Consider the following 144,179-nt stretch of genomic DNA (forward strand, 5'->3'; position numbering starts at 1 on the left):
TGATCCCGACCTGCGTCCATTTATGCATGTCCTCCCCCACTCTCTCTCTCTCTCTGTCCCCCATTCACAGCTTACTCCCTGTCCTGTCCATTCAAGGCAATAAAACCCCCCCAAAAAAGATTATGAAAAACTACAGAGCTGGTTTCCATGGAATTTTGTGGAGGGGTGGGTCAAGGGGACCCAATGCATGTTGAAGGGGATTGGGAATAAACAAGCAGATCTTTAAGATGGCATGTTGGCGATCCCGTTTTCACTCTGTATGCTCGTCTAGTCTGTTTTTTTTGCATCAAGGACACTGTTGTATTTGACATTTTGCTGCTTCTTTTAGAATGCAATGTTTTTCATTCTTTAAGCACAATTCAATTTGCCTGTGTTGCATTGGGTTGACAGAAAAAGGTTTCAGAATATCAGCCAAACTATCAGTGGCCCCTAAAAAATCTTTACATTATGCATGGCCTTTTTATTACTTTATTCAGCTTGATGTTCCAAAATATTACAAGGGTTTGTTGTTTAAAGAAACCAAAATAGTCAGCTTTCTCAAATCAGTGGTTTAGGAGTGAAAACAGCTACAGTGCCATAAGAATGCATGGACGAACTGAGAGGGGGCTGGAAAAAACAAACACGTCAGCTGGTCCCCATTTATAAAATGTGAATGTTTATTAAATGTTGACGAGAACATTAAAACACATTATCAAGATTCAGCAAAAACAATCTATAGTACTTCACCAAAGATGAAAAGAAAAGGAAAACAGAGTTAGTTCTGCGCTGGGACGGAAATGGGAGGACTGAGGGCTGGGGAGGTGGGCCACGAGTGGAGGGTGTGGGGGGGAGGGGGCAAACAACGGGGCAATAAAGATGCTGGGGGTCTGCAGAGAGGCGAGGAGAAAATTTAGAGGGATGGAGTGAGCGGGAATTGGCAGCGGAGGCTAAGGCAATTAAGGAGGTACAGAGTAAGAAAGATAGAAGGTTTGGGGGGACCTCAGGGATCGATCAGGATGGTGCTGATGCACTGTAACGAGCGGGATAACTCGGAATCATTAGAGCCTCAGATTTCACTCTTTTATCATTTCTTCCGTCTGAGACTCAGCAAGCTGCAGAGGCCTTCCCTCCACGAGAACACAGAGAGGGGCATGGCAAATAAAACTCTACAGTTAAATTACGAGGAGCATTAACATGTACAATGATACAATGAGCACAACGTCGTGTCGAGGTGAAAGGATAAACACTTTGGGGGAGGGGGTTCTCTGGGGGGGGGGGGGCGCAGTTCAACACAGTACCAGAAGTTGGTGTATCCACTCTAATGGGTTCACAATCACAATAAGTAATAGTTCTTTATAATTTTCTCTCTGTTATCAACACAAATAGCAGGGGGAGGCAAGATGTACATAAGCATCACGTTACTTCAAAGTTCTGCAGAGAGACTCAGCCTCCCGCTCCCTCCTCTGGCTCATGCACAGGGGCATGTACAAACCGAAGCATGTGCATATATGTGTACACACAGAGACACTGTTGACGCACACGTGTGCACACACACACACACTTATGCTCTGTTCAGTGCAGAGACACACACACACACACACATTTGCATACGTTCCCACGCTCAGTCCGATTCCGTTTCCTTAAGAGGCTTCATACATTTTCCATCTCATCTTAAATCTTCTGACACGATGCCACCTCGACACTCTGTGCCATGACATCAGCAGGTGTCTGTCACATGTCTGTGCTTGGATGTCGAAGACTTTTGAGTCACACAGCCGAGGCGCTGCGGAGACAGCGACGGGAGATCGTTCTGAGCACCGGCGATGACAGAAAAAGTCACAGCTGTTCCAGTGTCTAGAGGTATTCGGCGCAACCCTGCTCATGTGCTACACATTTAATTCACCGTCAGCTGGGGTGACACCCTTCAGCACACAATTTCGAAAAACCCCGCTGTTTGCCACAGGACTCTCGGAAGCCAAGATGTCAGAGAGGTCGCAAAACATCCAGCGAGGCAGCTCTTTGTGCCAAGAGGTTCCAAATCCCCCACATATTGTGCCTCTGTAATATTTGTGCTGTAGATTTGAATGGGTATGTGCTTGAGGCGTATTCGCATTCCTCCATTTTCGCTCGTATTCAGAGCATCGCAGGTGCTGCTCCCACCTGTCGTTCAGCTGGAGGAAGGAAAAAAGTTCTGTAAATACATTTCTTTTCTTTATTTATTTACTCTTTTTTTCTTATAACCGGTGGATTTTGTTTAAGTCCATGTGCTTCAGTTCTCTTTGTGTTTTAGCATAGTAAGAAAACAGATTCACATGCTCTAAAAGTCATACACACTGTACAATAAAATCTACAGATATTTTTAAAGCTTTCAGTACATCCAAAAGAAAATCGATGAAGCTGCAAAAAAGTGGATTCACCGATTTAAAAAATAAATGAACGAGAGGGACGGAACATTTCTGGATTTCACTTTTCCGCCAAAGTGTGTTTTTTTTTCATAACATATTTTCTTTTACTGTCATTCTTTTTTTTTTTTGGTTTGCTTTAGGCAATTTTTGTTTTTGCAACACTAGAATTCCTACTCAACAGAAAGAAAAAATTGATTGAGAGCGACAGATCTTATTTTACAGCAACTTATTCTCTTTGCATGACGAGCCAAACTGTTCACACAAACAAATCCCATAATAATCCCCTGAAGGGGAGAAAAAAAAAGAACCAGGACAAACAACAGATTTGGGAATGAAAGCTTCAACGCAAAGTACCATTATGTCAACATGTCTGATGTGGGGGCAAAAATGTGACGACTTTTTTAATTAAACATTCAACCTGTGGTCCCGAGGTCTTGTTCTTACTGCTGCCAGTCTTACATGTACATACATTAGAGGCTTTGTTATTTTATGTTAACTGGTTCATGGAGAGAGTGAAGGTATGCCAGCCGTGCTTCATGTTTTCATGTTTAGTCTAAACATTGTAGTCATTCGAGACGCTCCACTGAACCCCTGACAGCAAACCAATAGTTGGGAAAACTCTCTGTCTATCTCCTTCATACACACACGCAAAGTGCTGGGTTACCATCTGTGAGTGCTGCATCACTTGGCCAGTCCTCAGCTGGCAGGCAGATCAGACAGTGCCCAATATGCTCCCTAATGGCTCAAGTCAGATGAACAAGATCCTCATTCCTCTTTTTCATCCGCATCTTCCACTTCCACCCTCCCCTTTGATTCACCCGGCCCTCCTTCTCTTCGACTAATTTAACCATCTTTAAATTGTGTCCTCGTTCTCTCTGCCTCTCATTATCCGAGACCCGGCTATTCCTCTTCGCCACCGCCACGCTGCTGGATAGATGTGACATGTCGCACTCTGCACTGTCCCCTCCTCGCTGCTGAAACACCACACTTCCTTCTCCTTCCCTTCTCGTCTTCCTGTTTTTTTTTTTTTTTATGTCATATTTGGAGGCAGCCCTCTTCACTCACAGATTGCAACGGGCAGCGAGACTGAACGACAGTCTAAGTGCCATGTCAGCACAGATGGGAGGTCAGAGTTACATGCCAGGAGGAATCACTGGTGTGTGATTCTGTGGGGGATGTTTGGACCACCATGTCAAACTGAGTAAAGCTTGGGCAGTGGACTGTGGGGCGCTCAGGGCTCTGGTCTAACATTTTTGTGAACGGAACGATCTAAAAATGAGAGCGTCACAAATACATTATTTTCTTTTAAAGAAAGGGAGCAGGGGGAAGGATTGAGGCAGCCAGCATGACTTGTATAGCTGAGTGATGGAGGAAGAAGAGCAGGAGGGTTGAGAGACATCAGGAGCAAAAAACAGCAACTAAACTTAAGGGGTATGTTTTAGTGACGAAACAATATCAAGACAAATATTCTGCCTGTAGCTGTCTGGTTTGTAATGTTTTCAAAAATGTATTCTTTTTCCTCTTTCTTCTCTTTTGTCAGTTTCATTTATTTTCAGCGTCGCGGGTGGGCCGTATCTTCATCTCAGAGAATTTGAGTGAGTACTGCCAGCCCGTCCAGGAGGACCATTCGATGCCGTCTGCGTAGGACGTGTGCTGGCCGCGCAGGTACTGGCCGTTAAGGTTGGAGGTGTGGCAGTTGCGGTACCACCAGGCACCGTGGTAGAAGGAGGCGCAGTTGTTCTCCGAGTGGTCGTTGTCCCTGTCTTTGGTGGTGAACTTCATCCCGTTGTGCTTCAGTAGAGAGTCACCTAGGGCGGGAACAAAGATGCACAACTAAATTTTAATATGTAAAAAGAAGGATATTAAAGTTTTTATCAGCTATTAAGACCAAAGGCGCTGGATAGAAACTTACTCAAGCACCTATGCTTAGTCCTAAACCATATTTAATCTAAAGGGTATTGAAAGGCTTATGTTGCACCTAGTCTTATAGTTATATACACGGTTATCTTGCGCCTGGTGTAAATGGGTGGAAGACTGCATTAGAAGATTGAAACGAGATGTCATGAAAAAAATCTGCTGAGGGATTTGACTTTTTAAGCATCTTTGCATCCTCTCACTTACCAATACACACTCTTGGATACCAGGAACCAGTAATTAAACATATCCACAAATTGATTAAGGTCACAATGGCATAGGTCTTTTCAATTTATCATTCCCATAAAGAGAGGGCGGAGGACGGAAGAAATAAAATAAAACTCTGCAGTTCTGCGGAGTATCGAGTCTCATTATCTAAAGCAGGAGGTCAGAAAGCCATGTAGCCAATTTATCAAAGGTTCTGCTGTGACCTTTTTATCTTCCGCTTTTTGATAATTCGCACCCCCACATCCCCATCCATGACTTCTTCAGAATGTGTGTCCGTCAGTGAGCGGACAGAAATCTAATAAGAGGACAGAAAACAAATATATAATCACGTGTGTCGACTTCATTCTTGCATCTTTTTACATATTTTCAGAAACAAATTATGCATATAAGCCAATGAGGGGGGCCGTCGTGCCTGCAACCTGTAATTGTGATTATGACAGTGATGTAAGACCACTGCAGGAATGCGGCTTACACGCAAGTTGCATCCCCTAAAGTGTCTTTAATCACAGTCTGCATGGCGAGACTGATCTGCACAATCAAATAGCCAAGCCAAAAAGATCACTTAATAAGGATTTGTCGCCGGCAAGTTCTCTACGTCGATAAGTGATTTACAAGCCGGGGCTCCGAGATGCTCACAGGTACAATGAAAGCTGCGGTGGACAGACACTGCGGTAAAGTTTTCAGCAAATGGATGTTGAGAGGGCTCATAATGTTCAATAAACTCCCCATACCTCCCCTCCGCTCTCCGTACTCTCCTTTAAAGTCGGCCTCACACTGTGACCAGAAGTGGATAGAAGGATAAAGCTGAGAGCAGAATGAGAGACGGCTCACCAGCTATCAGGTGCTGGCTAACAGCTTGTCAGGGCATCAAACAACCCTTAATTGCCCAGGATGTGGCCGGCCAGCGCCTTACCCTCTCTCTCTGTCCTACTCTGCTCTCCATTTGGCATTACCATGGCAACCAAACAGCAGGAAAGAATAATCTGACAGACGTGTCTGATATTCATGTTGTGTGCTGCTCGACATTAGAAGAGAAAAGAGATAGTGGGCGAAGAAAGGAGAAGAGGAAGAAAATGGAACGGCTCAAGGATTTAGAAAAGAGGAAACAATAAAAAGGGAAACACTTAAAGGCTCATTTGCAAGGCTCCGGATGTCAACATAGTGGCCGGGGGCTGGCAGCCTCCTCTGATGCCCATTAAGATCCAGCTGATCCCAGCCCAAATGAGCACCTGTCAGCTGATCGGAGAACGGCCACAGCAGAGTTCTACTAATAATAATAATACCGGGATCCGAGGGAGCTGAGGTGAGCATCCTGAGAGAGTTTGAGTGCCCTTAATTTGATTGCATCAAACGCAACAAGCGGATGAGTTCAAGGTCTGGCCAAAGACAAGGCTGGGAAGACTTTTTAGCAGAAACCGAGGCAAAAAAAAAAAGCTGAAAACACACACAACACATTTTCTCTTCCCCCTCTGGTTTCCGTTATTCCTTTTGTCTGCCTCCTCTCCTCTCACACCTGTCCCCTTCATTCCTCCATCCTAGCTACTTCCAGCTCTCCCTCCTTCCTCACCTTTACCATCGCCGCTCCATATCTCATATCTGTCCCCATTCTCTCTCACATCAGAGCTCCCCAAAGATCCTCTAAATTGCTTCCTCATTTACAACCGCATGTTTTTTTTGTTTACGCTGCAGGTCAAGCAGTGAAATTAATTGGCTGTAATTGAATCAAGGTGACAGGGAGCTGGCGTGGATCCGATGGTTTTGGGGGGCAGAGACGCAGACGCTAGTGGTCCCTCTGTCTCCGCGCTTTAACAAGTGAACACAGCTAGTGCACTGTAAAAATAACATTCTATCATTTTAGTGGGTGGCAGCATGTTGTGACTTGGGTGTTCACAATTGGGTTAAATGAAAAAAAGCAGACTAATAAGAGCAAAAATCAGCAAAAAATAAAAATCCTTGCAAGCAAAGCTGAACTAGTTCACTGAGTGTGCCCATACCGGCATTTCCAGAATAGTCTCCCACAGTCAATGGGTATCCGTCATCATCAGGGTCCACCGAGAAGAGGCCCACTCCAAAGGTGGCGTACTGGGCGTATGCGGTGCTATTTTCAAAGTCCTCCAAGTCGATACGCAGCTCATAGTTGCCCTGGATGGACAGGGCATGGATCTGCTTCAGGCCTGCAGGGAAAAACAAGACACAGACTAAAAACAATCCTTCGCAAAGTACTACAATTGTTCTCGGCAAACAATATAAAGCTATTTCAGAAGCCTCTCAGCACCGCACATTTTCTGGAAATAAGGCGTAATATGGTTTTTGTTCCATTTAGAGTCTCTCCTTGCGTGTGTAGGGTTTCTTGCCAAAACAAGATTAGAGTTTTGAAAAATGTGCCGAGTGTCTACAGTTCACACTGGACTTTGCAATGAAGATGGAGAGACCAGTTGAATGCTCTAAATATGTGAAATGAATAATGACATTAAAAAAAAAGTTTCTTTCACACAGACACATAGTTGGAACCAGGAATCTACAGTTTACTGTATAAATGTTTTTTATTAATCTCCCACTTCTATTAAAGTCCTGGGCCTAGTCTGTACAGGCAGATAAAACTGGATGACGCTTCTCCAGTCCACCCATTATCCAGAGATGAAGGCAGCCATCTTCCTCATTTGGAGGAACGAGTCTGCACAGTAGCGATCGGGGGATGCAGCCTTGGTAGCATGCCTGTTATATCTCATAACTTGCTAAAACTTAAAAATTGGCACTTGGACTTACATCAGTGTGATAACAACTACCTAAAATGACAGAAACCATCTTTAAGAACATTTCTGTTTGAGATATTTAACTTTTTCGTTTGCTCCATGTCCCATCCAACATGGAGGAGGGGAGATCCCATACTGCATCCTGCCACTAAGTGTCGCTGAAGATTCTGTGGCTTCACTTGTCGTCTATCTTTATATACAGTCCTGGATCTTGTTCATACTAAATAAGAATATGTAGCCTACTTATTGCATTCTGTTTAAATAAACACAATAACAAAATTAAATGATGATTTAAGATTGTTGATGTTTGGTGCTTTCAGATTTCTATGTCAAGGTTAAGAGGAGATGCCACAAAACTGAAGCTGCATGAGATGCCAGTAAAATTATTCATAAAAAATATGTTTTATTGTGAAGTTAAAATCAATCAAAATGATTAATTCTAAAGAGAAAAACAAATATAAAGGTTGAATGGATTCATGGACTAGCAGGGCTTCACAGATTCACCCAGAGGAGAAGCTACTTATTCTCATGTCTGGATTTTTCCCCTTGGTGCCCGTGAACATTGAAGACTGTGACCTGACTGGATATCAAAGTTACCGTTTTTAATATTGAAGAGAGAATTTTAAAATTTAACAGCTGGGTCAACAACATCCGTGGCCTCCTGATAATGACCATAAGCAGAACTTCACTCAGTCACGTTTTTCTGGAGTAATGTGAGAGTTTTCATTTTCCTTCAGGTCAGTTTATGAGAGAGAGAGAGAAAAAACTGCAGTGTTTTCATAAACCAGTGAGGTCAAGACTCAGAAGGCTGATATAATGCACTGTATTAAAAGGGAGGCTAATGGGGTTGGAGTCATCATTACTACAATTTCTCTAAGGCAGGAGTGGATGCAATAATTGTGGGAATTAATTTTATGGTTTTGCAGGTAAAACTTATTTGTTCAGTCACACATCTGAAAATCCCTATTGACCTCTGATTGTATGCTCCTTGCACATCATGTCTCAGCTCATTAATAGCCACAGTTAGAAAAGTAGAAGAATTACCTCTGACACATTCTTTTTGTTTAAGGAAAAGAGTCTCTTTTCTTTTTCAAATCCCTGATTGTGTGTTTCTGATTGGGGTAATCACTTCTGGAGCCCATTTTGTAAATGATACACTTTTTTCCCTCTATCTTTATTCAAGAGTGTGGTCTTTAGTTTGAGAGGAAGGCATTCTGATTTCACATCAGGAGTTTGTAATGCTTTCACTCAAAACCCTGCACTCGCACTCAAATAGCCCTTCTTTTTACTTAGATTTCCTGCGCTCCAGCTCCTCAAGGAGCCTATAAATAAAATGTATCATTATATCATCATTATTGTCAGTTTAATGCCTTGAAAAATTAAGGATCTTGAGTCTTGATGCAGTTAAAAGGCCCAAATATCAATGATTTATTTGTTTTTACATTTTGGGAACACTGTTGCGAACAACTATAAAAACTAAATCAATAAGCCATGCTCTCAAACTGAAAGACCATGCACTTGAATAAAGAGAAACAAATACCCTGTAGACACTCGCACAGTTTCCATCCACCTGTCTCAACTCTGAAAGATTCGAGCTTGCCGTCGCAATGCCCCCGAACCGATCCTCTAATTGTTCCTCAAACCTTTAGAGTGAGCATACGAGACAGAAAGCACCAGAGGGAAAGGGGCTTCCATCCCATCTTCCTTGCCTCCTCCTGCTCTGTGTTTGCCCCTGCTGTGTTCGGAGTGATGGCTCTTCCCAGGGCAACTTTTCCTCTACTGGCTTGATCAAAGCTACAAAGAGGAATAAGCGTGTCAGGCAGAGAGGAGCAGGGGAGGAACTCCTCAACCTAGCCCTGCCTTAAAACACAAAAAACCAACGCAGGAAGACAAACAAAAGTAAAACTTCGCTTCAAGACTCTGTTACCAGTCTTTCTCCCGTGCTTACAAGTGCACTCTATGTGTCTGCAGCGTTTGTTTGGGAGACAAAAAAAGCTACGGCATTTGAAAGCGCCTATTGATGGAGAAGCTTCAAAGGCTTCCTGGTTAAAAACCAGACTGGGTTTCTTCGATGCATGTAGAGGGACCTGCAGGCTGCAGTTGCTGGCTGAAGGGTTTGTTTCACTCTCCTTTAATGTGACTCAGAATCAAGCATGAAAGTGTCTGCACCATAAGAAGGCAGGTGTTTTTATGGACCTGTACTCTCAGTCAGTTTACCACCAACCACATTCATCAGCAAATGAACGTGTTTAAAGCTCGCAAACCTTTAACTTCTTAATGTGAATTCTGTCGCCGTCGAGAGCGGGCGGCACTGGGAGAGCACATTGTCTGAAGTTAAGGGCTAATTTGACGTAAAGCACAGCTGAAAGAAACCATTACTGTTCGGCCGAGCCTGGGCACTTAGTTTGGGCTTAATCTCGCCCGATGGGAGGTCGATCAGTTATTTTCAAGAAGAGTCTCAGGTAAGTTCAGTCATGAATAGGCAGGTAACTCCGGCCAGTGTGCAGCTAATTCCGACACACGAACAGAAATACTCCTGTGCATCTTATTTTCATGTGCATTCAGAGAAACAGAGGCGCGTCAGTCGCAGAAATAGTTGCGGTGTCATAGGCCTTTGAGAGAAAGTATCAATCCACACAAACACCTCAGGGAAAAGTGCCCTGGAGTGATTTGACAAACTTCAAACGACAGACTTGTTTTCTCTTTCAGGAGGAAAAAAAAAAAATGCAACACAACTCTATTTAAAGAGTCTGTGGCTTCAAACTGTATTTACATAACTTTAATTCACTCCCTAATTAAAGCCCAGGAGAATCTCAGTGAGACTCTAACTCCGAATAATTAAAGAGGAAGATAAGTAAAATAACAACAGAGACTACTCGGGTAAAAATCTAAATGCTCAGGTGTAACTCTCTGTTAATTAAATGCTATTGTTAGGTTATTTATAATTGGAGCCCTAATACAAGGAAATTTTGAGGTGTTTTGCTGCAGTATTAACATGCTGATTTCTCCGCTGGGGAAAGACTCTTCCCTCTTCTCGCTGATTTGCCGTTAAATAGGAGCTTAGCAGAAAGCCACAAAAAAACCGTCTCTCCTCCTACATACTTCAGATGAGCAATTAGGGTGCGCTTTCTTCACTTCACACTTCAATCTGACTATAAGTTCATTTCAAAGGCCATTTTTTAATAACAACTTGTTTGTTTCGTATTCAAATCTCTAGCAGGTCATTATTATCGTGTTATATTCATGTATATTTTCATACTTTCACCAGATGCTTTTTCCACCTGCCATACAGACGCAATAAATATTGGTTCATGCATGTTGTAAATGTACCTATTTGTGCCTTTAGTGAGAAAAATATTTATTGGAGGCACTTGAGCAAAAGCTGCGCCCTCTACCAAATCCCCCTGGCCTCTAGGTGGTGATTCATTGTTTTGGGCGACATGTTCGAGCAATCGGTTTTTATGTACAGAAAATACACAGTCTATTTATCTCATGACCTGAGGTGGATATTACCCATGATCCCTGGCTTTCTGAACCAGAGGTGCTGCAATCTGTAACAAATATACCAAACTCCTTTTAGATTTCTTCATATTTAAAAAGATTCCTTTTGTGACTTCTAAAACATTTTGAACTGATCGACAGTTGAACTTGCTGGGCTTCAGTTTTACATTTCTCAGATCCAAAGATACATAGGGCAAGACGTTCGGAGTGAGGAGTGGATAAAAAAAGAGTGGCGCCATTTTCCTTATTCTAAGGCAGTGAAACATCACACAACACATTTTGAAGCTGTTATTTTCAGGTAAAGAAGTTGCTTTTAAAATATGTATTGCCATTATACTCCTGCAGATAACAAACTTGCAATGGCAGTCCCTGAGATTTAGAAAATGGCTTGAAAATGTTAGAAAAAGAATTAAGGAGCAGCTATAGAAACATCGAATCCATCCATTATCTATGCTGCGTATCCTTTGAGGATTGACACAAACTGTGATTTGTGAATATGGGCGATACAAACAAAAATTTAAAAACAGATTGATTGACCTGGTTCAACAGTAACCATCTGTAACATTGGTCAGTGTCGTACCTGCCATTCACTTGGTTGGGAAATATAAACAGGGTAATTCAACACGCATCCAAGAATGAGAGCAAAAATATGAGAAGTGTTTGCGAGTGCACAGAATCAGCCGATGTGCACGAGGGAGTCAAACTGAAGCACGGGACATTTGTGCTGCAACAGTATATCTGAGTGCAGTAAAAACAGGTTAGAGCAGAGGCAAAGCAAATTTGCACGCAAGCTGGGCATATTTGAGAGAGAGGGCAGGGTCTGGAGGGACAGGGCTGCAGACATCTGAATGTGAAATGAGGAAATAATGCTCTCAAAATGAAAAGCTTGAATAAAGATAGGAAAAGAAACTAAATGTGCCGCCCCGAGGATGTGTATTTACACACTGAGAGTTTGAACTGTGATGTTGTGTAACAAATTGTGAAATAAAATGGCTGCTGCTTGTTTTTAAGTTACAGTTACAGTGGGGAAATAATTGAAGGATACTTTTAGTTACAAATAACAAGCTGTTTGGTGTAAACTCTAATAGTGTTATCTTTAAATAGAGAATCACAGATGGGATGCAAAACAATTCAATGATAATTAGTCAATGTCATCACCGGGAGAAGATAAATAATACGGGCTAAATCAGCATCTCATTATGAGCGATCGATGTGTTTACTGGTAAAAAAAATCGTATTTAGCGTGAACTTGATTAACAAGCACCCTGATAGGAAGAAAATCTTTACCCATTTCTTTTCCATTAAATCATCGGTGTTGTTACAGTCTCCTTCACCGTGTTTGCTTTAACACCGGAGCTACAAGGCTGACGTGTGCCGTTGCCTTCCAGAAGCATAACCTTCATCATGTCCATTCTTAAGGATATAAGCATTCCGGGAGCCACAAAGGAAAAGCAGACTGTAATATTAAGAAAACACTGAAGCATGTGGGAGCAAAGTGTTGCTTCTCTCTGGTGATAGATCTGTGAAACGGGACAACAAAAAAGATATATATCTGCAATTACCTCATTAAAACTAGGTTATGGTGATCCATAACTCATTTTCACTGGTGTACAGGAAGGAGGGCAAATCCAACATGTTTAGAACATGAAGATGGTAATTTGTCACTTTTATCTCTCATTCCTTCTGAGAAGGCATGTTGCGTCCTCCAGAATTATAAAGAAACAAAGGCCGTGCCCCCCTGACATTGATTTAAGGATTACCACCAGAGATTCCATCTCTTTAAATGTGATTTTACGGCTAATGAGACTGACATCAATGACTTGATTAAAAATGTAGGGGTCCTCTGTGAGATGTCTCTGTGATGCTGCTAAAAGGCCCAGATATTAATGATTTATTTGCTTTTATTTGAAAAGTATGTGTGGGGGGAGGGGAATGTATTGGATGCTTTTAGGGGACAGGTTGCAGTCCTGTCTCAGCTAGGCTCTAAGGGGCATAAAGGAAAAGAATAAAAAAACAGATCTTTAAACCCAACACAGAAATGATTACACTTCTCTCTGCCGCTTGTGACATTTCTCCAAGTTAATTATTCATCATGCTTTTCTCCCTCTGTTGCTGGGGGGCAGCTCCTGAGACTGTTTCCAATGAAAAGAGGGGAAAAGCAGCAGCACTCTTCTTTCTCCTCCTCCCAACATAACTCATCCCCTTTTCTTCGTTTTGTATGTTTTTTTTCTCCTCTCGCTTTATCTTCCTGTCAAGCAGTTTTACTGAACAGAGATTGTGGACAGGGAGGGAATTAGAACAGTGACGGACTATTTCCGTAGCCGCGGGGACGGCCGCCGTGCCCTTTGCCACTGGGTGCCGGGCTGGTTGAGTGGGTCCGCGAACATGCGACCGCTGAAACGCTCGCTGTCGTCTGCTCTCAGGATATGGAAGAGGCTTGCTATAGTCGGCTCGCCTCTTGTCATCAAAAGATAGGTGCACAGGGAGAAAAACAGAGACAGGTGTGTGCTGAACTCTCTGGCTTGCTGTTCCCCCGGAGCCATCTGTGACATTTCGCGGGACAAAAAGCAAAAGAATTTTAAGATTAACTGTCACAACTCTGACGTGTCTGTGCCTGTTTGTGAGATTCCTCCTCCAAATTCACATTCAAGATTTTTCCAAGGAGCAGTAACGATATGTTTTTCAGCATGTGGATAGCGAAACATTCTTAATGTTGGCATAGATGTTAAAAGTGCACTACTCCAGTAGAAGTACAGATACTTGAAAACGACTCAAGTAAAAGTACAGGTTCTGAGATATACCCAAAGTATAAAAGTTTAAATATTTTCTTCTGGTTGTATCTGTGCAAAGGCTATTTCAGTTGAACCACTCTAACGTCAAATAAAATATAAAATACTGTTTTAAAAACAGGGGTTAAAGAAAGAGATTTTTGAGCATGTAAAACTGAAAAAAGTTTTTTTAATTTGAATGAGACTAGGGATGAAAAATGTGCTACTCTGCTCCGTTGTAGAGGTTATAAACACTATCAGTAATGTTTTTTCATTACGAATACTACGAATATATTTCCCCTAGAATGCATCAAGACAAAAGTAACGAACCCTATTTTGAAAATACAAGGACGAAAGTACAGATACCTGTGTTAAAATGTAGGGAGTAAAAGTTGTACCTTAAAAATCTACTGTAACAAAGTATTTGTAACAAAGTACTGCTCACCTCTGGCTATAGGGAGGGATATACTTGTCTTTTAAATACATGTTTTGCTGTACACTTTGCAGAAGAAGCTCCTGATCCCTTATGTATGAATACACACAACTCACTATGAATGGTGACTGTGTCAAATGTGACATTGTCAGATACTGGCACTGCACTGCACTGCACAACATGGTCCCAGTTCCCAGTTTCCCGAGAAACGAAAGTAAGACGTTTCATTTTTTTTTCAGGTAACACTGACGCTCTCAAGTAACCTGTTTGACTGAACAAAGTGGCTGATTCTACAATACTCAAGACTGAGCACAGAATATTCTTAAAGTGAAAGAACATTTCAGCTCAACTATTTATTCAGCGGCAAACACACGGCGCCGCTCCCCAGGCTGAGTCTACCTTGGGAATAATGATCTCAGGGATGTTTGTTCACTTTGCCCACAGCACCCTCATTACTGCTCTGAGGAGTCACTCGCTTCATCTTTGAAGATAGAGACATTTACGATATATTATTAATACATATTGTTTCCTTTGAATCCTTATGGGTTTCTGAGCAGACAAAAGATCGCCGTGCCTCACATTTCAAACCTCCGGTGTTTTTTCACTGAATTAAATCCAGCGGCTTCAGGAGTCGTCTCACAGTGCCGCAGACGGAGCATGACTGCAGGTGTGGATGTGATGAATGGCGTGTAGGATGACAGGGCGAGGAAGGAATTATACAACTAATCTGTGATTCTTTCATTTTGCAACCTCACCGCACACAGAGATTACAGCTATAATTGTGGCATTATCTGAGTCAAAGTCTAGATTTGGGCTTGTGTGCATTATTATTTCATGGTCAAGGGTCATGTTTAAGTGCAGAGTGTGACAGAGTTCTGCAGGATCACAAAGCCAGACGGCAACTGAAAGCACAGCTGCGTCTGTGGCAGTCCAACAGAGCTATTAAAGTGATGGAGAGGGACAGCCAGCAGAGACAAAGTTATTATGGTGGTGTTCTAATGTAAGCTATAATTAAATGTTAATCCTCCATGAAACCTGTGTATACTCTGTACTCTTACAATTCTGCAGGGACAATGTCTGTCTGCAATAAAAGTCTTTTAAAGGGAAATTCGTTTTTTTTTTCTTTCAGAATAGAATATTGAAGCTGTTTTTGTGCATAAGAAAGAAGAATTAAAGCACATTGGTTGTTTTGTTGCTGCTGTGCTTGATTTGCAGTCGATTACAGAGCTTTTACTTTGAAAAGTGGTGAACTTGGGTCTAAACATTGTGTTGACTACTCAACAAACCTCTGGAATGTTGTTAAACTGGCCTCCATGAATTCTCAATGACAACATGTGAAATTCATGTGTTGCAGCCAGCTCAGTATGCTGATATACATTTCATTAAAAGAAAATCATGATTTCAAATATGTCGAGCTGCTCCACAGTCTTTTCCTGTAGCCTCTGGCATCCGCAGAATTAAGTTCCCCCAGGGTGTGAGTCCTCCTGGTTGACTATCACTGCTCTAAGGCACAAGCATAAACTATTTTCTTGGCTTCATATCTGCAATGCTGAGCTATTTAACATTCAATATGTGTAAAATTTAAACTCAAAGTCCTGGGAGCTATTTAGTTAGTTAGTTACTCTCATATCAGCCAGTCAGATACAGGTCACCGTAAACCTCAATCCTGTGGAACAGATGTAGCTGTGGGCTGTGGGTAACCATGCACTTATTGGGCCAGCACTGATTCCGTGGGTTTATCGCAATGACGCTGCTATTCCACTAGTAACTGCTGTCCGCAGAGTGCAATATTTAGGGAAGTACGTGAACCATAGCCAGATAAGTTCGACTAAATTAGAAAGAATCTATAGACGTGTCAATGTTTTTTTTCTCTCTGATCTTTCCAAATGATGAGGTGTTTGTGAATACACCACGTCTGTGCTCTGAGTTCTCCCGTTGCCAACTCGCTGAAATCTCCCCGCCAGCTGTCACTCTCCTCTCTGGCGTATCACATCCCCCACCAGCTACTCATCTGAAATAAATGAGTACCAGTTGCTTAGTGTCTCGTTGCTGCTGCCAAAGTGAGCTCAAAATGAGACATGGAGGAAGTCGCAAGCTTGCTCATGTTGCCTATAATGATGTTTGAGCGACGGGATCTCATGTTTGTATGTTAAACCTGCAGCTTGTTCTCCCCATATTCCTATTTATATTCTTATATTTATAAACGAATAGACAGAGAGAGGCCGGGGTGTGATGTGCAAGATGCTAAGCTTTTCGGCAGGTCACAGTGAGTCTTTTATTTTGAAAAAGGCGTTTTCTTCAAGTAAGATTTCTGCCAGGCATGTAATGTAGAACACACACAGGTTTCCTTAGCTATCTATGGGTTGACTTCCATTCATTGTGAACAGCCTAACCCAAACACATCCCTTAACCATGACCAACTAGTGCCTAACCATAACCTAAACCTAACCAACACATCCATCTTAGCTCTAGCTTGAGCTCAGACATAATTTACTTCATTGGAACTAGGCTTTGATCCCCATGAGGTCTACTGCTCATGACAAGGCCAGTGTTTATACTGGAAAAGGTCCTAAAGAAGTATCAAAACTACCTCAACTTAATGCATTCGCCACTTACCCTAACCTTAACAATCACATGTAAATGCCCAACCCTATAATAAACCTAATTCTAACCCTATAGTTTAGTCTTAATGGTTAAAAAGTGAGGAGCGGTCAAAATCTCCTCCCGTTCCCAAAATGTCCACACACCATAAGCTCTATAGCCAAATTGGTCCTTACAAACATATAAGTACAAGTACACAAACACACATTGACACTTAAACTGAAAATGTGTCATAATTATGTAACTTCATCACCCACGTCCTCTGTATTTTCTTCCCTCTCACAATGAGATGCATTGTTTCACTGTTAAGATCCAAAGAAATTCCTCATGTATTGAGGTCCCGTTATAATAAACTATGCATAAAACATTGCTTTAGCTCTAAGAATAATTCATGCAGACATAATTGAGCACAGAAGAGGAAGTCAAAGTGTCTGCTATCACTATGCAGTTGACAGTGATTACTGATGGTAATAATACTGGAGTTACGTGTTCAAAATTGTTTAGCTAAGTTAATTATGCATTTTGAAGGCACAAGTGTATAATGATGGGATACTCGTGGATACAAAAATAAATAAAAAAGATTTTTGTTTTCATATTTTCCAGGTGCAAATATGTAGTTAGATCTTTTCTAATGATATTATTCTGAGTGGGTGATTTTGAAAGGAGAGTTGCTCAAATGAGCGCTGCATTTGTTGGCACTTGGTGTTGTCATAGAGCATGTTTAAACACTTCCTCCAAGCTTTGATTTCTCCAAGCACTTCACTAGTGCACCTCATAATTAGAGTCTTTTTGAACATGCTTCAATGACAGCATGTGTGTGTGTAAGTGTGTTGAATATTATGTTATTGTTCTACTTCAGATGCTCTTCAAAAGCAGTGACATGACAGGAAGAAACTGCTGCTCAACTCTCAGGCAAGTTATAGCTTGTTTGTCCCACTCCAACTAAATTCATTTGATAATGATAAGAAGAGCAGGTGAGACACGGGTGACACAACAAATGTGAACCTTGGAAGATGTGCAGATTTCAATTTCGGTTAGCGTCACATAAGATTAATGAATCTAATGCTAGATGGATCAGAGAGATGTCAATATAAGATGTCAGGTTTGCTTTCAACTTCACGTCTCTATGGAACTGCAGTATAATACTTCCAAATATCATCCACCACGCAAAATAAAGGAGGGGATTTAGCTCAAGTGGCAGGATTAGAGTCATAAAAGGCACGAGAGAGGAGAATGAGAGCCAACAAGCCATCACATCCGATATCATCAGAAATTAACCTTTGGGGTGGAAAGACTGAGTGAAGTGCGGCGATCGAGACACAAGGTAAGAAAGTGGAAGAGCGAAAGAGAGCCAGGTAGATAAATGCTGAGAGAGTTGGCAGGCCTGGGAGGCTGTAATTCATGGAGAAGACCATATTAATATTTAGAGGTGCTCTCAGGTAAAACAAAATGAGCGGAGCGGCCCCATCTTGATGGGAAGGACTGGCAAGAGACACTAGGTATGCAGCAGTCCCTCAGTCACAAGGCTTTAGGTTTATGCAGTAGATGACAGAATTATTTTAGAGATTAAATAAATTAGCATGAAAAATTATCAACTCAGTATTAACAAAGGGCCTCAGTAAAGGTATGGCTCAGGAGGTAGAGCGGGTTGTCCTCTAACCAGGTTAGGTTTTTCATTCCTTGTGCTGAAGTGTCCTTGGGCAAGATACTGGGCCAAATTGCCTCTGACGGCTGCGCCAGCAGTGCATGAATGATGTGTGATAGAAAAAGTGCTGCACATAGATGTACTGTATGAATGTGTGTGTATGTGTGTGAATAAGGGGATAGCAAAAATGTAGTGTAAAGCAGTATGGGTGGTCACCAAGACTAGAAAACTGCTATTTCAATACAGAGCCTTTACCATTTAGCACATACAGTGTACAACTTGGACCTGACCAGAAACCCAACATGCATCAATACGGTCACTAATCTTAAAGGGAACCAAGAACTCCAGGAGATGAACTATACGGACTTGCCCTTTCCTCTAGTCCCACCATGAGGTTGACATTTGTGGTGTAACAAATGTCTTCCCAACTATTGGATGGATCATCAGCTCCAGTACTAATCAGCTAGTGACTTTCCTTTAGCTCCACTTCATAGTTAATAGTGTCTTTCCTGGGATATTCACTTTTGCCCCTTTCACTCATTATGATGCAGAGCATGAACCAGGCTGATAGCGAACTTGGATCCACTTGGGCATCAGACATTTTACCACACAGATCTGACATCCGCTGCAGTAGAACTACACCCAGCCCAAGCCTGACTAGACTGAACTGAATTTGTTGCCGGGCTGAGTCCTGGGAGAAATCAAGAGAGCCTGTAAAGGCCTCTGCCATGGACCTCCTAATCTGTCCAGATGGGTTGAGTCCTAGGGGGTAAAATGGTAAAAATGTGAAATGCATAAAAAAGGAATGCTGAGCAGCAAATCTACCTGTGCAGAGAGAATGTGTGAGATGAGCAGGAAAGACACTGACAGTGAGGTGAAACATGGGGAGCGAGTCAGCGTGGAGCGCATGGCACGATGAGCATGTAATAGAAAACTGAGATGCCATGAGGACTTTGATCATGGGCACATGACAACATTAAAGCTGGGCAAGGGCAGTGCGATGGTCTTGTTAAGCCCCCCCTTTCTGATTCCAGGGTCAAAGTAATGAGGAGCTTGGATTGCATCCAATGGGGCCATGAATCCTCAGACCCTCCAGTGGTATTTTCTTGTAATGAGGTTGCTAAGAGTTCAGGGCTAATTGAGCAACTGACATCATAAGAATTTTATGATTTTTAAAAAGTCATCACACTCTCCTTCAAATATTGATATTGTCATACCACCTTTTACTCTCCTAAAGATATCCACCAAAGCACTGACAGATCTAGTATGTTTCTAAATCAGGGGCCATAAAGGGGCCACTATTTACACAGAGGGGACGATAAAACCGAAACACAATTCCTGATTCAATGAAGTGAACATTAAAGTCATTCCTTGTTTAGCTCTACACAGCTTTGAGAAAAATCCACATATCCCTGAATATACTGTATTTCTAAAAATGTACAGCACATTGTGTACTTAAACAAAGTCTGGAAAATACAAATTCTTAATAAAGTGCCACATTTGCCATTAGTATTGTTTAAATTGTTGCTAAGTGACGACTTTATCCGCCCCGCTCCCCTGGACCTGCCCCTGGATCCGCCACTGCACAAAAGCCCTGACCTATGGAGAAAAATTAGGCTGAATAAGAAGATTACAGTAATTAAACAAATAGGCAAAAGTAATTATGTTACCTATGGGTGCATGATTGTTGCCAAGCCTGAACTGAAGAGCTGAATGAGGAGAAAATGTCTGTGGAGAGCTTTCCAGAGAGGTAATAACCCATACAAACTGTAAAGTAGCATCAGACATATGTTTAATTCAGTGAGAGGAACACGCTGCCTTACCCCCTTAGTTACAGTCTAATTCTCAATGCAGCAGCAGTTCAGCAGCGGATGTCATCGAGCAGAAACGCGTCCTTATCTTAGCTCAGAGGAGTTGAGGCGGCTATAAAATTATGAATAGTTAAACTATGTGTTGTTCTGTTGTCTGATGTCTGACCAGGCATGAACAATGAACAATGTGGCACTTTTATGTACAGTGTAATGGAAATGTGTTGTGTATTTTTGAATTAAAAATCCCTTCAGAATGATGAAATGAATTATTGCATGAAACAAAATAGAAAGGGTATAATGTGGTGAGGTCCGTGGCTTAAAAGATGTTCTGTTGCTGTCGCAAGTTGATCCATTCAATCATTCTTTAATCAAATTTTCAATCACCCCATCTGTACTCATTCAACATTCCTGTAAGAGAAGACTCCGCTCATTAATTTTTACATCTCCTGGACAATAAAATCACCCTTTTTTTTCCCTTTTTCTGCAGCAGGAGCCAAACCGTACTTCATCACCAGCACCGAGAAGGGAGAGGGAGGAATACACCTGTGGGCTTGTGATGAGAGGCATCAAATGAAGCACCTGGGCCTTGTGGAGAGGGCTATGAATTGCTCTAGTCCTCATACATATCGAAATTACCGACAGAATTGCTGCAAATTGCACCTATCTCCACTCCAGCGGTGCAATCTAGTGCAGATGAAGTGTCTGCCAGGGTACAGTCGCACCAATCAGAGGCAGCATACCCTCCTGAATAAAGCAGAGGCAGAACATGGAGGCTGAGGCATCATTGTGTCAGCACTGGGGCTGATTGGCAAAGCCTCAGCTGGCCAGCTGACTGCATCCCTGGACAGTCAACAACTGTGTGTCGGACCCACTGAGAAGGAATCACACTCCTGAATAATTAATTGGATATGAATGGAGCATTGGAGGAGCTTTAACTGAAAACACTTACATGGGCTCTAAATAATAGATTGCTGGGGATTGTAGTTTATATTTCTTTTTTCATCATGTGATATGGAATCATGTCATGTATTTCTGTAAATCTGCTCCACACGTGACTCCATCAGTTCCCCTCGCACCCTGTGGCTTGCACTGGCACTTTATTTAACATATTTAATTCACTTAAATGCACATGTTCTCACACTTCAAATGCCATATACCATAAGGAGTCTTTAAGTGAGCAGTATAAAGCAGGAGGTTGTGGCGCTCTAGCCAGTTGGGCACGTATTTACTCTGCACTTGTGGTCAAAGTATCAGTAGGCAGTATGTATCTTATATATTTAGAGGGCAAATCTATGACAGTAATTGAAAGGAAATGATTCATTGTGTGACAAAGATATTGAAGCAAGTCATTTCAGTGAGCACACAGTAAATCTGGCCCAATGAGCCATTGTAAAGCACCCACACACCCACAACAAGGAACACTTGTCACTGACCTCAGACCAACATCATTTACAGCATGTACATCTCTGCTGCATTGTATCGTCCCTTCCCAAGGTGTCTGACAGCATTAAGTGAAGTCAGGGACCAATACAATGCGTAAGCTCCATAAAGGCCTTTTCATGTGGAGCCAGTTATTATGGCAGCAATTAAATGAAACACTCTGTACACTGTCTCATAGTGAAGAATTACACATAGCTGTAGCAAATTACTGTGGTTGTTCTATCTCGTGAAATGGTTTTCTCGATGATAATTATCAGGCAGTACGACTGGAGGGAGGACATCTGCAGGGTACAAAGCCAACAGGCAGGATGAGCCACATGGGCACAATATGTGGGCAGATACCAACTGTAAAGAGACGCACGAGACATAAAAAACAACTGTTTTCCTGATGTCAGGGTCATTTCTAGTTGATCACAATAGGCAGTTTTATCTTTACTCCAACATGAAGCAACTGGGTTGTAAAAGGTTTACACATATGGAATTCCAGTATTTCTGAAAACACATTGTTCTCAGTGAATAAGTCGTCCTAAGTGGTTTACAGACACAAACAACTATATATACACACATATATATATAATTATATATACATATATATGTGTATATATATACACACACATATATCCGACCACATGCAACTCTAGACTGCATTTCAAACTCTTTTAGCCGTGCATTATTCATTGCTTTCTCTGCAATTCAATTAATGTGCAATTAGTCTCACTGTATTTATTCTCACATTGTAAATCCTCTGTTTACAATCTATACATTATTTCTATTATATTTTGATTTTTATGTTTTTTTATCTTGGATATATATTAAATTGTAACTTCTTATCACTTAACCGATGTCTATATTTTGACTGTCCTCTTTGCTGTTGTAACCTATGGTTGTAACATGGCAAATTTGCCATTGTGGCACTTAAAAAGAATGATTATATCATATCATATCTTATCCTTTCTTATCTTAAGTTATTCAAAAAAGAAAGAAAGACCTTCGGGTTATTTCTTATATTATGTCTTATATGTATGAATGAGTTCAATAGAAGAATAATCGTTGGTTGTTTAACAATGTCTGGAAGTCACATCAGGCTTATAAGATAATATTCTGAGCATCAAGAGCAGTTCTATCACCGCATTGCAAATACAGTGTTGACATGAAGATGTGATTGGTTAATGGGTTGTAAAAAAAGGAGACCAGCTAGCTACCTCCCAGTTGTGTTAAAAGAGCGCACTGATATGTTGAAGGATATGCAAACTGACAACTTGTTTCTCTGGTAGAGTCTGGGGGCTGTGGTGTCACCTTTGCAAACAGCACACTGACTTGAATGTTCTATTGGCTTCCTCAGGCAGAACAAAGCATCACAAGGACCAGTTCTGTGCTGTACAGTCGACAGGTGGCAAATTATATTGTGCAAACAATTTAAAATGTCCTGTAATTCTTACAATATGGTAGAGTAACCTTTTTTTGTCGAGAAGGAGACAAAACGACAAGTTTTTTGAGAAACAATGGAGGCGACACACAGGGATGTATGGCGAGCGTCTGGCGGAATAATGAGGCTATTTATTCCCTCTAACGGGAACAGAGAGAGTTCAGAGTGGAGACTGTGTTGAGCCTTCTGGAGAGTTTCTCCGAGCTGTGACCTTCCTGCGAGGTAGCAGCCGTTATTGACTCGACACCAAATCTGCCTCTTATGCGAGTTTGTGGCTGTGCATGTTTATAAGCTTGTGCTCACTTAGGCTTGCACTCACATGTACCAGTGCATCAAATACAATACTCTTGGAGAGGATGCGCATTCATACAGTGGTATAAAAATATCAAATGTAACATTTTTTACATTAATTTTTCAGCTTTAGCCCTTCTTTCACTCCATGCTTCCATTTAGGCATCGCTTCCTCTCATAGCAGCTTCCTGGATTTTCTCCCTCCTTGACTTCTTCTCTTTCTCCAGCGTACACTGACTTAATCTCAACAAACCCTGGCTAACGTTGTCTGCACCCTTCACTCCAGTATTTTGAAATGCCCTTCATTTCTATCTCTCTTAAATGCTTGATTATTTAAAAACCAACCCCCCCAACAATTTGGGACTTATTCATGTCGTAAAATTCAGGTGAAACAAACTAAATGAAAAATCCATATAATACGATAAAAGTCTAGTAAAAACTACATCAAGAATAAAAAAGGGGGGTTAGATAGTTAGAAATTATGTTTAATAATGATAAAAAAGAGTGAACTGTTTATAAGTAACAAATAAAAATGCTTCAAATACCAAACGTTTGACTATAGTGTTGTAGTAATGATGTCATAATGTAGTAATGACTCCAGATGTTCATGTAATAATGTAGTAATGAAGACAGAGTGATCATACAATAATTTAGTCTGCTGATTACTCCTGTACGTATTATTGAGTATTACTCACATTTTAAGACCTTTGAACTGGTCTTTAAATGTGAGTAATATTGTTTCAATGTATTTATTGATTTAGAGATGCTCACAGCCAGCAGCTGAAGGAAACTTAACACTGGCAGCTAAGCCTTTATATTAAAGTAAACACACCCACAATATACATTTTTAAATGTTATGATTATTTAAAAACATAATTTTGAATTTTTGGGAAATATGTATTATAACCCCCACACACACACACACACACTCAGCCCCCCCCCCCCCCCCCCCCCCCCCCGCACATCGTTTTGGGTCACATCATAGCATCAAAGACAAAGAGTTACCAGAGAGCTTGCCATGACTATGACTTTGATGTCATCTCTTTACATCAATCCTCATCACACCTCACTTGGTCTATGTGGCTCACTTGGCTTGGTTCACTTTGTTTACTCAACACACATCTTGCTCAGTTTAACTTGTATTTTCGACGCAGCTTGTTGTTAGCATTTACTTAATTCTACACAACAAAAAGATCTTAAAAGAAATAAAAAACATGGCAGATTCCACCAAGAAGTTTCCTCTGTCCCACACAGTGAAGGGAAGTATCCACCAAAGGGATCCTAGGGTTTTTGTGAAGCCCTCAGTCTCCTCAAGGAAGGAGAGCGCCGTGGCTTCATCTAACCTCAGGAGCAAGAAACAGACTCCAAGCAAGCCTGTCAAGGCCACTTTTGGATGTCCCTCTGAGATAGATGAGCAACTCAAGAACAAGGAGCTCATCAGGGCTGTTAAAAGTATCCTGAGCAGCCTGACTCCTGAAACGTTCCACTCCTCAGTGAGGCAGCTGAAGAAACTGTGGCTGAACACAGTGGAGGAATTGCAAGAAGTTGTCAACCTCCTCTTTGAGAGTGCCGTTATGGGTGACTCTGCAAAGCTCTATGCCAGGATGTGCAGCAGCCTCCCAAAGGTAGGTCACGCATCTATGACACTGCAATCATCTTACACTGTATATATTAAAATACAAACAACAATGTTTTCCACCACATGTGAGTTGAATTAGTCTTAACAAGGTTTTCTTATGTTTTCTTCTCCTCAGGTCCAGTTCCAACCCACAGTTGACTCAACAACTTCTGTCAACTTCAATATTTTGCTCGCCAGACGCTGCCGCGCAGAGTACGAAGACATCTTTGGCAAAGGTAACACTGATGAGAAGAGTGAGAGGGGATTGGAGCAGATGAAGAAAGAGCTGGATGACGCCTCACTTCGTCGCTCCATTGGTACAATCAAATTTATCGGGGAGCTCTTTCTCGCTCGCATTTTGAGCGAGGCTGCAATGCACAGCTGCATCACGGATCTCCTGAAGATCCAAGATGAAGAGTCTCTTGAGTGCCTGTGTGAGCTCCTCCAGATTATCGGCATGAATCTGGAGACAGTAACTGCCGAGAAGGTCATGAACTCACACTATGACCAGATGGATGTTATTGCCATGGATGAAAAGACATCCTCCAGGATTTCTCTGATGCTGAAGAAAGCAACAGACCCCAAGACAAAATTCCTCGGGCTGACTGGTGGCAGAGTTCCTAAGACCGAGGATAAAGCATCAGTCTCCACTCCCCAAGAGAAGGAAAAGTTCCACCTAATGCCACAACCAAGGAAGCCCACTGACTATAGGCCTGTTGCGTCCTTGAAAGAGCAGCCACACTGTGAGCCCACTGTGGATGAAGAGCCACAGTTACATTTGGACATAACAGAGGACAGTGAAACCTTTTCAGAGATGGTAATTGTCAATTACCTTACAAATGGCAACTTAGAAGAAGCCATGAGCTGTGTGGCAGAGCAAATGAGCCCCTCACTCCTCCATGTGTTTGTCTGCTCTGCTGTGGACTTGACGTTTGAGAGCAGCAGTGACTCTCGGAGGAAGATGGGCCTGTTGCTGCGCCGGTTGCACGAAGCCGGAGTCCTGCCAGCGGAGCAGATCGTGAAAGGGCTGCAGGACATAGTGGAGACGGCTGTCTACATTGACGCAGAGGTGCCGAACATCTGGCGCTGCCTCGCTGAGGTCATCAACCCTGTGCCACACCTGGCTGAGGTCATCAACCCTGTGTCACACCTGGCTGAGGTCATCGACCCTGTAGCACACCTCGGTGAGGTCATCGACCCTGTGCCACACAAGGGTGAATCTCCACTGATGAGCTGTTTGGAAGCATCCTGTTGCTCCCATCTCCTTAACCGACTGGTGTGCTGAGGATCCACCCCCCAACCAATGCCATTCCTCTGGACCTAACTCAATACTTACCCCAACCTGTTAGTTTAACAATCAAAATGATTGTTTGTTGCGTATTCCTGGATGTATGTTTTGTTCTGTGAAACTTTTAATAAACTTCATCTAGAAATGAATTGGCTGCATATCATGAACATTTTTATTATTATTTATAGTTTTTTCTATTTGTGGACAGATTTGAACACAATAGCATCTTAATTGTGCAAGATGCAGTCATGAAACCCTACAGGTGTGTGGCAAAATGTAGATGTGGTCTGACCCACAACTGCTTACATTGTGGTTATAACTATTCAATCAATCAATGAAACTTTATGTATTCAACACATTTTATATCGACAGTGTGTTGATGAGACAGACATAAGAAAACAACTGCAAGCAAAAGCAAATGAACAATTAAAACAAATAAAAACCTTTGTTTAGCTTCACTGCTAATCGAAGCTCATTTCCAGAGTCTACACCACCATGCCACAAACCTGGGTGGAACGAATGCTCATTCTGGTGGACTACAGTCACCCTCCCATTGATGATGAAGCCCCCTCATGAGGCTGGACAACATCTGATGGGACAAGTGCAAGCACCTACTATTGTGTTGAAGACAGGGTGCTGCTGTGGAGAGAACACCATGACTACTTTCCTCATGGTCTGTTGTGTCATAATCTTAAGTCAAATGCTCGTCTGCACTGTCTTCCTCGCTTTATACTTGTGGAAGTAAGAAGTTTATGTGGAACCCAAGTTACCTGTTCTACCATTAAAAAGTATTCCACTTGGTGTTCAAAAGCAGTACAAATAAAGAAATAAAAACAATTTGGGACTTATTCATGTCATAAAATTCAGGTGAAACAAACTAAATGAAAAATCCATATAATACGATAAAAGTCTAGTAAAAACTACATCAAGAATAAAAAAGGGGGGTTAGATAGTTAGAAATTATGTTTAATAATGATAAAAGAGAGTGAACTGTTTATAAGTAACAAATAAAAATGCTTCAAATACCAAACGTTTGACTATAGTGTTGTAGTAATGATGTCATAATGTAGTAATGACTCCAGATGTTCATGTAATAATGTAGTAATGAAGACAGAGTGATCATACAATAATTTAGTCTGCTGATTACTCCTGTACGTATTATTGAGTATTACTCACATTTTAAGACCTTTGAACTGGTCTTTAAAGGTCAAGTGTGTAAGATTTACGTGAAAGGGAACTATTGGCAGAAATCTTATGTAGAATAATCCTCATGATGTTTTCACTAGTTCGTTTCATCTAAATTGTATGAAAAGTTGTTTTCTTTACCCCAGAGAAGGCCCTTTATATTTAAATACTTTATATTTACATCGAGGGGACCCTCTCTACGGAGGCCGCCATGTTATTTACATTAGTCCAGACTAAACAAACTAAACCCCTTTTGCGTTTTTATGACAATTAAAGCTACCACAGTTTCTTTTTCATGTTTAGAAGGGGAGGGTGAGGTGAGGGGTGTTCAACTGCAACATGAAATTTCAACACTAAATATCACAAAATTCTACACACTGTACCTTTAAGGTATGACAATATACTGTCCTGCCTTTAAATGAGACAGAAGCATCACCTATTTATAACTCAAGAACAGAGTAATAAAGCACAATCAACCAGCACTCCATCCCCCTCTCTCCACTAGTCTCTGAGTGGTGAAAGGTACTGACCCTCGACCCCGCTGCTGTCAGTGGTATTGAGAAGAAGCAGCGACACATGACTGGAGTGTTTGTCAGATTTTTTTTAGATCAACAGGGTCAAAGCACATCTACAGCAATTGTTTAAACTCCATTTTTTCACTCCCGTCTGTTTGAACAGATGCTGCTGTCTGCTTTGGATTTTTTTTTCTTCTCGCAGGTTTGTGTAATTCAATCTCAGTCTTCAGGGTTATGCAAATTATGAAAAAATAATAAAGGTAGGGAAGTGGGGGGAGGTTTATGAATAGCCCTCATGAGTATGATGAATGTTTATTCAAAGTCTCGGCCATTCTTTTCATGGTCAAGCTGACCTTCCCTGGCTTATTTCAATCGCACAAATCTGAGGGCGCACAGACAAAAAAGTAGAAAAAAACCCCCACAATGTGCGGCAAAATGGGCCGTCAATCTCCCAGGAATTGTGATGTTCTTTGATTTGTGCTCTCTTTTGTAGCTACAGTCCTCTTTAGGTTTTCTGCTGTGTGACAAGAATATAAATACAAGCCTCAGGATGCTGCATTGTGGTACAGGCAAGCTGTGGAGGATAAATGTGTGTTACGATGTGTTTGTGCATGGGTCCGTGGGAAAGAGAAAGATTAGGGCAGGAATGAAATGATAAAAAAGAAATAAATAAATAGAGAAATTGTTGCGTAAGGTAAACACATGGAGGAACTGGGTACAATGTGGCTGCTTTGCTAAATGTTTAAAATGTGCGAATGCAGAAAATGGTTTTGATGTTCTTAGATGTCGGTGGCCAGCGGATCTTTGAATACCCTGCTCTGTATGGGTGGTATGTACCCACAAAGCCCTTCAGAGGAGAGAATGAGACTGTGCAGCACACAGTGTTGCAGAAATCCAACAGGAATCGGCCACATTGAAACCTTAAAGTAGTTTCTAACAGCGGCAGGTCAATCACTGTGTTTTTATCATCTTTTTCTCCTCTCAGGCTACAGTTACTTTACTTTTCACATCTACAGACTGAACATAATTTTATTAAAAGAAATAAATGTTCTCTTTTAGCATTTGCGGCCCGCTCCCATCTTTTTCTCTCAGTCCCATTGTATATGTGTCCTTGTGTGTGTGGACAGTGTTCTCTCCAGACCAAAGACGAATGGGCTCACCTTCTGCTTCTCTAAGCTCTGAGTACTTGTACAGACTGGGAGTTAATTGTCAGACTGTGTCGTTTCACAATGATTTGAGACATATGAAGATGCTTGGCAGTAGAAAAAGAGTGAAGGGAATAGAGTAGCAGAAGAAAAACAACAAAAATAGTGGTAGTGGTTGACCCTGTGTATTTGGTGTAACGGACCACGGTTGATCCGTAATCAGTATCGGCCCCAATAGTATGTTATGGTACATATTAGTATAAAATTAAGTTTTGCTGTTGCTGTCACTGTCACTTTTTAAAGTAATAACTGTGCAAATTCAATCAAGAAATGTAGTAAAATCAAAGCCGCTGTTTGTTCACCGTTGACAGGGCAAGCCATGGCTAATAGAGGAGCGGAAAAAATGGATTCAAGTCACATGTATGGTAGACTACCATACATGTGACTTGAATCCATTTTTTCCGCTCCTCTATTAGCCTGTTAGACTTTCAACACAGTAAGCGCTTAAGACCATTGTTTACCAGAGAATTGATTCAGTCTGTGTCAGTAGCGCAGTCACACCTGCGTACTCATGCAATTCACTCTCACTCGTGACAGATTCTAGCGACAGGTACATGGACTAGAAAGTGAAAGTGTTTTTACATATGAGAGAAAGCTGCACTGAATGCCACTTGTGGGTATGCACACAGCTGCAGCTGAAACTATGAGGTCTGACTGTCTGCGTGGATTGTAAAAACTTTATGGATGATATACAGAGAGCATGATAGAGGGTGACGCAGAGCGAGCATGTAATGCAAGTAATCAACAAAGCAAAACAATAACAAATAGATCTATAACGTTATCATAGGAAGTCTAAATTCTTTTTGTTCCTTAAAAATCTGTGGCAGGACAAAATAAAAAAAATGGCGAGCCACCGCAGCCAGGATAATGACAGAGAAACACTAAAGATGAAACGACAGAAACTGTTCTTCAATTTAACAGGTAACTTTGGTTGAAAACTCACACCTTAAATGTTAATTGTTCTTTTAAGTTGTTAAATGAACAGAGAGCAAAGTCATATTTGTCACCCTTTTTTTGCGATGTGTGACTAAATACCATGATAATGCACCCCTACTGTGTATCTGTGGTTGTGTTTGTCACTGTATTTTTTCAGCGTCTCTTGGGGAGCATCTGTGACGTTACTTACAATAGGCCATGGTAACATCATATTTAACTTTGCTTTAATATTTCCACGTTTTTCTCTCGTGAAGTGGCCGCTCACTGGTGAATTACTGACAAAGCCTGTAGTTTGCCCATCTCCAAATTACTGTCATTTCCCCTGCCTGGACCCCATCTGCACACTCAATCGCAAACAAACACACACAAACACGCAAATGTCTTTGTGGTTGAATCCCCCATGTAATCACATGAGCTTACAATACTTTGGGCAGGCAAAGAGCTCAATTATAGCACTCGCATATGCCCCACTTGTTAAAGTTGAGCGGTATGTGAAGTGGTTAACGCAGCTATATTCTGAGGAAATGTGTTCAATTTTGGTGAGAGGCAGGAGAGCAGACAGCAGAGAGCGAAAATAAAGGTTTGCCTTTCTATTTCTTGTCAGTGGCAGCTGTAAGTGTATCTTTAATGAGGCAGTCAGTCGGAGAATGTTGAATCACAACAAGGCACTTTTCAGAGAGAGGACAACTTCAGAGCAGTCAAGACACATGGGTCTTATTACACTGTGGCCCCTTCGCATGCTGCTGGGGACTGTCACAAAAAGTGATGATGAGACATGTCCTGGGCACTTTCAGTGAAAAGAGAATCTCTAAAATCTCTGTTGTCTGTAATTTGGGAAGGCTGAAAGTTAGTAATAGAGATATGATGTCTCTGTTGTTTTGCCTGTTGGGTGTTTCTTTTTCTTTATTAAATCTGTTATGTTGAGTATATTGATCAAGTATGTTTGCATGCTCGGACAAAAGACTCTTATCGTGCCTCTGTATGCCCCGAAAACAATGAGACTGATAATGTGTAATAGCCTGCAGTTTATAACAGATGCTCACAGTCATACAGGGAGCTAAATGTTACTCTGCCTTCAAACTGAGTCCTGTGTACTGTCCATACGAAACTCCACTATCTCTGCAAATGAGAATGTTGCCCAAATGTCACTGCTTTAAAGTCATGGTGCTCCCTTTTACATGAACACATAACATGTGTAATGTTTACAATGCAGATAATTGACTTAAATTCTAGCAATACAAGTAAAGTACAGTTAAACCTCGTCCAAACATGCAAAAAGGAATTGGTAAACGGATTGTTTTTTAGTCTTATTGACAAATCAGAAAAAAGTTATGTTAACCCATTCACACATATTCATATGGTGCTACTATATGCAGTGCTTTTACTATTCTATCGCACATCATTTATACCCTGACTGGAGCTCAGTATCTTGTTCAGGGATGCTCTGGCATGTCGGCCACAGGAGTTGAACCACCGACATTCTGGTGGATAAACCTATTTACCTCCACGGCCACAGCCTCCCAAAATTGGTGGGATGACTATTCATCCATTCTGATCTCAATCTTACCCGATTATATCATTATTTCTGACGTAAACCTAAACCTTCTGATGTAAACCTTCTTCCGCTGTGATCTCCTGCATTACATTCCTGTCTGGTAGCTAAACACTTCTGTGACGTCTAACTAGTGACAATGACGTTAACATAAGCACCAATTTTACTGTTGCTTAGCAGCGGTTTTCTCTAAACACTTGAACAGCAGGAAAACGGTTACTTCCCATGTTGCAACCACAAGTTCACAGGTTCTATTTTAAAGCAAAATCCTGCAACAAGGAGATGACGTAGTTTCAATGCAGCTTTTGTTTGGAGACATGATAGGACCGTGTTATCTTTCTTTGGGAAGAACTGTTTCTACCTGCTTTTTAGGGTGCACAGTGACCTGAATAAAACAAGTTGCTACAGAAATCCAAGCAGATCAATGCAACCGGACAAGTCTATATATGAAAATGAGAGAGACAAGTATATACAAATTAAGTGTTTTTTGTCGTTTACTGATTGCCTCTCCATTTCTGTCTTTCTAAACCAAAGTGCAGTTGAATACATACATAAAGTTTAATAAATATCCATGTTACAGCTGGTTTGCATCCCTTCCTATGAGAAATGACATAAATAGTCCAAAAACAAGGATCTGATGCGTAACATTTTTATACACTTTTCCGACTGCCTCAGGCATTAAAAGAATTTAATAAGGCTTATTTTCAGTTCACGTCTTCTACAGCTGGCTTATTTAACAGTTGAGTAACCTTATTAGCATTTTGTTTGAGATTAAAACAATCCATAAGCTCTACATGTGTCTTATTTCACCCCCCTGCAGGGTGGGGGCACGGAGTTACACTACAAAAAAACGTATTGAAGGTGACAGTGATCAGCAATTTCATGTGATAAGGCAGCAACAGCATGGCACATGTGTGGGAGTGGGCAGTAATGACTGTAAATCTTGCGGGAGACTGTGAACGTTGGGTCCTGAAGAGTCCCGTGTGGACCTTTAATCTGAAGCACCTGCCACAAGCTAGGAGTTAAACAATTCTAGGCCAAGGTTGACGGGGACGGCATCCGTGTTTGCTGATTCAGGCGGCGTACGCATCCCGGAGGGTAGTCAGGCTGGTGCCGGTGATGTAGGCTGCTCCTGTTTTGTGGCCAAACTGAACTCGCTTATAAAAATAGCAGCGAACACACCCAACCATAAGTGTGTAGAAGTCAAGATGAACTTCCTCAGTTGGCACAGGAAGTACACTGCTGCTGCTGGGATTTTTTTTTATGTCTTGGACTAAACCTGAAAGTTTCCATGGCAGTCGCTGAGTTGGTGAAAGAAGTACTACGGGGAGCTCAGTCTCAGAAACTACCATCTCTGTCCCCAGAGGTCTAGTCATATGTGTCGCAGGGAAAAGAGCAGTGAGAGGAATGCACAGTGGGGGGAAACCTGGGGAATACCAGAAATGGATGAAAGTCGCCCCCCTCCCTGTCACTCCTGATGCTTCCTGCCTTTCAGGAAGTTGGTGCTGCACCGGGAGAGGTGGAGAACTGCATGAGTTGACTGTATACTGAGCAGAGAGGTTTCAGGACAAGAACAAAGAAAGTACTCTCCAGGCAGTAGAAATGTTGCAGTATAGAGCGCAGAGCCATAATAAATGCTTCATTAAACAATATGTTTGCCTGGTAGGCAAACTGCAGGGGTCCTGGCAGGGGGTCTGTGATGTGCTTTCGTTCGGCCAACACTCATTTTTCAAATATATTTTTTTGGCGGGGGGGGGACCACAGATGTGAGGGACAATGCATTTGTAGTAATTGCTCCTGTGGTATACGGTTTACGAGGGAGCAGTGTGATTGTGCAACATTTGAAGCAGAAGAGAACCTTCACACGGATGAAATGATCTGTTGAAGATCTGTGTGAAGTCGGGAGCCAGTTGGCCACCACAGGCCTTCAGACTGAAATGTGAGACGCCATCTGGGCCTGGGGCTTTTGTCTGCGTAAGAGTCTCAAGACATTTTCTCCACTGATGCAGGTGAAGGGAAATCGGTTCCAAGTATCAATTGTGTGGTGAGGAATTTTTTTTTCTGCTTTCACCATTACCTGCATTGGGTCACAGGCAATGGTGAAAATTGAATAAACATGAGCGAGCAGCGGGTGGGAACAACTTTTTAACGTCTAAATCAGCTTATATTGTGCAATAATCACTGTGAATTTTCCGGTATCATTGTATATTGTTTAAATTTCTCTTTATATATATATATGTATATTTTTATTTCTATTTTATTTCCATATTTTTATTTGTCTCTATCCTAATGCCCTTCTGCTGCTGTAATGTTGCAATTTCCCCAGTGAGGGATTAATTAAGTTGATCTTATCTTATCTTATATTAATGACACAATCTTTAAGTCCTTCAATTCCGCTCGAATAACTGTCACTACTGACACCAAACCAGCTTCAACTTCAGAAGCGATCACATAAAGACAGAAATAGCCAGTGGTAAACATTCTTTCTGGCTTTTGTTGCCTGTAAAAAGTGCCAAAAAGTATTAGCTTTTGACAGAAGGAAGTACAGGCACGTCGACACCGAGGAAACAGACAGCTGCAGAAGCTCGACAACTGACAGATACTTTTTAAAGAACAAATCTGAGCCAACGAAACAGGAAGACAAGGAGGTCATCACCCATTTGATGTGAATGTATATAGCATGTGTGTTTAATGATGGGTTAGGTCGTGCAGGCCTGAATTTACTCTGAGGTAATAGCAGTGTTCCAAAGCTGCATGGGAGACAGAGCAGTGACCATCCCTTTAATACTCTGTGACAGTGTGTTTCTGTTCCCAGTGGGATTCTTAAAATACTGTCTGTATTTGTGCAGTTCATTGCTGAGCCTTGCTCTTTTTGAAAAAAATCCCCCAGAATAATGAGAGGAGAGCCTGGGTGTCCCAGCTCCATACTGCTTATCTGGTCAACGGAGCGCTGCAATGCACCGCTCCCACAGGCTGGATGCAAACACTGTCCGGAATAAAGGCAGCAAATCCTGTGGTGAATAGAATGGCTTACTGTTTGTGAAAAAAGCTTGAAGGTGAGGGCAACAGATTTTCTTTAACACTGTGGCATCAATACACTAACCTTCACTGATGTAAAAAGCTGATTCTGTCTCCCCTAATCTCGCCCATACACCGGCTCCAACACGCCACGCACTCCTCAGAGTAGAGATCCTGACAGACATAGTGTAATTTCCAACTCACCAGGTTTACGTGAGTTAAATGTAACAGAGTTAAGAGTTCTCTCAGGTTCTCTTTACGCTTTTTTTTCTGTCTAATCGCCCAGAGAGCAAAGACTCATCAGGTAAATACTCATGAGGAGACGCTGAGACGCCCACAGTGGGAGCTTTGTACATTCTCTCTGCTGCTTCTCATGCAGAGGACTCAAACTAGAGGATGATAAAACTGCCTGCGTCTACATTTTCTTTCCTGAAATGCTGTTCCAGCGGCTGTATATAAAGATGGACGACATGACAGCTAGGCTTCGGAGGGAGTAAAAAAAGCTGTTCATACAAACACTGAACCAGATAAGTATATTGAATTTGAACTTTAGGTGTCGTACTTAACTGAGTTGAACATAATTAGACCATAATGATGTAAATAAAGATGGACGACATGACAGCTAGGGTTGGGAGGGAGATAATCTATTTTTATATTCAGCTAAACAGTAAAGTATATTGAATTATAACTTGTTGCACTTCACTGCAGACTTAAACATAATGAGACCGTATATAAAGCTGGATGGTGCTTCTCCATTCATCCCTCTATCTAGAAATGAAACCAAAAATATCCCTGATAAGAACTCTGACGCAATTTGGAGCCACAGTCTGGCAGTAACAACCGGGAAATGGAGCCGTACTGAACAATGGCTGATACACTCGCTCCACCAAACACTAGTCAGTCTCAGCTGTCAATCATGATGCCCCCCCCCCTCCATTTCTACTGCATACAATAACTAATAAAAACCAAATTGGCAGTGACTTCACATGACACAATACAGCACTGCATGTGTTGAATGTGCATTGATTAGAGGAAAGAAGGCTATCCGAGCATGGTGAAACTAATATGAAAAAGAGAGGATGTCAAACTTTCTTTCTTTTAAAAATAAATTTATGGATGATAGAAATCTAATCCAGCATTCGGTATGACAATAAACAAATATTAATTTCTATTACTGGGAGCCACCAGAAGATGAGACTTCCATTTATAGGTATTGATTAAGCTGTTAATGCTCCACTGATTAATAAAATTGAGTACTGCACTGGAATGTTAAGTGTTTCTGTTTTTCCTCCAAAAGAAAAGTTAAAGCAAAGCAAATGTTTCTGCTTCTTTCAAGCAGGATTCAGAACATTAATGTATTTGTTACATATATTTTCTAAATGAATCCATATATCTATTATTATTATTATAATAAATTCCAATGGGCTTTCCTACAATTATCCTTTCATACACCTGACAGTGTGAGCTGAAGTGACCTTCCAAAGTATAAAATAAACTTTCTGATAAATAGTCTTCAACACATTGAAACGTTACTGAATGTCATTCTGATGATGGGTTTCACAGAAGGAGAGAACAAAATGTCACTGTAAATTGGCTGTGTCAACTTCTCACTGATATTCCATAACTCTACAACAGCTAGAAGCTAAAGTGACACCTCTGAGCTTTTGTTACATTATGTTTGCACACAAAAATAAATTATGGCCGCAGTTTACAGTCGACGAAACCGGGGAGAGAGGACGTGAATATGCAGACAATTTCTCCAAGGCTCCCTTGTTTCCTGCTGGATTTAAGTGTCATTTTCAACTACGGCGGACCTAGTTATAGTATAGTAATAGGCCATCTGAAAAACTGGGTTAGCCTCTTTGGGACGGCATTAAACAGTTTCAGGACCTATATTACAGGTAGACAAGTCCACATCAGCCTCGGAGACCAGGTGTCTGAAAGATTTGATGTTGACAATGGAACTGCCTTGACCCAGTTTCATACGCTTTATAAACGTTCCTCTGGGAGAGATTATTCAGCAATATGTTAGTCTTACACACACAATGTTAAAATACAGCTTTCTGTAGAGGCACCGGGCCCAAAGTATATTTGCTCTCTGCTTCCTTGACAGTGAATTTACTGCAGATGAGTGATGCTTGATGACTTGAATATAAAGATGAAAAGAAGACGGCAAAGCAAAAAATGAGATACAGAGACTTGACACTACTATACAGTGCAGTTATACTTGCAGATACACTTATCATAAATAGATGTATAGCAAATCCCTTGCGAGAGTGAAAAAGATTCTTGTGATTACTCTCGGCAGAATTGACCTCCCTATTAAAATCAATTAGCTCTTCATACTAACTAACACCTAAGCTGCAAAAATGATTTCCTTATTTATTTCTCCAGAACTTGATCATTTACAGGTGCAAAATTGAGTTTGTGGAACCAAATGTGCAAGAATGTTCTTATATTCCTGATTGTATTATCCAACACACACACACACATCTCTTTGGAAGCATTACTCCGTACTTGTCTCTTATTTGTAAAATCCTGTGTATTTTTTTCGCTATCATCAATGTAACAAATCAAAAAAAAATCTGAATTTAACAGCATATTAAGATAATGAGAACTGTACAGATGTTTAGGGGTGGTTGATGGCATTAGTGAGCAGTGCTGGTCTGGAGGAGGTAGCTGCAGTGAATTTCTTTGCAGGCTGCAGGCGAGCACAAATCCATTTTTCATTTTTGCCCTGAGGGTAATCGATGATGGGGGTAACGAGACAACAGCACACCCTGAATGAGCAAGGGTACTCTGAATGGTTCAAAGTAGCCGGCTGGCTCATTCAAATTCACTCTGCTAAATCCAGGGCTTTCCATATTCCCACCATGTTCTCGCAGCATACCATAGGGAGATCTGGCTGGCACTCTAACCACGTTTTATATTATGGCCTGCACTCTGTAATGGCCTCGGGTCAGCTGAGAGACCTAGATCTACATTAATTCACCTAAACTCTGAAGTGCTATACAGTACAAGTCTACAGATGTCAAGCAAGGACACAGAGTGTTGGAGATGATGAAGCACCCAAAACCACACAGGCCCAGCTAATACCATATTTACCATTTCAGGGCAGCAGCCCCAAATGTTTCAGACCTGCTGTTCTGGCCCTGTGGAGCGACCTATTTAAGTACGGTGAGAATAATAATGACTGCGACTGATGGACAAGTGCCATGAATACCTTAATGTTGTGTTTAGATAATAGTGAAGACGCTCAACAACACATTTCTTTAGCAGATCAGTGGGAAACAATGGTGCTCTATTTGATGAATGACCTCATTGTGTGCAGGTGAAGGTGCTCTCCCAGCCCCCTCATCTGCACCACAGAGGATCAATCCGTGCAGGTGAGAGCTGTTAGCTGATTGATCCTCAGGTTTAAAAGGCAGCGGCGGAGCTGCCTCACGGAGAACACTCAGAACAGAGACACACCGGACAGACACGCGGAACACTCAGGAGGACTGAGACACAGATCTGGAAAGCTAGTCGCCTTTAAGTTTGTATTTTGGAGAGTTTTGTTTGAACTTTAAAATAAAAATGTTAAAAACTGAAAGGTTGAAATGAATAGAAGTTTCAAGTAAAAAGTATTTGTAAAAGGATGATAAACAGCACAATGTGAAATTAATGGCTGGAGCTGACATTGGGTGAGAGGCATCACATTGCCAAGATAAAACAACCATACATCCAGCAACTGGATTCGAGCCAAGAACCTTCTTGCCATGAGGCAAAAGTACGAGTCACTGCACCACTGTGACGCCCAATAAACAGAAATTATATGCAAAATTAACAAACCCTTTATCATATGCCTTCATTATCGTACAATATTAAACATGCATATGAGCTGCGTTGCACACAAACATCTTCCTCTCAACTGCTCCTGAGGTGCTTGTGTGAGAGAGTGCTTTAAATCCAGAGCACCGACGGGATCAGCTGTGGAATGTCACGACCTTGACCATGATCAAGTGTGCGTTTTTACAGGAATAGAATTCTTCAAGCTCCACTTACTTGACAAGTCTTAACTTGAGTGAACTGTGACGCAAGGTTTTAAGGAGACATGTTTAACATGGTGATAGCAAACACTGAAAACAACACGTCTGCAAATGCTTGGCTTTTTTGGGGGACTGGTCAATATCCTGTCAAATGTCAAATGACAGGTTTTATGAAGTTCATGAGCTGTATTTGTTTTCAAAGCAGTTTTGTTTGATGGGATGTTTCAAAGCTGGTGGGTTCACATATCTGTGTTTATAACTACAAGTAGCCCTGAAGGTTCAGAGAGTGAGAGCTTGAACTGTGGCCAGTGGTTCAGAAATGTGGCATCCGAGTGCAAACCCAGGGTCATGGTTTGTATAACAGTACCCGAGGAACTATCAAAATCCTTCTGAGGTTCTTAGTTTGGTTTCCACTTGTGTGTGTAGTACTGCAAGTGTCTGTGGGGACAAACTGTAATGGAATGGATGTTCAGCAAAAAAGAAAAAAACACTGGAACGCTAAGGCTCGTCACTGGGGATGTTTCTGTACAAAGGGATAACAGTTGAGGTTACGTAGCAATTTGAGACCAAGATCCCAGAGACAAGCAGTTTCTGTCTGTGAAAACAGTGATTAGATATTTCTACAGAGGCCGCTCCAAAAAGCTGCAGCTGACTCCAGTTAAGTCGACATTGTTCAACCTCATCTGTGCCTTTTTTTTGGTTGTCAGTTTTCACTTCCATACCTGTTCTCAGGTTTGGCTCGTGTTCTCCTGCTAAGTGAACAAAGGTCAGGCAAATTAAAAGGAAGCTACAAGGCAACTCTATGATAGAAGAAGAAGAGAACTGGCTGTGTGAGGATTTTTGTCATCAGTCAGAGACCTTTAGGTCGACTGAGATTCTGCAAGTATTCTGGCTTCTGCTTGGAAGTAGAGAACACTTGCCTCGAAGGATCTTCTCTGGGTTTTATTTGACATCTAGTGTCAATGTTGTTGCACTTTTCCGATCCATCATTAGTAAGGATGTTCATCATTAACCATTAACCAACAAATGAGCACTATAACTATATTATTACTACTACAACATGGTGCTCAAAGTTAACAGACCGGGCACCAGACTGAATCCACAGCAGTTGGAGAAAATCTGAGTCTGCTGAGGAGTGAGTAGAACTGGACTGTTAAGGTTGATTATTGTGATTGATCGCTGAAACATGTAACAAGCTTACTCTCATGTGTGCTGGAGTGACATCACGGTCAAAGGAACACGCACAGCTAAAGCTAAGATGCTTAAACATCCTTGTTCAAAAACACTGCATGGGTGTTTTTTAATGATAGATATTAATGACAGATATTCTACTATACAATTTAGTTGGTTAATGGTTAATAATAAGTTAACAAGCATTTGTTGATTAAAAAAAATCTAAATGTACATCCCTGGCCATTAGCGTAATTATCAAGCTTTCACCATGATAGTCACATCAGACATTCATTATTTGAGCAAAGTGTTTTCATCAACTATTTGTATTGAACAGCCAAATCTGATTCAACTGACAAAATTCTTAGTGAGGTACAGCCATTCTCTATTGTGTACCCTTGCAGGCCTTAGGGAGTTTTTATTGTGTTGTTTAAACATGGAGTATGACACAGATTAAAACAAATCCAATATGTCATGAGGAAGTCAACTCTAATTACAATGTCCTCGAGCTCCAACAGATCACTAGCTACATGCTTCAAGAACAACTGCGATGGTGTTGAAGAGTAAAACTCACAAAAAGAAATATGTTTGTTAATTTGAGAAGAGGTGTGGAATTTGAGGGCTTGAGGCTTTTCTCTGTTAGCGTCTCTCTAGCCGTCTCTTTATCTCGATCCATCACTCAATGGAGCTATTTCAGCCTCTGTGAGTGAGTTTCTGTCTTATCTGCACTTGCAGTTTAAGTGCTGCACTTGTGATTTCATGTCATAGTGGCTGTCGATATAATGTTGATGAGATGATGGCTCTATAAAGTCTTGTCTTCAAGACGTAACAGTGCAGCTAGTTAAGCAAAGTTGACAGTGCTGAGTGAAAATCTACTTTCCAAGGTTTGACTTGGCAGCCTGTTCACGAGCACGTTGTCAGAAAACACACAGACACTCATTCACACGGCTGAGACACTTACCAAGCCAGTGTTCACCAGTAATCTTGCCAAATCCCTCACGATAGGACTCCCACCCTCTGAAGAAGTTGACCGAGCCATCCTCCCTGCGCTGGATCACCTAGAGAGAGACAAGGCAAGAGTTCAGGGGTCAGATGAGATTCATCTCATACAGTGTTTCTGTTATGGACTGCCATTGTCCACCTTCCTTGTGATTTTTGTTTGTCAGTTTGTCTCTGTTTTTCTCAGCATGGCAATTAGTCCTTCTGCTGCCATTTGACATGCATACCTGTAACCCATCCTTGGATATACCACAAAGATCTATCACAGGAAGTCCAGAAAATGGTTTGATCCAAGATTCATATCTTTATAACATTGTTAACATTTGATCCAGTGAGTTTTGACTTCACTTTGCAATTTAGAGAGCGCACACAGTCATTTTGTATAAAATATGTACGTCTATACCCGACATTGATTGGTTTGAAGACAAACATGCGTGTAACGTTAGCGTGCTGTCAATTTGGTTTTTATATTTTCTAACTTTTTTGATGCATCAACACAAAGTTGTCTGTCTGAATGAAGAAAATAAATGAACTGGTTGACTTAGCAGATTTCGTTGCCACTGACATATTATCATGGTATTACAACCAGCAAAATGAACGACCTCATTGTTCAAACATTATATGGTTGGAGGCAAAAACAGCCGGCAGTCCTGCAAGTTTCTTTTCTTCTACTATTGTTTAATGCTCTCTCAACTTCCAGCAACAAGCTCAGACTATCCAAAAAAAAGTTTTCAAACTGCAAATGATCCAAACCATGTATGACTGATCCAGATTATAAAACCTGTTATTGTGGTTTGGACCAAACAAGGCACGTGTGAAAGTGGTCTTATTATCTCAGCTCTGTGCTTCACTCTCTTCCAATGGTTCCTGCTCCCTTTGCCTGCCCCTGCTCCATCATCAACACTGACTCAGCTCTCCAAAAACGTCATCATACCAAATCTAAAAAAAAAAAACTGCTTTTGAGCTCTTACAAATCACTATTCTAAAGTCTTGCTTAACACAACAATCTCATCCTCCTGTGAGATGACTCATTCGAAGTCCCAATGTTTGTGGCTGAGATCACCTAGAACTTAACTAGATGAACTCAAAAATGCTGGCTCTCTCACAAATGAATAATGCAGAGGCTCTAGCCACTAAAAAGGCAATTTGTTGGAAGCTAATAAAAGGAATCCATTCAATCTCGACTGTCTTTGAATGAAATGGTGATGGATTTGTCATACTTAATTGAAATCCCACAAAAGAGATGATATTCATAAAACAACAATCCTAAATACACATAGACAAGTTTTCTTTCCTTTTTTCACGTGTATCATGAAACTCAATGGTGTGAGGAGAAATCATTGTATTTCATTCAGTATTAGAAACAAGGCAAATATTAGCAAAAACCACGTTTTTAACAATTTACTGATCACCCGATGAAATGTTCTGTCCAAGTGTCAGACCGAGGATGAACTGGAAATGTGCTCCTAAAGAGCAAATATGTGCAAATGGAAAACAGTGTAGTACAGTCGGAAGGGTGTGTTAATGTGGAACTGACAAGGGAAATTATCTACGACAGTTTGTGTTACCATAAGGTAGCAGATGGCACAGAGAGACATATTTGCCTTTAACATCAGCACAAGCAGAAGAAAATCACAATAATAACTATCATCACTGCTTCATCATCATCACTTAACATTATCTAATGATTTTCTGGATTTTCCTCCCAACTCTCAAAGATGTTAGATTTGTAAGAATTTTCATTTATTACACGATCATAGCCTTTTTAACCAAAACCTAAAAACTGAAATTACACAAACACTCTTGATATGGATTCCTCACATTGTCTTTGCCCTTTTTTCCAGTAAATAAGTTCAAGCAGGACATTTTACAGTGTAAAATTCAACTCGTAATAACTCTTGGCAAACCTATGCAACTGTGAACCTAGTTTGGCATTTCAGCGTTGTCGCATAACAACCAACACATTCAGTTCAATTTTATTCGCATTGCACCAAATCATCATCGGCAACTGTGGAGAGAAAAACTCCCTTTTAACAGCGATAACCCTCTAAAAGAAAAAAGAAAGGAGGGAGAGAAGTGTAAACTGTCATATGTAGGATCAGACGGGTTGTTATAATGGAAATAACAATAGTTATACTTATATCATAATAGCAGTACAAGGTAATAGTATATCCACTGATACTGATCAACAATAGGGTTAATACTGGCAGATGTCAGTGTTTGCAACTTTCTCACAAATGTGTAGATGCACTTCAAGAATAAAAGGCCACAGAATGTCTTATAACAGTTAGGAATGGTTGCCTGTTGTTTGAAGACAACAGTGATCTATAGGAAAGAGGAGAAACCATTATCGTGCTCTGGCTGCACAGACACTAATTGTTTCTAGGATTAGTATATTGTTGTGGTCTTTTCTTGGATTTAGTTGACAACAGAACAACTACAGAATATGACCAGGCTTATCCTTTAATCTCTTTAAATCTGTTTTTCCACTGCAACCTACACAATTGACACTTGCTTTATATGCCTCTGAAAGCCCCTTTTATACAACCCGATGACATCTGTCCAGGCCTGTATGGAGATCATGACATGCTGCAGGAAGCTGTCAATTATACATAAAGCAACAACAGGATTTCTACTTGACTCTGTTGCACGGAACTCTCACAGGCTTTGCCTCAGTCTCAGTGCATTAGACCATCAGAGTAGTGTCCTGGGCATTTATAATGTATAATTTGGGCCGAGCAGTAACAACTTTACAACAAACCTCCTGCCCTGAACCGATCCATTTGATAATATTCAATAATAGTCATAGCGCCCCTACCTGTAACAGGAAATTCATTTTAGGAAGTTATTGTATTGTTCAATCTGACTGAAACTTCACAAGTATGACAAAGGTCCCACTCCAAGACCACATCCAGGCCCGACGTGTGCAGTGCTCCCAGCCCTAGTTGACTTTACTTCCTTATGTTGACATGGAAATCTATGTTGAGAGAGCTGCAGAGTTTGACTCTTTCCATGAAATCTAAACATGAGGTGAGACCAATTAGTGTGATGCTGTGACTGCTATTGACTTATTAACATGATGTGTTACTTATTTACATATTGTTTTACATAAACAGTTCTATAGTCTGTCTCATGAGATATATCACTGTCTGGTTTGAGATTGGACACCAGAGCAGAGCTAGATTTTTTTCCTGTATTTTAGATTATAGATACTCTAGGTGTATATTATTGCTACCAGATTTCAGTATTAATGTATGGTATGCAGGGTATATAAATAATTTCATCAATCATTCATACGCAGGGATGGAGAGGGACTACAGAGCAGCTCGAGACAGTGTGTTGGCAACTACACTGTACTTCAGCTCAGAAAACAGGATTGACACTATGTGTTGTGTCGCAGTGGAGTTAATGACAGGGGTGTTTTACACGTACAAATACACATAAATGTAAAGAAGAAAATCCTTGTAGTATGAAGTAATTCAATCCAACAACATTAGAAAGATTTAATAAATGGGGATTCAATTAAAATTCAGAGAGCTCCAGATAGAGAAAATGTCCTCAAGCCAAGGTCTGCAAACAAACTAGTGATATGATTCTGTGCAATATATATAAAAATATTAGATAAATCAACTTCTTTAGACAACATCTGACTTAAACTAAGTATAATTCAATAATCTTATTATAATATTTATTGTCAGTTTTCACTGCAGGGATTATAAAAAATGAATCCTCTTTCCTCTCGTCAAGATAAAAAATAAAATAGCCAACATAATAGAAAGCAATTTCTTATGTGCATCTTAAAATATACACTGTTTTTAAAGCTGTCCATTGCAAGAATAAACAAGAATGAAGACTTTCATTTTTATTTAATATATGACTGACTTGATGTCAGTAAACAATTTACACTGTAAAGTGTATAAAACCCAGTTTCCTCAATGAAATCGTTTCATTATGAAACTTCCTATAAATCACCAGGGGCAATAACCAGTTAATAAGGCCATTACTGCCATGAATACAATTATCTGTACTTTAAAAGGCCTTCAGGAAAAAAGCTCACGGCCTTTGACAGTGCAAACAATGCACCGTCATTACGTTAGTGATTTGTTTGCCTCAGTTGGAGCTCTCGTTCAGATTTCCTGTGCAAATATGGTGAGATTTAAGCCAAGATTTAGGCAGGAAACTCTGTGGTGGAGGCACTGCAGTCAAGTATGATTGTCTTTAATTTATGAGGCAACGAGGTTGAAAACTCTCCTTGAAATAATAACCTTCCCGCCTCCTTATCTTACTCCCTTCATTCCTCTTCGCCCTCCTTGTCCCCACATTCAAATTAGCCGAAATAGAGAAGACTGCGATAGATTATTCCATGTTAAAAATGAGGTGGAGGTTTTCCTTTTCATCCATCTTTAATTGTTTTTCTCTCTCCCCTGGCACTCGCCGATTTAGCAGCGGGAGGTGAGAAAATTGCATTAAGTACCCCCTCAACCAAATAAATCATAAGAAAACTTCAGAAAAGAAGAAAAAACTCCCTTTAATTTACACCAAAGAGAGTGAAACAGACTCGTCAGTCTTTATAATAACAATTTAGATAATGATAACTCAAGCCTCTAATTTCCATTGAAACCGTCTGTGGCCTTCGAGAACAATGCATCACTCACGTTAATGCAGCTCTGAAAAAGTCAAAGCCTGTCAGGCTGCATATACGCACTGAGGAGCCACAATCACAGATGACAGAGATCTCTGATGGAGCGGAGATTGAAAGAATTACAAGCACTGTTCTCTTACAATTATATTGTGACGCAGATAACGTCTTTTTTCTTTTGTTAGCGCAGGCATTTAAGGTTCAATAGAGGTAATGCACCGGCAGAAGATAACTGCCGCTGTGCGTCAGTGCATGAGTGAGATACCAGCCAGTGGTCACATGAAGCAGAGCTCAACAGCAGCAGGTTAACCAGCAAGCAGTTCACTTCATATTCGGGGTTAACGCTCTCATCTTGCCGGCCGTGCCTCCTCCTGTATCTAGTATTCTTGTGAGACTGGAGAGGCCCTCTGAGGTGTAATTGCATGTTGACCCTGGAGGTTTGCGTGTGTGTCCGTGTGTTTGTGTCCTGGAGAAAGGTTGCTCACATAGTGGCAGTAATCGTTTTCTCACAGGTTTCAAGTGAGAAAAGCAGTGATCAAACCTGGGGTAAGTCATGGGATGTTGGAAGTTGGTGACAACGCCATTGGTGCATCAGTGGCTCACAGGCCATGTGTGCTTGGTTACAACAAACTGTATGGAAAGCCATTAAGGTCAGCATGCAGCTGAAATAAATGTGTGTATTTAATTATTATTACCTCTATGTGTGACTGTGTGTTGAATATATAGTAAACACACTCATGCAGACCAGTACCTGATCTTTGACTGTCACCAACCAGACTCCATTTAGACCTGGCATGAGTAAAAGCAGGTCTGACTGGGAGCTATGATGACCCAACAGAGGCTAAATACCTAAGTCACCAACCATTGGTGACTAAAGTGTTTCAGGTTTTGGGCTCTGATCATACCTTGTATTTTAATAGACCCTGACCCATGTGCATTTTTGGGGGCTGATGCCGATATTAGGAAGTTCAAAAATGTACAATACTGATATAACGGGCAATTTTCATATTTATTTAAAATGTTAATGAAGATGTAGTTATTAAACCCTTATGACAAAGAAACTTAATTGAGGCTTCATATTTTACAATGTAAACATAAGCTTTATAGCATATAAATATAAATAAAGCACAAATGCACTAAAGTATTTACAGGTAAGCATACAGATGAATGCACATTTTTTCTGCATTGCTTATTCTGTAGAATAAGAGTTTTCATATCGGTGCATGTCAGCAAACAAAAATCCTGATATGTCTTAGCTCTTATCATCCGATTATATCAGAAAATCGGCTATCAGTCGGGCTCTAACTCATACCATGTCATACCAGAGATGATTTTAAAAGTCACAAAACTTTTAAACTGATGAAAGTCAAATCTCCTGTTCGTTGTGAATGTGTCTATAAAAGTGCATTATTGCACTTTTGCAGCTATACATGTTTATGCTGCGGCTCAGAATATTTATGTTTTATTGATATTTGTCAGCTAGGTCACCTTGCCACACCCACACAGACACACACACACAGACTCAAACACAGTTTCCACTGGGACGCAGCTTAACATCCCTACTGACAAATCCTTACACACAATTTGTAGCTACAGGGCATAGAGCCTGACATCGAAGCTGTCAAGGTCAGAAGCAGAGAGACTTGTTCTATTTGGGTGTTGAGGCAGGTGATGTTTTAGACACAAACACACACACACACACAGACACAAACACACACACACACAGAGAGCTGCAGTTGTGACACAGCAGTCATTTTATTAACGGATTGAGCGAGGCCTCTGCGTTTCCAAACATAAAGTACGGAACAATCCAAAAACTGAGCTGCAAAATCAATAGTGACCACACACCCTGCAGTCATATATTGGAACACCAGTGGGGAACACAATAATCATAGCTAATGGAACAGTCACATGCTTTGTGTTGTAAATGTTGCTAATGTTGTGTCGACCTACTTCATTATGTAAGGCCCATCTTTATTCTAATGGAAGCAAAATAACTGAAACCATATTATATAATTTAACACATTTGCATTTCTTATTGAGTAAATTTAATTTGATTTGCTATTCATTTAATTGTTATTCATTATAAAACTGAATCAACATCTGAAGCTTCACAAAGGTTTTATTTATTGCAAAATACGTTTTTTTCTATGTTGTGTTGTTTGTTCTATGAAATATTGCGGGACACCTTTTCTGTGAACTCCCTCTCATCTTGTATCTCGCACCCCCCATCATTCTTCCTCCATATTGCAGTGTTTTGACTTCATCCCTTCTTCTTGCAGGTCTTTGGTAATAATTCTTCGAAATCTCTCAAATCTCTCAGAGGAAACCTGTTCAGAATCGCCTGTAAGGTTTCTGCAGCAGCATGTACAGTATCGTCCGTATCAAGGATGAAAAAGAGCCCTGTTCAGACCTGGGATTAACTTCCTTTCCAGGTGGTCGGATCACATGTGGAGAGTTTTTCGTATATCATACTCTGTTGGGTTCCTGTATAAATACCAGGTATGATCAGGGCCTAGATCCTGAGACATTCTATTTCTTCTTTAGTTCCCGACTGACTGTTGCAACTTAGGTATTTAACCTCTGTTGAGTCGTCATGGCTCCAATTCAGACCTGGTATTACTCAGTGATTCTGGTATTACTCATGTCAGGCAAGTCAAAGAGTAGGTACTGGTCCACATGACTGTATTTTCCAATTTGAGTCCCAAAATAATGATCTGCACTTGGCCTAGTGACTCTGACATCTGCCATTGCAATAGCATAACTTCACAAAGAGACATCAATGACCTACATAACTACTCCACACATCTTAAATACACGAGTAAGGACGCAAGAAACTTCTTGGAGACAGAAATGAAAGAGATGATATATCTTCAATGATCTAAGGCCAAGTCCAGTTGCACTCAAATCAACTTTTGGATAACCATGACCTGCTGACTGGAAACCCTCAGACATAAACAATATTTGTAACAGCTCAATATGTTGAGTGCTGCCATGGAGTAAAGAAAACCTTCAGATGAAGCCGCTGGTAAACTGCAAATTAATAAATATGTATCATATATATATTATTTATATATTATTTCTGCAAGTGGCCAAATTATGCACAAATCATTGACAGTCTCTCTTTCTACTCACAGTTCTTTGTAGAGCAGCTTTTTTTTAAAATTGTTGTATGGTTACAGTGCAGCACAAAGGCAGAAAGGCCCCACAGCTGAAGGAACGTACCACTGACGGGGGGCAGTGGCGGCTGTAACATGATTTGTCTGTGTCTGTGTCAGCGAGGCTAAATAAAGAAAGTATTGACAGTTTAACATCTAAAAATCATGTTGTAAATTATTCCTTTGTAAAGAAACAAATCAAATTCAATTGTATAAGTGCAAAGTGCTTTACAGACAATGTGTAAAAAAGATAGAGAGAGACTAGATAATAAAAACTTATAACCAACACTTACATTTTATGAAAAGAAAATAGAATAATAAAACTAACAATGATTCAAATAAATAGATCATGAAAAGATAACATTATAAATCACTACATAATTCAGACTTACTTGCTGAGTTTTTCATGTTAATGTTTAAACGTGTTTCAGCTCCTCTCAGATCCTCTGCAAGGCTGTTCCAGCGACTTAGAGCCTGATGGCATAAAGTAGCATTGCCAAATGTTTTGGTTGACTGAGCTGAATCTCCTATGTCTGCAGTGGTCGACACCGGCAGCCAATAATATCTGGCCTGCCATATCATCTGTTAATCTTTGACTTTAATTTCACCATATTAGACTGAAACAGACATGAATGACTTAAATGAAAAAAAAACAGCAGTTAAGTAAATCATTCAAACGTATGTAAGCGCCACAGGTGAAGAATGATGAAGTAAGTTTCATTGTGTGAAACATTTTTGACTATAAAATCATTGCAGATAAACCAGGTAGCATGAACACAAAGTTTTCTAACTTCACTCTGCAACATTGACTGTTAATGAAAAGCTCACAGTGTCCAGCACAAACCAAAAAAGTGACAGTATATTGTAGAACTGTCTGAGGGGGACTCATTAATGACATTAACACAGGACAAGAAAAACAGCCCATTCCAAACAGGCAGGTGCAGAAAGGGCACTGGACTAGTAAGATAAACCTCAAACCTAAACCATTTGAGCTAAACCATTTCCACCAACAAACACCTCAGTGAAGTAAAATGGCCAAATGGTATTAACAAGCAAATCACCAATCCATCTCACCCAACACTTGCTAATGGGCTTTTGCATTGGCATGATCTCATTAAGCTCCCTGTAATCTCTGCAGTAGATGAAGGCTACTTAACAAGCAGCCTTAAGCCCTTCAGCAGGCTTTCTGTCAACGACTGGGAGCCCATGGTTAGCGCAGACGGACACCCTGAACTGACAGACCGGAGCAGAGTGCGTGGAAGAATCGCCACAAGCACTACGAAGCTGATTGGGGCAGATTTACAGTCTGGCATATGACTGGGTGGAAAATAGGAAATGTGCCAATGGCTTGTTAGCTCCTGGCATGTACACACTGCAAACACACTATGTTTATATTTTTGGTGCTTTGGCAGCAGATGTCCCTTAGTACTGCTGCTCTATACTGACTAACTAAGGTTAATTGCTGAAATCTTCAGAGAGTGATTAATAGATCAGCCACATGAGATAGACTGGATTACACTGAGGAAAATGGCAGAGTAAGGATAGAAACACACGCACACACACACTCACATATACGCACGGAGTAGAAAAGATAAATAAATAAATGACCCAAGCTTTAAGACTAATAGAATCAGCTCCAAACGCCTCGCACCTCCTTTCATAGATTTAAAATAGATCAAAACAGACGGGCAGAGGGATCGCTTACAATTTGATTACATTGTTAAGAATATTGATGATAAGGTGACAATTTCAACAATGTCTGATGAAAGCACTCGTAAATCCAGAGCAGCCTGCAGAATGTTCTATCTTTAAAAAAAGGACCGCTTACATCTGTAGGTGAATGTTTTATAATCCTATCAGAAAGACAGATGTGCTCCGAATACAGCAACAGAAGGAGAAACACAATCATCCACAAACACACACTCCCTCTCCTTTGCATGCAAACACAATTTCTGCATTTACATGTAGTTCAGTAAAAAAAAGATTATTCCTGGCTTTCAGCGGTAACCTGATTTCGTAAACGTTGTATAAACCGGAAACCCGGTTTACTTTATTGGGTTAAGGGATTAGGAGGAACAGGTTAACACAGCTAGATTTCTGCTGAGGGTTTCGAAACTTGTTTTTAACACCTGTGCATGGGCATGACAAAGACCCAGTGCAGGGGACGATACTGGCAGCAGTGAGGCAGGATAAAAAGAAAGATTACAGCTGATAGGAGAATACCTTTTTCCAAATTAATCACTTCAGCAGCAACAGAAAAAATGGCGACCATTCCACAAAAACTGGATCAAGGCTGCATCCAAAGATTTTTAGTTCTGGATGGAATGATGCTGGCAACCACGTTCACTTCCTTATCAGTCACGATACATCCTTCCCTGAGTTTTAGTCGCCTATCACGTGACCCTTATTAGGAAGAAATCTTATTAGCCTTGACTACCTGTCGTAAATGCAACATGGATGACACAAGCCCTGCTGTTGTAACAATGCCAATTATGGAGCAGTGATATGTTTGCATTTGTAATTTTCACCGTATAATTACACTATGCAATGTATTTACCACTATTTGTACATAGTTATTACCTGACATGTACAGTCCTCCATTGTCAATGTGTGGAATATCTGATAAAACTCTGTTTCTATTGTCGCACAATACATTTTAATCCATCAACTTTCTGCACTTTAGCCTTTTGGTAAAGTCTAATATGTTAACACATTTCTGTTGTTTTGGGGCTCCATAAAATTGATCAGATAATTTGCTGTTTGTCTTTTTTATTTTGTTTTTGGGAATAAACTCAAATCACCTCCAAAAACGCTCAAGGTCCCACATCGCTAGGTTTGTTTACGATTATGGACGGCAATATTCAGACTATTGACCTTCCTGAATAAGACATTACTCAGATTATAGTGTTTACATGAGTTGCTATGTCTTAAATCAAAGTATGACCATATTCAGGTTAAAGCCATCAGAAATGGCTTTTCTCACGGTAGTGTCTTATTCAGACAGATATAGTGTCCATGTAAATGTGTTAAGTTGTTAATATCAATCATTGTGCAAGTTAGAACAGAGCATTCATGGCCCAGTGTTTGTAAATGGTCATGAAGATTATTTTCAACAAAGGGCGTAGGAGTAATCTGATCATCTACCATATACTGTATGGTAAAAACATGCATTTTTCCTTTGCTTGTATATGTAGTGAATAACACAGTAAGCTTTTAGTTTGTGGGGAAAAAATTCAATTGGATATAAAACTTCTAATAGCAGTGATATTGCATTGATTCGTGTCAGGCTCAAATGGGAGAGAGGAAATATAAAATCCGTGGATGTTCCTATAGCAGCAGCCCTCACACACTGTCTAACCTTTCCTCACATAGCCGCCACCCCAGCCCCAGCTAATGGCACTAATATCCTTAGGACATGTCTGACACTACCTGTGGTAATGTGACCAGCAGACAGCTCATTCTCTCTTTCAGCAGCACAATACAGTGTCCACTCATTCCAGTTAATGAGGGTAACAAAATAACACATCAGCCTCCTTATCCCTGCAGAGAGAATAACAGTATGAGTAAACTTACAGTTCAGTAAACTGAACATAGGAAAAAAGAATTATGCTTTGAACAAAAGTTAGATTGTACTCAGAAGTTTTCAATTTCCCTTCCTTACAAAGCATTTACAGATAAGACACAAGTACAAAAACATCCATCCCGGATTTGTCTTTTTTTTTTTTTTTCTCCAAACCAATAAACTAACAGAAATGAAATATTGAAGAAGCCCCACAACAGAGACAGATACTGAAAAAGCCCAGACCGTACACTCTGAAATGCTCAAAAAGCCACTTAAAGCCTCTAAAGCAGTGATACAACATGCACACAATCGTACATTCAATCTCAAACTTTTACATTTCAGTTCTTAGCTGAATTGTATATTTGAGAGTGATTGCGGTTCTTCTGATAAAAGCACCATTTGATAACGCGACTGCACGCGCTGCACTCGGATGTATCTACTCTCGTTCATTATTTATGCCGCGGTCATTTTTAGTCCCGTCCTTTTAACAAATAAAATAGTAATAATAGAAAACATTACCCTAAGCTGTATGGCTGCATTTAAATGGCATTTGGAATCTCTCAGTGCTAAAAGAGGGAGAGCACATGCCCAAAGGATTACTTCATCTCAGAAAGGGACGCTCGTGTGTGCGTGCGTTTGTGTGTGTGTAAACAGTATATCTGTAAGTCTGGTAGCAACCATTAAACACAGCATGAACACACATTTAAAGAATTTAGTACTCTATGCCTATTTTGTAACATCCAACTGTTCCTGTAAAGGTATAGGTGGAACATGCGGTACATTTGTATTTGTATTTGTGTGTATTAAACGCCTCGGGCCGAGTAATGACAGCTCTTTTCTTTTATGTCCTTTCCTCTCTCATCCCTCCAGCGTCCAGACACTCTGCAGGGCGCGAGTTATGACAGTGGAGAAATACTGACCAATTTCCTCCGACAACTGTCCACATCAACCTGTTATAATGTCTCCTCTCTTCTAATGTATATTGTTACTTCAAGTCTCGGTAGCTTTAGTCGCAATTTCCATTTGAGTCTTGGTGATTTGTTATTGTTCCATTAAGATATAAAGAAAGGCTAAGCAACATTTACTTAACAGCAGACCCTGTAGAATTCACCCTGTTTCTTGATGTCCATTCTACTCCTACTAATACTCTCGAAGGGTTATTGCATTTCTGGGCGGTCAGAAACGGAGACTTTTGTAAACAATGTTGCAAAAAGCCAAATTCTCTTCCTGTATGCGTCTTATCGATTACTATGTATCCTTCCTGGATTCGTCACATATTTAACGGAAATAGCCTCATTGAGGTTGCCTCAACAACCACAATAACAAATGTTGGTGGGAACAGTTCCACCCTGTCGCTGGTCCAAATAAAGAAATCCCTGGTTGTTACTTTTGCAGCATTTTCTGCAGCTAAGCAAGCAGCTGCAGAGGAGACTATCTGAATGTTCATGTTAATGATAATATTTCCAGGTATTTCGTGGATAATTTCTGACATAGACTTAAAATGCTGATTTTGATGAAGGCGTGGGCCAATTGTTACCCCTCAAAAGACTAATATGTTTCCCTCAGCTCTCACAGTGGAATATCATCTGTGATAGTATATATATATATATCTAGTGATGGACAGCATCTTAAACTGGAGTTAGATCCAGCAAGTTATGTTACAGTGGTGCGAGAGCAAAGATCCATTACAAAGTTCACTGCAAAGTCATTAAGAACAGAGAGGAAACCTTTCAGTCCCAATGGAGTTGGGTGTGTTTGTTAGAGTGACGGTACATTCGGTTTGGGAAGCCAAGGATCATTAAGAATATATATCAGTCAGCCATTTTTCAGCTCAGTGAGTGGGGTGACACAGTTTTGGTCAAGTGATTGAGGGGACATGAACATGAATGCTTGGACTAAAAGCTAAAAAGAATAAATCATCCCTAGTGGCTGCAGAAGCTGCTGTTGCTGGTCAGTGTTACTTTAAATACATGTCTTATCTGGGACACTAAAATGTAAAATAACAGGATCCCAATTCGAACAGAGTCATAAAGTCAGCAGCTGTGCTCATTTAAATCAGCGACCAGCATCTATCTAAAGTTTATGATAACATTAGCCATACATACGCGGCTGGACCAGAGGTGCTGTGGCAAAACACCACAGGTTGAGGAATTATGCATTAACTTACGGATTCAGATTTCAATTATCAGAGGTCGACTACCTTATTTCTTTTCATGAAGGGTGGACCACCAATTGTTTGTGTTGGATCATGTTAACACTCATTCAACCCACTTCAGCTCTACCCAGGATTCCCTGGCTCCAGCAGAAGCTGTGCAACCACTCAATCTCTATATTTGACATCATGCAATGGTATTTATTGTTCTTGCTTTCATATAATGCTCTGTTCCATGAATCAAACACTATAAATAGGCATTATGGGTAATCTAGAATACTTCAAGTGCCTGTACAAAGAATCTGGCACTGCCTTCGGTAGAGAGTTTGTTAGAAACCTCCTTTAGTCTGGCTTCTTCACATGAAAACGGGGAAAAATAGACGCACATTTATTATGATCTATGAGTCATTATTCCTTCGAGGATGTTGTTTCCTATGTTCATGTGATTCTGGAGATGTCAGCAGCACTCAGTGCAAACACCTCGTATTCTGCATTACCGCTGTATCCATACAGCCGAGGACATTTTAGGCTACTATAAGCAGGAGACATTACTGTAGATTTATCCCTCCTGTCTACGATGCCTCAAAGCTACTGCAGCCGTACATTTTTTGCTCCTTTCTCTCGCTGAAAGAAGCTGACAGGTGCGGTACACATCATCTCTTTTTCTCTCTGAACCCAGAGGGAAACAGTTCTACCTCACAACTTAAGGCATTCAGCAAAAACGATTGATAAGGCAGCATTGTGATTTATGTAGAACAATGGCATTGAGTAATTTACAGTATGGAAGATTGGCGAAATCTTCTGCCTGGGCATCTGATGCAGTACCTGCCTGTTTTATGGTCCTGTGTTATTGCTCTGGAGCTACTTCAGAATTATTTCTCCCCCCTGGCTGTTCTACCTGCTAGTGCTATCCGACCTCTACAGCTCATCCAGAATGCAGCAGCTCGACTGGTCTTTAACCAACCTAAGTTTAGTCACACTACTTTGCTCCTTTGCTCCCTTGACTGGTTACTAGTGGCTGCCCACATCTATTTCAAAACACTAGTACTCGCGTACCGTGCTATGAACGGATCGGTCAGCCAGTCTTCATCCAGGATATGGTTAAACCTTACACCCAAGCCCGTCCACTCTGCTCTACATCTGCCAATTGGCTTGTTGTTCCCTCACTGCGAGCTAACCACTCAGAAAAAATCTCGACTGTTTGCTGTCCTGGCTTCTTAGTGGCAGAATGAGCTCCCCATTGACATGCACTTACTTTGTAGGTACTTGATTCTTGTTGTTCTGGGTTTTTACCCTCATGGCTGAATGCATTTTTTGTCAGTTGCTTTGGCTAAAAGCATCAAATAAATAAAATCTAATGTAATGTCCTTGTCATAAGTGGGTCCTTCTCAAACAGTTCTACGATATACTGTCACTTTGTATTGTTTGTGCAGAGCTTTTTTTAAACAGTCTATGGTGCAGAGTGAATAAGAAGCTGTTTTCATCCTACCTGGTTACCAATGATCTTTACCTGCATTGTCATCCACTTGTAGACCACTGCTGTATTTTATCCAAGGACATAGAAGAGGACAACTTGGTCCCTGCTGACTGGTTGCATGCTGCCCCACCCCCACTGACAGCTTTATTTCATTTTTATGAGTATTGAACGAATCACACAAATCGCAAAAAACTTGGCACTGCACTTTATCAGGCAATTTATCAATACACATGTCAATTCTGAAGCCGATTATATCAACGATTTACGAGACGGACATTTGTAGAATTACCTGGTAGATATTGCACAATTTTATGCAGAGATGACATGACTTTAAGAGCCACATTTCTTATTCATAAAGTGAGAAACAGTGGTGTTTGTGGGTGGTTGTGTTGGGTTGGTTGGATTTGTGCATCATGTAGAGAACTTATGTAAAACAGCTACTTTTATACAGTAAAGCATGGACACAACCTAACAAACCCTTGCTGGGCTGATCATACAGAATGTCCACATCTCATCATGTGCTGTTTCCAAATTCACAGGAGACGTGAACAGACGTCTCCTAAAGGTCATCACTGACTGATGCTACAGTTCTGCTGATTGACATCTCAATCCAGTCACTTCTTGTCACTATGGTTTATGGCAGTTGCATTTTCCCCCCAGGCTCCCTATGGGCTATTTTCTTCACTGCAAATACTGAAGGAAACTCAGATTTTATTGCAGGCTATATGTGAAATAAGGCGTCGCAGACAATGGAAAAATGAACTTGCTGTTCCCTATTATGTCTCACTTTCTCCCTACACCTCAGATCTTTTCTTTGTCTCCTGCTCTCTCCTCTGTTCCCTCCTCCTTCTTCCTCTCCGTCTAAGTAACCTCCTCATCTCTCAGTCTGTCTGCAGCAGTCTGCCGCAACAAACCTGTGCCGTGTTGAAGTATGCTAATGAGGTAGCAGCATATGGCTCATTCCTTATTTAAGCTCAGCCATCACACAGACAGTAAGCCACTCAACTCACCGAGCATCCTGTCTCCCTACCTGCCCCCGCTGGATCGCACCACGCTGATCTCTTAATGAGGCTCAAGCGTTATCACAATCAGCTCAACGCACCTGGCAGGATCAGTAACTACTGCTTTATCACTTCAATCTGGGCTACTATGTAAATCCTGTTGCAGAACAATATGCAGAGAGCGCTTACTTAACACGGCGCATTGTATGAAAAGAGGTGGAAACTGATATGACTCGCAAACTGCGTGTGTGCGCACACACTCTGGCAGAGACATTAATTCATGCATACACAGACACACACACACACACACATTTACCCACTGACAGGCTGGTATGTAACCCTCTTCCATCATGCTGTTGTAAGCACTCTGTCACTGTGACAGTCCTGCTTTATTTGGTGATAGGAGGGTACGACCTTGCCTATCTCGCGCAGTTAGTCACGGATTTACAAGTGCACACACATACGCGCACAAATCACTGTCATGCCAATGTAACGGCGACTTAGGCTGAGGTTTGATACGCACCGTATGTGTTTGTGGTGGAAGTGAATGAAAAATGGGAGCGTCAAACCACTCGAGGATATATCCCTCAAGTTGCTTTTAGAGCTTTTCTTTTTGGTTTTCATTACTATCATTATACCACAATGTATGTTATTATCATAAGCATTAATGGTAGAACTTAAAACAGAGTGGAAGGATAATAATGTCTTAATTGAGAAGAAACTCATAATATTAAAATAATGAAGTTGTAATTGATAAGAAAATTAACATATTAAAAGCATAAAGACCTAATTGAGAGGAAACTCATTATTTTACAAGTTCTTCTTCTGATAATATGAAAAAAAAATTCGATTTTACAAGATATTTTGAGAGAAAAGTTATTATTTTACCAGCATAAGGTCAGAATATTGCGAGAACAGGGCAGGCAACAAGCAGATCTGGTGATATCCCCCTAATCACATGACACATAGCTTAAAACGTCAACATGGCCCTGCTACTCCATCAGAAAATCTACTTCAGCACAGCAAAAATTACACAAATACATTTGAACATGTGCGGCAGCCGCATATTACAAGAAAATATAAAAGCAGGTTTTAAAAATGATCACATTCACACCTCTAATAAGCAAGCGAGGAAAACTCATCATGTGAGGAAGTTTTAAAATATCCATCAAATCTTGGTGAAGAAAACAACATCCCACCCACCACCAGAAAGAGGATACCACACTAAATCCAGTAACTAAAGTAAGTCGATTTATCTTTTCTGGTAAAGCAGGTGTAACACTTTTTATGCAGCCTGAACCACATTGCACGACACGAAGAAGCTTATCATTTACATAGGAGTTCATTGTGTAAAATTCTGCATATCCATCCTTGAATAAATTAGGACAGATCCAAAAATGAGCCCTTGGATGCTTCGCTAAGATGTGTCACAACCTGTAAAAAGAAAAAAAGAGCTGTGATGGATTCATGTAGCTGGAATCTGAATCTCTTAAGTGTTACAAGGCCTTAGTTCTCTGTTTAGAACTGCTCTGCTTTCCCTGAGGGCTGCGACGGTACACTTCAGAACAAAGGGAAATAAATGGCTAAAACTAGTAAGATGGTGTGTGTGTGTGTGTGTGTCTGTGTTAAATACATCTAAACCACACACTTCCAAATATAACTTCAAACAGCTCTGTGTCAATGTTTGTTCACCTCGCTGTCTCTCATTCCCAAAAGACACAACACTTCCCACTATACAGTCTCCCTCAGACAACTGTGTTTGCCTTAGTGAGGCCAGACAAGTCACATATGTTTGATTAAGGAGAAAAATACACACACACACACACATTAAGAGATGCTAATATTTGTATCCATGTTCCCTCTATGTTTCTGTTTTAGGAAAACAAAATCCTCTCAAAACATTATTACACAAAGACGAGAACTTGAGGCCTACAAAACCAAAACATAACCAGGTCAAACTTCTGTAAACTATAATGACAACAGTTTCTTCCTATGAGCTTGAGGCACAGTGACACATTTCACGAGTAAAAAATAAAAGAAGCTGTATTTTCATGAGACAGCTTTGCAGTTTGTCTGTGTCTTTATAGCCCATCTTTTTATTAGGTATTATATCTCAGCATTAGAAAATATATCATCTATATAAAATGAGGACCAGAGGACCCACCTCGATCTCTATTGGTGCTTTTGAGACTGAAGGAATTCTTTTTTATAATCATCACCATCATTTTCTTCTGCCTCTTCGATTTAAAATTTTGAGGGTCAAAACGTGTGTGGCGGGAAACTTTTATGGTTCTAGATCATGGACGTGTCAATAATAGCGTCACTCAGGCAAACGAAGCAGCACACTTGGCATGTGTCACATATATTTGTGAAACTGGGTACGGACCTGTTGCATGTCCAGATATACAAAAAAGCCTTTTGGGACCACAGCCCTAACCCATCAGGAAGTTGGCCTCTGGGTAGTCTAGGACCAGGGTCCTGCTTGACATGCACAAGGCGTGAGTGCTCATTCAATGCTGCTTGCAGATTTAATTTAGTTATAATATAGGATCAGTTGTCCAATAAGATCTTACAACAGCTTTTGATTCTCAACCTCCGCCATTATGACTCCAATAACCTTTTGTCACATTTTCCATACAATATATTTCAGTTTTGTGGTGCCTCTAAATGTCGTTGTATTGTTTCACTTACTGCTTTACTCATTTCCTTTCTGCACTTTACTTCAAGTCTGTCTAATTAATATCCCTGATTTCTAAATAAAGCCAAAAAAAAATCAAAGACTGGGCTCTTTGAAACATGCTCTCCTCGCTCGTCTTTGATAAAACTTTAATGAGACCTTTCCAGATTGATACGTGGAACTCTTAAGGGAGTAGAACAGTTATCACTGAGGGTCCTTGGGAATAAAAACATGTGGAGAAGCTCATTTATTGACTTTCACTTGAATGGAAGCAATGTTAAATCATTATTATGTTGTTTTTGTTTCTTAAATAAAAGCAAGTTTGTGAGTGCAGACATAGTGAAAAGACCTTCCATTTCCCTGTTGTCATTCTCTGGTTGATTATAACCCTGGTGAAAAATGCAGCGACTGTTGAGAATGTTCTTATTTTAGTTTGTAATAACTTAAGAGCTTTTTGTGTCGTGTGTCTTTGTGTCACTGTTAATACAAGTGTTTTGACTCACTGTCCAGCCTCCTCCATCTGTGGTCATGTCACAGTAGACCTGGAAGCCTGCAGGGTGGTGAACAGGAAACACGGAGTAGATGCCATCCTCCCTCTGACCACTAGCGTACAGATCGCCGCAGTCACGTGGGCGCGAGCCTAGGGAGAGGTGAAAATAGAGGAGGCACGAAATTAAACGAGGCTCGCGAAGGCAACGAGCGATCTGGGCTGTGAGAACAAAGAGAGGAGATGAGGAAAAACATGAGAAAACACTAGTCACACCCTGTCTTCTGTCTGCAGAGGCACGGTGAACATGAGGCGTGAAGTCGTCTCGTCGGAATGACACACCACAATGTCAGCGTTCTCTGCTGGTTGGACAGTTTTTCCAAAAATGACGGATCTCAAAAAGCACCATGAGTTTGTTTTCTTTTCAAGGGGTAGGTCTTTTAGTTTGAGAGCAGGACTCATTTATGTTACATTCATATTTATTAATGCTCTCACTCAAAACCCCACTCTTGTACTTAGATTGGACAGATTTCCTGCATCCCAGTTTCTGCTCTATCCTCACTCTCACCAAGCTATTGTGCGTGTGTTAAATGTCGGCTCTCTGATATTTTTCTTCTGCTCTTGGATTTTTTTGTCCAACAAGTCCGTCAAAGTTCTCCAACCAATACAGGTGTAGTGGTGACAAATGAAATTGCACTTGCTTTGGTTACTTTTGCTGTTGGCGGAGAGAGAAAGAAACAAGGAAGCTTTGATTTAGTTTTAAAAACTAGAGATCCTTGATCTTGCTGCTCCGTGTTTACCAGGGATCTGCTGGAATCCTGCTCAATGAAGGTGTTTTTTTTTTTCTTTTAGCACAGCGACGGGAAGACGTGTAATAAATGATAATAAACGGTCCTCTTAAAGACATAAAGCTAACGCATCTACAACAAGGGCGGGACAATTTATCTTGTAATCACTACGCATGGCATTCTTTTGATCAGGGAATTTTGACAGAGTTGTTACACAAAAAAAAAGGAGAAGAGCTGAAGCTGGAGTGAGCAAATCCAAGCACAAGCAGGGTAGATATGAGAGCAAGCAGGTTTTGAGTGAGAGCTTTACAAAATGTGAAATAAATAGAGTAAGTCCTGCCCTCAAACTGAGAGGCCCAACTGTTGAATAAAGCTACGGGGGGGGGGGGGAAATGAGGAGAGAAAACTTTCTGTGTTGAGAGGGAGACACCAAAAAAAAGATGGATGCCGAGACTGATGTGGCGGAGGATAAAGATGGAGGGCCAGTTGTTAAATAAAGACGGGATGCTGTGGAGAAGAAGCACAACTATAGCACAGAGACACAGGTTTGAAAGCGGACAACAAAAGTGAGGGAGGCAGAAGTACGGCTCACAGCGAGGAGATGTGTACATGTGAGTGATACGACATGAACAGAGAGTGTGCAGGATATAAAAAGAGAATCCATGAAGAGTCTGTGCGTAGACAAAGTGACAGAGACAGGAGGCTTGTAAGCTACAGCCGAGCAGAACAGCAGCACCCTCGTCTGTGACTCAGAAACCCGTCTTACACCAGGGATACAAAAAAATCTATTCCCCAAGATGAAGGAGAGGAATTCAGTGATGAGTACAGTGTTATAGATTATGCATGCCAGCCTTCACCGGGTCAAACTTCTGAATTTAAAACAGCCAAGAGAAATTTTTTTTTCTTACAAACCCTACATGATATGGGATGTTTGGTCTCCCTGAAGCTTTTCCGTCTCTCTGTTCGCCTAATAAGCTCCAACTTTCATCATCATCACACGTAAATGGTAGAATTTCACAGTCGCTCTCTTTCATTACAGGAAGCTGAAGCTGTCTCGGTTCCATGGGACATTAAAAAAGACACTATCATCATTATTATTAAGAATTTGCGACTCTATAACAAAGGCTTTCAAAGTTAGGTTTTTTTTTTTGTTTAATGATCCTTTGTGAGACAGAAATTCCTCTTCCGTGGACCCTCGTATCGATCGTGCTGTTACTACACGTCCGCTTGCTTGACTTACTTCACGACTTCACACAGATTAAGTATTCTGTTCTGTTCCATTGTTTGGTAATTCCTCCACATTGCTTGTCATTTTCCCTGAGCACAACATGTAACCCTCGCACTCTAATTGACGTGATGTGTCTGAAGTAGTTTCCCGTCACGGCTACTACCCGTTCTCCACATTACTCGCATTATTCTTGTTGTCATTTTGCCCGTCACTAATGCTTCCTGTCATTTCAGCGCCGGCTGTTCACACCCGCCCTGCGGTAGTTATTGCTTATCCGAGTGGCCTAGTGTTTCCACGCCTTCAGCCATCGCTTAATTCCCGCACACACCTGTGCACCAGCTTCCAATCGCCCAATCAGCTCTCCGGCATTCACCACACGACCACTTTCCCTCAGTTTCCTGCCAGGCTGTCAGGTGCACATGTTGCCGTATTAGTCCCCTCGACCTGTTGCCTGTTTCCACCTGCGTGGGCAATTATCTTTTTTTTTTCCTCAATTTACACCAAGTATCAACATGTGATCTCCGTCTGGATACATCACTCAGACAGTAACACCTGAACCACATGCATCATTCATTGTTGCAAGATGAGACATGTATGTTTGCTGCTTTTTGTACCAGGCCTTGTTAAGCTCACTAAAAGGTTAGGTGGTCTTTTTTCACTTCTTGGGTTGTTTTTAATTGGTCATGCTCTACGATCTACTGCCTTTTTTCATTAGTGTTGGTTATCTCTTTTTATTTATTTTCAAGCAACCCTTTCTTGCTCTTTAAGAATCTTCACAGACACCGGCTTTATTAAAATCTATCAATGGCTTTCAGGACGTGAAGAAGATTACAACGAATAACACCAACAAGTATTTAAGAAACAAATTACAAACCCTACCTTTAAGATATTGGAACATATTTGCTCCTCACTAGAAGATGTACATTCATGGCAATGAATGTTTAAAGCCTTTCATGTATATACTTTTTGTATACATTGACTTTGTATTGACTGTGTGTTACTAATCATTAGTGGAGAACTGGTGGGGTTGAGTGAATTCCTGAGATTCATCATGTTTGTTTGATGTGATTCATTTATTTCTGTGAGGATGAAAACAAGATGGTTCTTCTCAAGGGGTTCCTCCTGCTAAAAATCTGATCTTATCTGCCTGAGTCCTCTGGTTGAGTTCCTTTCCTACCGAGCCTTTACATTCCCACCTGTAGAACTATACTCCTTTTTGACAAAGTGCATTTCTATTATTAAATAGTCCCCCGGGCTGTGTCCATAGATCTCATAGATCCCAGCTCCAAAGTAACTGCCCTTTGATGGTCTATAAACACTTAAAGGACAAGTCTGGTGATATTCTATATTTTTCTCACTGCCAACAATTCCCATGAAAGAATCAACGTATACGATCGCTCTGTTTCTCAATATGTTCTGACACTGTGAACTTTTCTGGTTCCTGCTGAAATTGATTTTATTAAAAGGGTTTTCCTAAATCAGGTCACCACTGTAGTTTCTAACAGAAGGAACTAAAATCGGGGACTAGTTTCTGCTGCTGCACACTATACATTTTATAGCAGCGGGATGTGGAACTGACACAAAAGACAAAGCCAATGTTTACAAAGGAAACATCACCTAATGTGAGTTCTTAGTGTGTGTTGATATAAAATGTCGTGGTCATTGGCACGGAGCAATAAGCTAACAGGCTCTGAATACACAGATTATAGCTGTTAGCAGTGGGATGGGACCTCTGAGGAGAGAGAGACTGTTCTGTAACCCGTCTGTGTGGGGACAAAATCTTCAGTTACATAAACCCTCCGAAACAAGTCACTCTGACATCGCAGGCACTGCACAGTAGGAACTGAACTCATTTAAATGCACCCTGCCCTCCTACCTTCAGCTTGCACTTCTCCTTTAGTCACAAGGCATTACAGTTGTTTCCAACCACAAATACGTCCTGCATCTTACCTTTATTTACGACTTGACTTTCTTACTTTTGTTTTAAAATGCATTACTCATAATTATGAATTATTTATAAAACAGCAAAAATGATAATAAAAAAGTAGTAAATGTCAAAGCAATATGCATGTGCTTATAGCTGACAAATGCTTTAAACTTTAACTTGTAAATCCTTGCGGAGACAATGGAAAAGTAGGATTTGCACACACGCATGAGCATTAAATCTAAAAATGTGCTGGTAAGTATGCACGTATAGAGTATTTATTTATTTTTTATTCTGATCATTTATTTGCACCTCAGTATGAACACTTAGTTTATGAGACAGCCTGTAAAATGGTAAATGGTCTGTTTTTTATAGTGCTTCGCTTGATGACCACTCAGAGCTCTTTAGATGAAAGTTTTGCAATTCACACAGCCTCTTACAATTCATCTAAGTGCAGCACTTTCTCTATCACACATCACTTATACACTGCTGGCAGGGACAATTCAGGGCTCAGTACCTTGCCCAAGGACACTTTGGCAAGGGAAATTGAAATGAGACTAGGCCCAAAACCCCCGGCCCTCTGGTCAGTGGACGACCCGCTCTACCTCCTGCAGCCTGAGCCACAACTGCCCCTAGGTCAACACGAGAATATGTTGCATGCCAAATAAAACTGCACATGTGTATAATATGTTTTATATCATGTGTGATTAGTGCTGATGTTTTTTCTTTTTCTACTTCAGTGTAAAATGTCTTTGATAAAATGTCAAGGTTGCACTTTACAAAAACCCCAACTGCCTCTGGGTGCTGTGAGCCAATACCAACTATTCGAGTAGGAGTTGGTGGACTTGATGTAAATTGCATGTACATTACATGTAGATGAACACACTGCTTTTTGGTATTTTTCTACACCATACAACATTTCGATGTATTACTTTATTATATCATAGCGAGCGTGTATAACAGTATAAAGACGCTTCCAACCTTAGGCACAAAACATTTGAAGCTCTGTCCATGGTGCTGAACCTCAGAGCTGGTTGGTCAATTTGTCTGAATGTTGTACAGCTTCACTCCTGACATTTACATGGCTCAAGGATATCTGTGCTTTAAATAGGTCAGCGTGATGCACACTGGGAAAATTGTGAATCCACGAGGCGTACCTGAATTTCAAGTAGCAATAATAAATTATAAATCAAATAACAGTGACTTATAGCGCCATTGCCATTGCAAAGTATTAAAGCCTAATAAGGAAGTAATTTACTGAAGAAAATTATTCTAGTTAAAACTCATTATCTCCTGGCTCTTTATAAAAGGGAAAAAGAAATAAGGAAAAGACTGCCACTGCAAATAATTAATAAGTATTTCTGCATAAAATAGGGCTGTTATTGAAACTTCTTTGTCTGTATTGAGCCTCCATTATGACGAGTGAGGTGACATATCGCAGCTTTAAGAATAAGAGTGGGTGAAATTACTGCTGTTTTAAAGATAACAGTCAAAGGCCTTGAATGCTTGACAGATTCAGCGCCATGGAAAGCATAAATAAATATGCACCAATAAAAATAAAATGTCGATGTCACACAGAATAGTGAATGTTCCTTGTGCAATGGGAAGGAAAAGGTCAAAGGTCTGCGTATGACCATAATCAGGGGCATTAAGGGTCTTAAAGGTCCAGTGTGTAAGATTTAGGTGAAAGGGAACTATTGTCAGAGATTAAATGTAAAATAATCCTCATGATGTTTTCACTAGATCATTTCATCTAAATTGTATGAATTGTATTTTTATTTACCCCAGAAAAGGCCTTCTATATCCAAATACTTTATATTTAGGTCGAGGGGGTCCTCTCTACAGAGGCCGCCATGTTTTTTACATTAGTCCAGACTGGACAAACTAAACACCTTTTGAGTTTTTATGACAACTGAATGCTTCTACAGGTTATTTTTCATGTTTGGAAGGGGAGGTTGAGGTGAGGGGTGTTCAGCTGCAACATGCAGTTTTAACACTAGATATCACACACTGTACCAGTGCAAACCAAGGTAGTAAAGCTCAAGTGTAAACCCCAACATCATCCAAAGTATATGCTCCATTTAGATGTTCTAGTCTTCAACCAAACGCTAACATTACAAAGCTTTTAGCAGAAGGGTAGTGGTATGGGGGCTTTGTGAGGGGGGGTCTCAGGCCATGGTGTCTTTGCAAGTTTCTTGTAGCCGATCACAGAACTTTTAAGTGAAACTTCACCCAGAAGTTTTGTCAGAAGTGCTCCTCCCCTTCAAAAAGTGCCATGAGAACACGATGCTGGGAGGGGCTGTTACCCTCCCCGAGTTTCCTGATGACAAAGAAAATGGTTGTCCTGAGCTGTTGAGCAGCTGGTGCAGAAACAAACTGGGTTAAATCGTGTCTGAGGAGAGCAGTGGTTCTGAGCCATTTGAACCGCTGGGACAGGTGGCTGTCTCAGCCAGTGGTTCACACAGTGTGTGTGTGTGTGTGCGTGTGTGAGTGTGTGTGTGCGAGTGTGTGTGAGTGAGTGTGAGACAGCCGAGGGGCAGGAGACGTCTCTGAATGGTTTGATAACATAAAGATGTCCCAAACAGTTCACACTATGAAAGCATTGGCCCTTCAAGCTCCTAGACATTTTGACCATGTTCAATTCCTAAATGTACTTTTTTAAATACATTTGGTAATAAATGTGATATTAAAACCATAATTAATGTATTTCATTTTTTAAAAAGTCACATAATTTAGTTTACAGCACAAAACACACATTTAAGTGTGCAATATCTCTTTGAGTATTACCAGTGTAGACAAACACAATCAGTTGTTCTTGTGGCCCCCCTCTCAGCTTGAGGCCCCGAGTAATTACGTACTTTGCCTCCCCTGCTGCGGTACAAAAATACAATATAGGTTTTCTCACTTATCTAATTTGTATAGAAATTTTTGTTGTAAAGTTTAATAGTAAAACCTTCTTACACATAAATCTATTTCTCAGCTGCAAATGGAGGAGATGCTGGTATAAGGAAAATATCAGAAATGAGCTGTAACACTCACTCACACATTTGACGTAAGTGGACACTGTATCCACCAGCAAAAATCCATGAGAGATTCTCCTCCAGCCACAACAGAGCTGATGTAACCCTCCTCACATCCTTCCACTGGATGCTGACTAGTCCATGTAAAATATGAATTGAGAATACCTAGAGTTCATTTATCATTACTGCTTATTATGTACACTTCACCAAACATTTCCACTTACATTCCCCTCTGTAATGCATGTGTTGTTTGTGTGTGTGATCTGAGGGAGAGCCAGATCAATTTCAATTGTGTGTAACTTACTGTGTGTGGATTGCATGCAACATTCTTACATGCACAATTTAAAACACTGTATAACATGAGGCATTAAACATAAATATTACAATGTTCATTCTCATTCTCTCATTGTTAAGAGCAGTATTGTGACTTCACATCTCATTGCATCGCATTGCAAGGTGTTCTGGTAATTGTGCTCTCCCCATACACTGGGCACACACTACACAGATCATAAATTGAGTAATGGTTTCATCAACAATGGGGACCAATTGTGTTTCTGTCTCTGTCATCGTTATAATTAGCGCAGAGCCAGGAGACAGCAAATTAAAACTTGAAGACATTATTGCCCAATCGGGCGATGATACCTATTGTGAGATAACCATTCTGCAATTCTCTGTTGATTGATTTATTATTTATTATTTACCGTCACCACAAATTCGGCTGTGTTTTAATGTAACTGTGCGAAGGCTGGAACGTTCTGGAAGGTGGCGTGAGGCATAAATCTGGAACAGAAGCTTTAACCATCAGTGCTAATGTTCAGCACCATGGACAGAGCTTCAGCCAGCGTGTCCACCACAGATCTCCAAAATACCAAACATTTCCGTGTGAAGAAAAACAGCCCTGTTTGAAGCTTTTCACATAATCCAATGGGTTTTTAATGATTCATTAAACTAAACGATTAAGAGATTTATTTCAACCCATAAGGGAACACTTAAATCAAACATTTTATCTGAAGAAATCAAATTTGCCATAATTGGAGATTCATATTTTTTACTCTGCAGCAGCAGCAGCACTATGTAAATTATTGGTATCCACAACCATGGGCCGAACCAAAGCTCATGTTTACGCTGGATCCGGGTTGTTTTGGTTTCACATTTCAAGTTAGACGTATGACATACATCCTGTCATCACCTAGGTGATCTGCATCAGAACTTCTGCTTTTTAGAACTGAAGAAGAGCAGGAGAGTTTCTTGATAAAAAGACAGATGATTCAGTATAACTTTCAGCCATTGTCAGGAGACGGCAGAGGTTTGAGAAAACAACAGCTGATAGGTAGCAGGTGTCCCAGATAATTACCCAATTGCATCAATTAGGCTGATGAGGCCACATGCCTAAACTGTTTGTAAAGTAGGCTATTAATAAAACAGCGTACATGTCGTGTGAAGAACTGCAGGTTCTCCGGCGAGAGTGAATCAGAAAGTTTGAAAATATACTTCAGCTCTTGTGTCACAATCTAAGTACATGACCGTGCCCTCATGTTTGCAGATGTGTGAAACCTACATTCTGGAGTCTCACTAGGGAACGAAGAAATAACGTGCACGGAATCTCTGTCGCTTTATTATCCCATGCCGTATGCTGTACATGATCGGCCTTCGCTCTGTGGCTACCGATGTGAGGCAAATCCAACAGGGGAATGCTACTGGGTATATCGTGCCTGGTTAAAAGCCTTCCAATGGGATGCTGCCTCAGGCCTTTCTCTGTCTCACAGCAACACAGCCCAGTGGACATACAAGTCATTCCTCGTGTACAGTAAAGAAATCCACATCTCTACCAAGGCCACTGGATAATGTGGATGAGAAGGGGCCCAAGGAAGCATACTGATATCACCAGGAGGGGTTGGGTTGGATGAATATGTGGTAAGATGGATGACGGACAGACCACACTGGAATATAATTTTACAGAGTCTGGCTGACTGAGGGAGGGATCTCGACATGGAACAGAGCACAGTGGCAGAAGGTCAAATGTATACGAGGGTAGCCAGTGGTGTATGAATTATATAAACAGAAGCAGGGGGACAAATTGAATAGCAGACAGACAAATCTACAAAGGAGGAATCGTATATATACTGTATATAAAAATCGCACCACTCATCATTTCTCTTACCATTGGAGCAGCCCTTCAAACGGGCCCCTCGGACTGGTGCCCTCTGTAGGTCGGCCTTGACGCGTGCCTTCAGGCCCACGTTCTCCTTCTGCATGGCATTAAGAGCGTCGCTCACCGAGTTCACCACCTTCACCATGTTGATCTGGCTGTCTGACAGCAGCTGCAACACACACACAGCAGGAAAAAGACACATTTACAGCTGAGTTTTTTATAAAAGTGAAGTGTTACCAGGCTTTTTGGTGTATTTTACCTGAATAATTACAAGTGGTGCATACTTTTCATTACCTCTGATTATTTACCAAGCGCCTTTAAAACCTTCGGGCATACACACAGCACTTTCAATTTATTTCATTACGTTTAAAAACTATTAAATTGTCAGTGGCAGAGTCCCCCATTCCTGCCCTGAATCCAAATGCTATTTGATTACAAGGACACGCGTTTGTGTAGTAATGAGGTATTTGCAGAGAGTAGAACAGAGCGTCCCGGGCAAAGAAACATATTTGTGAAAATACAAGTATAGCTACAGTGATATTAACAAGACATCAGAATGTCCTTATGGCTGAAAACCTAGTGAAATACACGACTTGCTCTTCTTCTTGCTTATATCCGAGTGACTTGATGCACACAGTGATCCATGAACATGTCATTCTGAATGGATCACTGGTACCTGTGTTATTAAAACATTCCAAGCCAATCCACCAGTAACCACCTGTGTTCACAGTCACATCGCACATCAACAGTAATGCATGAAGGGACTCATCATCTAATATGATGAGAAGGAAGCTGAGAATGTTGGAACAGACCACATTCATGTGTGAATTTATAACCTCCACAAAGGAGTTTGTTTGTTTGTTAGTTAGCAGGATTACACAAACACAACTCAACTGATATCCATGAGGTTTTGTAGACGGGTGGGGTCAGGAAAGAACCTATTAAATGTGGTTTTTTTTCTATTTCTTTGAAGGATTCACCACAAAATGAAACTGCATTTGAAACTTGTATTTTTTAAGTACTTTGTTACATTATTTTGATACAAAGAGTATTATTATTATCATTATTATTACTTCTCCAGGTTCACATGTCCATGGAAAAGGAGATGCAAACATGATTTCCTGGTCGCGTGATGAGATATGTACATCTTTGAAGCTGCATAAACAGAGTGACATTGAAAAAATATATTGAACATTCCAGGCTGCCTGGAACATAAGAAATTATATTAATGCACTTTATATCTATATTAAACTCATTTTTATAGTTAATGCGCTACAACATACACTTTATTACCACTGGTACGGTATAGTCCTTTAGGGACCTTTAGGAACACACAGGTGCAAAAACCCAGTATAGCAAAGACACCACATGGTCCTCTATCCCACAATGCACCCCAGTGAATTGTGTGAAACACATAGAGCCCTGTGGGAAGGCTGGTGATGAATGTATGTGCCCAGGATTGGCAGAGAGCGGGGTAACCTCTCTGATCTGCTGTGGTCACTCTGTTTCCTGCAGCCCTTTATGTACTGTTCATTGTGGAAAGGTCGTTTTCACACGGTGCCCTAGTTGGCCAACAATAAGCACAGCCAGGTGTTGGGCCCTGTATATAGATGACGCCATACTTTTGAAGGTATGAGGAATATAGCTTTTCCTAATGCTCACATATATACGCACAAACTACCTTACTTTAGTCTCCACAAAAAAACACATACACATTGACCTGCAGTGTGCAAAGTCATGTATAAGGAGTCCATGGTCTTCCGTCAAAGGTACAGTATGTGTGTGCAGCTATATTCAGCTGTTACAGCTGCGATAGGCACAAACTCCAGTGGCTTTTCTCTGGCCTCAATAACAATGCGACACACCTCTGAGGCATGGTGAGCTGCACTGCAATCATATTATATGGGCACTGGAGCTTTAACCCACGCACCAGACCCAAACAACAAGACACAGTTACTGTATGTGCATGCCCACATTAAAGTACAAAGAAAAAACACATGTGTACAGCACACACACAAGAGAAATGACCCATTGTGCACAGCAGCGAAGCAAAGAAAACTGGGTTTTCTGTTCTCTGAATGTATCATTGTTTTGCAGGAACTTGTGTGCATGTCTGTGTGTGTGCATGTGTGTGTGTTCATGGAGGGGTTAGGCAAACTTTTCCACTGTTTTCTCGCAGGTTTTGCTATTATTAAACTGCCTAAGTGTTGTGTGTACTTCCCTGCATTCAAATTTATTTCCAGAGTTGTAATTTATTTGGTAAGCAAACACTATGTTTGTCGGCGTGTGTGTTTGTGTGTGTGAGAAGGAAGAGACAATAGCAGAGGAGTGTCTGCAGTCTTAATGCTAAGCCTTGACTGACACATCAATTAGGATCGCGGTGTAATTAGCTCTCGTTAGGCAGACTTTACGGTGGCTCACAAAATCAAGTTAAACCACAGCGCGGAACACAAGGGGCTTCGTTTTTTACGAGTCAGGCTTTAAAATCCAGGCAAATTTAGGTGTTTTTAACAGATCTGCTGCAGGCTCATTTTTTAACAAGAGATCCCTGTTCGAGCTCAACATGATCCGCACACTAATGTGCACTGCATCTGCACTGATTTTCTTTTTTTTTCTTCAGTCTAGTTTAAAAGGAGTTTATTTTGATGTTGTGGGTCTAAACTTAACTGCATTACAGACGGCTGAAATATTTTTCGCTGAAGCACACGACAAGGTTAGCCTTTTTTTTCCGTCTGAATCAGATGAAGTAAACACTTATCCCTGTGTGGCTGAAATCACACAACAGCGAGGAGTCGCGAGGCAGAAACCGGCAAGTTGAGATAAAAAAATAAAAAATAAAAAAAGTAATTTGGTCTCCATCTGCCAAACAGAACATCTTCACCTCTGAGACGAATGCTGTCCAGTCAACTGGAGCCTGTAGGAGCTAATGGGAGAAGTGAGAGGAGCCATCAAGTCACAGTGCTCCTCTCTTTCCTCTTGACTGGCGGAGCCCTCGCAAGTTGAAAATAATTTAAAGCCTCAAGCCCATTTGTACAATTCCGTGGCCTTGTATTATAAATCCAAGTAGCCAAGAGGTTTGAAATGTAATGAGAAAAACTTCAATCCACTGCACTTCCCCTGGACCTCTGTCAAAGCTCTGCATTGACAGGACATGTGCTATAATGGAAAAATATGAATGTTTCTGCTAAATATTAATTCCCTGATTTTTGATATTTTTACTGAATGTTGTAAATCTTATCCAGTTTGACTCCGAGGAATCAAACTACAGCTCAGAAACAATTAGAGGAAGAATTAGTCAGTTAATCACGGAAATTAATCCACTAACTGTTTTCATATGTTTTTTCAGTCATTTGTTCTATTGAACCAATTTCTCCAGTGTGAGGATTTCGGGTTCTTCTGCATTTTATATAATTGTAAACTAAATATCTTGGGTTTTGCCCAGAAAAGACAAATCAAATTGATTATATAACATTAAACTCTGGGACAACTCTTTATTGTTTGGCTTATTACACAATTAATAAATCCATCAAGACTATGAAAAAAATGGGAGATTACTATAATCATTATTTGTTGTACATCCTGCGAGCCTGAAATATTCATTAATGAATATGATGCTGTAGAAACATCATGTTTCCAAAGGGGGCTGCAGCCAATCCCGCCAGCGTATGCACATTTACACCAACTGACAATTTAAAGTCTGCATGTCTTTAGACTGTGGACAGAAGCTGGCTTGCCTGGGGAAATCCCACGCAGACAGAAAGAACCCAGCTGAACTGCGATTCAAACCGAAACCCTTCTCGCTGTGAGGCAACAGTGCTAGACAAAGAACGGAAAGATCCAGTCGAGCCGAACGTATCGACTCTTAACCTCATCCTCTCTCACCGTGCTGCACTTTACAATGCAGATATCAGATCTATTTATTCTCATCCTGAACTTCACAGCATCTTATTCATCTCTCAGTAGCTGTGGTGGAGAAGCTCATCTTCATCCCCTCCACCTCTTCTTCAACGGGATCTGGATGGCTAATTGTTCTCCCTGTGTGTTGTTTCTCTGAAGCCAATAAGCTTCTTTTTTTCAAAGAGAACTGCTCATTCTGAATTCCGAGGGTGAACTAAAAATACCATCCTGGATCAAAAGGACAACAAGGTGTCATATATTTTCTATCAACATACTTTCTTCTCATCCTAAAAGATGTTCGTGTTAGATTATTAAAGTCCAACTGCACTTACAGCAGCTACCAGTAAACACTTGACTTGACTTGGGGTAAGAAACCAGCACAGGATTGTGCAGTGAACCTCCGCCTCAGTTACTGTTTCCCTCTGATTAAACTGTCTTGGAGATCCGAGACATACGGGAGTTCTCTGAAGCACAGACACAATGAATAAAAGATTACCCTGATGATGGACAGAACCTTCACGCATTAAGGGGAATGTTTTCATAGCAAATCTGATCCACAGAGTCTCTGATCTTTGATCGGGCTCTTTGATTTTGCCCGTGTGTTGTTTAGTGGGGGGGCTAAGAGTCCAGCTGTGAGATTAAATCATCATTAATGAAATAAATTGGTGGAATGAACCACTTACTGATCTGGTCTGACTTCAGCAACAGTCCCTCACACATGCTTCAACATGGTCTGTATTTTTTTCCCCACTCAATTTATTGTCAGTTCAGATCAACATTTTTTTTTATATTTAACAAGAACAACATGAATTTCTTTTATTTCTCATCTCATATTGTAATAAAATATGACAGGATATTCCTCATGTGGAAGGCAAATAGCTTACTGTGATTATATTCTGTTATTTTGTAAAAGAAGATTTGTCCATTTTGTTGTTCGTAATTTCCTTTGTATTATAATTACGATATTTTTGATCTTTCAAAACGATATTCTTAATTCCTTTGAATTGGCAAGCTAATTCTTATAACTACCACTTTGCCTAATTGAAATCCGTTTCCATATTGTTTGTGACTTTTATCTACTTTTACTGCTTTTGAAGTTGGAAGCATCACATCCCTGGTTAAAATGCTGCAACAAGCAGTGAATTTTACTTTCTTAAGTACTCAAAGGGCTGAAAAGAATAAACATCTTGAGGCGATAAGGTTTGTTCCTCTACAGTAGCAGAGCTTTGCCCTGAAATCCATGGCAGTGACTGTGGGTGCTGTTTCAAAGCATTGATATTCCACAGGCACATAATTCAGTTTAACTACAACCCGTGGTTCAGGGAAATCATTAAGTCATGTACTTCCTGGAAGACTTTTACCTTCTTGCAGCCTTTTAGCTGAATGTCAAGTCAGTTGTAATTGTGAGAGACGTATAATGACAGTTGGACCTCTCCATTTTTTAAAGCTGTGCAGGTCATAGACCTCTGTGCTCTTCCCCACAGGGTTGGCTGTGCTGGTTGGAGCAACAACAAGATGACAGTTAAACCTTCATATGAAAAATACGCGAATAAGAAATAGTTAAACTTGTAATCATGAGAAAGGTGATCGGATCTGGAAACCTAGGGGTCATTGAAAAGACCTTTAAAAGACACAGGGTAGGATTTAAAGATTCATATTGCAGTACTGAGAAGAATTGACCTTAAGCGTGATCCTGCGCTTCTTTATGTAAACACAAGACACAGATCTGTTCCTGTCAACAGGAGGCAAAGCAAACAGCAAATGCTTTGACATACAACTACTCTAAGTCACTGAGATAAAGCAAATGTCAGTTAGTTATTGCTTTTTAAAATGTGGTGACTGATCTCAATGGTCACTTTGCCGGTGATTGTTACTGAGAGGTGAATTGGTGATTAATGGGGGTAATTCATTTATTGGAATCCGTTTAGAAAGCTCAAATCCTTTTAAATGTTAATACTGATTTATAGGCTAAACTAATGAAGGGACTGATTAACATTGAATTCTACAACTGGAAAAATAATAGTGTGTCAGGTATCATCTAGAAATCAAGGGATACATTGCCGTCGTTATTGTTCTTGAATCTAAGTGCCTCAGGGTTCAGTTCTTGGGCCTCTAATGTTCAGGTAAAGGAGGGGCAAAGAACCAAAAGTGCTCAGACACATTAGACCAATGATAATTAAATAAAATAATAAACAGTCGAGAGTATAGTAACATGAAAATGATTTGACAGTGTCAAAAAACAGGCCAACTTCATATGGTCCTATTTTAAAATGCTTGAATTGTTCTGTATTTTGTAGAGAATTGCAAATCCGGCCAAAAAACAACATTGTGGATGATCTATCAGGTCCGCTGTACTTTGGGTTTCAAATGAAAATCAAGAATAACAGTATTATATAAGAGTTTAGATTTGGAGCTAGCAATACACCTCTCCTTGACTGCCACTTTGAAAACCTGAGCTATATGTATACCGTAGTTATATTCCACTTTGTTCCTGGTTTCTCCCATCAGCGTGATTTGTTTGAATGCAAAAAGGTGTGCTTTCATTTACCTTTCTATTTTAGGCTTTGAGCTATGAAGAACTGAATATGCATATCTTTGAAAAATCAGAACTGATTGTACCTAAACTCTTTGCAATCAGATTCTGCTGCTCTACACTTCCAGGGCTCGTGGAAGGGTTTCTGTGTACGTGGCAGCGTGCAACTGTTCTTCAAGGGGCTGTGGTTCACACAGAGCTATTACTAACACCGGCACAGTCAGCTCTATGTCATTGTATAAATCAGAAGTCCTGGCCACAGGTGGTCCATAGATCACACACTCACACCATGGTGTCAGGCAGAAACAGCGGATGTGCACACCACATGCCTCGCCTCCAAAGACAAAATCAATCACCCAGAATTTCTGGGCTGCCAGCGCTACCTCCACTTAGCCTCTGTGCCCACTGCACTGTGCCACCTACACCCCATTAACAGCAGTGCAGTCCTCGTTCTGCTTCCATTGTGCTAACAATCAGCACCCATGTTTTTTTTTTAGCCCATGGAGACGGACAGAGCAGTGAGTTTCTGAGCGATTTCTAAACAATGTTCAACCCTGAGCTAAAGACGCCTGGCTGAAAGAAAGCTGTATGGCTGGCAGCTGCAGAATAGAGAGACTGAGCCTGATGGGCCAAAAATAAGGGCATGTAGCGGTAAGATTTCCCACGCACATTTAGGAAATGTATCGTCAATAAATCAATGTGAACAGTGTGAAGCTAAAGGAGGACTAATTATGTTTTCATCTGGAGTCTGTCTAATTGCTCTGGGGAAACATTATGTAATCTTACTGCGTTAGTGAGGAACTTGTTCTGTTTCTTCATGATTTTTTCCCCAGTGACCTCATCTTCAAACACCACACTGCGTGAGTTATGGCCTGTTGCACTCTAATCTTGCCCTTCGTGATAGTAGGCAGTGTGAAGAGAAATGAAGATGGTGGAGTTGAAGCTGGATTAGTGAATGATGGTGTTTTGATTGTGCAGACAGGAACACAAACCGAGAGAAAACTTTCAAGTCTGATGAGCCACCAGGCGTCTTAAGGTGGATTTACAATCAATACATATTGATAGGTGTTTTACAATCCAGGCCTCAGGCACTGTACAGTCAGTCTGTCTGGAATTCAATAGTGAGCGTTGCCAATCACAGATCCAATGATTTTAGCCATAAAGAAAACAACGTGTTACAATGGACCAGAGATAGAAATATGTTACCACACTAGAATCACAGAAATGCCACTTTTTTTAATCCTGTTCAAAATCAATGTCAAGAGACTTTTATTTTATCCATTTTTGCTTTCAGCGTTGTGTCTGTACTATGATTTTAATCTTTAATCTTTTTTTGTCTCATATTTATCAGCTGTAATTTCTTTGAATCTGCAGTTGGACATGAAGCCACATTTTGCTACAAAATAAGATTAATTTCATCAGTACTGGTGGATAGAGCCTGACCGTAAATGATTTTTGGGGGTTGATAACGATAACATTATTATAGAGTAAAATAAAAAATTCCATTCCAAATACCAATATATTGGCCTATAAATAAAACATAAATTTGGCAATGATTCTAAAGATGTATTATTGAACTATAGTTAAAAAGAAATGTATTTGACGCTTGAATTTTTATACTAAAATTGTGAATAAAAACAAAACATAACTACAAACAAATATATAGAATTTGACTGGAATGTTAATGTAAACATGAATGCACATGTTCTCTGCAAAATGTTTAATATTGGCCCATATCGACAAAAGTGATAGCAATAATTCTGTGAACAGCTCGTATCAGTTGTTTTTTTTATCTGGCAACTGATACAATGGTTGGGTTCTAATAAACTTTACAAACTTTAATAAACTGCGAGGACAGATTATCCTGGATTTGTATTGCCATTATGTATTGTGTTGTTAGATTGTGTCTCAGTAAACAGGTTTGTGTGTGTGTGTGTGTGTGTGTGTGTATTTTACCTGTATGAGGCGTCCCTGCTCAGTCTGCAGCGTGTTCAGGTCCTGACCCAGGCTGCCTTGCCCCCTGCGTAGGGATTCGTAGTCCATTTTCAGTTGCCCCGCGTGCGCTGACAGCTTGGCCACCTCCTCAGCCAGACTGACAAGCAGAGCCCGATCTTGGCCTTTCACCGACTTCAGGTCGGAGTCGTGGTCGGTCAGCGAGTGGAGCAGCGACGTCTGCACACCCTCCAGGCGCAAAAAGTTACTGTTATAGTCGGGACAGTTGGGGTCGATGAAGATGTTGATGCGAGAGCCGTCGCCTCTCTCGACGGTGACCAGGGCGTTCGCTTCATCCTGATTGGTGGAGATGTGGGGTAGGCCATCGGACATGGGCGGGGCCTGGTAGTGATTCATGAAGAGGATGGTGCCAGTCACAGTGACAGCGAGCAATACAGCCACAAAGAGGAGGATGGTACAGAGCAGGTAGCTGCAGCTCATCCTCTGTAGGTGGGTAGGAGAGAGGGAAGCAGGGAAGGAAAGAAGAGAAAAAAAGGAGATGATAAATTCATAAATGCGGAAACAGTAAAAAAACACAACATAACACCTGCCTTATTAAAAAAAGAAATGACTTCCATTCATCACTGGAGATATTTTGAAAGCCAAATGTTCAGTGTTCAGTGATATAACCATATTCCCATCTGTCCAAATGTAGTTTTGAATGATTTATGCAGCACTGGAGAGTTAATGCCCGCAAGACCTCTCGAAATTTCTAAATTCTTTAAAACTAAAGGCAAATTCTGTCCGAACATAGTGCACGCCAGTCGAGTGGCGGTAGTGGTGGTGAGATTGATGGAGGATGCTGACCTGAGGCACTTCTGGTAAACATACAGCCCAGGCACCACGGTTCTGTCTTCACATTTCATAGCCAGGAAGGAAAACAATAAAGAACCTTAAATAAGCAGTAGCCAGGAAGACAAATTAAAACTAAAGTGTCTCACAAAGCCGATAGGATGTGAATGAATGGACTAAGAGGAGAATCGTCTTCGAGGAAAGCCGCAGACCTCTACCAGTAACAAGGTCTCCATTAACTTGACTATAAAAGGCCTATATGAAGGCCCTTTATGATCTGCGCTATTTTCCCACTCAGGTCCAAGAGAGAAGAGAGTAATATGTCCCACCTATGCATGATTGGCAATGCCTAGATAGCCCACCCCCGCATGTATCTTCCTCCACATTAATCAGCAACTGATGTCTTTCTGATGTTTTTCCACACCGGAGGATGTTCTATGAGAATGTGTGGGCCGGTGTGCGTGTCACTGTGTGCTTGTTATCTGTTTGTATGCGGAAGTGTGAGCAAGAGCGAGCTCATTAATATGTAAATTGGCTGCACAAGCACAGCCAAGCACACTAATAGACAGCTAATGGTCTGCTTTACGAGAAAGCTTTATGGCTCCTTTAATACGAGGAAAATCGATTGCGTTGTGCAGGAAATCCGCTGTGGGTTTGCCCCATAGTCTTTGGGAAGAACACATAAAAATAGAAGTTCCAAGTTCCCAAATGATGATGTTGGGGCTGAAATATGGTTTCTGACAACAAGTGTGGAGGGAAGACGCCAACATGGTTTTGTTGACAGAAAACGTGGTGTCTTATCTGGGATCTGATGATTTCTTCTCACATGGGCCTCAATTGTAGCCCTCGCAAATGCACACAAAAAAGGGGTTCATGCGAGATGGGATGTTGTTTTTTTTCTTCTTTTCTTTCCCTCACATCATTCCCATCTGTACACCCCTCGGCTTCATTCATAATCCACATGGTCAGACACGTACGGGGCCTGGGGCCAGTGAGCAAATTTTGCTGAGCCTGGTGAGTCACTGCTGCATGCCTCTGCTTTTTTGTGTGTGCACAAAATAATAAATGTAATTTTGCAGTGATTTTTAAAAATGTAGCCCATGAGACAAACAGCACTAACATCGACTTGGTGAATACAATTATATATGCATTCGGTAGACTACTTCTTAAATGTAGACTGAAGAGAAAAAACATTTTGGACAGACTTTCATGTTTTGTTAATATAGAAATGAAAATTCTGAAATACAAAGTCCACTAAGCACATTGATTAAATATATGCATTATTGTTTTCCTGCGACAGCCAATTTTACTCTGGCTGCTATTTTTCTGGACACCGCTACTTAAGCACTGCCACTGGAAACTGTCCCTAGGCTCTGTTTGTCCAAATGGTTTGGAAACCATTCACAAACACACACATGCATTCACACACTCAAACACATACAGTGTACTGACAGTGCTCTCCTGCCACATACACTTCCACCACGTAACACACACACGCAGTTTGAATGCCGCTCTTTGTGCCAAAGACTTGCAACAGACAGCCGAGCACATTCACATATTGCACATGAAAAAACTGGAGCACTGCTTTGTCGAAACCTTCCCACTTCTCCCTGTTTTCTCACCCAAATACATCATCACAGAAAAGCGCTCCAGGGGAGTATTGCTGCACATCACAATTTTTTTTTTGTCTCTAACTCAACATGTAGACCCTGACTGCACTATGAAATCTCTCCTTGCATGTCAAACAGTGTTTTAGTGGGTTTGCTTTTTTTCCCCCTGTGTATGTGAGTGCAGGTGCAGCCGAGTGATTGTGACTGGGCTAGGCTGTATTTATGTGTGCATGGGGATGTGTGTGTGTGTGTGTGCGCTGCATAATGTGTATAATGGCCTCACTCTGCAGAATGGCAGCTATGTTACATTAGAACAGTTTGACTGAGCTCGGTCGCCAGCGGGCCAAGACATCAGTGGAAGCCATCAGCTGCACTGCTCTAAATTCATAGCAAAGTGAATGTTAGCATTCTTAATATGGGGGAAGATATATGCTGGCCCTCTTTATTCTGACAGTGAGACACACACAGAGCTGACAGACATCTGCACACACACTGAAATACTAAGACAAGAGCAGCACACTTTTCCCATGAAACTTTTTAAAGAATACACTGTTAATGGGAATAAATGATGTCTCCAGATGCTAAACCTTCAATCCATTATTGTTTCTGACAACTTAAGGTACAAATAGGTAACGGTTCAGCCAGGACTGAAGGTAAATACAGGAATCGAAGGTAGCATATTATATGCAGGGCCCTCATAAATAAAGATAGACAACACATCTCCATTTCCCCTGCTGAACAAAAATGAAGCAGTGATTGTGGAGTGGGGTCATGGTACCGAGGTCCTGACAATACAACGTTGCTAAAATGACGAGTCAGTCTCTACCGTCAGATACGATGTTTCACCCTGTTTTTATGGCATCAAATAACTCACTGAAACCAACTGGGAAAAAACAAAAAATTCGAACAAGAGACCAGACTGTAGCGGGCACCACAGTGTCATTAGCTTCATTACTACCACAGTACCTGTACTACCTGTTCAGATGTCCCAGGTCTTTTTATTTTTTATAGTAATAATCGCTCAAACTATTTTTGATGGTGAATGGTTAAAAACAGTTAAAGCTGATCCTCTAACATATAATATTATTCTTGGTTGTTGTACTGGTATAAAAGTTTCTCTCAATATCGGCTTGCCAGGAATGGTTTAATATTGTATTTGAATGAAGGAACAGGCCCAGGTACGATATTTTGTGCTTCCACTTTTATGAGGTCAGACTGACAGAATAAATTGAATGAAAAAAGAATGGTAATAAGGAGTGGAGTTTTTCATGCTGCCTTGTTTATCTATTCATTGGTCGGTAAAAAATAAAATGCAAAAGCAACCTGCTTCATGTCCCAGCGGTAAGCTCTCAATTGGACTCAAGAGTTTTAGAAGAGTAATAGCACAGAGAATAGGATGCAAGTAGCCTTTTAACACGTTTTATTTTAATGAGTCTCTCAATCTCAAAGCAGGAGCCTATTCAGTAATTAGTGTCAGACTTTCATATCCTCTCCAGTCTCCACTCATGCCACAACATGGGATTTGTTTAAAAGAAAAAGGAAAAAACAAGCAGGGTATTCAGATGATGAAGTGATAGAAAAAAGAAGGAGGCAAAGAAAGAGAGAGAATTCCTCTGTATGGAAATGATGATGCTCTCCCACGCAAAATCATTGGCAGACAAGTCTTGGACGAAAAGTCTTTGTTCACTCCTTAGGTGAGAAGGAAACCAGCTGGAGTCTCCCGAGTTCTCTTTCCTTTCTAAACACAAATATACACAAACACATATGTGGACAAAAACTGATGTACACACAGGAAGTCATTCAAAAAGATGCTGCCCAACTCTTGCACATGAAACATCTTTGAATACAAAAAATTGTAGGAATCCTGATTCTCACTTTAACAATTTCCAAGATGTTTGCTTTAACCAATCCCAATACATTCAGCTAGAGCTTGAATTCCACTTTCACATCAGTATTCAGTGCATATCTTCTTCCCACATTCTGCCAGGCTCCTTTTCCTGGTGCATCCATGATCACTCGGCACAGTTCAAAGAATCTGCAGGGCTTAATCCCATCTAATTCTTGTGTGTTTGGGTCCTCGCAAGGAGGTTGAGCCTACGCTGCTGCTCGGTGGCAAAATGTAATGTGTAATGTGCAGTAATCCTCCGCACTGCCAACACGGAAGCAGCAGAAGGAAGCGGATAGTGATGAAAATCGTCATCAATTATAACAAATCTCCCCCGCAAGTGAAAAAAAGTTCACGGTGAGGCTCTGATTTTACTGAGAGGAATGTGGTGGAATATAAAGATAAGAGGACATTTAAAGGACCTTGTGAAGGAATTTCACATACATAACAATATTTCAACAAACCAGTCCCCCAGTTTGTGTCCTGTTTAGTGTTTTTTCTATCCTGTACCGACAGAAAGGAGGGATTAGTTAATAAACATTATTAACTAACTCGGTTGTGAGTGGTCACGGAGCTCAGTCCTGGAGCAGTGGTCTCATGCAGACAGTCCATTGGCACAACATCGATGCAGTGCCCCACCACAACTGTACAGTTTGGCATTCCTTTTTTTATTTCACATCACAAGTTCACTCACTATGAGGCAAGTCTCACATCTTGACTTCCTCCCACATCCAGTAATGAAGCCACAACATCCCTGATAGGAGCTCAAAGCTAGGTTATATCTAGCTTGGTGTATATCCCATCCAATAGGATGGAAGCACTGGATTTATAACCTATACTTCAGCCAGCCACCAGGTGGCGATCAATAGACTTTGACTCCACTTTTGATGAGCAGTCATGTCGTCCATTTTTATATACACAGTGTATGCTCTATATTGAGTTTTCACTATTATGAACAGACATTGTGCAGAGATCTAAATGAGTATTAACACCTGCCAGAGTGAGACGCTGGAAGACATGACCAGAGTCTATATTTTCCTTTGAACAGAGCAGAGCTTCACAGCAGCTTAATGTCTCAGCAAACGACAATAGGCCGGTAATTTTGGAAACTGGGTTCATAAACTCTCCAACCCATTGAGCCTCAATTAAGTCACTTCAAACAAACTATACCTGATTGAATTCACAGAGAAATAGGACCTATGTGTCTCTATTTGCATATAAAGACACAGAAAACACCATAGGGTCAGTGGACCACTGGCACTAGACAACATAAGGGAGAAATCCAGTACATAGACAGTCCCATTAAACAGCCAACTTGCTGTTTTCATTTTAACTTTATTTCCCAAACTGCAAACAAAAAGGTCCAGTTCCACAAAGTTTCTGTATAAGCTTTATGTATAAATGTTTTAAATGAATACTAACGTGACTAAATGTTGTGACTCGTTACCCAATAACTGGCGTAAAAAACACATGATTTAAAGCAACTACCATCCAATGGGTGGAGGTCTGGATGGCGCTGCATGGCCAAAATGCCAAACTTGAGGCTGCATGGTCAGCAGGTCACAAACAAACTGGTGACGTCACAGTCTGAACTTATGACAGCTGAGAGATGAATAGACTGTCGGGAAGTGAGTTCTTTTTTGAAAGTTAAAATCATAATATTTATATTCACTGATCTCATACATTCACTGATCTCATACATGACCTCTCTAAAATTGAATTGATGGAAATCTGTCATATGAAATTTAGTATTTTGATTCAAAAAAGAAAAACAATATGTAATTTTTTTAGTTTTTGACAATATGACATGAATTGCAATTAAGTCCCAAATGTAAATAAACATAAATTGTCGTGAAAAAAAAGTATGCATTGAGGTGTGCCCTCATGCATACTTGCCTGTGTCTGTGCATGTGTACATTGTGGTTGACAGGGCCTTACCTTGGCCGGGGTCTCCCTGGCAGTTTCTGAGTCTGACCAGCGATGTTTGAGCTGGGAGGAGCTGGGTACACACTCACAGAATGTCTGCATGGGACAAACAGACAGGGCCACCAGTGTTGGCGTTTGTTCAAATCACATGTGCAGTCAAGCATGCAAGCACATGCTCACAAACACACACACACACATACGTATGCATGCAAAACAATCCCACTGAGAGACAGGTTTTGGATCTGAGGACTGGGCCAGCACATTTCTAAAGCCTTATTTAATATAAAACTCATTGTTAAAGATAAATGGAGCTGGCACCGATAAACCACGACTACCTACACACATAATTGCACAATGACTTAGACAGATCTGAACAGGCATCTGTACATCTCAGAGGTATCATTGAATTCAATAGTTTATGACAGGCTCAATGCGTCTTCTCAGAGATAGATTTGCAAATCCTCAGTGCACGGATCCCTTCGACTCCAAATAAAAAGAGAAGGAATAAAAAGAACTAGTATTTTTACTGAATGCTGAGTGGGTTCAGGAGGTGTGGAGGAATGCATTCTCATATCCAGGCAAATGTGGGTGTTTGCACGCAATATGTGAAAGTGACATGCCTCAGTATACAGCATTTTTCTGCTTGTATACGTGCATTTGTCCCAGTGGTTGGAGCAGCTGTACAGATAAAAGCAGAGTAATTATGAAGGTGGGGGCTTTCTAACTGCTCCAGGAGAGCACATCATTCTGTGACCTTAGACATTGCAAGCTCCCACTTTGGAATTGCTCAATTAGCCTGGGACAATAACATCAGCACAAAAGCACACACGCACATGGGCAAAAAAAACACACACACACCCACACACAGACGAGCAACTGCCTACTTAAGAATGGAATTAACCAAACATTAGCAGTAAATGGATCAGAATGTGTCTCTGTCAGAGTGTATGTAAAGATATAACATTATTAAATATGCTATTAGCACAGGTTTTATAACACGTAGTCGCTTGTGTAGGGTTCAGCAGCAATTTGTTTTATGACCATAGACTGTATACAAAGATGGACGACATGATTGCGCCCGAAGAAAGAAGCCACCTGGTGGCAAGCTGCAGTATAGGTCATAAACCCTGCAACCTCCATGTTAGTCATCGGATCAAATAAAACTGTTAGGTTTCTGTTAGGTCACTAATGTATGTCCAAATGCAAATCTTTCCGCTAAATGTGGCTCTAACTAGTTATTTGACACCATGGAAAAGGCGAGCAACATCATGATCAACAGCTGACATTGACTTGGGGTCCGGTCCCACAGCAGTGAACGTTTGCCCTCTATTCACTTTTAATCTCTGCAAACAAGTAGGCACATAAAATGCAGAGTGGCTTTGTACAGAGTTTTAAGGTGTGTCTGGGGCCTTGGGATTGGTTGAGCGTGTGCATCGCTGGGACGTTGATGCTGTGGCTCCATCATCACATTTCATTTCTTGTTAATATCCCAAATATTACAGTTTTGTCTTTTGTGAGAGAACATGCGCAGTATAGATATATGTGTGTGTGTGTGTGTGTGTGTGTGAACATATATACAATGTATAGCAGAGTTTGTTTTTCTTTACACTTGTCAGGGAGTGTGAATTGCTGTGTATGTGTATGCTCATCACACAGTGATTGTTATGATGGCTGACCAACAGTTCACCCTTTTTCTTTAAGGATTCATTCTCTTTCAGCAAGAGAGAGAAAACAGAGAAGTTGGAGGGAGAAGAGAGATAGGGGGAGATGTGAGAGAGGTGAGCTGAATTCTAATGAGCAGCCTTGGGTCACTGATAGAAATCTATGTCTGTTCTGCCTAAAACCTTGCAGCTGCCTGTGCTCCCAGTACACAGAGGAGCTACACAGCTATCATTACTAAATAAACAGACTCCACAGTGAAGCGGCTAAACAAACTAACAAGTCCACAATGCCGTAAACTAAATTGGAATTAATATTTAAGCGTTAACAACCCGCTGATAAAAACAGAAATGGGTTCCAGTGTTTTCTGCTGTTGCAGAAGTTCACAGGTTCGCACACCTGTACACAGATGTGAAGCCAAAGGTACAGTGTATGCTTGTTGTGTCGCAGGAGGGGAATAGATACAAAAAAAAACACAAAAAGCACATGCGCGCACAACAAAGATTTATGTTGCAGCTGCATCCCACTCAGATCACTGACACTCTGCCTTCCCATTACTCGGAGCGGCACGTATCAGAGCTTTAGTTTGTTCATCCCCCTGCCTGCTAATGCTCACATTGGGTTTCTTTGCTGCCTGCGCACACACACACTCACTCACAGCGACACATCAGTATCTGTGGGGCTCCTTTTTGGCAGAAGTCCCGGTACGGGCATGACTGCTTGGCAGTGTTTGTCTAGTCCTAATCTGACTCCACAAGCTCCACCAGCGGAGAGGATTTACACTTAATAGAATGTTTGAGCTTTTTATTGGTTGGACCTTATAGGCAGAATCCTATCTGATGAGCTGCGTTTTAAAAGACAGGAAGGGCTCAGACTCATCCTGGACGTGACTGAACGTATACGTGCGCTCTTTTCGAATGAGCGTACCTACGTGTTTGCATGTGCGTATACGTGGACAAATGACTTTAGCGAGGACTGTTTGAAACCAGCGCACTAAGCTGAGGGAGTAAAAGAGGCTCTGGACATATTAACTTGTGGTTTAACTGATTATTTCACACAGGGGAAACCTTTCCCCATCTCAAGGGCCATTTTAATTTTTACACCAACATAAGTGGGCAGAACAAAATTTCTGAACACGTATTTTATACCGTGTTTGTGTCTTTGTCCTCATTTGTTTGTTGTTGTGACATTAACCTTTGCGATTATCAATATAGCTTTTCAGAATATCTTTTAAACAAGGTTTAAAGCACTTTGTAATTATAAAGTTGGAGGGTTAATTACTATGTGAAAATGTGTACATTGCCATGTACGTTGGCATCAGTGGAAGGGGTGAGGTGTATGATTACTTAAGGCTCTGACGTTAATAATCTTTAGCAAATATTAATAGAATTTGCATTGCCTTGTGGGAAAGCTGCAGCTTTTCATTTTTACCTGGTGCTGAGCGTCACTGTCACCAAATTATATATCAGACATGCAGCTGGTGGTTCCTCATATCAGCTGTAACTGTAATTAGCGTGATGACAGGCCTAAATTAAAGTTTGTGTTCGTTTCTGTGTCTCTGCACTCTGCTGTCAGTACTCGTCAAAGATCCGCCACTCTGACGTTTCTGCCTTGCCAACAAAGTGTAACTATGAACAATGGCAGAGGATAACAGAGTTATATGTTTTGAAACAGTTCCTGTTAATGAAAATAAGTGGGAGTTAAAGTCAGATACATGAGCTCTTTAATCAGAATTTAAGTAGAATAAATTACCGATGTGATGTGAATCGGCTTCAGGTGACGCACAATATAATAAGATTTGGATCAGGGCCAGAAAAATCTTAATCAGGACATGACTCATAAAACACAGAATTTAATAATATAGTTTATGTATATTCTAAATTACAGCCTGCATTGGATTAGAGTAAGTGTGCGTGTGTGTGTGTGTGTTACAGGGTGGACTCAGCTATCTCAACACCGCTTTCAGCCTTAATGATGAACAATGACTCAACCCCGGGCAAATTTGTATCTGTGAGTAAGTAAATAAACATGAATTACTTAACTTACTATATCACACGAACCTCTCTGATGTGATGGGTGGAACTGCTTACCTTTGGTGAGGCATCTGATGTCAGATGTGTACTTAATTGAAAAAGTTTAACCATTTCGCCGACATTTCGTTTACCAAGCTAATATCAAGTTGCAGAACATGGTTACTTGGGGATTTAAGGTGGTGGATGACAAAATATGTTAGTATTCAAGCTTTTAATTACCTTTTACACCAGTGACCACCTTTACAATTTCTGTCTGCTATGACCATAATATTTCCTCTCATCAAAAAAGCTACAAATGATATAGAGGTTTAATTTGCAGGAGCTGCAGTTTGTAGAACCACTGCATTAAACAGATGAAGGAGACCACAAAAAAAAAAAACACAATGCAGTTTAGCCCAAATAATATTTTAACCTTCAGCACCTCCTTCATGAATCAAAATGGAATTCAAACAGCAGCGGCAAACAGAAGAATTCTGCATGCACTGCTGAATATGATGAGGTGTTTACTTTGCCAGCATCTGTATTCTGTTCTGCAGACCACAGAGATTTGGGGTCTGGTTATTTTAGAGGACACTGCCGTTGAGGATTTAATGGGCAGCATGGCAGCTTTTTACAGACTTCAAAGAGAATATTCCCCGTACGACTAATGGATGATGACAGAGACTTGTTTTTTTTTAATTTATTGTTACTTGGCCACTGGCTCAGAAATAATAGTTTCCATGAGAAGATGGGACATGGCTGTGACTTGGTAACAAAACTAAGTACATTAGATAATATGAGACATTCAATAATGGCAGCTCCATCTGTTTCTCATGTCCTCTATTCAGATTGTTTGTATAACACATTCTAATTAGCAATTTGGTAAAACAGTGTGAATTACTTTAATTATGTTTTTCAAATTCTACATTTACAAGATATCATGTTGCTTGTGAGCAAAACATCTTTTAAAGCACTTCATCAAGAGTTAGAAGTTCAATGAAAGCCCCTTAATTGGTGTGTGAGTGAGTTGATACGTGCTAAACGTATAGGTTATGATGTTTTGAACACTAGATTCTGGATTTATGTTTCGGTATTTAAAAACCATGGATAGACACAGTGCTCCTTTGGCTAAAGGAGACCAATGAATAAGGGTTTCTTATTTTATTTTGGCAGACCCACTGTGTCATGCGCTCCCACCTTCCTGTTCTACCCTCCCCCTTTACTCTCTGCTGCTCTTCTCACAGGTGTTATGGATCTGATCATCGAGGCCCTGCCCCTGTATTTAAGGGAGGGTGCAGGGGAGGCTCACTCTCTCTCAGCAGCAGCAGTAGCATCATGTTTTGTAATGTGGTTTCTGTTTTTCTTTTGTTTCTTTCTGTCTGAGGCTGCAGGTCTGCTAGTTTTCATGCTTTATTTCTAGTTTAGGTGTACCTTCAGGTTTAAAAATTTAGGGGAGGAAGCACTTGGTCCTACGGTCCCTGTGGGCTGGCCAAGACTTCCTCCTCTTTTGTTAGTTTTAGACCTCTAGACTCCCTTAGTCTGAAAAAATATGATTGTTGGTTTATTTTTTTGTCTTTTTTGAAAATTAACATTTTCTACTGTGAACTCAGTACTCAGATTGTGTTCGGATTTGATGTTGTGGCTACAATATTGAGCCCGGTTCTTCTTCTGTTTGTGTTTAAATATCATCAAATGTTAAATGGTCTTATTTAGCACTTCTATTGTCTTGATGACCACTCAAAGAGCTTTTGCAGTGTGGATTTTGCCATTCACACGCCCATTCATGTGTAGCATTTTCTCAATGAGAATGGCAAAGCTGTCAGGGGCAATTTAGGGTTTTTAATATCTTGCCCAAGGATACTACAGTATGTGTAAGGCTGGGATCAAACTGACTAATTAGAGAATGACCCGCTGATCCACAGTTGGCCCAACATGCCCATTTGCTTGCTGTAAATTATCTGAAAATCTTACCGCTGTATTCTCACATGGACTCAATCTGACATTTTACTAGGGACCAGACATTTGTGACATAAAAAAACCTCAGGAAAACTTCAGTTCATGTCTGAAAGTAGCTTGAATGTCTAACATGAGTCAAAGCGTCCTCAAGAAAGCTCACCAAACATCCTGTGCAAAGTCAATGAACTGCATCAGCTCAAACGTGTGCATAACAAACAGCAAGAGAAATGCACTTCACCTTCAAAATAAGACAGCATGCGGAGAAAAGGGGAGGGAGGGACGGGAGGCCTGCAGGAGACCGGGGAGATGAGTTCAATCCTAAGAGACAAATCACCCGCTCTACCCTCCACTGCCTGTCCTTGGAGCTCACACTGCAGTCACCCACACTCACGGGGAGTGAGTCTGTCACCCACTACTGTCCCTGAGACGCACACACACACACACACACACACACACACACAGGATTGCAAAAACATACAATCACTGCAGCGACTATTATAAAGCACACAATCACCATGAGGTCAGAATGGCTGCTTTGTGAGCGTGAAGTGAAACTGAAAAGATTGAAGGAGAGGTGTTACAGCGTGTATCATTACCTCTCGTCTCCCAGGACACAGATGACTTGATGCTCCTCAAATGATGCTCCCTTATCTGGTAATGCTAATTTATAAGAGTCTAAACATGACAAGGCTCCAAACATCTAGTCTTTAAAAACGCTGCATTTTACATTGCTTTACTAATTGTTACATCTTTTTTCTTGTTTCTTTAATTGCCCTTTCACCACTGGTCCTGCCATTCCCAGCCATGTGAAGATGAAGGGGTCTCTATTTGAATTTCCTGCACTGAGGATTTATTTTAACCATATTTGCTTATTCTGCTTATTCTTCCTTTCCCCCTAGCCCTCAAATAGAGCCTGCTAAATAAGGAACTGTTGCTGCTGTGGGCTTGTGTAAGGCCCATTGAGACATTGAATGTGATGTTGGGACTTACAAATAAACTTGACTTCCCTTGACTGGTAATTAAACTTTCATGTGCAGGATGCAGGCCAAGTGAGCAAGAGTTGGGCACTGCATGAAATGCCAAAAACAAAAAACTCAACAGTGCACACAGTCAGGACGTATTCTAATAGGAGCTTATGAATGTCAAAGCAGCCCCACTGTGGTGGGAGAAACTAGGGTTGGGCATCGTTTGGGTTATCGTTGAAAATCGTTACTTTTAAAATGGAATATGTCAGAACAAGAAGATGGTCAACTGCAACTGCATTTATCTTTACCAATTGGAAGTTGAATTTGAACACATGAACTATATACTAATATGTGCAAAATCATCATAAATGAAGCCTAACCCAATAATGTCATCAATTGAGTCAAGGGAAGCAGACTGCCGGCTGATGTGCTCAGCTGGGGGTGCACAGTCACACAAATACAAAACGAATATTGCGGGTTCACCAAACTCCTTTTACCTTCCTTCCTTCCCACAGAATTGTGTTTGCTGCACGTCCCATTATTGGAATCCTCTTGCGTTGAATAAAGCCACACTTTTGACCGTTTAGCTTTATGGTCCATTCACAGCTAATGGGAAGCAAATTATTTGCGTAATGAGATTACAAACTAAGTAAATGCAATGAGGCAAAAGACCGGAATTTCACACAAGTAAACAAATGATCCTGTGTCCTTTTTCGTGGGTAAATTTGCTTTGGTGTGAATTCAACTGGAGTTTAACAGCAGGCTTATGTTATGTGCTGCCAGAGCCATGCAGGGAGTGTGTTGCCACCAGAGTTAAATGTAATGATAACCTGACACATGCAGTGATGTTTATGTTGCTTGTAAGCAGGGCAACTATTACAGTACGTAACCCAGGCACCAAAATGAGGCACTGAGCTCTGTGGTGTGATTTGGTCCAGTAGATACCGGCTGGAACCAAACCCTAGAAAAAAACCTTCCTATTAAACAGCGAAAATGCTTAAGTAGAGATTGCAGATGCTACTTCAACACGCACCTACAGAGACATCTTCAGAAAAGAACATATTCTAAGGAGTTAATCATGATGCTTTTCATTTTACCTTTGTCAAGACTTATCAAAATGATTATCATCACATCTTAACTTCACAGGCACACATCTACCTCCTCTCCTCTCTACTTCTCTCTATTCTCCACTTCTTGTTCTCCTTTTGAAACTGTTGGCCACTTACAGTCCTGATTGCAGTCGCAAAACACACTTAAGTGCACAGGCACAATCATGCGAGCGCAGCATCCACAAATATCCGGGAAACACATAACACATTTGCACAAACACACACCTTCATGCACCGCACACGCAGACATGCCATTAAAAGACAAGATGGATCTCCGCCCTACAGCCTTGCTATTTTAATAGCAGTGTGATAAGACGGCAGACACTTCTTCTAACTGGCAGAAATGAAGAGCCACCTCTCATTAATGTATACATTTGCATATATCGCTATGTGCAAACTATACAGGCTCTCATAAATAATACATTCATGTTATGGATACTGGTGTCTACACTTCATGGTGCCGCTACCTCGCAGGATGACTTATGGTTGCAGCTCCAGCAACATATCATGGCAGCGTTGCCTGTGTGCACTCATTTGTGTGTCTCTGTCTGTCTGTGACTTTTTTGTCCATCTCTCTCTTTGTGTGTGTCTGTGATGGTGTGCAGGGGATACCCTACAAGTTGACAGTTTGACCTTGGAAAAGAGAACCGATTTTGATGCTGATGGTATGAGACAAATGTGATGTTTGCTCATTTGCTCGCACTGTTAGTGAATTTGTGTGTGTGAGTGTGCAGGGGTGAGGATTTATATGTGCAGTGCTTCGTTTATGTGAAAAGCTGTATTTGGATTGGTGTGTGTGTGTGCGTGTTCGTCCATGTACGTGCACAGCGTGACCAAAGGATGTGTTGGTCGAGTGCTATCGGGTGGTAAGTGCTGCATGTTCAATCTCTCCCTGAGGGGAGGTCGAGCTGTAGTGGGTATCGGCCGTCTAAGGTCACAGGTTTCTGTAAACTCAACTTTCCTATCGTGGACTCAAGTTGTGCCATCACAACACAAACAAATGAGTTTCTTTATCAAGTGCAATACCTCACTCTCTTCCTCCGCTTTCCATCCTCATCCATCTGCTCTGTCCTTAAAAGTGACAGCGACAGATTTCTCTGACTTGAGTCTTGTTAGCGGTTACACAGGTACCCAGCATGCCGACAGTGCAGCGATACTGCTGAAGTAGCACTACTCATAAATACAAAAGCAATTTCCTCCAAAGGGCCTTCAGCATAATGGAAGCATTCTTGCATTTCTGTGCAAAATAACCCTTCCGAAGCAATCGTCAATGAGTGCGGGACGTACTGGAAAAAAAGTGGGATACATGCACGCCATGAAGGGGCCACTTGACACCGCGTGTTGGGTTTATTTACTTTTTTTTTCTTTTCCCCAAGGTGGAATGAGAAATAGGTCAATGTCCGAGCAGCTGTGGAACTTATGAATTTTCATTCCCAATAAAGTATGAGTATGATTCAATGTTTCTAAATTATGGACTGATAAATGTGAAAGAACAGACACGGTGAAGTCATGACCCAGCAAACTAGAAAAGAAGAAACGGGGCATTGTGCATAAGACACTGCTACTGCTGGAGCAATAATTAAATGAAGTTAGCTGCAAGCACCTATATGCTGCTTTCCATTTCCTGAGAAAATCAGTGGAAATCCTAAGGGGCTTAGTGGAAACTATTGATGTGAAGTGTGAAATTAAACACCATGCAGATACACATATGCATGTTTGGTATAGAATGTATTAAACCGTTTCTTTTCTTTTTCCTTCTTTCCTTTCCTGACTAAAAAATCCTTAATAATCCTCCATATTTGAAGAACCTCGACTAAGCTTTTAGCAGCCTACATGAAGTCAAATCCATGAATCTACCTGCCAGAGTTTAGTGTCATCATGACCTGCGATTGATTTCCCCCCTTTAGTATGCGGTTGCTAAAAGGTTGATCTTACAGATACATGCAAGCGTCACTTCTACTTAGTGTCACTTAATGCAACATTGTGATCGCAAGTGCCGCGTTGTCCAGAAGTTACGCAACTGGTTAATACTTCAATACCAAAATGCAACATAGAATAGATGTTGTAGCAGATTTAGAAGAATTGTAACATTAACAGTTCTTGACGGCAGAGTTATATGCAAACTAAATTGTCACTTTGCATAATTCAATTCAAGTCAATTCAAAATACTTAATTCGGGCCCCAAGGGGCAATTCAAGTCGAGCAAGAGAGCTAACAAAAGTGCACAGACAATTCATCCCCACAGAAAAGACAAGACGAAATACTGACAAATCTATTATTGAAAATAAAATGTTTAAGAAATACAAATACATGATATTAGGGTTAAAGGGCATTCTTTAAGGTAAACTTAACATCCCGACACTGTTTCTGTTCAGCTGTCTGACAGCCTCGGAAAATAAACCCCCCACAAAGAAAAAGAACTGAGACAGCTTTAGGTGAAACACAGACAAGTGGAGGGGATTTAAAATGGAGGGACATTTTATTCTGAAAAGCAAAGATCTAAAGTCAGAGTGAATCTCTAAGGACTGAGGAGCTGGCAAATATGAGAGCTTCAGCAGCAGCTTGCTCTTTGACTTTTTCTCGAAAAAAAAAAAACTGTCACATCTGTCATTTATTTCCATGAATGCAATAGGCGATGTCAAAGAAAATGTAATCCCGATGAGCAGCCTGATGGAGTGGAGTAAATCAAAGTGGAGTGACTGCATAAATAAAATGGTTGAGTGTGGTTAGCTGGTGCTAAATATCTGTCATGCTCCGTAAGTAACAGACAAGCTATTCGCTGTGTTTACCCAAACGGAACAATATAATTACTCAAACTGAGTTCATGTCTAACAAGGTTTTTTTTCACATGACACAAAGTGTAGGTTCATTACTTAGATGGTTAAAAAATACGAGTTCTATACTTTGTCAGCTTCAAAACACTTAATGAGGAGCCGAGCAAAATCAGGATTAAAGTGATGCCGCTTGATTAAATGTGTCCCCATGCTGAGCTGTTAAATCATATCACTGTTATTTGATCAAAATGCAGGTTTTATTTTTACATTAATTACCAAATGTATTAAAAAAAAATCTATATTGAAAATGGCTCATGACACCACCAAGTGTTTCAAACTGTGTTGTAGAGTCAACTGCTTGGAATCTCTCTACATAAATATACAGTCAGTCAAGAACACTTTGTTGATTTACCAATTTTTTGCACAATAGGAACGCAGCTATGATTGGCGCTGAAGGCTCCATTCTTTGGATGTTCCCTGGATTATCATAGCAGCATGCTAAGAGAAAATAGGGAACATGTGCGGTGGGCGTAGCAGGCAAGGTACATTTGTCCGAAATGAATATCACCACCATGTTTGGACACGGTGCTAAAAGGTGGAGGCTGGGGTGGTGGAGGGAAGTTGCCGGCAGTAGGGCGTTTGTGGCAGTGTAGCTGAGGAGGGATCAGTGAGGATGAGGTCATATTTGAAGGGACCGCTTTGCTGAGAGAGTGGGCTGTGATTGGTGGGTGACTGACGAGTCTGTCAGTTTATCACAGCTGAGCACATGACTCTGTGTCCTGCATGAACTAACACAGTGCTTCATTTAAAGGTGGGCTGCCCAACACCACTGGAGATGCTCATGAGCAGGAATGTCACCCCTGGCTATCTATCCAACAGCTCGGGACTAGTAAATTCTTCAAAAACTCGGCTGTCTCCGCATGTGCCAGCAGGTTTGAGCGGCACTGAACAACCATGGTCTTGGCCATTGAGAAAACTTGTTAGTAAGCCCTATACAATAACAGATCTGAGATGCAAACAGTCTAAGAAGAGCAAGGTTGCAAATGTGAATAGTCGCGCTATCAAACTTTTCGAAGCACATAACAACATTGGTGTCATTTTCCTGATTGATAAACACATTCCCCAGAAAAACACATGTAAATCCTTAAACTCTGCAAAGTCTACATTTGTCACAAAGCGACTGCGAGTAATTATGGCAAACATGTTTATAGGTACATGCCCGTTCTGAAAATGTGGAAACTTTAAAAACAAAGGACGCACTCGGAACTTAATTAATGCGCCACACTGCTGTCAATTCCTCTGGAGTTAGGAGATTAAGCCACTTCATTAGTGTCTAGAGAAACAACAGACAAGAGATGAGAAAGGCAGAGCTCGGCGAGAGAGGAATCGGGAGACAGAAGCTAAATAAAAGCCCGCTTTGGTAGCGCTCGAAAGAGACACTTTCAAGGCAGCAATTATGACGCAGAAAGAATGTAATTATCTTTTTTTTCCCCAGAATGCCAGAAGGCTCAGAGTGTCTGCTAATAATGATGGGTGACAATCTAATAGACCGCAGATATCCACAGCGGCGCATGCAGGGCCTTAATTGGCATTTAAACTTGAGTGGCTTGTCTGAACACATACAGGCCCCCTCTCTCCCAAACAAGTCGGAAGTGCCCGCACCCTGCGATCCTTCCTGGCTGGATGTGACAAATTTGATCAGAGGAAGGTGGTGTCATTGTGCATTTTACACTGTCTGACAGCTTGCCGTAAGAAGCCTGAGGTACTGTGAGTGTTTGGAAAAAAAAAACAGTTAAAGCCACTGTCACGTTTTTCACAATTCCCTCGGGGGTCCTCAAACTGTTCCATACCAAATCTACAATTAGATAGCGAGACACGATCTGAATAAAGATGTGAACAGGTGACTTGAGGATGATTTGTCGCAGACTGTTTAATGTGTCTGGTAAGACAGCTTTTTTTTGTTATAACTCCAATTAATAACTAACAATATTAATTAACTGTGATCTTGAAAGATGCTATTGGCCTCTCTGCTCCCCGGGAAGGTAAACAGCATCGAGTGGTATCTCACTCCAAATGACTTTTCTCACATGAGCTGCAGTGACAGAATAAATGATCCACTATAATGGATAAACCACTTAGCACCTTGTTGCAGCTTTTCCCAGAGTGCCAGTGTGAACACGGCTTTATGGGAAATGAAGCATTCTGTGTAAAACTCCTGCGGGAGAGCTGCAGTGATGAGTTAAAACGTCTGGACTCCTAATGGAAGCTTCGGTCATGAGAACAAACCACAAAAGTTTTATTTTTTTTATTTTTGATTCCCTCCCTCAAGCTTCTTGCAGCTCACATTTTGCACATGCACTCTCCTCCCACAGTCACTTCCTTTCCTTGTTTCTCAGCCAAAAAGTCGATTCAAAGAGCTTAGTACTCTGATTGAAATCATAAATCCTTTTTTATGCATTTCCAGATTTCCATTTTGTAACATTTATTATTGAGGGGGGGAAAAAGCGGCTATTGAAAGCTCGGCGTGCAAAGACATTGAGAGTAAGCCACTGCGACAAAGTGATGTAGCTGGCAGCATCTGAGGATAAGTGCTAATAAGCACAGTGAAGGTGAGGTTGTATGACTGCATGTGACAGATGTGACAAGCTGAACTTGCTTCTAATAAACAGTGCAGGGGGGTTACGCTCGGCACCACCAGAATACTCTGATCAGCGTTTGACCCATGACCCGGCTCACAGTCAACTTGTAATTGTGACAAGGCACATATGGTGGATAATTATTCGGAATAATCTGTTGCCATGGCGATGGCTGACCCTGACGGCCACTGATGCACCCGTTTCATGTCCAGCTCTTCGTTTGGAGGCGGTTTCGCCTCTTTGCCCTCTTAGAGTGCTGCGGATTAGAGATGTACATTATCACTTTAATCTCCCTCTTTAACCCCTTCAATCAGCCCAGCAGCCCCCGCAGAGAGCGGACCTTGGGCCGCTCCGCTGAGCTGCTGAGCTGCATATGGCCTTGGACGGACGTATGCTTCCCCCCCGCACGAGTATTTTATGAAAGCCTAATACAAAAATAAGACTTCATTCTCTCTGAAGTGCTGACCTATCTCAGTAATCCACTTCAATCCTCATCTCCATCAGCCCCCTTTGGTGTCTCTAAGTATATGCCCATGATATAAGTACACCAAGCCACCATTGAGCCCCCTGTGACAGTCATTTTTTTTCCAAAATGGATAAACAAGCCTTTCACTCTCGAGATTTATAAAATAGGAAACAAAATTCACTGCTGAGGCATTGCTTTACATATTCTCCCCCATGAGCTGTCTGAGCATGAAATTGCTCTGAATCATAATTGAATGGCAATGGAGAGATAAATTGTTTTGAGTTTTCAAAAATGTTGAGACTGAGAGTGACTCAAATAATTAACATTAAAAATCCATTATCAAATGCATTAGGTAGAAATTACCACTTAAATATGGTAATAATTCTGTTTAGAAAACAGCAGGATTTTGTTTAAAGAGATGCCACGTTTTAACAGCGATACTCGTGAATCAAGGGCCATTTTGGAAAATGCAGGGAGTTGAGTTGAGTTTTGATGAAGGACATTATCACACAAAGGTGATTCACATGTTTTATAACTCGTAATATGAGCAGGCTCAACACACAAGAAGGGAACTTAACAATAAATAAAATACAGTGCTGCAGGTCGGACTGAGCAATTAAAACAATGTCAATTATATTTGCTTTATAATTCTCATCAATAACAAAGAAATATTGCATATGCATAGTGCAAGCACAGTGAGGAGGTTAAACACATAGACCCTGTCTAGACCTGGTATACACATCCATCCTGAGAGACCCAATCACATTCTGACAGCATTAAATACATTCTGAGTCTGAGTTTACAGACGTGTGATCACAATCACACAGGAGGGACTGAATGAATGACGATTTGACCCATGTAGAAAAAGTTACAATCATTATGTGGTGATCGATGTCGTTTTAGCGGCAGTGGCTGCAAACAAATCAACATATGGTCAATGAGAAGCATAAAAATATGTTTAAACCTTAGCTCACACAACGAAAAGAATGTGGCTGCATGCGTCCCAGACCTCCTGACTGTGGTCTGAGTGATTGGATCTCAGGATACTGTGACCACTGGGGGGGTAGCAGGGTAACTCACGATAAGATACATATATGGCCCATGATGATATCACAATACAGCAATTCTGTGATAATCAATATACTATGAGACAATCATATGGCCATACATCATGATGTATGTTTATCCAACTGGCGCCAGCATATCGATAATTGTATCTCATGAGTCAGGACAAGGATATGATGGAGAATCGATATTTAGTCCCACTGATTACTTGTGATTGGATCCCTCAGGATGGACGTTAATACCAGGTCTGAACAGGCTCATGATTAATCTCTGGTTATAGAAGAGTTTAAACCACAACCTTCACTTATTGGTGAACAATTTATCTTTATCTTAATACTTATCAATATCAATTGCTTTGGAGATTTGTATCTTGATATCATTTTTGGCCATATCGCCCAGTGCCAGTTTCCCACACCTTGGACAGGTTCTTGTCCTGATAGTGTCTGATGGGAGACTGAGGCAGCACCATCTCTGTGACCTCTAACCCATCCTGCTACACAGGCTGACAGCAGCAGTCATGCCCCACACACTGGGAAACCACAAACCACTGCAAACATACCACAGCCTCCTCAAGTCAAAATGACATCATCCTTTTCTCTGCACGGCCGGCTGATGACAGACGCGTGCGTTGACACGCCCCCCACTCACCTTTCACCCCCGACCTGTCATTGTCCCTTCATCCTTCTCTCCTCGCATCCACTCCCCTTGACCACCGCGCCCCACGGTGCTAAAGAGTTTCTCTCTTCATTTTCAACACATTTGCAATAAATCAATGTGAGCTGAGGGGCTGTAGAAATAGTGTGAGTCTGATTGATTTCTTATGTTAGCACATTATAGGAGCCTGTGAGGAGCCTGCCAGATTCCATTCCCCAAAGTGAGCGAGGCTGAGAGAGCGAGCACGGGATTTAACATCCGGCGTGGATTATAGAAAGACACTGTACGAACCAAAAACAAGCTAAAGAACGATTTGTAAGTGATTATGTGACAGGTATTCTTCCCATTGAGTCACATATTCAATCTTGTTAAAAAAAAAAAAAAAGAGAAAAGTTTTCCTCAGTTTTTTCTTTTCTCTTCTCTCTCTCTCTCACTCTTTGTAGTCCATCCCCGTCTCTTACTACATTCATCTATTAGTCATTGCATCTGTAAGGAAGATTTGACTAAAGGTGGCAGACAAATGGCTAGATACTGTACAGTGCTGACAGGCGCTACAATGGATTTTTATAACACCGGGCTTTCTTAAAATGGAACTACACGTACCCAGTTATCTGACAATTTAACAGGAACATGTCCATTTAAGATTTAGAATTAAGTTAAAGAAAGAAATAGTCATTTCATATGATAACAAGACCAAAGCTTAAGGATGCAGAAATGTTCAGTTGATAAGTCATGACTTGATATTAGCAAAGACTGGGAAGTCCTATTGACATAGTGTTCTATGGTTTAATAAAAACTTGCATGGGAGGTTGTGTTCACTCCTGTCTGTTTGTTTGTAAGCAAGATTAAAAAAAGACAACTGAACGGATGTCCACAAAACTGACCCAACCCAATTAATTCTGGGACTGATACAAACCAGGGGGTTCCATCCAGGATTTGTCTTTTTGTTTTTTGTTTTCAGTTGTTTTCCACATTTGTTGGTCAGCAGGACTAGGCAAAAACCACTGAACGGATTTGCTGAAAACTTTGAAGGATGGGATATGGGCCAAGACGGAACCCTCTAAATATTGACACAGAACGGCAGATGCAGGATTTATTTTTTATTACTTTCTTTAAAGTCCACCTCTGGTGAAAATCAAGTTTAAACCTGTTGAAATCTCCCCCTTGAGTCTGATGATGAAAGACATATTTTGCTCCTAAACACTAAAGAAACGCCAGACTGAAAAATAAGAAAGATTCAAACAGCACAGATCTGTGATGTCACAAACTTAAGACACCAATCCTGTCAACATGTGGGTGGGGCTCAGTAGCAACAAAAGATCCTTATACACAGGTGGCGCTGTGAGGGTGGGGAGATGGGGAGCGGGGGGGGGGGACCATAATTGTGTATTCAAGTCTCCCAGTCACAAAATGGGGGGGGTGTAGAGTTAAATTTAATTAATTAAAATTTAAGGTCATGAAGCTTTTCAAACAGCCTCTTGAAGTTGTCATTTTGAGGAACATAGAAGAGTTTTAAGAGTAATAAGCTACTTGTAACACTGCAACAAGATTCCCCAGGGAATAAAGATATGGACAGATATTAATTTAAAAAATAATAATAATTGTTCCACAATGAAGATTATGATTTCATGGTCTGCATTGTTTGTTTTTTTGGCTTAGCTATAAGGCTTGATTGAATTCAAACGGACTGTGGGAGGCAGTGTATTCATTTGACTGTTTTGTGAAATGATAGAGACACTATGCTGAACCCTCACCACCCACAGATAATGCCTATCTGCTTGCAGAACTCAAACGTTAGAGATTGACATACAAAAAATAATAATGTTAAAAAATTGTCACCCCCTTTTCAATTATCGGTTAATCTTTCGAAAGGTCATGAAGATTTGAGCTTGTGTTTTTGACCATTTGTCACAAATTGTACCATCAGGATCCAATTATACCACAAGTTAACAATGTGACTGCGCTGGCTATGACATTGGCTCATCCTAAGCTCTTTTTTATGGGTAAATCTGCGGTAGATAAGATCGCCCTTCTTCGGCCTGAAGCTAGAGAACTCTTCATTAATAATAAGTAACAGAAAATAGTTTGTTGTGGCTATATGGAAGCTCATGTTGTGTTTGGCCAATAACAAGATTAATGTCAGTTGAATTGTTGGGTTAATTAGTGACTCTAAATTGTCCAAAGGTGTGAATGTGAGTGTGAATGGTTATTTGTCTGTGAGCCTGGGGATACGCTGGTGACTTGTCCAGTGTGTACCCCCACCTCTCGCCCCAAGGTCAGCTGTGTTTGGCTCCATCTCCCCCCACGAGATAATGGATAGGTAGATTTACTGTGAGTTAAACACTTGAAATTTGTAGGTTACACCTGCTCATTGAAAGTGTGGCTGCTTCTTTCCTGTAATGTAACTGAGGATTGTGTGTGTGTGTGTGTGCATGTGTCTGATTTTACGTGTCTCCTCCCGCTGAAGTGTCAGAATGTGCGACTGTTTGTTTCTCAGAGGAATATGTCCCGTTCTCCGCGCTGCCAAGTTCCACAAGATCAGCAGAAACTACTGGTCCGCAGTACTCTACATTTCCATATCCAATCTCATTCAGACTAAGGTATTGCAGAGAGGTGCAAAAACCTCACCAGAGGAAACAAGACAAACCAAATATAGTAAATAGCTTGTCTGCTGCGGCCGTGTCAGGGCTCAGAAAGTGAGAAAATGAGATGCCAGTTATAAAAGTGCTGAAAACATAACGTCTTCTTTTTCTGCTAATGAAAAACACGGGGCAGATGGTGTTTGACGGAGCCACTTCCCACAGTTCTGATGAGTTGGATTTTTTTCTTAATGGGTCATGAACAATAAAAATGTTTCTTCCCAAAGATATAATGATTCCAGCTATGAGCAAGGGGTGGGATTTTTTTTTCTCATCAATCTACCTCCTATTTTTTTGTGATTGATTTAATGTTTGAATCATTTAAAGGGAGGGTTTTTTGGAATAAAAACAAACCACCAGAGTGAGGCCTACAATTCTCATTTATTCAAATGTGCCACTTTCCCCCCAGCACATCTAAATAATGGCACACAGTCTGCCAGATTGAATTTTTGATGATGAATAAATAATGGATGTGAGTGGATAAGTCTGTTAATATATTAGCCATGAGTTTGTCATAACAGTTTAATAGGATAGCTGCAATAAATACGTCTCTGCATCTTTTTGTGCCTGCCTCCTCCCTCCAGTGTGGAATATTTTTCATGCGTCATTTCTTCTTTTTGTCTTTGTGCTAAAGCTATAATCACCCGTAATGTTTATTCTCCTCCTCCTGTCAGTCACATAATCTCCCTCTTGTACTTTTCTTCTCATTCTGCTGGTCACTAAAAATTAATCTTTGTTTCGGTCGAATGAACGTACTGTAATTTTAAACTTGAGGGCTTTTTGCAGGACTTATACTGAAGATATGCCTTATAGCTTTATTGGCCTATTGTGTGGGTGCATTTAGAAAAGAGAGGATTTGAAATTTTGGTGGAGGCATCACGTCATCTTTCATGTTCAACTCCCGTTCAGCTGTAAAATGACCTGGTCGTTTTTCAGACATGTAATGAGGCAATAATTTATTCTTTCTTTTTCGCATCCAATTCACAAATTGAGAATACATCTTAATACGGACAACAAGTATCGCTCTGCCTTCATCCTTCAATTAATGCTATTAACCTTGGGACACCTGATGTTGCCCGGCCCATAATGATGCTATTATGTTTCCTCTGTTAGCTTAAGCAAGTCATTAGCGGGTAAATATACGAGGCCGGTTTTCAGCTGAAACGACTCCACTTGGCTCAGAGGAGATCCCAATAATGGGATTTTGGAGACACTATCGAGTGTGAGAGAACAACGCAGCTCAATCACAGCTCAATCACAGACACTTGAATACCTGGATGAAAAGGCCCTCTCCGCACTAAACAGATGCCAAACGCCAGTCTCGCTTTTCTATCAGCTGCGGGGCATTATCTGTATAACAGCCGTTTCCAGTGTGATTGTGCGTTAAACTGGTTTATGTTGAGTAACGACTGCGTTCTCTTCTCCTTCCTCTGTCCTGTAACATTCTTCTGCTCCAGATGCTGCGGCCAGGGTAGATTGATTGCTTGATTAAACTTCCCCATTTATCATAAATTATTCACTGAATTTTCATAGTCTAATTATTTCTCTTATTATTTACAGACTTTGCCCCGTTTGCATTGGTAGTAGGACACGTATCCCATCAGGAACTGCGCTTGTGCGTCCTTGCATGTATGAGTATTTGTGGGCAATGATTAATGATGAGAGCGCTGAACATAAACAAAACAATTCTTGTGGAGAATATTGGTCCCAATCTCAAATCTCTATTTGATGAAGACTCCAGTGTGCGATGAATGTAGCTCTTTAACTCCCAGATTGAAATCGCAGCGAGAAAATTGGACACCTCACGCTGGAGATATGGAGATAGTGTCCGATCAGTCATTGGAACGGGTCCAGCTCAGTGTCCATCAAGGTGACTGAAGCCTGCAACACACGTCTCTCTCTTCCCTCACTCTACCCATCTCTCTCATCCCTCACTCCACCTGTCTCTCTCGTCCCTCACTCAACCCATCTCTCTTGTCCCTTAATCCACTCATCTCTTCCTCGTTTCCTCCCTCCTCTTTTCCCCTTGCTCTGCACACCTCTCTTCTGCCTCTCACAGGACATTTTCAATGCATCTTTAATGATGATTTAGCAGGAAAGTGAAAGAAAAACTGCAGAATGGTGATATTACGTTCTTCAGGAATAAAGGAGTTTGGGGAACATACACATTTATCTTTTCTTTGTGAGTCCATTTTTTGCCACCTTCATAACTCTTCCCTCCTGAGCAGGTACAGTATGTGTGTGCACACAAACAGTCTTCAGAGGACATGACGTTGACTCTACAACCATACTAATACGTTTTCTTTTGGAAATGCATCAACTCTGCTACATGATGCGTCCACACTACCCCAGAGTTTTAGAGCAGTTAGAAGGGAGAAGTCTGACGTAAGTGTACACGTGGTGTGAAACTGCAGTTTCCTAATAAAAACACAGCAGTATGGGTGTAGCCTCATGTTCATTTCCCTGGGACTTCCTCTAATCTTCCTCTAACCCTAACCCTAACCCAATCAGAACTACTTGCCTAACCCAAATCCTTACCTCAATCTTAACCTAAAAAAAAAATCCCATTTACGTTTTTGGATTTATGTTATGTCTCTGTAATGTGCCTGTGCAAACAGATGTAGGTCCCCACAACATCAGTAATCCCTGGTCCACACACACGCACAAGCATGAGGGGCTGAATCCTGCAGATGGAAATCTAATGCCTTAGCTGTCCCAGTCTCCCTTTCTCCATCCATCCCTCCCTTGCTCTCTAACACTTTTAGCTCCTCTACTGTGAAACCCTGCCCATCAGGTCAGCTTGCTGACACATCTGTCAATACATGCTCTGGGAGGTAGAGTATAACCTTGCCCTGCAGTGCCTTCCTAATGTTCCCTACTCAGCTTTACCTTCTTCACTTTCCTTTAAAGACACACAGTCACAGGAGGAAACCAGCTATGGGGAACATCTATATTATGCTTACTCACATTTCCTGTTAATGCAGATATTAGAGGACATCTACATATTCTCATGTGCAAAGGTGCACTAAAGATAAAGCATGCATTCTGCACAAAATCAACACAATTACCAAGAATCATGAATCAATTAGATACAATCTCTTTCTATTGCAGCTGTTGTTTTGGATCCGATTGAGCCCCTGGTGATGCTTTGGGGCTTCCGTGATGAGACTTGTAACTGATCCAAGAGTTGACTGTAGAAAAAAGGGCTGCTTTCCCTCCAACGGCAGTGTGTGGTATATCTGATAACAAGCCTTTGTTGGATGGTTGTGGGATTTTGAGCAGCTGGAATATATCTGCGTCATCCTGCAAAAGGTACATGTGCCCCCAGCTAGCCTGCTGTCTGCTCCACACTGATGTGGGACCTACTGTGATTCATACCTCCCAACACTCCCGTGCCCTTTCTACTCTGGGTCACTCTTTTATTTCGCTGGTCTGGCTCTTATTTTCATTCTTTTTCTTTTTTACTTCGGCTTTTCATTCTTCTTGTGCTTGTCCTTCCTTGCCTCTCTCTTGTTTTCTCTCAAGGCCCTCTGGCCACCTTGCACCATCAGAAATCTGATATTGAAATATCCAGTCCCTTCATGTCAGCAAGAGCTATGGGAATGGGAGAAAATGAGAAAAAAAAAAAGACACAGAAAAGAGCGAGGGTCAGATAACAAAGGCAGATAGAGGATGACCAAGGCCAAAAGCACACGGGACAGCTGCTGCCGTTTATAACATTCACACTAGTAAAGCCGCAGCTTCGCCGTGCTACCATGCATGCACGGTGTACAAAATGGCTCCATCTGTCTGCAGCAGAAAAACAAAATAACACGCAGCTCCATTAAGGCACACAATCACCTTCTATGTAAAAGCACTCTTCACTTATGTAATGACTTGACAGTAAATGGCTCGTTACCACTTTGATCCACCGACACACACACTCCTCTCAAACATTCATACTTTCATTCTAACAATAGGCCCACACTTCTGTGAAGCCACTTAAGTTTAGATCCCACAATTCAACAACGCCAGAGAAATGTGTTTCAATCCAAAGCTTATATAGTATTGTATGTGTAGAAAAGCTACAAAGATGGTATTGATAAGAAGGATCAAAAGAAGAGAGGCAATTAGAAGAGCAGTTGTGTGTGAGATGAACATGTCCACCGATGATGAAAAACACAGTGAAGCCTTAAGGCTTTGAAATTCATTATTGTGCATGCCAATATAAAGGCGTTGTTGTTATGAAGCGCAGAAGCAAAGTGAAATCAATGACACTGAGGGCTTGTTGCTTTTTTTTTTCTTGCTTGATAAACCAAATAACTCCCTCCACTCCCACCCCCGTACTCACTGGTGCTGTACATGATCACAACATGCGAAGGCATGCGCATTCCCTTACCAGTATATCAAACTCTCTTATTATATACCTCACAGCTGTCATCTATGTGTAGCCAGACAAATAGAACAAGACATTACACACAGGTGAGGGGTCCCATCAGACCCTCACATTACAAGTGTTAAACACATCTCACACTAGGAGTCCTCTTGTGAGCTTACATCTGTACCGGGGAAGACGCCCACACATAAAGCTGAGAAAACTACAACACAATGAGAAACAGCAAGAAAATTGTCCAGTTTTCCCGAGATGAATTTGTATATGCATCTGCAAATCCGCCTGCTGCATGTTCAGAGTTGTGATAAGTGGATTGAAGCTCTTCTGGGGCTTGAAAACTTTTTGCTGGTGGGTGTTCTCTTGATGACACCCCAGCACGGGGCGGGAGAGACAGAATTTGAAGTTGTTAAGAGTTGCTCCACCGCCATAGCAGGACCCCCCACAGGGAAATTATAGGCCCAGTGAACCAGGGAACTCACACTGCTCTGCTCTGCTTCAGTCCACACTGCCGCCTATACCTCCAGCCAGCTCAGCAGGTTCATTAGTCTGACAAGGGTATCCACCAAACCAGACAGCCCACATCTCACATGTACAGCCCACAGTCGCAGGCTTTACTTCTCGACCCACTATTGTGCTGTGATGAAAAAGCTATTGCACACGTTAGCAGCACAAATGTCTTACATACTAAAGTCTAAGAGACAGAAACCTAAAATGTATCAGCTTATAATAAAAAAATATACTGCACTGCCCGAACAGTTATTCTCAGTTGGGATTGGAAAGGTTGAAATTTTCAAATCACAAAAATGATAACTTTCACAAGCTGCAGCAAAAGATGAAGTTAAAGCTGGAAGTTGTTGAATTTTTGTGCGCTAAGATGACGACTGCAAATTTACTCAGTTATAGTTAATTAACTTTGATTGTTTTCATATAGACAAAACATCATATAAGAAATTGTGGCTGTTCTCAAGTCAGGATGATTCCTTTCTGCAAACAAATGTCTGCAAGGGTTGTGTCTGTAAAGCTACATGAGGACTGATGTGATTTAAAAGTTTGAAAATATAAACAAGGAATTATGCGATTTGTTTTTCATACTTAAACCTAGAAATCTGATCCACAGCTGTGATGCAGCGCTGGAACATTGTTCGTGGTTTCAGTCTGAGTTGCTAATTATCATTTGGTTATTACTATCATTACTGTCCAACTTTGCAGTTGAAGATGAAGTCATTTCAAATGTAATAATTACAGTGGAAAACTATTGAGCAACGTCAAGTATGTCTCACTCAACAATGAGTGAGACATAATCTTTGGCTTGATTGATAGAGAAGCAGAGTTACCCCTTCCCAGCTGTTAGTCTTCCAACTAGTTAAGTGGCATTCAGTGTTTCCCACAGAATTAATTCCATCTGTGGCACTAGTACAGATACACGCACTTGAAAGATGCTCTCATGTGCAAAGTAATCGGTGAGCAGACTTAACTGTGAAAGACGAGTTCTTGTGTGGGAAAGCGAAAATGCAGCTGAAACTATAAATTCACTCTCTGCATGGACAGTAAAAATGTTTATGGACGATGGCGCGAGCACCCTGCAAATAGCACAATGTAGCAATAAAACATGTTTGTTTCATTGTGAAACTGACAAATTATGGCCAAACACTGGGGATTTTACATTCATGTCCGTCAAGACTCATATATGTAGCAAAGACTTTCTAGATTTAATCAAAGATATTAAAGGTCCACTGTGTAAGATTTAGATGAAAGGGAACTATCTGCAGAAATTTAATGTAGAATAATCCTCATGATGTTTTCAATAGTTCATTTCATCTAAATTGTATGAATTGTAGTTTTCTTTACCCCAGAAAAGGCCCTTTATATTTAAATACTTTATATTTACATTCTCTACAGAGGCTGTCATGTTTTTTACATTAGTCCAGGCTGGACAAACTAAACACCTTTTGAGTTTTTATGACAACTAAAGGCTACCACAGGTTATTTTTCCCTTTTGGAAGGAGAGGGTGAGGTGAGGGGTGTTTAGCTGCAACATGCAATTTCAACACTACATTTCACAAAATCCTCACACTGTACCTTTAAGTATATTTTAGTTTCTGAACTCTTGAGCAAAGGCCAAAAACGTGTTTTTATGAGGTCACACTGACCTTGACCTTTGAGCACTTATCATTCATCCTCTAATCCACATAATGTTTGTACCAAGTTTAAAGAAATTCCCTCAGGGGTTCCTCTCATGGTTATAGAAATGTTTACTTTTCAGACTAATTTAATGAGAAGAAAAAAAAACGTTTGAGCTCCACACCAACAAACAGATGCTATATACAATATGTTTATAATTATGCTTGGCACACTCCTCTACATTTGCATAGAGAAACTGCAATTATTTGTGTTTCACAAGTTGTTGTATAATTATAAGATATCTGTAGGAAGATGTGAGGATGATGGAGCCCTGTAGGTTGAGCCTGAACAGGTACCACATGTGGGAGAGAGGTGTATTAAAGTGCGCTGTTGCAGATTGATCAATCCGACAGAGATCCAAGCCATAGTTAGGTGATTTGCTAACTTATTGATTTGATTGTGAGACTTTGATGTATTTGTGTTGGTCCACGGTTCTAAAGTGAAGCTTGTTGTGTGTGTGTGCAATCCAGTGTGTGGCTGGCAGCTGTATTTTGTGGTTTTCTACCAATACACAAACAGTCCTCTCGGTTTTTGGAAAGTTCTCAGAGTGTTATCGATTACTTCCAACCCCACTGGGCCTTGCTGGCTTCTCTGCTAAACTGTGTGTGTGTGTGTGTGTGTGTGTGTGTGTGTGTGTGTGTGTGTGTGTGTGTGTGTGTGTATGTGTGCATGCATGGGCCACGTGTGTGGAAGTGGAGGGGGACACAGACACATGTCCTGTATAGATGTGATGGGTTGGTGTGTTTGTGAGGGGGAAATCGTTACAGTGAGACAAAAAACAAATGGATAAAACTCAGTTCATGGCTGATTTAAGAATGATACCAAAGAAACAGATATAGCAAACAGCCCTATAAGAAATCTAGCTGGCATCCCCTGAAAAAAAAATCAATATTGTTGTTTTTACAGCATAAATGTACATCTCCTGTTCTCTGTGCTTCTTATGTGAGATCACTCAGTTTCTCCTGAGCTGATATTTAAACCCATTTTTCAGTTTAATATTCCTCACATTGCTGAGGCAGTAATGGTGAACAGCCACCTTGACTAATCTCAGTTTCCCATCTTTAATACCATAATTCTGTGACTCACGGTGGCCATTTTGTTCTTACTAAATGTCCCATTTTCATACACATGAATTAAACACATATCTGAGCATGCATAGTCCCACTTTAGGTTTTCTATAATCCTGTGAATTATATTTCATGGCTGATTTTTCAAGTTGCAGGCGAATCTTCATTCCACTCTGACTGGCCTCCACCTGTTATAAAACGGCACGGGTGACGGCACACACAGCAACAAATCAAACACCGCAGAGTTACCAGACAAATAGTCAGGGATGTTTTGTAATATCAAAACAAACAGAGACCACAAGAGATCTCTATTACCCGATCCCTCCCCACTGAGTCTGAAATGACTGTCAATACAGCAAGGCTGCAGATAAATGCTCAGTGTTACTGCTCTCAAGATTATGGAGAGACAGACACACACATAGAGAAAGAAAATGTATGTGTGACAGCAAAATAACAAGTGCAGAAGAAGGAGACAGGTAGATGTGCGGAGCGGAGGGGAGAGATAGCAGCATTAGTCATTTCCTCACGACCTCTTGTCTCATCCGACGTCTCCTGACTCTGTTACCCGGAGGGTTATGGGACATATTTGGGAGTTTACAGTCTCAGGCATAGTACTCAGATGACTTTATTCATCTGTTCTTGAGGAAAACTGGAAAAAATCAAGCTCTAATATCCTTTATTCATCTCATCAGATAATTGTCCTTGCATGGATTATTTTATTTTTAGATTCACAGGGCACACACATTAAAACACATCACAATAAAACCCAAGGAAGATGCATTTGCTATTCATGTGACCTTTTAAGTAATTACTGTGGGACATGTAGTCAAACTGGACAAATACTCCATCTCATATACCCATGAAAATCAGCCAACTGTAATATATGAAAGATTTATTGCAGCCTTGTCTTAATCGATACTAATGACTGATGTAATTATACCTTATACAGAGCACTGAAACGCAGCCCGGTTCAAATGCCACCGTAAGAATGACTCAGACCGAGCCATAGAAATAAACAAAAGCACAGGGCAGGGAGACAGGAAGCCCAGTATCATGTGACACCGGCCAAGCTTTGAACATTACAAGAAAATGTTTAAGAAATGTGTTTACCTCTGTGCTGAATGCCACAATCCACCAGGAGAAGAGCAGCTCAGAGAAAATGCATTTATAATGCAGTAGTTTGGAGTGAGCTTGGTTGTTTTAAAGCATTAGGAGGAGAAAGAGATGGATATGTGTGAAGCAAAACTCATTACCCTCCAAATTCTATTCCCTGCTGTTACCTCTCCTTATATCTGCTCACTTATTTGGACCATAAAGCAAAGACGGCTGCTCCAAAGCAACCAACACATGTAAGAATGTATCATCCCTGATTTAATCTACTTGCAATGGCTCTGGAAGTTCACACCAGCACCTTGAGTCAACATAATTACCCAATGATGACGCATAAATAACTAAAGCCCTTCCTCAAGTCTCATTAGGCGGAGGTAAACCATGCTGGGTGAGTTTCCTAAAGGTGCCAAGCTTTATTGGCCCCGAAATTCGATTCCAGCGCAGCCCCTTTTTCCCTATGGGCTGCCAATAACCCTCTACTGACCTTGTGAAAACACATCGACTATTCCCCAAAGTGAGCCTGACTGCCTGCCTGCTTGACTACAACACCACGCACGTCCGCTCCCGTCTCAATCCATCCGTGCGGAAGACATGCCTAAACACCTCTGGAGTGTTAATAGCCACGGATGGAGGGTGTCCGTGCGCGTGTGTGTGCCATGTTTCGAATCTTAACACCACAGATGCGAGCCCACCATTAAATCACATTCAATTTACGCACAGCCCAAAGGATGAAATGTGAGATTGTCTTAAGGTGGAAGACGGAGCCAAGATGCGCAAATATCCACCGGCCTATACGCACTCTATATACTAATCCCCCTGCCGTGATTTCAGCTCCGTCCTGCTCACTTCTTCTGTTTGCAACCTGAGTCATTTGAGACTAACACGTCCGAGCCTGGAAGTAACCAGGGATTTAGTGATGTACGGCTGGATTTAGACGTTGTGGCAGGAACAGAAGTGCCAGAGCCCGGGGAGTCGGGGAAGAAAAAAAAGAAAAGCTAATTTGCAGCTACACTGTGCAGAGATTCACCCAAGAGCCACATCACCAAACTCGGCGTGGTAACACTGCACCAACAGAAGCACCACTCCTTCAACAACACCGTGCGTAAATTACATACCTGGTTTTTATGCCGAGTACCATCTTCGAGTTCAGAAGAGCTGTTCATGATTCCCCATCAGTCATTTACCATCCTACGGAGAATCTGCGCATCAGATCCGCCTGCTTGTTCCAGGCAAGACAGAATAAACCCGCGTTTTCTTTCAAGTGTTTATCACCTTCTACCTACTCCATAAGAACAAAACTGGACAATCAACGCAAAAAAGGGAGGCACAAGTACTTCTGCGGCCACACACCGCACGAATTACGCACCAAAAATGGAACTCCTGAAAGTGTGATCGCTTATGATCTCGTCGTTATTCCAAGCAAACAAATACAAAATTACATGTTCCAGGGTTTGCAACTTGACTCACAAATGCATCACAGTTATAGTGAACTTGAGAAAAATGTAACCCGAGAGAGATCCCGATGCGCAGTTTCTTTTTATTCCAATAACAAAAAAAAAGAAATCGACCAAAGCTTCTTTGGCTCAGATTGCAAAGTGCAACCAGACCGCTGTGTCCATCCGGTTTCCAGGAGAGTTTGAGCTCAGCCCAGACTGATCACTAAAGAAAACGGGTAAAGACAGGATGGGATAGGGGGTCGCAGAGCTGCTGCTCGCGTCCGCTTATTCAGCGAGAAGACTCCGACACCGGTGCCCAGGGGATTGGCAGAGCTGTCCTTGCTTTTCCTCGGATGATCTGTCCGGTACTTCGCAGAGATGCTCTCGACAAAAACGAGTATAGGACGAGATTAGCTGTGCAGCGTGGGGCTCCCCGTGCCCCGGATTGTCAATGAATGCGTCCCCTTCCGTACGCGCGGCGCGCTCCAAAGCGAGCGAGCTGTTCCTTCCCTGCGCCCGCCTGCCCTCGACTGCTGCGCCGCTGACACCCCGCCTGCTGCTGCGTCTTCTTCACCCCCCCCCACCAGCACCGCACCGTGGACCCTCCTATTCCACTGCAACCCAAACAGCAGCAGATTGTGGAGAAACGTGTAGACTACAGACTGTGTAATGGGTTAGTGTAACATAAACCCTGGATCGGATGGCTGAAAACAAACCTCCTGAAGAATCAGTTTAGGGTTGCAGCGCGTCGTGGGCGCCACGACGTGTAGTGTACAATTTTATACCTGAGCAGGTTTTGGTGATCAATCACTAATCGATCAATGTGTTAATTACTGGGTGGGACATCACCTACAGAGCTTCTAATGGGAGTGACAGGTTTTAGAAGTGTACAGCTGTCTGATAGGGAGTTTAAAGCCAGGGAAACCTTATACTTGGAGAAAAAAGAAGGAGATGAAAGAGAATATCAAACTGAAGCAACTGCCTCATTTATTTAATAGAAATCAGATTTAAAAACAACCAGAGCTCTTCCCTGGATTCACAGGAGTTTACCTGAGGTGAGCTCTGGGATGACTGCACACTGACTGGGTTGGTGAGTACACTGAATGGGAACTGACAGTGCAGGATGGCCATTAATGGACATACAGTTATATCTACATAGTGTAGGAGTCCACTTTACAAAAACATTGAGAATGTCTCAGAGTAATATTTAGTGAGTCTCACCTAAGAACTTTTTTTCCAGAGGCAGATTCCATAATTTACTTGTGGTGCAAGGTCATTATTGATTATATCTCTATTATTAATAATAACATTATTATCAATGTACTTCCTTCTGTATTTATCCATTTATTGTCTTGTTATGCAGAAATAGCATGTGTTCAAAAGTTAGTTGTAATGGAGAGAAATGTACCAGACTGAGTTTGAGCCTTTTTTTTTAGAAGCAGGACTTAGTTTGTCTCTTCTTCATCTTAAAGTAAATGCTCCCATTAAACCATTGATTATTGATAAGGGATTATCACAGGAAACTTGATCAACTCTGCTCAATCTAAATGAACTAACATGCCTACAGAAATCAATTCCCAGTTTTCACTGCTCTCACTTCTCAAGTGACAGGCAGCAGAGCGGCACACAAAGACCCACCCCCCCTTCCTCCTCTTGCACACAGAGTCATTACTGTCAATACCCACAAGAGTGGCCACATGTTTATTTTTGCTCAGTTAAGGTAAGTTTGATGGCCGCATCATTAGAGGTGTAATCACTGGTGCAGGCACCGGGGCACGAGTGTGATTACTCATCCCTGTGAGGAATCCCAGCTCACAATGTGGGGGAGTAAGGGTGGAGTAAAGAGGGAGGTGGAGGTGGGGATGATGCAAATACGGTCACTGCTGCACAATGTGTGTTGTCAGCAGGTCTGACATCCAGTCGCGGAATTGAAGTGGAGTAATAGATTGTCAGGGACGACGGCACATAGGGAGGAAAGCAAATCAAATGTTACAAGGTGTAGTTTTAAACTTGTTTTTTACTGTCTCAAATAAGTCATTAAAGAAATGGTCTTATGGAATCAAAAATCAGCAGAATCAGATTAGAATACAGACTTTACAGCACCTGCTGATACACACAGCAGTGATAGTAATGATACTACACCTGGATCCTTCAAAGCCCCAAAATTTGGTTTCAGATCTAAAATATTTGTTCATGACTTGATACATGTAACATAACTATACATGTAATATATTGCATTTCAAAAGACCACAGAAGTCTGTTAACAAAACCATTTATAAATTCACTGTTGACAAAGATTTCCTCCGCCTTGAACTTTCTTTGCACATTTTTATCGTCATTATTATTAACTCAGCTAATTTGTCTTGTCAGGGATGTATAGGTTGGGTTTAAACAGATTTGACAGTGGCCTGTCGGATTACTCATCCTGATGCGTTGGAATATGTGACATAAGTCCCTCCCCGTGTAAACAAACATACAAAAACACACATTTCAAATGACCCAAGATGTTCTAACTTTCGCAAAATAGAAAAATAAATCTTGTTTTGATGCAAGACTTATAATAATGATGATGTAATTGACCGTACAGGATTTCAGGGCAGATTTTAAAGTCGCTACTAATCTCGGATGAGTTTCCCTTTTCTTTCACAACTAGTTCACAGAAGTCATCAGTTTTTTGGGGTTGTTTTCTTGTGAATAATTACAGAAGGATTAGTTGCATCATGGGTAAAATGAATCAATCACCTGAAATGAGAGTTTTATAGATTTTACAGCAGCAAGTTAAACCTCTGCCTGGTGTCTTCATACATGAATGTATGTTTATAGATATACTTGTGTTATGTCTGTGTATGGTCCTGTGCACCAATACACAGTCTGTGTGTGTATGTATGATAGGTATGTCTGTTTCATACTTACACTAAATCTATACAGAAATGAGGCATGCACAATAGTATGTCTCAGTGTTTACATGACACAGTGCTTGTTTATGCATCTTTTTTTCATTTTAATAGTCACTGTGATGAACATCTCTTTGTTTTACACTTTCCTTTCCTAATCAATATCAGGATCTCATTCAAGAAATCATTCTCATGACATGTTTGCTAAATAACCGATTTCAGTGATTTTTATTGACATTTGCGCTGAAACCCATGGGGGGGGGGGGGGGGTCATATAATTTCCTTTGAGGGAATTTATGAGCACCCCTCTATAATGGAGCATATATCATGTGTAAAAAACAGACATATTGACTTGTGCTTACTAAAACAAAAGCAAGTTAACACAAAATGTCTTTTCGCACCATGCCCTGAGGTCTCCGTTCCCATTTGATGAACAAAAACTGAATGTGCTTATGTTGCACATTTGCTGACAAACTGCGGGGGCATTCAATTTGGCCTGGATCCTTCAGGCCTTTTTGATGAAATATTGTAATAATGCATTGAATGAGCCATGACTTTAATAAAATAAAGGGAGGACTTCCAAACATACAGCGCAGGTATAGACTTGGTCACACTGGCTGGTGCTCATGTCTATGTCTAATAGTGTGTGTGTGCTTGCAGGTGTGTGTGTATATGTGTGTTCACATGTGGCCTTATCTTTGAATGTCACTGAAACCTGATCAACCAGAGACGTTGAGAGAAAAGAGGAGTCTCCCAGGAAGAGCTTTTCATCTCTACAATTACCTCAAACAATGCAGCCTCTTATTGGCTTTGCTCGTTTTATGTGTTTCTTTATCCAAACAAGCATTTTGGGTTTGGGTCCCATTCTGGTCAAGCTCAGTGTTGCTGTCTGAGATTTATTTTTTTCCCCTTGGCTGTGTGTATTTTTTTTTTTTTTTTAATTTTCACGCATGGAGTGGCAGCAGGACAAATGCACAGAACTGTGAAGAACCAACGAAGTGAATTGCCCTTCCCAAAATGCCAAGCCTATAATTTGCAAAACGACAGCGTAACAAAAAAAGAAAGAAGGAGAAAAGGAAAAGAAAGGAAAATAATGTGAAAGAGGGATGGTGGAGAATATGAGTTCTGTTGTGGGGGAATATAAAGTGGCACAGAATGTCATTGAGTTGGACATGGGTGTGTAAGAAGTATTGGGAAAGTAGTAAAGAACCAAATGTGTATGCACATATGCATTACACGCACTGCACAAGTAAGTTCACTCTACCTTGGCACCTGTGCACACAAGCTAAAGTGCACAGCCACACGCTCACAGAGTAACAGTAAACGTAATCAAAGTGTCAGGCCCTATACTCTCATCAAAAAGAATTCATGGGAAATCAATAGGGGACACAAACAGAAGGAGGCTGAGGGAGAAGTCTCTGGTTTTAATAATGTATAATGATAGTATTTCTCCAGGTTCTCCAGAGGGGGCAAAGCGCTCGCACCTCTGAAGTGTGAAGTCAGAGAAGGTGTTGCATCTTTCCTCGGTCACTCTGTTAATTCCCCAACTTAGCCCGAGGTTAGCCATAGGTGTGGGACATGATTGAGGTTACTGATACATCAAATTCTTTGCAGGGCTCCTTCCCCACCCCTTTTCAGTTAGAATATCAACCCTGTGGGGCAAAGCTATTTCATCAAACACTCCACACACACACACACACACACACACACACACACACTGAAGGGTCCAGTGAGTACATCGGGTCTGGGTGCAGATAGAGGTGACGTTTAATAATGAGGGTAATTAGACGTAAACCTTGGAGATCGAATTACATAAGTGGTGGTGCTGCTGATGATTATTGCAAAGGTGATTGTACCGATCATGAGCCTGAAAATATGGTGGGTGTTTCAACGCTTTATGAAGAACGTACCCTCTTCTTTACCGTCTTTATTACTGTCTCCAAGCTGTGAAGCATGATCAAACTCCGTGTGTGATAGCTAACTGCATTTAAAGAATGTGGTACTATCTCTAAACTTCCATCCTCTTCAGTGAATCAGGTGTACCTCATTTTTTTGCCCTTGCTACTGCTCTGTCCGCTACAGTCGGAGCAGCTGACGTTGTCTGACTCATGTACTCTTGTTACGTTGGCTCACCGTCAGGGCGTCTCAGCAAGCTGCCGAGCTGTGTTAGTTGAATGGTTTGTAATTATCCACAGGCCTCCCTTGGGCAAGGCTCCCGGGCACCTCTGCGAGCGCACACTGCTCCACCCATCCATAAACCTTTTTTCTTTTTTTGGGGCAGATGGAAAGCTGGAGAACACACGCATCATAAAAATAAAAAAAAATAAAAGAGTACAAGTAAAAAAAACGAGAGGCTTATTACTGCATGAAAGCTCATTGTACCTCGTGGCATCAGACACGCTTACTAACCAATAACACACAAGTATCATGAGATCTCAAAGAACATAAGGTCTTTAATGGGGAATTTCATGTAGGGCTGTACTCCCACAATGGTTTAAATCCAATCTGTACCTCTTTAGAGGATTGGGGATTAAGCAGGCAGCAGGTAATCCAAAAATACTTGTTCTAGTAATGTCTATAATTCCATGAAGACTCTTTACCCCCTACTGGGACATTCCCGTACCTGTGGTGCAGCCCAACCCTCAATGTGACTTACTTGATTTCCATTAAATCTCTTTGAAGCTCGGAAACCACACAGCTTGTGTTTGGCAGATTTCCCCTTTTTAAGTGCTACGACACAGTAAAACTTTTAAAGAAGAAAGTCATGTGAGTGAGTTGTATTATTCCCTCTTTGACTAGTTTGCACTGCTATTCATATCTTCATACCTGAAGACACACATGTAATCTACCAATGTAAATACATCTGTACGTTTATTCACACCCAAGGTGGGGAGACGCCTTTACATGACACCTGTCAAAATTGTGAACATGTAAGCAGCTGCAACACCGAACTGTGTTTCCTCTGAGACAAAAAGACATAGAAGATGAAATTCTACTACATTATTCAGCCCGTTCAGGTGAAACCAAAGAGTCAGAACCAAAGGGAAAAATGGAAATGATATGTAATAATCATAATATCACAGTGTCGCTGCTTGAAATATTGCAGCTATTAGAGTTGATAGCAGATAGTGCAGGACAGATGTCAACCCACTGAATCCATTCCTGGCTTGAGTGTAAGGTAAAAAGGTAGCGTGATGCAAGAGGGATGTGTAAGTTGAGTGGCTGTGGATGAAAGTGCATCCAACTCTTTCATTTTTGTGTCTCAGAGAAAGAAAGGCAACGATCAGTCAGCGCACAAGTACTGTTAATTACTGAGGTTGAAGGCCAAAGGTGAAAGGATGTGCTCTCCAAGACATATTTGCTCTTCTCACTGTATGTGCCCATCTATTAAGTATATACAGCAAAATGTAACAAGTAATTGAATGACGGATAATAGATATTTGTTTATAATCAAACCTGCCATCAGCCAATCAGTGACAATTTTTTAAAATTTCAGTTTCTCCAAAGAATAAATTTTCTTCCAATCGCCTTTTTTACTGATCATTTTTACCTAAAACATATTTGCACATTCCCTCCCCTGGTGGTTATAGCATTTTTTACATTACATTTTTGTTTCCTATTATTATATTTGTTTATATTTGCACAAATATGCCACAGCAAATTATTTGTATGTGTAAACCTGCTTGGCAATGAAACCCGATAGTGATTTAATTTGCAATGCGGTGTGTTCCATGAATATTTTTCTATACATCTATTTGGAAATGTATGTATATATACATAAAAATCATTGCCATGAGAAACCCCTTGGATTTCCCAATTGGAGGCCATAGTATAGGCATATCCTGGTCTTAATTAAATGAAATAAAGAAATTGATTATTCTCCCGATTGGTTTGATCTAACTTGATTTTTTTGTTTTAGATGTATTGTGTATATTTTTGTGTATTTATGCTGGATCATTCACTGTGTTTTTTGCTACTCAAGTCACCTGCTCTGTCTATTGTGACAATAAGTCTACACCGTCACTTCTTGAAATCTCCCAGTCCTGTATAGGATGTGTAAGTCTTGTTATTCTTTTACTTCTGATAAATCACCCCGATGAAGGCCAGTGTATCACAACATTTTTTAAATCTTTGCCATCCATTAGCCACACTAATAAAGGCTTAAAGAATTTTCGGCAGCTTGGTTTATTTCCTAATCTTTGGATCAAAATGTTTGTTCACACCTGTTTATTAAACATTTACACTATTTATATTACTGAATGACTCGATTTTCCCTCAGTATCCACAGAAAAGTGAAGTATAAAGCATTGATAGCCTTGCTTAAAGGGATAGTTCACAAAGAAAAGAGAATTCCCTCAATAACCACTCTATGCACTATGATGATGGAGGCGTGGGTGAAGTGTTTGAGTCCACAAAACACTTCAGGAGTTTCAAGGATGAACAGTGTTTCAGCCAAGGCAACCTCTTCTTCAGACATAAAAAAAAATAACTGAAAGAAAACATAACATACCTCCATTCTGCTACACGATAAACACGGAGCAAATTACCATTTTGAGGGTTATTACAATTTGGTTATTGAATAACTATGTCAAAACACGATGGTTCACGTATGAGCCTCCATCACATTCATCTCACAAAACATATACAAAGCATAGACATTAAAGCTCAAGCTGAGAATTATTGTGGCCGATTGAAAATGAGTTTCATGTGATTGGAAATGCCAAGAAGAAAGACACTTTATTAAGTTGAAGGCGTAGGTAGCCTCAGAGAGAGTTGCACAAAGTCTGATAAATTGCCTCAAGTGATGTCATTGAGCAGTGATGGTCTGGACTGAAAACTCAAAATTTTGCAGCTTGAGGCTACATTAGCCTTTACTAGCATAACACACCTGGATCTCTGACTTAACAGTCAGTGGTTGAGTTGCATTGAGGGTAATGTAGGCACTGGGTTTTGACAAGAGAGAAGAATGTGTGAAAGAGAAAAGACAATAGCTTTGGTTCTGCTACATCAATCTGCATCACTGTCTGACTAAGCTAAATTGATGTAAATGGAGAAGCCGGCAATAACCACCAAAGGTCACTGCCCATCCAGGGGAGAAGGGATGGATATAAACAAGAAACAATTCAAGGGCATCACTGCAAGTATATGTGATGCAGTGAGAAATCTGCAACACACAGACAGACATTAATGATATATTGTCCATAGGCGTTGACAAAGGGATACTCCAATCCATCTCAATGTGATCACATTCAGCTCAACTGAGTGCCTGCATTTTGTCTTTCTAAAGATATTAAATATATAAACACCTAAATTGAAAAATAAAATGAATAATGACACATTTACAAAAAAGTAACGAGAAGAAGAAACTAATATTGAATGATCTTTTAAAAGAATGGACTCCCCACATCCAGTTGTGTTCCCTAAGGCACGACATGCAAAAGCACAATGAAGATGCAGAAATTCAACACTGGCAAAGTGCCAGCTCTCGGCATTCGTTCAATTAGTTTGGGTTAATGTCTTGTCATGCCCCTTTGATACCCTGCCATTGAGGATTCTTGTTGGAGTGACTAAAGCAATAACCACAACATTGCTTTGAACAAAATAAAAGAGGAATGCTCTCTTCCTGAAGCGGATATCATTTTATGCTGTGTGGATGTAATGACATTCATTTATTGTACCTGCTCTACTGATATAAGTCAACACTTCATCATGCATTGAAGAGTAAGCACATATTCTTCTTACTATTATTAGAAGAATGGATCAATGGTGGGGATAGTGGGGGTTGGTAAATTGACATTGTGCTTATTACCTCCTGCTGTACTGAACCACTGGTCCTCACTTTGGTTCTTTTCTGAAGGCTCGCTCACTCACACCAAATTTCGTGACAAAACCCATTTATTGTTGTAGGGTAATATAATCAAATTTATAATGTTGCAAACTTTGACCTGGAAGTTTACGAAATTTATGAATAGTAGTGTTGACCTTTGAGGGAAGAAAGGGCCAAAATTTCAAAATGGATGACACATGCATTATTAGCAGTGTAACATCCACTCTTATAAAAGTCTTCTTTCATAGAATAAAATGTCCCACGATAGAGGCAGGGTTTGTGGAGAGAGAGGAGTCAATCATTCAGTTATTGTGAAATAATTGCGCCATTAGCAAATAAGCTTGCTAACTGACAGTTGCCTGACAATTAGTAAGCACTAGGCAAGCTTCTGAGCATAGAGAGCTTTTTTTCCTTTTCTAATAAGGCCGTACAGAAACTTCAGGGACTATTAGGACTATATAGTGCTGGCATGTCCCCACCAGGTCTAGAGCCTTGATACCAGACACTGTCAGCACCCAATGAGTCGGGCTGGGTTTGGAAAGACATTTTGAAATAATATTTGGATTTGGCCACGTTAGCTGGGCTTTCTACTTTGTTTTTGATTTATGCTGCATGGGGTTCAGGTTGAGCTCAGCTACTTTTCTCTCAGGCACCAGCTATGTTAAATTACCAACTTGCCCTCCCCTGCAAGTAATCCTTAATAGTAGTAGTAAAACAATTGCTTCACAAAGGATGCATGGGAGAAATTCACAGTGAACTTTCTGTTAATGAAAGCCATATAAAGTTTAAAGGGTCGTATGTCTCCGTTCCCACTATATCTTCTCTACCTTTCGCAGCAGGTTTCTGTACTCAAGACTCCCTGCTCAGTTCTGACATTACTGAGAATCATCTGAGGCGATCTGCAGAAGACATGATGACTCCTGGTTGCATTTGAAGTCTGCTGTGTACAGTGGGAACATGAAAGGAGACAGCTTTCTTCCCTCCGGGGCTCCAGAGCTACTTACCAGCTGTTCAGGAACACAGCACCTCATTTCAGGATTCTGGATTTGTGAGGCGGTCAGGCATTATTGTTGTGTTACTGGACTTCAATGAATTGCTCATTCAAAGGCCCCACAAAGGCAGTCTGTTGTGACTACAGACGCAGGTATATGAGAAAAAAAGGGTTTAAAGTTTTTATGCTGTTCAGACAACAAGCCGTAAACCCAACAGAAAGGCAGTGAAGCTTTAAATTTATTTTGCCCCAAACATCACTGCTGAAAAACATGAAGATTTTACACATATGAATAATCATTTGTAGTATCTAACAATGTGTCCTGTGTATACCCTCCCCTCACTTTCTGCTCCTATTTAACTATACTATACCAATCAAAATACTCTATTTTGATTGGTTCATAGATTATAAATTGTGTTTCTGTGATTGGTGAAGTTTGTATTTGTGCAACTTTGATAAATGCACATCAAGAATTGATCTGGTTGCTGTCTTAATAATATGGAATGATAAACTGAATTCAGTGAGATAATCAAAATTGATATTTTCTCAGCAGCAATATGATGCAACAATATTGCAGATACTGCATACTGAGGTGTTTAGGTCCAATTTAGTATTTACTGCAAACTGCTCTGATATAATTAACACATTTCAATGGCAATTGTGATCGTTGTTATGAGAAAAACAGCTTATAGAAAGTCAGATACAGTTTATAATGTAATTGTGACCAAAACATGTAACATAATTCTTCCCTTGTGGTGCGGCATTGTGGTGAATGTATGGAAACCTATAACTCTCATCTAAACTGAAACTATCATCAAAATAACAACAAACATTGTTAACATTTTATCTATTATGTGTTTAAAGATGATCCACAATTTTATCTTAGCGTGTTCATGCTGCTCGCAGATGAGTGAAAACATGTAGTTAGCGGATAGGACTGAATAAAGGCACGGAGAGAGGAAATTACTGGAGAACATGAGAAAAGAAAAAAAAAAACATTCTTAATATAGGAGGTGATTATGAAGCTCAGGAAAGATAAGACATGCATTTCAAAAAGGGGGCTGGGAGGTGCTCTCACAAACTGTCACTTGCAGTTTCATTTTATCACAGGTAAAGTTACAAACAGCCCCGTCCCCTCGGTAAATGCTTCCTTAGAGGGACAGAATGAGCACAATGTCTTCTCTCATCTACATTTTGCTTTCTTGCTTGTAAATGCTGTGATTTAAATTTTTTTTTTTTTTTTGGGAGAGCAAATGAAAACAAAATCTCTGGGATCTCTCTAGTCACATAGGCCCATGCAAGATCATCAGATGACAACTGTAATTAAAAAAATAAAAAAAGTCAATACAGCCCATACAGCCCATACCTCTGCTGAGGCTAAATTATTACACACATTTGTCTAGTTCTTATGGTAGAAATATAAAAGACAGAAGGACGTAGTCTGATAATCTATATTTCATAAAACCTAGTTAAAGAAAATGAATCCCTGGGTAAGCCTCTTAATCCACATAAAAAATTAATGGAGCTTTGTTCCCAGAACCAAGGCCAGATTCCTCTACCAAGTTTGATAATAGTCTAAGTAGTATTTGCACAATCCTGCTAACAAATAAACCAACAAATACCACAAGCTGACACAGGTGAAAACATTAACTCCTTGTTGAAGGTATCTAGGGATTTAATGGATACTTGCTATTACATTCTGGGGACTTAAAGGGATAGGTCACTGAAAAATGAAAATTCACTCATTATCTACTCACCACTATGTTGATGGAGGGCGGGGGATATTGTTTGAGTCCACAAAACTCTTCTGGAGTCTCAGGGGTAAACTTTGTTGGAGCAAAATCCAATACAATTGAAGTAAATGGTGAGTCCTTTTTTTAGAAGTTATAAAACAACAGAAAAAACACAACATGCCTCCATACTGCTCGTATGGTGTCATCCAAGTGTCTGCAAGCCCTGACATTCATATTTGACACAAAACTATAGGTCATATACACTGTGTTTTAACCCACCCTTCCATAGAGTGAATTTAAATGTTTCTGTGAACTATCCCTTTAGACCCACGTTAACTGTTTTTCGGCCACTTGGGGGCAGCAGAAACAAGCATCAAACACAAAACATGCTGTTAATTTATAAAATTAAAATGGTGAACTTGTTAGCGAGCTAGTAAGTCATTAATTGTGTGTGTCTTTCATGTGCTGTTGCTCACTTAGGATAGCTTTTAGTGTTTCTGTACTAGTTCGAAAAACCCAGTTGACTGAAACAACAAAATTGCATATTGATAAAAAACACTGAGTTAGGAGACATTGTAAAGCTCCATCATGCCAAGTCATTTGATTCTCTACCATGAGTAACACTTTTCACATTAGACATAATCGTTAAATCCAATATAAATAATTTGGAATGTAATGCAACAGTGTAGGCTAATCTATCAAGCTTCCATTTGTCTGTAATGTGGCCCATTTACATAGATCCATCACCATTACATGATACCGTAGCACCTTTCTCGCTCAGGTAGCCTCTTATGGACATCACTGCCCTGCTCCGGATCAATGTTATAGACAGAAAACCTTAATCCCTGTGTATGCAAATTTACTCAAGGTAAGCAACAGAATGCCAAACTGTAATCCCGCTCTTCTCCTCTCACTTTGTATGCACTTCATTCCACGGTGAGAAAGAACGGGGGGCAGGAAAGTGCAGGAGCCGATGGTCTACGACTGACAAGGCTGTTGAACAGCTATAATGGACTGTCAATCTGATAAACCGGGAAGTGAAATTAAAGTATGTAGAAAAACCACTTCCAGGAAACAAGTCTTCCTGGGCAGCAGAGTAGAGGAGTAATGAAGCAACTCCTTCACTCTCCAAATTAAAGTTTAATCAGCCAAATGAACCGCTGAAGACACATTTTTAAAAGAGTAAAAAGAGTATTTTCTATACTGGTTATGTGCTCTGTAAGAGGGTAACGAGATAAGTCCACTATAACAGAGTCAGAGTATAAAAATCTACTGTGCATGTATATGATTAATTACATACCAGAAGGCACAATAAGCCCCTGGTCAGTTTCCACAGGAGAGCAGATTATACGGTAGAGCTGTTTGTAAGCTAAATGACATAAGGTTGCATTTAAACTGTGGTAAAGTCCCAAAGTCAGTTAATGTGTCATTTGAAGGTTGTTAGCTGAAAGTAACTGTATTTTTTTTTTTTTACTTCAGCACACAAAGCAGTTTCATGCCTGAGAGTGCCACTTAAGTTTTTATAACTTTTGTGACACCTTGGAGGGCAAATGTTTTCTGTTACACTAGGAAGCATTACTGGTGGGTGCTGCGTCCACCTCTATGCCAGGGAAGAGACTGTCCCCGGGCCATCAGCAAGAGTTTGCAGTGACAAGGACCATAGCAGAGGGGAAGTAGCCATTACGATGCAGGAGAAAAAAATGAAAATGACAAACAAGGTGGTAAAATCTAGGATTTCATGGTTGTTTTTTTTCAAACACAGATAATGATTCTCATTTATAAAATTTGGGCGGTCCGGAAAAAGATTGCCTTTTCTTTTTCAAACCCACCCTCCTAAAAAACGATCCTACATTCACAGGTGTGAATTTGGGTCCAATGTTTGTATCAGTTGTTTAACAGATCTCTGAAATGGCCAATAAACAATGTATGACAAAATAAAACCAGTTAAATGAATGATTTAAAGTTATATGGGAAACATTTTTTTTGACAATATAATCCTCATTGCAGATATACCAGTTAGGACGAACACAAAGATTTCTAACTTCATTCTGCACCATAGATTGTTTTTCATTGCATTCTGCATCCAACAATGTTGCAATGAGTGTGGGCTCAGTTGATCAAAACAAAAAGTTATAATAATTTGACTTTATAGTTATTCCCGTGCGAAGTGTAAAAGCGTGCTTGTTCCTAATTGCAGTTAGTGTTGTGGTTGCTTCATCATTCGAAACCAATTTGCATCAATGAATTGTACCAATACTCCCCTGTCAATCTGTTGAGAGGTTTTTCACGAGCCATTCTGTCGGTACACAATTAGAAACCTATTACACAACTAGATATCATTTTCATTATTTTAAAAATTATAGACCTATTTCCCAGCTGCCTTATCCAAAAGAAAATATGCAATGTTTTATGAAAAAGACGAGACGATGGCGAAACACGATGAGACTAATGTTCACCCTGGGGACAAGCAAATGTGGAACTGGTAATTAGGTGAAAAAAAGAAAAAGAATTGGAAGGACAAATCTGACGAGCTTTGTTCTGCTGGATCTAATGACTCTGAATAGGCATGGCTGTTGCATCTAAATGAAACGTTTGATAAAGTAGTGTGAAGTCCAAACACACATGAGGGAAGCTTTTTGGAAGTGGACCTTGTAATTGTCGATGCAAGATTCATAAGAGCAGGCAGACAGTCCTTTAGATAACCCTCTTTTAGAAGGCTTAAAATAGATTGACACACATTAGTCTGCTGTTGCCTGTAAACATGATTCATGTACATGTCTGAGTTATTGAAATTAATCCGATGTGTTGCAGTGTCCTACAAATGAATCCTCAAGACGTCTTATAAAAAATATACATGCACAAATGTAATGAGTCCACTTGCACTATTACAAATTGTATCATACGGTGCAGACTCTAATTTACCTACAGGGACAAAACAAACACTGCATATATGAACAGAGGCTCTTATTATAGTTTCATTGTACAGCATTTCGGGGTGGGTGGGCTTCTGTGCAAGCAAACAACCCAAATATTGAATGAGAACTTACAGGACATGATTGAAACAAAAGGCGTCCAAGTGTCTGCCATTTTTGCACAGCTGTTATCGAGGCCTGAATCGCATCAGCAAATCAAACGGGCAGAAAACAATCTCGCACCCAAACAAGCAGTCCAGTAAATAAAATAGTCTGACGCACGGAACGAGCTGCCTTGGGATGCTGAAAATCAATTAAGCCGGGGGTTCGCTGGGTGTTTGGGGGGGATGTCTGCTGTTCCCTCCTGATAAGAACATTTCTATGCTTGATTTGGTTATGCCAAGGGAAGATAATCGCCTGGCAGGAGCGGCAGTAGGCCTTACTCATTAAGTGGTGGGTTATTGCCAGTCCTCAACACCAGAGCCAAGGTTTTAGTACATTGTAATGGGGGCTGGGTAAACACTCAGACACACTGGGAATCTTGGCCTGCTTTAGGTTTTATTTTTTTTGCAAAACTAAATTCCCTGTTTTATCAGGGATTAGTTGTTAACTTTGATCTGCTTTTAACAGCAGAGGTCGCTTGATCAGATGTGCCGCGCTGGGACGTGTGGCGATGGTATGGATTGTTTTTAACAGGAGAATGAAAAGAGGCATCTGTTTAGCCTCGAAAAGAATGAGACATGGGTCATTACACTGGCTTCCCTGTTGCTGTTAGCCATTGTTTCCTGTGAAATGATTTGTGGGATTTGGGGATTTTTTTCTGCAGCAGGGTTTGTTTGAACCAGCAGAGAATCCGCAGATGAATCGCACCACCAGACAAGCTGTCTGTTTGTGGTTCAAGATGATAATTGGTCTCACATGAGGCGACAGTAATTTAGTGATACTTTCCTGTCAATTATGCTGTGCCTTTTAGAGACATAAGCATATGTCAAACATCCTAAATATGTCCAGAAATCTGGGTCCAAACATTTTCCGGTTGTTTGCCTTTCACATATGAAGAATGCAGCAATTTATCTGGCCCTGCCACGTTCACAATAATAGGAACATTTAGGTAAGTGGGGGGAGAGCATGGAGGGAGGAAGGACGACATGATATATTAATTCTGCTGTGGATATCACATTTGTATTTAAAGCACACTGGTTTACTGTCAAAAGTTGTCCAATCTCATTTGTCTAAGTTAATATATTTGTCAAAGCTTGGACCACACTGGGTTGTTTGCACAGGGAGCTGGCCTGCTGCAGAACTGTGGTTTCTGGTATGATTGTATTTTCTCTAATAATACTAGCCTACGTACTCAACTAAATGCCAGAACTTTACAGTTTGAAGCTGTGCATCTTCCAGTCTTGTAATAACAACAAAAATGCTACAAAAGCATAAAGTTTTCCAGCTGCATTCTTACACTCACTCAAACATTTTCTGAACATTTGACTTGGGGGCAAATGGGAAAAATTGCTGAAAATGTCTGGAGCAATTGATTCATCTGACATTTGGTTTCTCCGGCTGGAAAATCTGAGTCAAAAGTTTGGACTTCAGTGCATGTCTGAATACAGCTTTAATGAGGAAAGACAATGCAAACTTTTCATAAAAAGCCAGAAAGTAAGGTTTATCTCTAAACTCCAATGTAATCAAGTTATTGTAAAAAATAACTTGTGGACTTCAGGAGGATATGTTCCTTATCTGCCCTTGAACATGTTCAGTAAAAAAGGTTCCAATAACGACACAACTGCACAACCCCATGTCCAAAAAAATGAAAAAAAGCCTGTCATGTGTAATTGGTGTGTGCGGCGATGTGCTGAGCCACTGGGACCCAGAGTAAATATAACCTGACAGTGTGAAAAAAGGGAGAGAAAAGGCTCTTTTGATCCCTTATTCATCTCTCCCCTGTCACTGATAAGGCTGGCGGGGTTGGACAATGGAAGGATGATTTTCCCCGAGGAGAGCGAGAGGCAACGCTGCAGTGTCACGATACAGACTTGCAGAGGCAGAGACCGACGTGTGGGGCGTGGGGGGTTGAAATCGAAGAATAATGCTAAATATGAGTGATTAGAAAAGCATTTTCTCGTGAATACGGGGGGATGAAAGGAGGGCGGGTGAACTATCTTTCCTGTGGAGTGTCGCACACTATGGATACAAGTGAGGGAGCCTCTGCAGTGTTTGTTCTCTCTTCAGTCCTCTTCAGTTCAGTTAATAAAATAAATACTCTAAATCTGAAAATTTGACAGTGATGCCGCTTTCTTCTTTTTATTTCCTCCTGCACATATGCCCCGATGGTGTTGGATGCTTTGGAGTGTTTGATGTGCAAACTGTTATCTGTAAATAAAAATGGGAGGAAGAAGTAAGAGTGCAAAGACGGGAGGAAAAAGAAAAAAAGGAGGAGTGCAGAGACACTGCTGTTCATCCAAGCATAATTCCATTACAGTTGGTAGCCGCTGTGAACAGGAACCATTAGAGGTGTAATCAGGATGGATGGATGAGGATGAGGAGGGACGATGGGAGATATACAGCTGATGCTATTTGTGATTGAGCCACAGTCTATGACCCACAACCCCCCAGGGGAGGAAGAGCTGTAAGGGAATAAAATGACACCCGTCACTGCAGGTGTCTCGACTGGTGAGTGTGGAGCACAGGGCGGAGAACCCAAACACAGAGATGGATCGAGCAAGAAAGAATGGTTCAGTGATTAGAGGGTAAAAATCGGTAAAGGCAGGGGAGCAGGGAAAAGAATGACAAGGTCCGCAAACAGCATGATGGTGGGACAGGTATATACTGGCTGGACAGCTCCAACACCTGGAACAAGTGTGTCAGTGGGCAAAGTCAGGAGTCCTGCCCTGGTCCATTTTTTGCAAACCCGCACCAGCAAAGCTCCGTACTGGACCCGACTCGTTACTCATAATTATCTTCAAGTCCAGTCAAATCCAGACCCGTTAACATATGTCCCATGACCCCTCACCTGGGAGCAAACACACATGCTGCATTCACAGTCACTCACAGGTTTTGAACTCCTTGTCCTCCCATTTTGGTGGCTGAGTTCTTTGTGTTGCAGCACCCTTGCTCCTGTTGGTGTTTCCTCAGCGATAACGCGCCTACTTGCTTACAAAAGCACCCGGTCACCACTGCGTATTTTTATCTTTGTGGGATCCATTTTGATTCTCTAGCTCACCTGATGTCAGTATAGACGGTTGTTTGAGTTGATGCGAAGTGGTTAAAGGTGTTTCTGTAGGTTTTCAAAATAAAACAAACCCTTGCAGCTGATGGACTTCATGCTAGCCAATTTAGATATAAAAATCCATCAATCAATCATTTAAATTTCTGATTTCTCCAGTTAATAAAGCATGTTTTTGTTCTCCCCCACTGCTTGCACATTTATAATTTTTTTTAACCTGTACCGGTGAATTTATATAAATATTTATTTTGTACCTGCAGGTATCTGACCTGGTGCAGGACTCTGAAGAACAATATTTTCCGAAGATATAAATGTACTTGCTGACAGAGAGTCAAGACTTTAGCATTGTTGGCAACAATGACAAAACCAGGACAGGAATCATGACAAAAAGAAATAATGACAGCACTGACTCAGTATTTCTGGCTCCTGCTTTGTTTACCTTGTTTACTTTCCATTCCTTTGACACCCTTTCTCACAGTTTTTCCATCTCCTCCTGTCTGTTTTAGTTTTTTTCTGTGGTCTACCTCTCTGACATGTTGGTCGTCTTCTGAAAGATGATAACAATTCAAACTTCATCTTTAAAAAAGGCTGTAGATCCCAAAGGAAAAAGAAGTTAAAGTAGGAGCAAAACCTTTACTTGAGTATTTATAGCAAAATGTGCCCGACATCAGTGTTGGATTTTGATCCTTTGAGTAATATAATACAACAACGTAAAATACTCTCAGTAGATAATACATTTAAATGCTTTTATAGTGTTGTGTGATTTTCACAAGATGTTTAAATGCTGAAATAAAGAAACACTGAGATGCATCAGAGAGCCTTTACAAACCCTGCATGTGCACTGTGTTGACATCAGTCAGGCAATGCTCACAACTTTATATTGTAATAACATTATTTCACGATGGCATCAAGATAACATCATTTAAAGTTATGCAGCTGATGATATGATGGTAAATGATTAGGTTAATCTAAATAAGCTGTAGATCGTGTCTCAAATGGTACTTGTGGCGATTTATTAATGCATTACTACATGATATGACATCAATTTCCGAATTCTTGAAAATGGTCAAAGGTTAAAGGTCGGTTCTTAACTCCAGACAATACAATCAGATCAGCTCTAAAAGTTATTCTTCTAAAACTTTGCTGAAAATTTGTCAGGGTATTGGTTTGCTTGTGTGAGAACAATGCAAAAATGAACAGTTTCCACCTGAGTACAGGGGAATAAAGCAGATGGCTGTACTTCACTTATTAGACATTTAATAAAATCTTGAACCTGCACCGGTATTGAAAACATCTTAGAAAAACCCTATTTTACAGGCAGTTGTTCTGAAGACAGGCTCACATAGAAACTGATCATATCTCTCATATAAAAAATATACTCAAATGCAGTTGAGCTAAAATACAACTTTTGCACACTGAAAGTGTAAATTAGCAGGAAATGAAAGAACCTCAGCTGTACAGTCGACCCACTGGACACGTGGTGAGCCCTTGACTTTCCAACACTGTGGAGAGGGTAAAGCAAGACCATGTTAAAAGCAATCAGTCCACGCTGTGCTGATCCCTTGGGTTCCACGCCTGTGCTCTGTTTTTTTTTCCAAAGATATGGTGTTGAATCTAAACTAAAACCAGGATTATTTCATGCTAGAGAGAGGTGTTGCTCGTTAGCTCGCAGTGTGCCTGGAAGGACAGCCTGTATAAAGACCCGGTCAGATGACCATTGTTGTCATGATTAAAATGATATGTTGCTCTAAACCTGCTCAGGGAATTTGGTGTTCAGTCCTTGGTCAGTGAGTGCTAATCACACCTGTATTGTTTTCTTTTGTGTGCTTTCTGCTACATGGCATGTTCGTAGGATATAAATAAAAAAACAAATATGTGGTTAAGTGAAAGTATTTGAGACGTGTTCCATGAGACCAAATTAGAAGATTAGAGCGGCACACAGTAGAGGACAAAAGCCTACACACACCTATAGATATCAGTGGCCTAGTTATCTCTGTATAATGCAATATTCTGTGGGAAATCAGTGAAAGTGTCAATAAAAAAAAAAAAACTTACAACGTAAACAAAACCTAAGGAGGATCCAGCCCTTTTTCTGGATCTGTGCCCAAACAATAATAAGAATAATAAATAACATCATAATGTCTGACAAGGATTCTGATGATATATATTTCTAAACACTGGATGTATTAGCATCTGTATGTAGTCAATAACTGACTGTAAAATCAAATTAGCATTGCAAAGTATAATTTAAAAAACATGTAATGAGTTCTTTCTTGGCGCATTTCCTATTCTTTGACCGAGTGTTGTGGAAATCTAGTCAATATTGTGTAGTCCTGCTGAAAAAAACAACAAGAAAGCATCCAAAGAAACAAATATAATCTCCTCAGCAGACATAATTATCAGAGTTACAGCAAGAATGTCCCATTCTGCAAAATCCTGGATTTACATCCAATGCCAGAACTTTTTTTTATTTTTTTTTTAATATTCCATACAATATCTGAATGCCAACTAATGCATTTGAACTTAAATGTGCCCTATGGCGTTTCCTTTTAAACAAACAGTGTTTGTCATAAACAGGGTGTTTGTTTACCCTCAGTCTAACTCTCCAAAACACATTTTGTGTTTCTTTGATGGAGCACTAATGCCATGAATGTGTTTTCTTCCTCAAGAAACATTTGCAAAGCAGATTTTTTCCAATTTGGAGCTGTGCATTGTTTATGCCCATATTTACTTGTGAGTAGTCGTCTCCTCTGCTCTCGCTGTGGTGCTTCACTTGGAACATCCAGGATCATGGGCAGAAAAGAGTAGTGCTCACACTTGTGCACAACACAGGGAAAAACAGACAATATAGGTGTTCATGTCAATATGTCTTTTTCACTAAATGTCACATCCAGAAAAAAAGGCGTAAAAAAATTGAGTGATGGCTGAATTCCATTTAGCTGCTTAAAATTCAGGACCCCGGTGCTTTTCCTGCTGCCTCACTGTCATATACTCTTGACATGAATAGAGACGCTGATGGTATCAGTAAAACCTGTGCTTTTTTTTTTGTTGACATGTAAAAATGTCTGCAGTGAGGAGGGTCTATATCGACAGAAATCCATGGATATATGCAGTGGTAGGATGCAATAAAGTACATTTACTCAGTTACTGTAGTAGATTTATACTATTTACTTCATAAATCAGCAAATATTCGTCCTCTCTACTACACTATATTTTTAAAATGCATTGTGTTACACATTCTCATTAGTTTTTAATATATTCCACTGCACCATTGACTAAAATCAAGGCGGACGGATAGTATCAGACCCCGCCTCCTTAAACAAGAGCAAAATGGACATGTAGCATCTCTAATGAAGAAACTGATAAAATAAATTAAAAAGAGGTTACCACCAAAACCAAACCATACTGATGTAGTAGACCGTTGCATTAGAAAATACATTACACACTACAAATATTAAAAATTGTAGTACTTAGATTAAATTAAAAATATTTAATTGCACTTATACTTGAGTCAAAATGTTTGAGTACTTCCTCCACCACTTACTACTGGGGCAGTGTGCCCACTGGTAAATATAGATGAAGGCGACGCTGTTTCAAATATAGCCGCTCACAACTGTGACTGATCCATGTGAGGCTCTCAGTCCAGTGGCTGTCCACACAGCTGCAGGTACAACAGCATCCACACCAGATGACTCACTGTCAGCTGGTAGTGCAGCCAAGAACAAAGTGCTGGTTGGGGAGTGGGTAGACTTGCATGGTCCTGTTTTCCACCACACGCAGACTCATCTGGCTTTAATCTAGTGCTGCGGGGCAGCTGTCTTATCTTTACAGATTGATGAGTGAGCTCCACTCACATTTAATCACATTTGCAAAGCATTAGTGTCGAAGAGTGAATTAAGAGTTCAGAGTAAACACTCTCACACACAAAAAGAAATACCTAGATGCATGCATACGACGAACAGATGAGGCCCAGCAGGACCATACGTGTGCACACACAGAGGCGCTGTGTGTTGAATCACCACATGCATAATAAAGAGGAGTATGATGCCAGATAAAAGCCTGTGGCCTCTCTTTTTGTAACAGCAAGAAAGGAACACAAGGCTCTTGTCCAATGTGGGAACATGATACACTAATGCACTCTCTTAGTAAGCTACAGTGATTATGCAGCATTGAAAAATCTATTATTTGTTTTGTTGTCATGAAAGTAAATATTCATGAACTCGTACAAATAGCTAATGGTCTGATTCATCTTTAACCATACAGTGAAAGAAAAATGGATGAAATACGATGGTTAAAAAAGGGACCTGGTGTGAAGATGATTTTCCCTAATGCATTATATTGTTGTTATTCTCTATAGTGAATTTAAATAATTAAGTGGTGGAGAAAACCTTTCATGTGTCAATTTGTGTTTAAGACAAATACTTTAGATTTACAGTCTGAGAAATGAGCAGTTTTAACTTCTCTGGCGTTGAACTGCCAGAGAAGTTCAACGCTTTAGGTCAAAAAACTATTGATCTGTAACTCCAATTTTGTTTCTGTTGCCTAAAGACAAATCATAAACCCTCTTTCTAAGTATAAATCTTATTTAAGTCATCATTTATCCTCACATCCTAGAGCGTCCACTAACAAGAAGTTGGTGGTGTGATCCCCATTTGCTTTAGAAAAAGTATGAGTGCGCTTTGAGTGATGGACAAGAATGTAGCAATACAGGCCATTTACCATTCACCACATTCTGATGAACATATGCTTCATCTCAGGGGTTTGTTAGCTTTACTTCAGTTTCACCTTGAACAACAACAGACTCTCGTATTTGCAGACTTTTTAAAAATTGTTTTTTTTCTGTGTCGGCCCAATCTTTCAGTCGAGGTGAGGAGAGGTTACTTTTGCTTGTGAAATGCTCACCGTGCATCAGAGCGGTTTGCTGTTCACAATGTGCAGCGCTGGAATGAAAAGAGATTTTCCTAATGTCCACTTCATTCAACGTGACTCCAGGGCTGTTCTTTCAGGGCCTAATTCCTCTCAGGGAACAATGTTACTTATGGAAAAGGTCACCCTTCACCCACAGGTATTGGAAGCACTTGCTCGTGTTTACAGGTTATACAGTGAGTGTGGGAAAATATCACAGTCACAGCTGTGGCGGCAGAAAGCAAACCAATCCCATGACAAAACAAATTTACAAACTCATCTGGAACTCAACTCCTTTCTTTTTTCAACCAGATGCCAAGCTTCCGATGTAAAATGTAGTGTGGTGATTTTTTTGACGATATGACTTCACCTTCTCAGGTTATTACAAGGGGGCATCCCAGCAAGAAAGATACAAGCAATTTTAAATTTAAAGCATTTGTCTCATGGATGAGAGGGATTATAAATAAGAACTTTCATAAAAAATGGTCTTTTGTCCTTTCAAATATAAAATGAAATGCATAACAAAGCTTATTTAAAATGTGCATCTTCTTTAAAGCCTAATTTTAGATAAGCCTATTATAAAAAGTGGACATTAACTTTCCCTTTTTCTTCACCAGCTTTACTTTTTATAAACTTTTCTCTGACTCACTTCTCAACCTCAAAATTTCCCTCCCCTTGTCTCTCCCTGGTATGTGGACGTCATTCACCGACTCCAGTCTGAATGCTCTAGGTATTCACAGATTTGATTGGCTGAGTGGGATCACAAAAGATCATAAAATTGGCTTTTGGTCTGAGTTTCCTGGGCCACTAACTTAAAGCAATAAAGACTAGAAAAACTGCCTGAGTTAAAATACTGTAGAATTGGTTATAGGTCCATGTAGAATGGCGTCTTGTTCCACATCACCACAGTCTGCCTACTTCTGACCTCTGATGTAGACAAGCTGTTGTTTTCTTTTTCTTTTTGGATGTTTTGATCGCAATCCAGATGATATTACCGATCATAAGTGGAAATTGCATGTTTCAATTGCACCAAATTGTTGCTGATGGGCCCTCGATCCCAGGTACAGCTGAGCCCCAATCTGTGTGGATGGAGTTGATTTCACTTGAGAGCGTTAGGTCAAAGTTATTCACACAGTGAGTCTCCATGGAGCACCGTGGTCCTTGAGATGATTATAGAGGTTGACCCGTCTGAGCCACTTGTCCAACACTCACTTGTGGGCTGTGATGATAATCCCCATCAGTGTGTTCCACTGTGGTGACTCACTGAAAGTTTCGACTTTTCTTACAGTTATAGGTGTTTTTTTGTCATTTTATCTTCCTCTGTCCCTGTCAACCTTCAGTTAAAAAAGAATCTGTAAACAGACTCAGAGTTTTGGAGTATTATGGGATATCTGTACAAAGTTTATTTGTTGCTATAAGTTCTGTACTCTGATCTACAAAGTTAAATCTGACGACAGTATAACACAGCACCATCCGAGCTTTACCCACCAATTAAAACGGTGTCAGCTGGCTGGTGATGGGCTGAAATCTGTTTAGTAATAGGATGCTGAGGACTGTAAAAGAATGAAATGGAGCCAGTGAAAGTCAAGGGCAGTTTTTATGCGAATGAATATTAATGAAACAACATGGCTTCCTAAAAAAAGGTTCATTGCTCAATGGCTGCAACCTGATGTAATAAATTAAAACTACTCAAGCGTAGGAAAGAAATTTAAACATGTAAAAAAAGGTTGCGCTGATATTTGATAAATGTCAGTATGTGGGGCGCTTGGAAATCTGTGAGAGACCAGTTGTGTGCAGCTGTGCAACATGTTTGCATATTAAGTAGGAGGAGTGCTAAAGCATCAAAGATCATTACCGTTACGTGTCATATAAGCTATTTTGAACTCTAGAAAATTCCAGAAAATTGCAGGGTTTGGCTTTCACATAGGAATAATGCAGCAGGAGATTGTCTGGGTCAGACATGTTCAACAACACAAACTATCCAGTTGGCACCTGGGTACAACATGTCTGAGACAGGACATGGCATCTAAATTCCACTGCGGAAATCATGTTTTAGTTTACATTACATCAACATTTGTCAGGAAAAGTTCTGGAAAACTGATTCACATGAATGCTCTTCTCACAATTTCAGTCAAATATCATTCTTGTCACAGATGCACATGTAAGACCCTAGGGTGTATAGTTTAGAAGCGTGATTAAATAACCGAGGAGTAGGCTTACAGGGAGGTGAGGCCTACCAGGAAGAGAAGTCCAAACAAATCCAGAACAAGCCAGGCCAAAGTTCAGTCCAAAATCTTAACAAGGGTAAGAGAAGACCATCGACCTGAAGACGAGACAACACAGAGCTGAAGCTCATGATGAAACATTCTGGTGACTGGAAGGTGGAAACACAGGGGTTTAGACTGGGGACTGATTGACAGATGAGACATGTGCATCAGAAAACTGGAGGGAAAACACAGAGACAGGAAGTGAAACATCAAACAAATGGGAACAGGATTTTCAAAATGAAACGTGACGTCCAATGAGGAAAGTAAAAAATTGAAGCAGATCATGACAGCACATGTGGCTTCCTCACTAGTCTCCACTCATCTCACCATGAACACTGTCACCACAATAAGATGTTCATACCACATATAAATACATAGTTCAATAGTAAACTTGTATTCACTTTATCCAACAGTTAAAAGTTAGTATTACTACTTCAAGTTAGTGTTACTTCATTATTTTGTCATATTCAAATCCCAAGAATAAAATGAAACAACGCAACAATTTTCTGAATTGTTTTCCAAAATACCTAGACATGGTTTTTATGCAGTCAACAGTGCACATCTTTGTTCAATGTATTTACTGCAGCAGGACGATGTAAGTGGAACTGATATAAAATAAACCAATATTTGTAGTAAGGACATGTCGCCTTCTGTGGGTTAATGTGTTAAATAAAATACTTTTGGACAACAATGTCTTTGGCACAGAAGGATAAAATATATCCCGCTGTAGCTACAGTACATATACACAGTAGGCTCAATGAATTGTTGCATTTGGACATTTCTATTTAATTGAAAATGTACATGTAATATATAAAATATGTGTGTATGTGTGTTATTGATAATATAATATATAATATATATATTTATTTTGTTATATGAACATCACTGTTTTTTCCAAGACGTCAATAAAAATACAGTTTTTCCCATTTCTGAAAACAAGTGGTTTAATTCTGGCAGGGAAACAGATGTTTCTAACTGAATCCTTTGAATGTGCCTCCATACAAGTGAGTTTGTTATCTGCCGTCTGTTCCTCTCACAACTTGCACCGCAACGTGACGCAGCGCCTCAACTGAAGAAATCTGCCCATGTGCCTCTGACAGCGAGTGTTTCAATCCGCTGGAACGATTTTGAACAAGCCACTGGACCTCATATCCTGTGATCAATGTCACAAGCTGTGCAGCATCGCTGCGGTTGAATTAATAATATTGTTTCTTTGTAAAATAATGCATGAACCTCTGCAGAGGGAAAACACAAAAGTAAGGCTCACGTGTAGGTGAAAAACAGGTTGCACTGGAGAACCACTGAATCACCACAGTTCATTACAAATCATGCATAATGTATCTTAGATGGGGTTAGAACGGTATTTATTCCTGTGTGTGTGTGTGTGTTTGTGTGGTCATGCGTGTGCGAATGCTTGTTTTGTATGTTGTTTTTCTTCGACCTGAAACATGCTCTTGAGAGGAACAGCCATGGCATATTCAGTGATGCCTTGCGGCCTTGAACCTAATTGGTCTCAGAGCCGATGTCACTTGACCAATTTTAATGTAATTTACTCCACCTAACTGCTGCCTCAGAAGGTCTTTGCGGGTGTGGGTGGAGGGACGCACCCCCTACATTTTGTCACTGTTAGTATTTGCTTTTGATTTAGTTCACCACCTCCTGACCTCTCATTTCCCAGTGGCACATTTTGATCAATATGTAAGACAAATGTTGATAACCTTGGCTTGACCTTCTCTGATCCCTCCAAAGAGGACACAACTGTGCAGGCAGTGTGCGTGTGTAAGTCAGGTGGAGGACTCTGTTGATATAGCAAATTGAAAGCTGTATTTTATTTTATTGGATTCTGGCTCGACTACTTTATGGTTTAAGATTTGCGTCGTTACACTCCAGCACAGTCGGGCTGAAGTCAAATATGTCGACTCTGTGTTTGTCAGGGTGTCTTATTTCCCCTGTTTTAAAATAAATGTCACATTCATATCTGCCTATTGACCCATTACTTATCATCTTACAGCGCTCTATCATCTGAATGCAGGATGTTAAGCAGCTCTTATTCTGTGTTTTGGCTTCATTAAATATTTAATCTCCTTTGAATTTGGAGGAGGTTTCTGCTGAGCTTTTGGTTCTGTTTAGCTCTTAGAAGTTTTATAGCACAGAATTATTTTAATGCATCTTTAATGGTTATTCTAATCTACTCATTAAAGGGCTGGGGTCAAGTTGAGTATATTTCCCTGACCCCCATGGTGACATGTGTCCTCTGCAGTTGACCCTCCTAATGGTTGAGGCTGCTCCGAGGGACTTGCTCCAATTGGAAAGAAAGTGCATCTATAAAGGCAGAAGCATTTTTAGCAGCAAAAGAAACTGTGCCACCAAGAGGGAAACAATGCTGTATCCAGAGATGACCACAGCAGAGACTCAAACTTTATAGTCCTACCACAAAGACCACAGACCTCAGACTGTCTTTTCCAGTTTAAGCATTCATTGTGAGTAAATAATATTTCTATACATAGAGGATATTATAAAAGGTTATGGTAATTTAATAATTACAATGAGATTCTTTGTATTCAAGTTTAATAAACATTAAAGGACAGCGGAGGGCTTATTTTGTATATACTTCCAAACGTTTTTCAGAAAGAAAATGACAGAAATTCCACTTTCCAATCATGTCAGTGGAGACGATTTGTAAACCCACTTTCATTTACAATGTCTCAGTGAGGAGCATCAGATTTCATCCAAAGTAACCTGGCTTCAGATGTGCAAATAGGGTCATTGTCCAATGACAGGGCCACATTTATATTTTCAACACAATAGTTAACGTCGTAGTGTCACAAATCCAACTCTTTCACCATGATATGTTTCATCAGGTGGAACAGACGCAGGAAGAAAAGCATCATATAGGCATAAACCCGAAATAAGGAGCTTGTATGAAAACTTCACATCAGTGTGGTTTGGGTAAAAAAAGTCTGATGCAGCTGTTTGTAAACTGCTTTGTTATGCTGCATACGTGTCCCCAAAAACAAACTCAAGCACCACTAATCTCTACTTCTACTAATACTGCCAGCACAAGCATCATGTCAAACTGTATGGAGAGAGTGTATGTCTGAGAGCCACAGAGGTGCAGTTGAGTGCCCAAAATAAATACCAGAGGCTTCTGCCTGTGACGCATTTGTCACATTTCATATGTCAAAGAATCCTGAGGATGAGCAGATCATTTGCCTCTTCTCGACCGTGTAAAGTGGGGCCATGGCTGTGCAGGATTAATGCGTAAATGATCTCTATATATAGATTTTGGTCACATTGCACAGCTCTACATGCAAATCTGTTATTTGTTCGAATAGATGAATCATAAATAAATTAGAATGGCATTCAGCAGGGCGCATACCTCCGCCAAGAACCAACAGTTCCCTTATATTCAATCAAGCTGCACCAAATTTCACCTACTCATAAATATCAGCCCTCTTAATGTGCCTGGTTTGTTTTCATCAAGCATTAATTGTTCCGTGGGAAATCAAGGAAAATATTGAAAAACGCCCCATCTCACAATTTTAAAGAAAGGGCTTAAAAAATGTATGGATCTGCCAAATGGCCAGGGGTGAAAACATGGCAGAGGTAATACAAATAAATGAAGTCATTAAAACAAAATGGGAAATAATCCCCAATAGCTCACCATAAAAAATTACACATGCCCAAAACATGCATACAGAATTACACTAATAAAACAAATGTCACAAAGCAGTAACTTGAAATGGTTTTGACAGCGTGACACAGTGTGGATGTAAAGGCCAAGTTCATACAGTGTGAGTGGAGCACCAGACCATCAAAAGGCCTTTTTTCACAGCATGACATGTTTTACTCTGGCCACACTTATGCAGATTTATTTCAAAACAAACTATTCCCTCTGTGTTTGGCTTCTCCTTCTCTTACAAAAGAAATTTTATGAAGTCACAAGTGTTTTTGTATGTCTGTGTACACGAACAACATATTTTTGGGGGGAAACAACAACGTCACAACTCACTTTGCACTGCTGCTTTGTGTAATAAACATTTGCCAGACAATAAACAACAATACTAGTGACTATATACTGGTTTCCTTTTGCAGTTGTCTTGTTGCTTTTGCATTTGCATTGCGGCGTTGGCCACGATAGGTTGGAGATATTTTGTGAAATGAAAATCAAGGATTTTATACAAATGGAGGGGTAAATATCAGTTCAGAATAATATCCACACGGCCTTTGACTCGACAGTCACAGAGCAAGTGTTCCTGATAACATTAATGATCTCTTTAAGAGTCCTGTTGAACTTTTAAATCTGTGTTTCTCCTCCTGTGACTTTAGTTGCATCAACCATGTGTGCTTTGCACTCTGCAGCTGTCTGTGTCCACTGAGAGTTTGTCTCGTGTTGCTCTTGAAAACCTTGTGCATTAATGTTTTACTTAATTAAGCACAAGCAAACTCAACAAGCTTTGTGATTGCTTGCTTTTCACTTTAGAACAGCGTGTATGCTAACAGTTTAAAATGTAGAAAGAACGTTACAGTTGCAAACCCCACCTCTGTTGCTCATGACAATTCAGGAGTTCCCTCGTTCGCTGTCTTCTACAGTTCACTGTGCGGACACAAGTTCACGGCGAGGACAGGGGTTTGCGGTGAGGGCAGGAGTTTAGGAGCGCCGCTGCGTGCAGTCAGCGGTACTAACGTTTAGCTACCTGTTGATGCTCAGCGAATACCTCTCACATTGGGGCGGCTGCTCATTGAATCACTATAAGGTCATTCTCTTTTTCTGTTTTCACATGCCCTCAATACCCTCAATAATATAGTATGTGACTTTGAAGAGGTGTGTGTGTCGTGGCTTTTGAGTTGTGATGAAGTAAGAAGCTGAGTAACTACAATTACTAATTTTAGATTGTATTCGATTATATTTGATTTGTTTATCCCATATTTACAAATCATAATATGCTTTATAGGGCTTACAAAAGTAAGTGGTAAAAGTAAAGATTAAAAAAGATAAAAAAGATAAAAAAGAATGACTAAAAGACCCAGGGAGGAAAACACATTGATAGCAGTTCTGAGTTGATGGTGAGTAAGTGTCTCACATACATGGAGAGCTGCAGCAATGTTAAAGTATTTATACAGAAGACAATGTCTAACAGAGATGAAAGGAGAAGTAATGACAAATACAGTAATGATAGATGTATTGGCAATAGTAGTTATATGTGAGAAGGCTTATTGTATATCTAAGCAATCTAGTTGAATTCACAATCCATGATCAGCGATGTGGTTGCAGACTAAATAAAGCACAAGGACTCTGGGGAAGAAGTGAAGTCAGTTTTGATGAGACATTAATGTGATGAAAAGGAGGAAAGAGAAGCTCCACGTGGCATATGTCCCCTGACAATCTAAACCTACATATATATATATATATATATATATAGAAACAGCATAACTAAGAGCTGGTCCAAGTCAGACATGAATCAGCTCTATGAGCTCTATCAGAAAGCCGTCTCTTAAATGTGGAGAGGATGTCTGCATCCCAAACTGTTTATTTCTTCTGTAAAGCAATTATCCAGAAAAAAATGATTTGTGCTGAAAGCTTCCAGCCAAAAATATTCAACGTGAGTCTGACCTGCGTATCCCTCCACAGCTGGGCTGATTCTGGCTTTAATGTGTGCCCCAGAATTGGTCCAGATGTGGGAGTACATGCTGGATGTGGGTTGGGCTGGGTCGTATATATCGAGCCAGACAAAATACAAATGTCGCCTGAATAATTCACCAGGATAATTTTGCTAATGTAACTACACATTAGTAATGTGTCATAACTAATTAATTGCATTTTTCAAGTAGCACAGCCGCCACTGAAAATGTGTGACCTCTTTTGCTGCTTCTATACTTTAACACCAAGGAGGATAAACACAGCATCCTCTAATAATAATAATCAGTGGTAAAAGATTAATGATGTACTTTCTTTTTCCTGTATTCCAAACCATTTTATTGCCATCCTTTACTAATGAGATGTAAAAGAGAGATAAATAACCTCCTGACACAGTGCTGCATTCATGGGCCTGTAAAACAGCTGCTCGGAATATACCCAACAATACGAAGCTGAAGCTGTCAGACCTGTCACGTTTGGGCGTCTGCTTTAGTATGAATCCTAGAAGTAATAATTATACTCAGATGGTGCACAGTTGTGGGCCATTATCACCAATGAAGAGCAGCCTCAAACCCAAGAGAGAGATACTAAGAGATGGATACATTCATCCTCAGCGTCCACAGAGGGAAGACATTTAGGATTCATTTCATCATAAGATCACAAGCCATCATATGAATACAGCCCTATAGCGAAGCACGTGGGGGGTAACATCTGAGCGAGCAGAGTGCGCGAGAGAGGAAGGTCCTCAGAGAGCAGAGACGAAAGGGAGACAGTGAGAGGTGAGAGACAGAGAGAGTTAGTGGCCACCCGCTGCTCCGTCGGTGGAGAAGTGGTCAGTGTAATCAGTTACTGACCTTTTCATTTCAATCACTCCCGAGCATCGCCACCGATGGTTGTGAAAGTCTAAACGCTGGGAACTTCAACTGCAACGAGCAGTAATCAAGCTTCTTAAGTGTTATGGCTAAAGTTAGGAAGCTTTTAGTTTTTACATCACACAAAACTAAAGGTCAAGTATGATAACAGACTGAAGTTCCATGCCATGCATTGTGTGTGTGTGTGTGTGTGTGTGTGTGGCACAGCAAATTGGCTCGTAAGTGTCACCATTTAGTTTTTCTGGGAATGGAAATACAAGTCAATATAAATATATATTCACGACCAAATTAATTGTTGTTGTAATATTATTACCTTCGCCAAGGAGGTTTTATTTTGGTTGTTTTTTGTTTGTTAGCAAATTGACTGAACCCATTTCCATGAAATTTTGTGGAGGGGGGGAACAACGAGAAAGAACCCATTACATTTTGGAGCAGAATGGGATAGCTCACAGTTGATATAAGCACTGGGTCACCACTTTTTTGGTTGAGCACCACTTCTTTTGATCACTGGCAATATCCTGAATCAAAACTTGTGCACGTTAAATAATCAATACCAGTATTCAGTATATTGACATATTCTGGATAGCAGTGATATTAGTTTGCTCTACTGAAACTTTTGGCCCAACCTCGGCCACCCAGCAACTTTTTCTAGTATGTTACACTAAACACGTTCTCGTTATGGATTCTACCCATTAACCACCTAATGGTGAGCAATAATGATGCCATCAAAATCAGGAGGTCAATGTCACCAGACAATGATGATGTATCTCAGTCAATGCAGCAATCGCAGCTTCTCGAGTTTAACCTTAGTTCTCTGGCACTTTTAACATAATTAGAAAAAGCTTCACGATAAACAAGACGAGAAATTGATAAAATGATAAAAGATCCGCCAAGATAAAATCAAGTGAGGCATTCTGTTGATCATTTGTAATATTTTCATAATTACATACTAATTGAGTTGAATTGAATTGAACAACAACTCCTAGTCATAGCAGTGTAACTTCTGTCTCTGTTGAACCTTCCGACACCGCTTAAGTCTCATATCAGAGAAAGGGAGACAGAAAACGCTGATTTTACAGGAGGGTTACAAAGCTGTCAGCAAGTGCCAGCTCTTTGCTCTGAGTCAGCAGTTATATCTTTAGGATGGTTTTTTTCCCCCTCCCAACAGCCCTGAAGTGGATGAGAGATTTAGGAAACAGGTAGATGG

The 144,179-nt window shown here is 40.7% G+C and overlaps 2 protein-coding genes across 3 annotated transcripts; one reads left to right on the forward strand and one right to left on the reverse strand.

Annotated features, from left to right (window-relative positions):
• Window positions 1-634: 634 nt before the first annotated feature.
• Window positions 635-112,283, reverse strand: fibcd1b (fibrinogen C domain containing 1b). 2 transcript variants are annotated; one of them, XM_020081644.2, is made up of 8 exons: window positions 111,390-112,283; window positions 83,622-83,705; window positions 77,361-77,840; window positions 68,984-69,143; window positions 59,879-60,015; window positions 40,672-40,768; window positions 6,521-6,700; window positions 635-4,192 (listed from the first exon to the last, which is right to left on the reverse strand). In XM_020081644.2, exons 1-8 carry the CDS (start codon window positions 111,435-111,437, stop codon window positions 3,927-3,929), a joined length of 1,452 nt encoding a protein of 483 aa, XP_019937203.1. In that variant the 5' UTR covers window positions 111,438-112,283; the 3' UTR covers window positions 635-3,926. The 2 variants fall into 2 exon arrangements, with proteins under 2 accessions (XP_019937203.1, XP_019937204.1); XM_020081645.2 differs by lacking the exon at window positions 83,622-83,705 and having other exon boundaries at window positions 111,390-112,281.
• Window positions 24,262-26,219, forward strand: LOC109632022 (eukaryotic translation initiation factor 4 gamma 1-like). Its single transcript, XM_069513963.1, has 2 exons — window positions 24,262-24,820; window positions 24,950-26,219. Exons 1-2 carry the CDS (start codon window positions 24,410-24,412, stop codon window positions 26,096-26,098), a joined length of 1,560 nt encoding a protein of 519 aa, XP_069370064.1. The 5' UTR covers window positions 24,262-24,409; the 3' UTR covers window positions 26,099-26,219.
• Window positions 112,284-144,179: the final 31,896 nt, after the last annotated feature.

The sequence above is a fragment of the Paralichthys olivaceus genome, chromosome 18 (assembly GCF_024713975.1).
Source record: "Paralichthys olivaceus isolate ysfri-2021 chromosome 18, ASM2471397v2, whole genome shotgun sequence".
NCBI lineage: Eukaryota > Metazoa > Chordata > Actinopteri > Pleuronectiformes > Paralichthyidae > Paralichthys > Paralichthys olivaceus.

Coding starts and splice junctions, on each gene's coding strand:
- LOC109632022 (XM_069513963.1), top strand. CDS start 24,410: ATGGCAGATTCCACCAAGAAGTTTCCTCTGTCCCACACAGTGAAGGGA. Junction 24,821..24,949: donor TGTGCAGCAGCCTCCCAAAG/GTAGGTCACGCA, acceptor TCTTCTCCTCAG/GTCCAGTTCCAACCCACAGT.
- fibcd1b (XM_020081644.2), bottom strand. CDS start 111,437: ATGAACAGCTCTTCTGAACTCGAAGATGGTACTCGGCATAAAAACCAG. Junction 69,144..77,360: donor AGCAGGGACGCCTCATACAG/GTAAAATACACA, acceptor TGTGTGTTGCAG/CTGCTGTCAGACAGCCAGAT. Junction 60,016..68,983: donor TTTGAAGGGCTGCTCCAATG/GTAAGAGAAATG, acceptor ACCTCTCCCTAG/GCTCGCGCCCACGTGACTGC.